The following is a 144,179-nucleotide window of genomic DNA, read 5'->3' as shown; positions in this document are numbered from 1 at the left end:
CTGCCAAAACCAAAAGCAAAAATAAATCATTCAACTGGTGGGAATGTTGGAATATTGTCAAAGATTGTCCTAAATTTAGAGTTGTGCCAGTCGGTCCAGAAGTGCACATGAACAGCACCCCTCTACACTCTACACCCGATCATGAGAGAGCAGATGATGCAGAAGAAGTGCCCGAAACGCCCCTCCCTGAACAAGCGTCGGGTTCGACCCATTTTCCAATTAGGCCTCAAGGTAAGAAGGCTTCAAAGAGAAAAGGGAGTGCTTCCAAGAACGATTATGCAAAGTTCATGGAAGAACTTACTCGCCAAGGTGAATTGACTTTGGCGAGGGAACTGGCGAAAGATGAGGCTGATAAGGCTGATAAGGCATCAAAAGCAGCAGCTGTTAAGAGAGAATTTTATGCTATAGAGAGAAAGAGAGCTACTTAGGCAAGAAAGGGAGCATGTTAGAGAAGAAAGACGGGCTCAACAAGATTGTGAGATTATGAACATGTCTTTAGAAGGGAAGTCTCCAAATTCTAAATTTTTTTGGAAGTCAGAGAAAGCGGACGTGGTGCGAAGGAGGCGTGCAAGAGAAACAATAGCTGGCCAAGGTGGTTCTAGCACCGCAAGAGAAGATCATCCTAGCACCACAAATTGGTTAGATGATGATGAATAGAGTACTTTTTGTAATCGGAGCCCATAATTTTCCAATCACTTTGGGTTGTAATTTATTATTTATTGTTTGTATTATTTATGTTGTTTCCAATTTCTTGAATATTTATTCAAATTAATTTGGTAAGTTATTTATTAAAAGTCCATCGTTCTAATTAAAAGTCCTTGTATAAAATAATTAAAAGTCCATGGTTCTAATTAAAAGTCCTTTACATAAACATAAACATAAAAAAATTACATATACTAAGAATTACATAAACATAAACATAAAAAAATTACATAAACATAAACATAAACATACTAAGAATTACATATACTAAGAATTACATAAACATAAACATAAAAAAATTACATAAACATACCAAATAATAAAACACACCAAATAAAATAACATAAACATACCAAATTCAAAAAAACACACTAAATGAACTTAATTATCTTCAGCTTGTTTCAATGCCCACTGGTGCTCTATCAAGTCAATTTGTCGGGCATTGTGCATGTCTGGCATTTGAAATGCAGTATATCGTTGAATGAGCCTTTCATTGTAACGTCCATCCCTTTGTAATGGCTCATGTTGCACGGGCTCATCGGTGGCATCATGAGCACAATATATACGTGTTCTTGAATTGTTCATCGGGTCTGGCTCATATTCATCAACAGCTTCATAATCGTACTCATCTTCCACAATCATGTTGTGAAGAATGATGCACGTCATCATGATGGATCTCAGTGACTCTACATAAAACAATCTGGCAGCACCCCTGACGATCGCCCAGCGAGCTTGGAGGATACCGAAACAACGCTCCACATCCTTCCTACACCCCTCTTGACAGCTTGCAAAGTGTTTTTCCTTCGCACTCCGCGGACGTGGCACTATTTTGACAAATGTTGACCAGCGCGGGTAGATGCCGTCAGCTAGGTAGTATGGCCCGTCGTACATACGTCCGTTGACCTCATACGTAACTTTTGGTGCCTTTCCTTGCAGGACATCGTTGAACACTGGGGATTGGGCAAGGACGTTGATGTCATTTTGAGCTCCCGGGACCCCGAAAAAGGCGTGCCAAATCCATGTATCAAAAGATGCCACCGCCTCCAGAATGATACTTTTTGCTCATTTTCTGTCCCCGTAAGCGCCTTGCCATGCACTTGGACAGTTTTTCCACGTCCAGTGCATACAATCAATGCTTCCAATCATCCCAGGAAAGCCACACATCTTCGCCTTCTTCAACAGCCGCTCCAAGTCCATGTGTGTGGGTTTGCGGAGGTACTCAGCGGTGTAGATAGATTCGATTGCTCCGCAAAACCTCATCAGGGACTCAAGAATGGTTGATTGCCCCATCCTCGTTATCTCATCCACTTGGTCTGCAGATGCTCCATATGCAAGCATCCGCAAGGCAGCAGTAATTTTTTGCTCAGGCCGTAGACCCATAGCACCAAAAACATCTTTTTTTTTGCATAAAATAAGAATCATGGTTGCAAACAGCAATCATGATTTTGTTGAACAAATGTCGTTCCATTCTAAAACGACGTCTAAAGTACGTATCAGGGAATGCACTATTAGGAACAAAATAATCATCCAAGAGTTCCATACCTCGTCGTTGCCTGCTTCTATCAAGGTTTCCGGAACGGCTAGGCCTGCAGATCTGAGCCGCAGCTTGGATGACTTGACGGGAATGTAAGGCTCTGCCCCTTCTTACTTCGTCATCTCTCATTTGACGCTCCTCATCCTCTTCCCTCTCATTTCTTACCCTCTGGTGATTGAACATTGCTTCTGATTCGTTAAACAATTCTTCCTCTTCCTGATTCAATTCCCACATCATCCTTGAGGAAGAAGAAGAAGACATTGAAAGAAAGAAACAGAAACTATGAATAATGATACAGATTTTTGTGAATAAGGAAACAGAAACTATGAATAATGATAGAGATCTTGAGAATTTTGGTGTGAGATTTGTGAGGATGGATGGTGGATTATATAGAGGATTAAGAAAGGATTAGGTTGTGCATAATGCCACGTGGCATGCCGTCATTCGTTACAAATCTGATGGAAATCTATCCTCAAAGATTGTGAACCGATTATGACACGTGGCGCAACGTGATTGGTTAATAATCTTATCAGAAATCCATCACCAATAATTGTATTATTTTGTATTATTTAATAATACTTCGGATAATGACACGTGACGCAACGAGAACGATTAAAAATCTTATCTGATATTACAATTAAAATTATTTTGTATTAATTTTATAAATAAAAAAAATACTAATATTTTATTGCCTATTGCCAGGGCTATTGAAGTGTAACGGTGGAGATGCAAATTCTATTGCCAGGGCTACTTACTGTTCATTAAGGGCAATTACTGTTCATTAGGTGGATTGAATAGTGTATTGCCAGGGGGGAGGGCTCCAACGCTGGAGTTGCTCTTAGGTGATCGAGGCTAGAACATTAAAAAAAAATTAATATGAGTAATGGTCCATGAATTTTAATTTGATTAAAGTTTTGGTTCCTGAACAAAAATCTGTGAATATGGGTTCCTAAAAGTTATTAAATGAGTGACAATGATTATTTGAGGTAACTCCATTATAAATTTTATCCATTTTTCCTTTATGTCTCTTAGTTTGGATATTTCTAGCATTGTCACTCAAAAGGACAATTTTTCTACATGGTGATAAGTTTTGGTTTCTGAATAAGTTTAGGGATTGGCTCATGAATTTTGACTTCAGAAACTAGATCTCTAATTACACCAAAATTTAAAGAACAAGGCTCTAATTGGGTCAAGGTTGAGAAAGCAATGAGCAAAGTTCTAACTTTCTTAAATTAAAACAACGTAAATTTTCAAAAATTTCAGTGAAATATTACATTTTGTATTTTCTTTTTGGTAATTAATATTTCATTTAGTATTTTTTTGAGGATTATTATTGGCACTTCAAAATTTTTATTTTGCACTCTTTACAAGTATATTTTTCTTTCTAAATAGAAAAGGTTTAAAGTACAAAATAAGAATTTTAGAGTGTTAATAACAATTTTCATTTGTTTTTGTTAAATAAAGAATAATATTAACGCCACATAGTAATATTCATGTTCTAAGTGAGAGTACTTAGGTTTAAATCTCATAAATGATAAATTTTGATACTAAATTAGATTACTAATTATATGTCTTAACAGAACTCTCATCATGTTAATATAAAATATATCTTTGTCTAAAAAAATTATTAAGAGGACAAAGGCCAAGCAATCAAAGTAAATAAAAGCAGACATTGCATTTAGTAATCAAACTACCTATTGGATGAGCAATCAATGAATTGAATGCTTGCAGCAAAAGGAAAAAGAAAACAAAAAACAATGAGTTGAATGGAAAGGAGAAAGGACGGGAAATATGACCGTTGGGACCAGGTAACCAGGTCATTTCGGTGTTCCCGCTGCTGGTGGTGGGGTGGTGTACTGTTGTTTGTTTGCATTGTATTGTATTTGTATGTAAAGAAATCGGTCCCACCCACACTCCCCTTCCTCTCTTATCCCAATAGCACACAGTGAAAAGACAGATCTCAGTAATTTTACAAAACCAACGCTCCACTGCACAAAAGCAGAAAAACCCTATTTCCCTGTCTCATTTTCATTTCATTACGGTACCCAACATAACCCTGCTTACTTTGTGCACGCTATTTACGTAGAACGGGTTTATGTAAATTTTTCTGTAAAACTATATGTAAATTTTTCATATAATATTATATTATTAAATTAAAACGGAACAAAAAATACATCCGTTTAAAGTAGTTGCTCTATTTCAGACCTCATTACAGTTTTGAGAAGAGACGTTAATTTGGCCGTTTGATTTTCTTATGTTATTGCCACGTGATATGTGGCCATGTGGGCCCTTCTCTATTTGTCTTCCTTCTCACAGTTCAAAGATTATCATATATTCCCCGACCCCCTGCAACTTTAATCCTCACTTTACTTCTTGACTTGGGTTTCTTATGTTTCCATCCTAACACTCATCTCTCTCTCTCTCTCTCTCTCTCTCTGTGCGTTGTTGGGTTTGTTTTAGATTCTTTGATGGGTATTTTGGAGAAGAAGTCCATGGCTGGGAGGCTTCTGCTATTCCTTTTAGCAGTCTCAGCTGCTACAGCTGATGAAGGTTACATCTTTGTTCACTATTAAACTTTGCTGTGGTTTCTCTGAAAGTTTTTGAGTTCTATGCCTCCATATTTGTCAGCATTGTTAGTTTTTTTGTGTGATAATTTACTTGTTTATTGTAATGTTCGAGTTGATGGTGATGGTTTGCATTATGAAATTTATCTTCTTGTGTTGTCCTGAGTCATTTGTTTCACCTCTTTCCTCAAAACCCACCAAGATCCAACAGTTTTTGTTTTTAATGCATATAATAAATTGAATGATATTCAGCCACGAATTCCATTGTTATTGACTTATTTGTGGCCATTTATTTAATTACAAGCTAGAAGGCTTTGTTTAGAATTCAGATGTGCATTGAGGATACCTGGTGTGAAATTGTATGCAATCTTCCAGCAACAACCTTGCACAACTTAATATGAATAAATCTTCTGAAATTTTATTTTCACCATCTCATATCTGTAATCTCTTGTATAATAAAAAATCAAATACAATTTCCTCAGTACTACAGTCTAGTGTATTCCTCATCACTAGTAAAAGGTTTTAAATTCGAATCGTGCAGATAACGAATTCAATACCAATTAGGTTGCCTAATGTGTGATTTGATCGAACTCATCTCTCCTTTTAGTGTAAAATATATCGTTGTATTAAAAAAAAATCAAAGGCACTTATGAGAGTGCAAATTTTCATATAAATTGAATACTATTTTTAAGAGTGCATATTTGCTCACCATCATTTAGTATGATGTATGCTCATCACTCTATTTATTATCAGTAGATAAGTTTGAATTTTGAGATTTGTGCTTATCCACTATACAAATCTCGAAATTCAAACTCATCTAACGGTGATAAATATGATGGTAAGCATACATCACACTAAATGATGGTGAGAAAAAATACTCGCCTATTTTTAATTGAAGAACGCAAAAGACCCACGTCGGAACTCGGAAACCTAACAAAGTAAATATAATTTTATTGTGATTGGACCTCTAGTTGCGAACACCTCTGATTGCAAACCAGGCATTTTCAGATAAAATTAAAGCATGTTTTGCTACTAGATGGTTAAGTTGGGGAGATGGGTGTAACCATTTTCAATCTTGACAATGTTAATATACCATTGTCTTCCAGGTCATGGGTGATTTGTTGTTAGTTGTTACCCTTTACCTTGGTAGTAGTGAAAATGGTCAAAGTTTACAAAATTTAGAACTTTGCTGTATTCAGTTACACAATATTATATAGCAGATGTCCATTGGAATCCCAAACTTGTATGTTCTCAACCATAAACAAAGTTTTGCATTGCTTTTTCTCCATCAAACGCATTCAAACCAAGTGCAGAAAGGGAGTTTGCTTACTCGTGACACTCGTATATGTACAGTGTACATTAACAAGTTCATGGTCTTCACACTTTTATTTTGGTACAAATATCATGAATGAGTTTCATGGTAACTTCTCACCCTTATTTTGTTGTAAATAGTTGTTGTCTTGTAATGTTGTGAATGAGATTTCTAATTCCTCGCAAGAATGTTGGCAATATTCGCTGTCAAACTTTTCAAACTTGTACCTCAACACTCGAAACTGAATCAATTATTGCGAACATAGCAGGCGTCTGTGTGAAATTCAACCAACATTCAACTAATAAGAAATTACAATGGCTTGATTCATTTTTGCAGATGTGTTTATCGGCGTGAATATAGGGACAGACCTCTCAGACATGCCACACCCAACGCAAGTTGTAGCCCTCCTGAAAGCTCAGCAAATTCGACATGTCCGGTTATATGACGCTGACCGTGCCATGCTTGTTGCACTTGCAAACACAGGAATTAAAGTTATGATATCTGTCCCGAATGAGCAGATCCTTGGCATTGGCCAATCTAATGCAACTGCAGCTAATTGGGTATCCCAGAATGTAGTAGCACATTACCCAGCTACAAATATCACAGCCATAGCTGTTGGCTCAGAAGTTCTTACCACCCTCCCAAATGCTGCAAAAATCCTGGTCAATGCTCTCAAGTACATTCAATCAGCTCTTGTGGCATCCAATCTTGACCGCCAAATCAAAGTTTCAACTCCTCTTTCTTCCTCCATTATCCTTGATTCGTTCCCACCTTCCCAAGCCTTCTTTAATCGCTCACTGAATCCAGTTTTGGTCCCCATGCTTAGTTTCTTGCAGTCCACAGGATCGTTTCTCATGCTCAACATATACCCATACTACGATTACATGCAATCAAATGGTGTCATTCCATTAGATTATGCACTTCTCAAATCCCTCCCTCCAAACAAAGAAGCTATTGATTCCAATACGCTTCTTCATTACGCTAATGTTTTTGATGCTGTAGTGGACGCAGCGTATTATGCCATGGCTTTCCTTAACTTCACTAATGTTCCGATCATAGTGACGGAATCAGGCTGGCCTTCTAAGGGTGATTCTAATGAGCCAGATGCAACATTAGAAAATGCCAATACTTACAACAGCAATTTGATAAGGCACGTGCTGAACAAAACTGGAACTCCCAAACATCCTGGACTTGCTGTTAGTACTTTCATTTATGAACTCTATAATGAGGACACAAAACCTGGACCCGTCTCAGAGAAGAACTGGGGACTGTTTGATGCAAATGGGACGCCTATCTACATTTTACGCTTGACAGGATCTGGAGCAGTATTAGCAAATGATACAACAAACCAAACTTTCTGTACTATAAAGGATGGAGCTGATCCGAAAATGCTTCAGGCTGCGCTAGATTGGGCTTGTGGACCTGGCAAGGTGGATTGCTCAGCTTTACTGCAGGGACAACCATGCTACGAGCCTGACGATGTGGCTGCACATGCAACATATGCATTTGATACTTACTACCATCAGATGGGGATGACTTCCGCGTCATGCGACTTCAATGGAGTGGCTACAATCACCACAACAGATCCAAGTAAGACCTCAAACTTATAGTATGCAACATGCTATCGGTTTAGGTTCTATATTAACTTATGAAGCTTTATTATTATGCATCTTGTTAACAAATTTGTTTCAATTATGCAGGCCATGGTTCCTGCATATTTCCGGGAAGGTGAATTTTCTGCTCATTCTCTACACTTGGCTGGATGAGTAACAATATTAATTAGTTTTTGGGGGGTACAAGGAAATTGGCACCATTTGATTGTTATTCTTTTGTGCATGGGTGCAGTCTTGGCAAGAATGGCAGCATTGCAAACATCACGGCTCCATCGTTAAATTCGACTAGTGTGGATTCTTCTTCCTACGACTTCCACAGCGATGCTTTTAAAAGCATTCTGCTGATACTTGGAGTTGTCCTCGGCAGTGCAGTTTTCTTGTAGGCAGGCAGGTAGGTAGATACACGTGGAAAACATTCAGAGATTTTGAGATAGATGGTGCTCAGGGGGTGCGATGTTTCGCTTTGCGGGGAGGAGGACAGGTTCTAGGGAGTAGTAGTAAGCAGGTAATTTTAGACAATTGGTCCTCTCAATTTTGTTAAATACAAAGCTCGCCTGAGCTTCAACTGTTCGATTCACATTCTTTTAAATCCAAAGTTCCATTTTCTTTGTTTTTCTTGGCCCCATGCTCATAAATTTTAAAGCTGCAGCATGTTTGTCTAGGCTCTGGGGCTTAATAACGCAACAAGCATTCCAATCTATTCTAATTTTAGTTTGGCATAAAAAAAAACAAAATGTTTGATTGGTGTGTCTTGTATTATCACAATTTTGTATTCATACCAAGAGAAGGGCTATCTGTTCATGAGTATTCCAACCAGCAGAGTTCTCCTGGAAATTTTCCCTTTTAAGCTGGAATATTTAGCCAATTTTAATGACCATTTTCAATATCATTGCTGAAATAATCATTTTTTAAGTATCTTCTCGATATCAGATTGCCATGTATCAATATTTGATCGTTATGTATGTATCGCTGATATTTTAGTCAGTTCCGCATTTGGAGTTTGGTTTCTGTTCATTTTAGTCAATTTCTTTTTAGATAAAATGGAGTGGGAGAAGAAGAAAATGATTTTTAATGTATATTTTCCATACTGTTTTTTAACTTTGCCTTTGGACAGCACTTGCAAGTAAGAAAAGGAAAGTTGCCTACCAAAGGGTCCACACTCTAAAGCCACCACACCTAAACAAATATTTTCTTCATTTTTTTACCATTTTTCTTTGTTTTTTTATTTACTTGTTTTTTGTTTTTACTCTTGTGTCAGATTCTGAGCTAGCAAACTAGCTCATTCATAAGCCATATGGTAAATATAGGGGCTATAAAGGGGGGGGTACCCCAATACAAAAAGTCCTCTCCCTTTCCTACTCTGAAGCTTGGGGAGGAATTCAGACTGTTTTTTGTTTGTTTTGGAACTTTAGTTTAGCTCAGAATTGACAGCCCTTTTGCTTGTTTCTGGAAATAAAACCAGCCTTGAGTAAAAGCCATGTGGCGATCACCATCCAGATTGAAAGTGGTTGGCGTTACTGATAAGAACTGAGGGTACTGCGACCCCAAAAGGTGGTACTTGCAAGCAAAATCTGGAAATGCAAAATACTACTTATAAAATGATGAAACGATCTGAAAGACGAGCAAGATCATGTGTGAGATAAAACCTCGCAAAACTGTTAATCGTGGGATAGAAAAACACCATGCTTCTATCTAATACAAGGAAGGATATCGCAGCTCCAAATCACCTTATATAGTCCTCAAATCACCAATTAATTGTGGATCTAACAAACTCAAACAGCACACCTCTAGTACTCTATTGTAGATTCTACATGATCGACCTCAAAATGACCACGCTCATATATAGTGAGACCATCAAACTCGCCTATAGCATATAGCGAGACTACAAAAACTCGCCTAAATTGAGACTGCAAAACACAAACAACTAAGGTAACGCTCTTCAGGTTAACATTACAGTCTTCATGTTTACTAGATCATTAAGACTCCTTTTTTACCTACAAAAGAGAAACAGAAAATTGCACTATAAGGATAAGCAAAACTCTTAAGTTTTACTAAATTGGTTTGTTGCCATACACTCCTCATCCATATATAAATGGCTAATCATATTGAATGGCTCGGTAGATTAGCCCCGTTGCTGTTTGCTCCAGTAGATTATGACTGATCAGTTGTCAATTGTCGGCCACCTAATTTAGTTGTATTCCACTGTACAAAAATTGGAAGTTTGAACTCTGTATGTGAATTATTAGGAGCAACAGATTAATTAAGTACTTATGAAGTCCAGCAATATGATCGATCATCAAAAACAAAATCACTGCTAAAGTGCATTTGTGTTCTAAACAATCCGACTTTCCGCCCCATATTCTTTAATTTGATAAACATTTTAACTTAACTGGATCTGGTGTATTGGTGTTGTACACTGAAACACATCATTAGCAATGATCAAGTGCTTTTATTTTGACCACTTTTAGAGTAATAAAAGGTTTAGAATTCTTCACCAGCTGGCCTCTCCCAGTAATAATAACATATATTATCTGATAAGTTTCAAGATTATATCACTTCATCAAGTTGGATCATTCGTCTATACACATTCTGTAGGCTGGCAGGCAAACCTTCCTTTTTGTATCTTTCTTAGGAGTGATCATAAATCCAGCAGCAGCTAACGTGCTATAAGTTGCACTCGCTATATATTCATACAAAACGAATGGTGAATGTAAACAAACGTACGTACGTAGCGACCAAATAAATATGTCTCGTCCCTTACTCAATCGACATGCATGCATGCAAGCTGATCGAGTTGGTCATCCCCTAAACCCTAACCTTGCAATATTCTATTTGAGCCCTATATTCTTTGCTACTAAACCAGATTTCTTATTCTACATCCACTGTGAAAGGTGAATCCGATATCAACTTATTATGACTGACTTACTTTAAATTCCTCACCTCTTATTATGATTGTTTTGTCTGTTCCACCGTTTTTTTTTTTTTTTTTAATTTCAAATAAGATGAACAGTATGATTAGAATAAGTTATTAATATGTTATGTATGGCTTCACATCAGACTTGTAAATAAATAGAACAACTTTTCTCCTATAATTGAGCTCATAAAAAATTAGAAAGTAAAAAAATCTCTCCAATGTACCTGCCTCCTTGAATACGTAGGGCCTCTTGAACCTTAACTTCTTGTAGGTTTTGTGATTTTCTCACATGCCCTCAACTGGCTCAATGCATATCTCTGGTTTCCCTTTCTGTATGGGGTTACATGTTGATACTTGGAAACCCAACTCCACCCGTGTTCTTGTCTTTAGAAATAAGGGAACTTTAACGAAAAGCTTCCGGTACTGTTCACTTTAACGAAAAATCACATTTTTACACTAAAAAGTCAATCCTGGTACTATTCACTTTACTCTTCATTTTGTTCTTATCGTTAAAACTCAAAGTTTTCTAACCCCTTACATTAGTTTTTCTATCGTCCCTTTTAATGCAAAGGGTCCCCTTTCACCTTTCACCTTTCGGAGCAACCAATTATCATGGTGGTGCCCAATAGCAGATACATACCTATAATAGCCCATCTAGCCCACCCTAATTCCTATCAACCCCACGCACTTGGAGTTCAAAATTGTTCAAACCCTTTGCTCGCTCACACTGTGCTGCGGATCGAGGAACACTGGACCATTAATTTCCTCAAAAAATGTTGTGCCTTGCCATTTCAACGAACCCCTAACTTTAGTTAGCAGTGTCACTGTATTTGTTAGTGTAGGAGAATCCACTTAGGATTCTAATAGGCTGGTGTTTAGGCAAAGATTTCTCTGGAGAAGGCTCCTTGGACCTCAACACAGCTCCCCAAGGGATTGACACTTTGGATGTGCATATTTGGTAGTTGGGCTCTTGCTTGCCTTGTGTGTTGCAGTAAGAGCTTAAAGATAGTTTTGAAAGGTGTTTTTGTAGGGCCTTAGATATAGGCCTTAAGGCTCACAATCAAAACTAACTAAATGCTTAGGCATGACAAGTGTGTTTTAAGTCGATTACTTGCATCCCAAGTTACTCAGACTTCTTGTTATCAAAGGATTGTCGTGGATGGGTTAAGTCCACATTAAGTTCTTTTTCTTGCCTTGTAAACAAGGACTTTTAGTTCATGATCTTGTATGTTCAAATGGAGGGAAGCTAGAGCCCCTTAAATCATTTGTTTAGTTCCAAATTGCTCTTAATGAAAACATATCCATTAAGTTAACCATATCCAAATGCAAATGACACTCTCAAATTGTAAAATAGGTGGAAATGACTTGAATACATACTGAAAAGTACATTAAGCAATAGATCTACTAATTTAGAGAACAAACAAAGAGACTCGGGCACGATTTCACCTTGTTTAGCAAGGTTGAACCTATTGCAACCACTTCTCTTTGAGTTTACAGAGGTTGTATGCTAAAAAGGGATGAATGGTAAACAAGTTTATACGAGGGAATTGATACTACACCATGAAGGGAGGTAGTAGAGCTTTTATATTAGACAAAAGATGTCTTTTGTAAGGAACTATCACTAAAAGGATTGAATATGGGTTGATTTCAACTTTTAGATGCAAATCTGGCTTGAGAACAGAGTTTGTATGTTTGTTTATTTGATTGGTTGAGTGTCCTTGTCTTTGGGGCCTATCTTCCCTTTTATAGGCAGTTTGGCCTGGCTGCTGTAGCTTTTGCTTTTGCCCGAAAGCATAGGGAAGGTAATGAGTCATCAACTTTTTACTAGTAATGCCACTGGAAAATGTTTTTTGGCTGATAGGAATCTTCATCACTTGTCACTTCAATTATAGACACATGACTCATATCTTGGTTGAGAAGGCTTCAGTTTGTTTCTGGACTCTATGCTGGGCTTCGGGCAAGTCTTCCTTTTAGTTGGCATTCTTGGGCTTCCCTTCATTTAAGCCCAATATTTAAATATTAACCCAAACAATGCCTCTTTTAATCATTGTTGAGTCTGCAAATCGAGGCGTTAATGATGATTAAACAGCCGTCGTATGCTTTCACTCAGGACTTGCGCCATCTAAAACAGCCGTTTGTTAACTAAACCTTTGCACTAACCCACGATTTTAAATGTTAACTAAATGTTTACTATATAATTTTCACTTAAATCCTTCGGCCAAGTACCTTAGCAATTTTAATCCTCCGAGCTTCCAAAATCCTAGATTTCTCATAACCTTCATAATTTCTAGAATTCTCTTGTTCTCAGTTCTTGCCCCTTATTCCCAATTTTCTTGTCATTTCTTTCTAAACTCAATGGCACCCAAAGCTGCTCAAACTCCCTATGAATCTGGTGAGGGCATTGCCACTATGCGTCGTTTGCTCAACGGCCTTCATCGCCATCGGGTTGGCCTTCAAAACTTACTTTTCTTTGAAGAGGGAAGAGTACACTCCTTGGGACCTGCATGGACCTCTCAAATCCAATTTCAGTAGATAACAATATGCCCAAGGCCAACTAGTTCACTCCTAACCCGTACTTGACTGGGTCAGGCAATTTGGCCTCCAGTGGTCAAACCATCATAGAGGTTTTCCTTTGATGAAAGACAAAGGCTGGACACAATGGATAAATGAGCCCGAGCCTACTTTCAAGCAAAAATGAATGAATAACGGCATATACGAGCTAAAAATGCTCTCTAAGACCACCGTAATTGCCAAGCCCGAGCTGCTAACCACAACTCTTCTCTTCTGGAATTCGGAGACCAACACCTTCGATTTCATGATGAGTCCCATGTCCCCGACCATTTTCGACATGGCTCAAGTCTTAGGGCTAAGGCCCTTCTCATTATCGTTTAAATCACCATGGATGAACAAATTGGTATGTTATCGGTTCTTCTCCCCTTCTCCTTCTCCCTTCCCCAGTTATCTAGTGTTTGTTGAAAATTGGTCTATTATCTAATGTTATATATTATCTTGACTTGACTATTCATAAATTGAAAATTGGTCTGTTATCTGGTGTTTGTTGTGCAGGGTTTGTTACTTCAAAGATAGCTTGTTGTGGCCAAGGACCCTACAATGGGATTGGACTTTACACAATTGCCCCTAACTTGTGCCCAAACAGAGATTTGTATGCGCTTTGGGATCCATTCCATCATTCTGAGATGGCAAATAGAATTATTGTGCAGCAAATTCTGATTGGGTCCAACAATTACATGAATCCAATGAACCTTAGCATTGTTTTGGCCTTGGACTCTAAGACCTAGAACTACAAGGGGTGTTATTGTTTTTTAACATAAGATTATCATCATTTCCTCAATGTGTCTTCATTAGTATTGCTTATTTAGTATTATTTTCCTTATGTCATGGAAAACACTAGTGTAATACTGTAATTTTGTTTTCATTGTTTGTCTATTTAATAATTTCAAGCTTAATTAGCTTTGTCTTCGTTTTGTTCCCTCACTATCTTTTCGTAAACCTTACATTCAAACTTGGTATTTTGTTACCAAACGTATTTTGTTTATGTTTATTTAAATTGTCATTTATATATATATATATATATATATATATATTTTATAATTAATATATTTCTATTTCGTTTATGTTTATTTAAATTGTTGTTTTTATATATATATTTTTTTATAATTAATATATTTTCTATTGATTATGGACGACATAATGTGTATTTATCCTATGGGGAAGAAATTGTTATTTTTGTTTATATTTTTTTCAAAAATCATAAAAATAATATTATTTTCATTTATATTTTTTTTTCAAAAATCATAAAAATAATATTATTTTCATATTATTTACTGAATTACCTTAAGTTGTATCCTACATGATAATTGTGACATCCCACATCGCCCAGAGGAGTGATCCTTATATGTATATTCCCATTCCTACCTAGCACGAGGCCTTTTGGGAGCTCACTGGCTTCGAGTTCCGTAGGAACTCCGAAGTTAAGCGAGTAGCGCACGAGAGCACTCCCAGGATGGGTGACCCATCGGGAAGTTCTCGTGTGAGTTCCCAGAAACAAAACCGTGAGGGCGTGGTCGGGGCCCAAAGCGGACAATATCGTGCTACGGTGGTGGAGCGGACCCGGGAAGTGGTGCGCCCCGGGCCGGGATGTGACAATTTGGTATCAGAGCCTAACCCTGGTCGTGTTGTGCCGACGAGGACGTCGGGCCCCTAAGGGGGGTGGATTGTGACATCCCACATCGCCCAGAGGAGTGATCCTTATATGTATATTCTCATTCCTACCTAGCACGAGGCATTTTGGGAGCTCACTAGCTTCGAGTTCCGTAGGAACTCCGAAGTTAAGCGAGTAGCGCACGAGAGCACTCCCAGGATGGGTGACCCATCGGGAAGTTCTCGTGTGAGTTCCCAGAAACAAAACCGTGAGGGCGTGGTCGGGGCCCAAAGGGAACAATATCGTGCTACGGTGGTGGAGCGGGCCCGGGAAGTGGTCCCGGCCGAGCCGGGATGTGACAATAATTATTGTCTAGTGTATCCGACACCCTTTGACATTTTTTTGATTAATTGGCTTTCCTTTTTCTTGGCGGATTAAGAAGGGAATCCGACAAAAAAAGCTTTTCATGACGCTAGCAATTATGTCGGTTCTCGTATCCGCCACTGCACCTATTTTCTATCGGTTTTTACCTAATATCAGACATAAATTAGGTTTTCTTGTCAATTTTAAGACAGCCAGTTATAGGTAGTTTTGTAGTAGTGAGTGAATGGTTCCAATAGTCGAAGTGAGTGTGCAAGGACATACACAAAGAAATGATCCTGAAACTAAACACTAATGGGTGGTTCCGGCGTAGGCTCTGTGACGATTAAGTCAGTATTTGAGAGAGAAAATGAGCAAAATCCTTTATGTGAGAAAGAAGTGCCCCTCACTCGTTTGTCCATTTTGTGAGAAGTTAAGGTGCCTATTATAGGCATCCAAAATCTATCTCAGAGCATTCTTACAGGCAGCCGAACTTGCATAGCTCTTCTATCCACGGTGGTGTGCGAATTTGGTTCCAACACAGGTATTATAAACCATAGATATATTCTAATCTTTACACATGATCAGTCCAAGAAATCTGTATTCTACATACATGCATACATACATATATATAGTTGCAAGTGTTGATTCCACATTACCTAGATACTCTTTCATAATAGTAGGGCTCTTTAGCCACAATTCTCCTTGTTTATATGGCGGCAAGGCCTCCCTAGTTTCGATATCCACTGTCTTAGCAAAAAAAATCTAGCAGCAACACCCCATAAGAGGTGAAGTGAGCCTTAGCCTGCTTGTCTAAAATAAAAATAGTTGATGCACCACAACATTCTATTAGGCAATAGCATGGCCTCATCTCAGCCCAAGGAAACCGCTCTCTATACTCATCAATCAATTCTTTGCTTAACGGTGCAGCGCCTGAGCTCACTCTCCTCAGAGACGACAAGTCGCAGGTAGTTTTACTTGCATACTTTACTAGTCCAAGAATCACTAGAGGCACGACTAGTTTGTTCCTCACTTTGTGAGTTTTTATAGTGTACAACGTGGTGTTGAACTCAAGCTTTATATCTATAAATTCGCATTTGGTAGTAATGGTGGCGATGGTGATAGATATGGTGCTTCAGATGGGAGTATTGTTGATAGCAATGAAGGTTGGGGTGGTGGTAGTAATAAGGGTAATGGGGTGGATAATGAGGCGATGGTGGTGTGAGGTGGTGGTGGTGATGGTAATGATGGTGGCATTGGTGGTGGCCACAATGGTGAGATGATAGAGGTGTAGGTAGTGGTGGTCATGATGATACGGTGGTGGTTGTGGCGATGGTGAGACGACGAAGGTGTTGCTGGCCATGATGATATAGTGCATGATGGTAGATGATATAGTGGTAACGACAATTGTGGTGGAAGGTGGTGGTGTCAAAGATGGTGGCGGTGGTAATGATGGTGAGACGGTGGAGAATGTTGTGGTGGTGGTGGTGGTGATGGCAATGGTGATGTGGTGATGGCATACACATTATTTTATTTTTTATTAAAACTTTAACTTTTTCAAATGTTATACAATGTATCTTTTATTTTTTATTATTTTGAAAATTATTCTATAAAAACAGAGGATAAATACCAATTTGATGTTTTACATAATTTAAGCTAAATATTGTTTATGCATTTTCATTTTCGGATTTTGTTTTCGTAAAACAGTCCGTCAAATGCATCCTTTACCCATTTTTGTATCTGCAAAAGAAAAACTATTTTGCAAAACGTTGATAAACGAAGCCTAAATGTTTATCTACCAAGATTAAGCTATAAAATTATTGTTCATCTTTCAGGATTAACTTATCCATTCATTTTTAGGACATTTTGATATAGGCGCCTCATTTTTCGATTCTGTTGATTAAACATCTGTTCCTTTTAAGAATTTGATTAAACTTTTTTTTTTCTTCAACAATTTGATTAGAGGTACGTTTGATTATCTATGACACATCCTGAATCGAGCTGTTATGGCTGACATCTGGAAGGTGACGAAGCCATAAAGTGTATTGATGTGGAAGATGTGAATAAATTTAAACCTAAAAGTGCCTAAGTACAAGAGTGCGCGGTGAGCGGGTATGAACCCATTTCACACGTGATGACAAAGCATAAGTACAATACAGTAAAATAGGGTGAGAATTATACCATCGATGGTAATCGTCTACCCCAAGATTTGCCGATAATCCTTGTTGGTACAAAAACTCTACTACTAGAACCTGGAAGGGCGAAAAACAAGGGTGAGTGGGCCTGAAAATAAAGTTTTAATAAAAACCTTTTGAAAGCATTATAACCCCTCGTCGTAAAACGCGTATAGTTTCCAAAAAATAATACTACGTAGGCACGAAAAATGAATGCACGGGTGCAGTAAAACAGAAGCATGCCATACCACAATATCTCAACAATAATAAATGTAAGCCAGGTGTGAGATTAGTCTCAACTAACATGCTAGTCGGAGTCACCTGATGTGACCTGTACAACTGGACCTATTACTCATAAGTCTATGCTAGCACACGAGTCATAGTCACCTAGTGTGACCTGTACGACAGGCTGGGTATAAATATGTATGCTCTAGTGCTACGATCACGTGAAAGCTAGCGCTATGCGTGGGTCACCTACGAGTTGAAGTCACCTAATGAGACTTGTACGATAGGCTAGCACCTAACTTGGATCCAAGGCGAGCATGCAGTGCAGGAGGTGAATAATCACGTGAAAGTTGTGCCCTGGTCCGGGGCGGGAGCACTAACACCGGGGTGCGGCAATGATGAGCTCTCGCCTTGGATCCAAGTTAGGTGCTAGCCATAAATCTCATCACAATGCAATATTTAAATATAACACATTTAAATCATGGCATGCTATGCATATTTAAAACATTTCTGGCAAAATCGTAAGGTGTGTGTATATATATATACATACTATAAAAAGGAAAAAGACCCGTTCACCTGAGGTTCGCGCTACAACTTCCTAGCATGAATATCGAGGCATCACGAACGATCGACACCTAGAACAATTATCAAATCACATCTTAGAATTCTTATCAATAGGACACGTAACTTACATATCTTATTTAGGAAGATCCGTATGTCGGATTACCGATCTGTAAGTTTCTAATATCCTCAAATATTATGTACTATAACATATCAAAGTTTGGTGACAATCCAATGGTCAAATTGTCAATTCATTTATTAACCAAGTGGCGGCCCTTAACGGAAATATAACCAAACAACGGAAATTTTAGAAAACGAAGGGCGGATTCGGGTTCGGCATGTCAAGGAACCTAAGAAAGGACCTCTGGTTTTTCCTTAACGTGCTGCAGCATCCGCCGCCGCGCATGGCAGTCGGCTGCCCCAACTCGCCAGAAAATCCAAAAACTCCAAAAATTCCCAAATTTTATATAAATGAAGATCTCGATGAGAGGAATAACTTTCATACCTGTGACTAACTGGGAAAAGCCTTAATTTCACCCAAACCCGCCGGAACCCTAGAATTTGGGTGTTCTTGATTTGTCCTCAAATCAACTCCGACGCTCCAACCAATGATTAGGCATTGTTCCTGAGCTCAAGGGAAGTATATTGGCGGTGGCAATTGAAGAAAATCGTTGCAGGAATGGTGAAATTCACCGTCGTGAGAGTCCTTAGAGCTGACGGGAGTGTTCGTAGTGAAATCACCACTAATAGCCATCAAACTTGGGTGGGAATGGAATCTGGGATGACATCGAGTTAATTGGTGGTGTTGGTTGGCTATAATCTGCTGGAAAATTGAAGGAAAATCGAAGAAAATCGCTGGAAAATTTAAAGAGAAATGGGTCGATAGCGCAGGGAGAAACCGGATCAGGGTGATCCGGTGCTCCTTCACTCTCTCCTTTCACCCTCTTTTCCTGCTCTCCCTATTGGTCACTCTCTCTTTCTTTTCTTTCTGATTGGGCGTCCCACCCCTCTTTTCTCTCCTTTATCTTTCATCTCCACCACCCCTCTTTTCTTCCCTTTCATCTAGGCCACACATGTGGCTTTCCAAATTTTGCTCCAAAAATTTGGAGCATTCCAGAAAATAATAAATTGACCATTTTATCCTCGACTTTGTTCGGTAATAACTTTTTTGTTATAACTCCAAATTGCGTTCTGTTTGCGCCCACGTATTCGTAGCGACGAGTACTACGAGGATACGCCAATAAAATGAACCTTACATGACATGACAAGACGGTCAACAAAAGTCAACGTCTTTGCCTCGAAGGGCATTTCCGTACATTTAAAAATTATAAAGACTAAAATTTTTTGGGACGGGTCGTTACAATCTATTATATTGATACATTTGATTTTATGGTACATTTTTATTTCTGGTACATTTTGTTTATTGGTACATTTAAAATCTAAATGTACTAAAAGTCGGTACGTATACTTTTAAATGTACCATAAGTTTTAAATACATTTTTTTATGTAAACATGAACAAATTAATGAAGTTTTCTTATGAAAGTATTAATGAATTTTTAATGAATAAAAAGACTAATTAAATATAACAACTGTTAGATTGTAAGAAATTGGTTGTTAGCTAATTTAAGTGAATATATATTAAATATAAAAAAATTTGTTGAGTTGTCAATTGACCGAAGCATCATAATTAAATTTTATAAAGTAACATATCTTTAGTCTAAACAAATTTGAAAAAAAAATGTATGGAATTATAATTACTCATTCCTTTTTTTTTTTTTTCCCCTCCCGAATTGAACTATTCTTGTGTAGAATTCATTCACCAAAGTTGTTTATTTATTATTATTTAAATAATTTGTAAAGAAACAAAAATTGAAAACATTGATGCCTCGGGAAGCTAATTGATTGCTATGTGTGTATTTAAGAATTCCCAATTTTTTTTTACATCGCCTACATTAAATTACTCATTTCAGCGAAAACACTAAAGCGATTAAAATTTTAAATTAGATTTGTAAATCAAATAATGTGTGATTAATAAAAAATAAAAATATTAATTAACACTTAAGTAATAATTTAAGTATTAACAATTACATTTTCTTTAAAACATTTGATCTACCTGCATTATTCCGGCCCATACTAGTTATGATTACAACTACTGTAGTGATGAGAGAGAAAAAACAGAAAACAGAAAACATAAGCCGGAGGAGCAGTGGATTGGACCATTTTTATCGACGATTAATCGCACCGACCACGACGTAGTGACTGCCCATGATACGCTGACGCCACCCGAGTCTGGCTCCAGCTAGATTAAAGCCGAGCCGTTAGACGCTGAGCCGTACAAACTCGATATAAAATTCATATTAAATGTTACATCTGCCATGAACCGGAAAGGCTACGGGCTATAGCCGGTGAAGAAGAAATTGCATTTGGATGGAATTTACGTTCATTTCATTTGCAGTGTGTCAGTCCGTAGGGTACCTAACCCCAGTCAGATTCTAACCCAATATCTAACCCAAGTTGGTTTATTTAAAGAGAGAGAGTGTGACAGCCCTCCTGGGTTGTGAAATCCTTCACTCTCTCTCTCCCTCTCTCTCTCGCCCTCTCTCTCTCCAAGTCTCTGATTATTTCCCATTGTAGTAGATGAACAGTCACAGACTATGCTTAGTTGTTGAAGTAATGATGTAGTGAGAGGGAGAGAGTAAGAGAGAGTGTGTATTAGTTGGTTGATTTACTTGTCCATTGGGTACAATTTTGGGATAACTTGTTGGGTTTTGTTTTCTGGGTTGTGTGGGATTTTGGGTTTTGTATAATTTTGATGGGTACTGAGGGAGGAAGAGAAGAAGTGGGATTGAAAGAGAAGGATCATGAGGGAGCAGAGAGAGGAAGTAGGTTGTTGTATAGCTGTACACGAGTTTGTCTAGTTGTATCAGACATAGCAGTACTTGTGCTCCATCTTCCTTTGCTTCCTTCAAGCAAACAACTTTTTCTTCCTCTAAATTAAAAGATCCACTGGAAAACATAACCAAGAAACAGCAAAAACATTAACAAAAAAAAAAGAAAAGAAAAAGAAAGGAGCTTTGAACGGTTTAATCTCTTGATCTGTTAAGATCTGGTGTTAAACCTGTTTTAGCTCGGTCGCTAATCATGAAGAGGCTTGGAAGCTCAGATTCCTTTGGTGCTATGATTTCCATCTGCCCAACAACAGGTTAACTTTTGAATTTTAGTTTTAATTTTAATAAAATATACATTTTATTTATTTGAATTTCCCCAAGATTTAGACATTTTCTTTTGTTTGTTACCTTTTTCATGATCGAGCACCTAGAAAAAACATGACCTTTGAGATCATGACGCACCGTTGCTCCTTTATGTTCATCATGTTGGTTGTTGAATTCAATCCATGTTTTGTAGTGTTCTTTTTACTGTTTGGGAATTTTAATTTCAAGCCTACATATCTATATCTATATAGAATTCCACGTCGGGAAAAGAAGGGACATATGTACTACTTTTTGTATTACCAATTGGCTTTACGGTGGTGGTTGTCAAATTTTTGGAAAAACTTAGATTTGATTGGCTTTTTGTTTGCAGAGGAGCACAGTCCGAGAAACAACCATGTTTACAGCAGAGAATTCCAGTCCATGTTGGATGGCTTAGATGAGGAAGGGTGTGTCGAAGAAGCCGGCCACGTTTCCGAGAAGAAGAGGAGATTGAGCGTTGAACAAGTGAAGGCCTTAGAGAAAAACTTTGAGGTGGAGAACAAGCTTGAACCTGAAAGAAAGGTGAAGCTTGCCCAAGAACTAGGCCTCCAACCAAGACAAGTCGCCGTGTGGTTCCAGAACCGCCGTGCTCGTTGGAAAACCAAACAATTGGAGCGCGATTATGGCGTTCTCAAAGCCAATTACGACACTGTCAAGCGGAACTACGATACCCTTCAACATGACAATGAAGCCCTTCTCAAGGAGGTATATATACATGATCCACAACTCTGTCGCTGTGAATGTTCTCTTGTCAAACAGTTTGAGACTTAATATGTTAACCATGGTTAATAAGCTTTCGTAATTAAAGTTCCATCTTATACAAGTAAATGTTCGATTGTCAACAGTTTGATATGTCCAACCTCAAATTATGTGTGTTTTCAATTTAGTATGTGGTTTAGATCTACAGTTTGACCCCATTAACATGATATGTCGCGATGCTAATCACGATCTAAATCTTGGATCAACTTTTTATTTCTTGTCTTGCAGATAAAGCAATTGAAAGCAAAGTTGCAAGAAGATAACGCAGTCAGCAAGAATCCCACCGTGAAAGAAGAGCAACTCTTGGGAAAAGATCAGAGTTTCAAAGTGGTTCGGGAGCAGAGCCAGTCACCGCCACCACCTCCGGAATCCTCTGTTCCAGAAACAGAGTGTAAAGAGCTCAACTTTGAGAGCTTCAACAACACAAGTGGAGTACTAGAAGCCGTCTCATTGTTCCCAGATTTCAAAGATGGTTCTTCGGACAGTGACTCGAGTGCGATCTTGAACGAAGATAACAGTCCAAACTTAACTATGTCTTCATCTGGCATCCTCCAAAACCATCAGCTCATCAAGTCTCCGGCTTCCACTTCACTCAAATTCAACTACTCCTCGTCCTCCTCGCCATCGTCATCGTCGATGAATTGCTTTCCGTTCCAGAAGAACTACCAGCCTTTGGTGAAGGTAGAGGAGCACAATTTCTTTAGCAGTGAGGAGGCCTGTAGCTTCTTCTCCGATGAGCAAGCACCTTCACTTCAGTGGTACTGTACTGATCAGTGGAGCTAAAGCATCAACAATACAATCCAAGAAAGTGGAGTTGTGTATAAATTAATGTACTGTGATCTCCATTGTGCAAAAGTGGAAGTTGGAGAGCAACTGCAGGATGAAGGCAAGGGAGAGGGGGAGAGAGAGAGAGAGAGAGAGACAGACAGACAGAGACAGAGAGAGGAAACGAAGGTATTTCCTTGCCAAACCGTGCGGGAATATGATTGTGTCGTAATTAAAATTTCAGCTGTAAAAATGAACTCTCGGGATAAAACTTTAGGAGGTAGAATTTCCTGTAATGGAGAAAATAATCATTGTGCCCTACCTTTTCCCTTCCATCCATGCTTCTTCGCTTTTTCAATTTAAAAAGTTCGGTGGACAACTTATTTCTTTTGCCATGGACCATGGCACTGCCATAAAAAAAAGTTCTATAAATATGTATAAATGAAAATATACGGTGGAGAAGCGGCGATGATGCGATGGCGGTGTAGCAATGGTGGTGCTGATGTAATGATAATGGTGAGAGGGTATGGTGGTTGTGCAAATGTATCGGGGTGTGGTAGTTGGGGGTGTAGATGTAGTAATGGTGGACGGGTTGGTGTCAGCAACGGTGGCAACTGTTGTGGTGGGGATTGCAACAATGGTGGTTGTGATTGCGGTGGTGATGGTGGTGTAAGGTTAGTGGTTGCAATGAGTAGGTGGTGGTCATTTTGTGAGAGAAAATGTGTGTGTGAAGGATATAAAACGTCACTTTTAAAAACAAATGAGTGTATTACAAAAATATAAATATTCATTAGAACTCAACTTCGCCTTTTATGGAAAAGCAACCTACTCACAATGAATCAAATAGATAATAGGGTAATTCTCATTTTAGTACGTTGAAGTTTTTAGTTTTCAATCAAGTTTTATTCATCTCGAACTGGTACTAAAGTGATAATTTTGCAACACATTCATACATGCGTTTTAAAACAACACTTTACCTATGACGTGGTGCCTAGAATTAGAGGGTGCGCTCCCAGTTTCGAGTGTAGTGTAAGACATTCCCCGCAAGGTTGTGGTCGAACTCGGGTACCAAGTTCCGTATCAAGTTCTCTAACTGGGTTGTCAATGCCCGATTCGCTATTATTATGCAGATTCCTATGTTTTATCTGTGTTTTGAGGACAGTGATGCTTAGGTTTTACCGTTTTAGGACATGGTTTTGGGTTGCGGCTTTGGTGGCAAATTTGGTTCCTGTTGTGGCACCGAGGGTGGATTCGGTAAAGCTGACGAGGAGGAAGAGTGTGAGGCTTGAGGATTGGAAGGTCTAAGTCACCATCAGTAGGGTTTAGAGAGATAAATTGGGTGATGATTGTAATTTTGATTTTTGCATATTAAAACTGGGTGATAATTCTCATGAAAAAAAAACCTAAAACCCCTCATTTGCTGCCTCCAAACCCATCTCCGCCACCATTGTCGTCGACGACAAACCTTCCCGAAGCCCCTTTCCCACCTTAACGCCGTTGGAGCGACGACGTGTGTGTGGGCGGCGGGGCTGTGGTAGGGTTTCTTAGGAAGTCTAGGATGCGTTTATTAATATCCATGTGCACCCAAATTCACACGTGGCACTAGTCATTGTCCACGTACGCGCCACGTCATAAGTTGATGGTTGTTTTAACATAACGTTTAATGGATGTATGGATGTGTCTCAAAATTAATCATTTTAATTACCAGACTGAGATGAAAAAGCTTGATGTATAAAAGGTTGAAAACCAAGAAATTTCACACCAACTTGGTGCTTATTCCTAAGGTGAAATGCCCAAAGACTATGTCACAATATAGGCCTATCGCTTCATCCAATGTAATATACAAGATCCTAGCCAAAGTACTCATAAACAGGCTAAAGAAGGTGATTAGTGACAATCAATCGGCTTTTGTCGATGGGAAGCATATCCAAGACAACATCCTTGTGGTGCATGAAATCCTACACTCACTGCTCCACCAAAAAAAGGAGGACCAAGCGGGTATGGCAATCAAGTTGGATATGGCTAAGGCATACGACCGCGTGGAATGGGATTATCTCCTATCTATGATGACAAAAATGGGTTTTGCGCCGGTGTACTGTAGGTGGATCGAGGAATGCATATCCTCCACCTTATTCAGTATTCTGGTGAACGGGAACCCAATGGGGTACATTATGCCGGAGGGGGGTTGAGGCAGGGTGATCTTCTATCCCCCTATTTATTTCTCCTCTGCACTGAGGGTTTTTCCATGCTAATAAGAAACGGTTTGGAGAAAGATGCTCTCCACAGGTATAGGATCACGCCAACTGGGCTCCCGATTTTGCACCTCTTTTTTGCTGACGATTTTGTTCTGTTTGGTAATGCCTCAGTAGAGGAGGCTCAAGGGGTTATGGAGGTGTTGCAGGCTTATGCAAAGGGCTCCGGGCAGGTGGTTAACCTATCTAAAAGCTCGGTCTTCTTTGGTTTGAAGACTAAGCTCCGAACTAGGAAGAAAATTGTGGAGACACTGGGCATTTAGAGCAAGGAGGGATTTGGGAAGTACTTAGGGTTACAAGAGGATTTTGGACACTCCAAAAAAGCTGTCTTCATGGAGGTTCGGGATAAGATCGAGACTCGCATGGTTGGTTGGGCTGAGCAATTCCTGTCCCAAGCGGGGAAAGAAGTCTTTGTTAAGGCTGTGGCCATGGCTATGCCGAACTACGCCATAAGCTGCTTCAAGCTTCCTATTAGAGTATGCAGGGATATGGAGAAAGCTATGGAGAGGCAACAAGCAAAAGAAAGGTGTCCACTAGATGTCTTGGGATCGGCTAATGAAACAGAAGAGGTTCGGAGGCCTTGGCTTTAAAGACATTTAATGTTTTAATCTGGCTTTTCTTGCTAAGATAGGATGATGCTTGAACCAAAACCCGATGTCTCTCCTTGCAACAGTCCTGAAAGACAAATACTTTGTAGAGGGCTCATTCATGGATGCTTACAAGGGGAGGAAAACCTCATGGGGGTGGAAAGGCATTTTTGAAGCATGTAAAGTGCTAAAGCAAGGGCTAAGGTGGCGGGTGGGAGACAGGTCTAGCATTAGCATAAGGGATGATCCTTGGTTCCTTAAGCCCTCCAACTTCAGGGTTAGGCCGCGGGTTTGCCTGCAAGGTACCAAGGTGTGTGACATAATTGACCCGGTCTAGAACACTTGGAATGCTGATGTGATTTCAGAGAGCTTTGAAAGGGACGGCGTGGTTCCAATATTAAGTATTCCTCTAAGTAAGATTGGTTGTTGTGATAGACTAGTATGGCACTACAATGTGACTGGGATTACTCGGTCAAATCCGGGTACGGGGTAATGGTATGCCTCATAAAAAACGGCGCCCTTGGAAAGAAAGGTCGGGGTATGCCTAGTGAATGCAGGAAAAACTCCCAGGTATGGAACATGATCTGGAAGTTGAAGGTTCCTAATAAGATTAAAATCTTTGTTTGGAGGTGTTGCAACCATGCATTAGCCGTCAGACGCAACCTTAAAAGGTGGCATATAAGGGTAGACAATGTATGTAGGGTGTGCAACATGGTGGACGAGTCGGAGAATCACCTCTTTTTCCAATACAAGCTCAATCACCAATTTTGGTTCTGTTCTCCTATTCATATGCGTTCCCGTGGCTTGGCAAACGCTAACTTCCTTGAGAGTTAGGAGAACTTTTATAATCATTATCAAGGGAAGGAGCAAAGCTGACGAGATCCTGCAAGAGTTCGCCTTTGGGCTTTGGAGGCTTTGGAAAAATAGGAATGATGTTGTGTTCAACAACGTGCATAGATCGCCTCTGGAGATCTTGGAGCTTTGGAGGAAGAATGTCTCGGATTTTAAAGAAGTTACAGCCTGGGGGCCTGCAGGTGAACGTCCAAAGTGTGGGATGGCTATTAAGGAGGTGGGTTGAAGGGAAGCTCAATGGCAGAAGCCGGCTTTTGGAGTTATCAAGGTTAATATCGATGTTGCTTGGTGTAAGAAATCCCTACGGGTGGGTGTGGGCTGGGTATGTCAGGATTTTGCCGGTCTGCTCTAAGCTGCTGGAGGCTTGGGAGAAGGCTTTTGTCACTCTGCTGCTGCTGCTGAGGCGAATGCAATTTGGGACGCCCTAGTTGTGTGTATCGTTAACGGGTTTGAGAAGGTAACCATCGAATCTGATGCTAAGGTGATTATCCATATGCTTAGGAAGGAACTGCCTTTTGATTTTAGTCTTGAATGTATACTTGGTGATATTGAGAGCCTAGCACGCAGGTTGTCGTTGGTGACATTCACCTATGTGCCTAGGGATAGCAATTGTGCTGTTTACTCGGTGGCTAAGTTTGTTTTCAAAGAGGGTTGTGCTTTTGTATGAGATTGTATCGGTCCGGAATTTTTGTTTAACACTCTAGCTCAGGATGTAAACATTTCTATTCGAACTTAATACATTCTATATTTGGTCAAAAAAAAAAAAAAAAAGTAAACTGAGAATTACCTTTAATAATATCATAATAATTGGATAATACCAATAGGCTTGGGGAATAACTGCGTTATGAGCATTTTGAGAAACAAAAATGAATAAATAAAAAATGGTCTAGCAACGAGTATATGTGGGTGATTGGCAGACAAGTTAGACAACTGACGATGACAACTATAAATTTTAGAAAGAAAATAACCAAATGGACGATTACTGTAGCTGTACTTTTACAGATGCATGTGTTGGGTTCACTGACTTTGTTTTGGCATACAATTTGAGAAATTTGTTGTCAGTTGTCACCTCATGTGATATATGACTACATGAAGAGAAGAATTATACTGTTATTGAAGTGTGGTGTAATCACTCCTATATATTTAAAAAAGCACTATTATGACAAGCATAAATAATCATGGAAAGTTCGTAATATTATGGTGGTTTTTAATTTTGACAAGTTTTTCTGGCCCTATTTGAGTCAAGGTAAGACTTTCCAAAATAAAACCCTAGTGGCGAAGATGATAAATTCCTCGGGGATAGGCAAATATGTAGATTCAAGTTTGCTTCGCTCAAGCTGTAAATACGACTCGTGCATGTTCAGCTGAAAACATGCAAGGGAGCGCTACTTTTTGCCAGACAATTGAAGGAACCTCATCTGAGTAACAGAGTTGAACTCAACGTGGATTTATCTCCTTCAGTTTGATTGATCCATAGCTGCCTTTGTGGGGACCGTGCTTTTTAGAGAATCCCGCTCCTGTGTCGTGGGACTTAGCTCGGCACTCCACCGGGTGGGTTTATTTACCTTACCAGTTTCAAGTGTCCTCTTGATAGACATCTATTTCTTACTTGACTGCATGGTTGCAACTCTTTTGCTTTGTTATTTTCTGTTGGGAAAATTACAAGAAAATCACAATAAAAGTTACAATGAAATAAAATTGTTCGAAGAACTATGTAGACAATTAGGTTGAGGCGCATCTATCTCACTCTTTTAAAGAGATTCAAGCCAATGCAGTTTGACAAATTTCATTAACTGACGCAGCTGTATATCTGGACTTGTCCATCCAGAATACGACATCTCAACAGAATTGTTGTGTCACTCAAACCTATTTGCACAAAAAAAAAAAAAAAAAAAAAAAAAAAAAAAAAAAAACAGGAATGATGAAGGATTGGAGAGAATAACTGTTGTGTTTGAGCTATAATGTCATTTTCGTGTTATACCCGTTATGTTGTGTTAGACCCGTTATCTTAACAGGGTCTTACAGGATGAAACAATAACTACCAGCCCTATAATAACTGTTATTTTCATGTCCTTTCGTGTCGGGTTAATGGGTCATGCAATAAATTATCAGGCCTATAATGAGTTAGGCTTGGAAAATGGGTCATATTTTATCATGTTTGTGTCCTTTTCATGTCAGGCTTATTTTCTTAACAAGTTCTTAACGAGTGACTCGATAACGATGCAATCCGTTAATGGGTTGACCTGAAATCCTTTATTTTCGTGTCGTTTCATATCTGGTTAACGGATTGTACAATAAATTGTCAGGCCTATGAATAATAAAGATGATGGGAAAAATGCCGTTGAAGATATATTTATTATCAATCTTTAGTTAAAAGGATAATCAACACAAATTAACAAGAATGAGTTACAAAACCTATTTAAAATGAAAAGCTATGATATCTTATTTCCCACTACAAGACATAGTGACAGATAATTAATTTATTCTATTAAAAATGAGCCAACAGTTTCTTCAAGTTATGAGGAAACAAACCCAGACGTACAACACATACGTGGTCCAAGGGTTGAAGAAGAAGGTTCACTCAAACATGTATGTATTGTACGTCCTGAGTTTGATTTTTGGACCTGGCAAATCACATATTGATGATCAGGAGAGGCTGAAATGTCTTTATGAGTCTTCCCAACCTTTGAAAAGTGGACTGCTGTGGTGAAGCCACAACTAGTCCCCTTTTAAAGAAATTTGTGATTCCATCACAAAACCAATTGGCAATATGGAAAGTATCTCAACTATTTATAAACACATGGAAAGTTTCTTCTTTATCTAATGTGAGATTTATATGCTCAACACTTCATCTCACATGCAAAAAATTTTCAAGTCTAACACGTGGAGAATAAAAATTGGATGACATAAAGCACATATAACTCCTTAGGATTCACACATTGGACAACTTACAACCTGCTCTAATACATATCACAAAAAATGTTGAAGTTTCACTATAAAACTAAATGATAATAAGAGAAATTGTTGAACTACTTATAAGCAAATTCATACTCACAGAAGCTATCATCAAGATTAAGAACATCAACTACCTTATAAGCCTTAACAAAATCACCCAAACCATGTGATCAAAAGCAGAAATGGTTTGCTGTGAATCAAGATGCGGAAATCCGACATGAAAATCCAAGAGAGCACTGAGATCGCGAGCAAACCCATAACAAAACCTTTGATCTCCAATTTCAAGAAAGCAGAACTGGAATAGATATATGCTTTATGGAGGGGGATTGTCTGCCCTCCTATTTTCATATTCTCCCCATGCCCTCTTGTGATATGTGGTCACGGTTAAGATACGTCAATATTTTATATTAATTTCTTTTATAGAAATAATAAAACAAAAAGTAATAAAAATATAAAATATTAATATGGTTTAACTGTGACTACATAAACAAAATGACATAAGAAAAATATAAAAATGGGAGGATAGACAATCCACCTCTACTCTTTATTACCCAAATCAAATGCCAAAAAGGAAAAGAAAAATATGAATAAAGACGACCCTTAAAAAGATGTGCCACATGATTGGATCCCAAATATACGTGTCCTCCTCCTACCTCTGTCAGCCGCAATTTTTTTGGTTGCACCCAACAATCCGCAACTTTTATGTCCAAAAAAATTATGAAAATTATACCACTGAGCTGAGGATCTATTGGTGCAATTCGTGAATATTCCTTAAGATTAAATAAAACCTTGTACTATTGTGAGACTGGTGTTTGTGAAGAGTATGAATTTTTATGTGTGTTTAAGTAGTTGAATGCTTATTAATATTGTTAATTAATTTCAGTTCAGTTTTAACGCAAGCAGTTAAAAGTAGTACAACATTTCAACTTAAAGAATTGGTTATCAAATTTGTACATGTCAAGTTTTAACTAGACTTTCACCAAACTCAAATGCATATTATTGTTTTAAAAAATATAATACTTAGATCCTCACTCCTCACTATTCAAGAGTTCAAATCCTCACCTAATGACATGAGTCATTAATGTAAATCACATGTTTAACAAAAACAAAATTTTAAAAATAGACATGCTACTGGTTGTTCTTTAGTAAGTAATAGAGATTCAATAACAAAAAGACGTGTTGCTCTTGAGTGTATGAATCCCACATAAAAAAATAATAATCTTACATGTGATTATAAGTAAGTTAGGCTATTTCCATATTTTAAACTGGTTTTATGGTAGAATATCAATTTTCTTTATGGTATCAAAGCATGTTATCTCACGTGTGAAGCTCAATGACCACACATGCTCCACATCACTTGATTTGTGTTGTCTACGTGTTAAGATTGAAAATTCATTGCACGTAAAGGACGTGTTGAGTGCATGAATCCCACATCATGAAAAAAGAATATACCTTACTGTGCTTATAATTAATTTAAACTACTTCTCATATTGCTAATTAGTTTTATGATAAAACCTTAGCTTACTTCTATTGCATTATTATTGACCCGGTTCATTGATTCTTTAATAGTCATGATAATATTGTCGTTCTTTAACTTAATTTTTTCCATTACTATGCGTTGCCATGCGTTATAAACATCTTTAACACTGCGAAAACAAGTAAAGATGAATATGAATGAAAAGCATTACACACTCAAAACATCTTGTACATGTATCTATACGTATACAAACCTTTATACGCAGAAGCACCATCAGTAGGACGTAGGAGATGGTGCCAGTAGGGCTTCATTTGAATCAGTTGTCTGTCTTTGACAAAAGAAAAAGAATCAGTTGTCTGTAAAAAGCAGATGGTCTTTTTCTTTTTGCAACGTTTACATGTACATTTGGGTTCCAGCAATGACTTTTTACCTCGTTCATCTTTTTCGTGGAGTACGGCTTTGGCAAAACGCGTAATCCTCGCTTCCCTCTGATTTTGAGTGCCAGACGTGCACATGGCGTTTGGCACCCACTCAGCTCATGTTCTGGCTTAAACTTTTGAGACTGTGCGTACGACTTATCTGAACTTATTGTGTACACGTGTACGATTACAGTGTAAACAACTTTAATACAATAGGTCGAGTTTGATGTTTCGTGGTAATGATATAACATTACGTATAGTGTTTTTTAGATTTTATTTTTAATGGCATGTAACATTAAGGTATTAGTGTATTCATGCCATGTAAGTTGATCTTCTTTCACGATGTATTTTTGAAGAAGGAAACTTCAAGTATAATTGATAGGCCAACAAAGTTTAACCATGCAAAGCACAACTCAACGCAAAATTAGTTAATTAAAGTTGGTTACTACTTGACATAAAAAAGAAGAGCTAGTTGTTGAATGTAAATTTCACGTCCTAGAATTGAGGGATTTCGCATGTGGTTATATAGATTTGGCACATTGTTGAGAATCAATTCCACGTTGATAGAAGAATGAAACTTGCGTGAGTTTATAAACAGTTGTACTATTTTCTATATTATCAATTGGTTTGATAATAGAACATTTACTTTCGTCTCCTATTCTTCATATTGTCAATTATTTTATAAGCGGAATCTCAACTTTCTCTACTTGTTCTCAAACACAGGATGAGTTTTAAATAAGAGATTAAACTCAACAAAAATGATAAACTTGATTCCATAGAGCATTCATGTACAAACAGATTGTCCGGCTTTAATTTTTTCATGTCAGTATATATGTATATTTTTTTTTGTCAAATTCATGTCATATATTCGAAGTATGCTTTTATTTTTGGTCATGTCACTCATTGATCCCTAGTTGGAAGAATTCTTTTCCTTCCTCTTTTCATCTCCTTTCATCATTTCCTTTCATATTTTCTTCTTTTGTCTTTCTCTTGTTATAAAAAATTAATATAAAATATTAACGTAATTTAACCGTGACCTTTAAAATAGAAGGAAAGGTAATGAAAAAAAAAAAAAAAAAAAAAAAAAGAAAGAAAGAGAATCCCACCCCCGCTAGTTGAGTATATTATGCCTATTTTATTGTTTAATTGGAATATGTCGTAAGCTGTGGAAAACAGGGGAGATTCCAATCCAACAACCAAACTTTACTCTGCTCCCATTTTTCCTCCTCTCTACAGAACATAGACTTGGACGAATGGCTACAAATATAGGCTAGCTGTGGTACCACTAAAGGCTAGAGGTCCCCCACAATTTGTGGGTCCCTTGTGCCTTTCACTATTATATGGGTATTGGTTGGTAGAGCCATGTGATGGGGTCCCACAATGTATCAAACTAGTCGTTTTCATCCCATCTTAATCAAACCTATAGAAAAAAAATTGCTAGCTAAAGGAGTTGAGTACACTCCGACGTATTTTAGATTTTTATTCAAAATTAAAAAAAAAGAAGATGTACGGTACAAGATAGAGGTTTGTGACACAGTTTCTTGGATTTCTTCGCAGAAAGCTCCAATTGGTGACAGTTCGTTTGCCAAGACATTTATTTTGTAAGTTTGTCAATATATTATGAGAAATATTATTAGCACTTCAAAAATCTTATTTTGTGTTCTAAATTTTCTATAATTAGAAAGAAAAATATACTTGTGAGAAGTCTAGAAAGAGATTTTTAGAATCATGATAGCAGTTTCCTATATTATACCCTAAACCTTCAATTTTGAAAGTGCTAAATTATTCTGGTGGATATAATTTTCTCTTCAACTATTGCATTTTTGGGTTTACACTCATGCATTCTTTTAGTTTAACTTAAAATAGTAGTATCGATTGTGAATTGTAATCAAGCCCTCAATATGTTATATGTATTTAAGCCAAAAGTTTTACTGACTTCAAAGTTCAAATTCCAATCTGGTGTGACCCTATTTTTTCCTTCATGCATGTGATTATATGAAGCACTTGAGGTTCAGCCTAAAGAAAATGATTTATACACTCTTTTTATTCTTCTGCACACTTTCATTTCAAACTGTCATTTTATTTTCTTTTAATTTATTCGATCAAATGTAAAAATTAAACAAAAAGGTAAAGAAGAGAAAAAAGTTGTATAGAAATACTTCTTTAACTTATATACAAATAGCAAAAGCACTATGTATTTTTTTTTTTTTTTGTATAAACGATATTATTTATACTAAAGTCATCTCCAACCGAAGAAGCTATTTTTAGCCCCTCGTCCAGATTATAGTCTTACAAGAAATTATTTTTTAATGAAGAGTGATATGCCATATGTATATACCATCTTCAACCAAAGTGGCCTATTTTTTAGCCCCTCAATAATTTATTATTTTAAGTATGTTCTTTAATTTTATTAGTTAATTGAATTAAACTATCATAACTAAATAAGGTTTCCAAACATATTTTGAGTGTCACTTGTCACTAAATGATAATAAGCCTCCAGACATATCTTGAGTGCCACTTGAAGATGTGGCCATTTGAAAATTATTGAAAAAGTTAAAGGAAAGATTATTGGAAGAGGTAAGAGAGGGGTGTGTATGAGAAGACTGTTGGAGGTGAATAGAATGTGAAGAATTGAAATAAAATGAGGTAAGATAGTATGGAAAGGTGAAAATGATGTGAGAAATGGTGTAGAAATGTCTTCGGTATTTATAGGAAAAAAAATTAGAATTTTTTTTTTAAATTTCGTCTAAAAAAAATCCATCTGAGCCCAATTGAAAGGGCTGGCTGGCTGGATAAAGATGGCCAACCCGCTGACCATATGGCTAGATTTTGGCCTTGTGGATCCCAAGATTTTTTTGCCCAGGCCTCCATTGGAGATGAGTTTTGTGTCAAAAATGGCTATCCTTTGGTATATGGCCCTATAGTCGGCTCGATTGGAGATGGCCTAAGGGAGCAGGGGAGTGGGCCAAGCCTCACTATGGGCTAGCAATAATGTAGTTAAAACACACATCTTTAATTTATTAACGAACTGCCACTTAGTACTACGGTCTAGTGGTATTCCTCTTCACTTGTAAGTGAGATGTCTTATGTTCGATTCTCGCCAAAGACGAGTTTGAACCATATTATTGCTAGCCCATTGTGAGGCTAAGCCCACCTCCTCCCCCTTAGTATAGATAATCTAAACTACATATTAGTAAAACTCTGTTTGTCAACCAAAACTCTAGCAAATTATCACTCTAACCCTCTCACCAGAACTGAACAAAAATAAAAAATGTGCACAATTTAGCAACTACGCCAAACATAAACTTTATTGTTTTTTATACTAACATCATAACTATGTAAATATAGCATATCCTATTTAAAATTTTAAAAATAAATAAATAAACCCCATTTTCTCCTTTTCCTCTCTTTACATTTCCCACGTTCTCCTACCTTTTTTGTTCCCTTTTTTATTATTTGTTTTTTTTTTTTTTTTTTAAGTTGTCATCCGTGCTCATTAATGATAAATCGTACTAAATTAAAAAACAAATTTAATTGCACACGTAAAGTACGTGTGTTCATTGCTAGTATCATTTGTTCAAAAAACAAATTATTAATGAACTAAATAGCTTATCAGCAGTGACGTGGTCATATTATAATGAAGTTGAACATTAGGAAAAAAAAAACAAAACTGCCTGCACAACATCTGGGCACATATATTGATAATTAAAAAGGAAGAATCCCATTGTTCCTTCTTTTTTCCCATTTCAGGTGTTTCACGTCGGTTTATTCTAATAGTGCTTTGGTCTTTCTACCTCCACTGCCTCTATATAATGTATACTTGCATTCCTTGTCACCTCCAATTTTTTCCTAATTTAAAATCATCATATATTATTCTTAACTTTATCAACTTAATTTTTTGGTTTTTTTTATCAGGCAGCTTACACATAGGGTGACATGCTCCACTTTGTTATCGCAGGGAATATTATGTCTGAGCGCTTCATACAAAACCAAAAAGCACCCAGATCTCTTTTTGGTCCTTTTTCTTTTGGCCATGCTTTTCCTCCTAATTTTTGTTCTTTCTCATTGTGTTTTTGTTATTATAAATAAGAAGTTAATTGTTTCAAATTGTTGAGGCCATCGTCATCCAATACAAATTTGAGAGATAGTAGGCAATTTCTAATTGAGAGGCTAAGGTTCAAAAACTAAAAAATGGTTTGATGTGTCAAAAAATTTATCTTCAACCGATAGTTATGCTATAATTTTATGAAGCTCACCTAGATCATTATTTGACCAAAGGGGCATAGACTAGCCAAATGTAGGACCCTCCTTTTAACCCTTTTTGGGCCCAGCTTCTTATTTGCAATAATTGATTCAAATTCAATGACTAAATTTGAAAGCATTCAAAGGTAGTTTAATTAAATTAACTAAAAAAAATTTTAAGTATAAACTTAAAACTAATAAACTATTGATGGCGACTATGTTTAGCCTACTTGGTTGGAGATGGTATATAAGTATATCCTGATACTGTTCATTTAAAAATAATTTTTTTAGAGCTATAATTCTAGACGGAACTATATTTAGTCATTTCGGTTGGAAATGACCTTAGGAAATACTCAAGAGGTGGGAATCTTTCATGCTTTTGATTGAATATTAGCCTAGTCTTTTGGATGGAACAAATTGTTGTTACAGGTGGGAGCTGATTGGCATTATACAGGCTAAAAAGAAATTCTGAAACTTCCCCATCGATCACTAGCACAATATTTACAACGCCTCCAAATTTGTGGCAAAGAGAGGAAGCCTTTCATTGCTTCCAAACGCATTTGACGTAGACATGCATGAGAAGGAGTATATCATCCAAGCTTATACTAAATATGAAACTATATAATAGGAAGATAACCACCAAATGGACCCCAATATGTATATCTCACCCATGACATGGCCTCCAATCTTTCACAACTTTCCCTAAAGATAGGATCGAGATTGTTTCACCAAAAAAAAATTATAATGATGCGCAAATAGTCAATGAATAATATTAATTGATTTATATGCTTGAAAACATATACATACATGATTTACAACAATGTTACACACAATTAGTCAAATGAGTTTCATTTGTACACATAAAGTTTGAGCAAGTAAACAAGTTGATAAGCTAACTTCTTATGGAGCTGCAACACATACTTATTACAAATGGTCAGTACCCAGGGTCTGCGGCCTTTGTACATGGCTGAGATCTACCTTGTTTGGCCTACAAATTGTTTTCGTTAATTGTTTTCCTCTGCGATATTGCTTAGTTGCCTTGTTTGTCTTGTTTTTCATTTTTCTTCGTATTATTCGTAAAATCTAATAAAGGGGGACAACTGAGGGGTCTCTGGATACAAGTACAATGGTTCTTTTTCAAATGCATGCTTGGCACACAACTATTGACAAAGAACTATTATAAACCTAATCCTTTAATAAAAAAAAAAAACAGTATATGTGTATATAAAGTTACATAATCCAATTAAAAATGGGCTTCGATAGCGAAGTTGGTGAATGAGATAGGTCATTGGGGTATTGGGCATCATAATCACGCCTAATCTGGTGGGAGGTGTTTTTCTTTGTGATGAAAAATCAGGGACTTGATGCTGTCATTTGGGTATATATATTGAGCATCCTAATTCCAACGATATGCTCTAGAATCATAGCTCCCTATAAGTTTGGGGTAATCATCATCTTTAAAGCTAATAGGCCATTATCAATCCACGTATATGATTCTATATTATCCCTATGAGTAAATTGTAGCAATGGTCCTTCAACTTTAATCAAATTGAAGCAATGATCCATCAACTAAAAATCTATTACCATTGGTCCCTCAACTCATCAAAATGTGTAGCTATGGTCCTTTTCATCAACTTTGTTAGAATTTTGTCAAAATAAATTATGTTGGAAGGATCATTGCTACAATTGGGGTCCCTCAACTCATCAAAACATGTAGTTATGGTATTTTTCGTCAACTTCATCAAAATTTTGTCAAAATGAGTTATGTTGAAATGACCATTGCTACAATTGGGTTAAAGTTGAGGAACCATTTCTCCAGTTGGATTAAAGCTGAGGGATCAATGGTAATGAATTTTTAGTTGATGGACCATAGCTGCACATTTTGATGAGTTGAGGGACTAATGAAAATGGATTTTTAGTTAAGGGAACATTTCTCCAATTGAGTTAAAGTTAAGGGACCATTGATACAATTTACTCTATCCCTATAACCAATATTGGTTTTATATTTTTTAAGCCAAATGGTTAGTAGTATAGAAATTTAGAAAATTGAGAATCTTGCTAAACCTTTTTTTCTTTAAGGGTGTGCTATTCACGCACTTATTTTTACTGTTTATACATCTTTGATGTGTGTGTGTGTCTGAGAGAGAGAGAGAGAGAGAGAGAGAGAGAGAGTGTGTCTGTGTGTGTGTGGGCTTGCATGGGTTGACGACCCACGATGACTCCATCCAGTTAATATAGTCATTAATTAGCAAGAAAACTAATCCACAAGAATTTATGCGACTGTCTAAAGTTTGGAAGGATAAAATTTACCAACTGTAGTAGGTCGGGGTTTATGAAGTATAAAAATATATATAGGAATTTCGTAGTTAAATCATTTTCATCGTACCAAAGAAAAGCAAGAAAAACCGATTTTCCTCGAGTAAAAGTGTATTCGCACTATCACACGAACTTCGAAATTCAACAATAGCTGTAAACCAGACTAGTTAACCAGTGGGCAGTGCTAAAAAGAACAAGACAAAAGGCCAAATATTTCAACGGCTAATTTTCAAAACGGGTGGCGTGGATAGACATGCAACGTCGTATAGCGACGGTATGCTTGAAGGATTCGGAAAGTTGAATGAGACATCGCGGTTCAGGACAAAACCCACGAGAGTGACTGACAGAAAAGGAAGAAGAACGAGCGTTTTTTCATAGAATTGAAATATATGATTTTGGAGGAGAAAATATTTTATGGTTTCATGGAGTAATAGGATACTTCGAATTTTAATCGTTAAGTTTTATTTTATGTTTTTGTTAAAAATTTAGGTTAAAAAATTCGGTAGTGTTCGGTAATAGGGCTGGTAACGAGTCAGATCGTTATCTGATCACCTATAAAGCACACAATAAGATATCGTTTGCCAAATCTAGGCATTAGTCATGATAATTTCTTGCATGATCCGTTAACATTCTTTTTACAGGAGGGTCGAGCTTCACTGGAACAACCTTCAATCAGAAATATCAAAATTGCTTTAAAAAATTGAGGTTCTACCGTAAAACAAATTAACAATATGAGGAGTAACACAACTTACTTATAAGCTATTACAAGGTCCCTTCTCCTATCAATCTGAGATTCACCCTCAACATGACCCCTCATGTGTGGTGAATTTTCGAGCCCAACACGTGAACAGTACAAATGGGGTGATGTGGAGTGTATATGACTGTTAAACTTTGCACATGAGACAACCTTCCTATACTATGAAAAATGTTGAAGTTCCACTACAAAACCAATTGACAATATAAGAACTAGCCTCCTTTGATCCGTTTAAATTTTATGGATCTAATATAGCCAAGATGTGGGAAAAGGTTGACACTTGGGATTCAAAGAAATATGAAAGCTCATTGTCAATGAAAAGTACGTGTAGTATATGGTCCAACAGGAATATAATTTTGAGTAAAGATCTAGCTAGGAGTGCCGCTAGCCATGGTAGAAGAAAAGGGTTTGTTAGTGTTTCTTCTGCATCAAATGAACAATATGAAACTTTGGTAGGATTTATTTATATATCTATAAGAAAAACGGTTTGCCAGTAGTATTTTAATCACAAATTATCTACATACCTAAAGCTCGCTACCGAGAGTGATAAGGGTCGTGAGATATCAAGGTCCGAAGAGATTATAAGCATAATATATAAGTAGTCTACACGAAACTGCTTTTTCAACATCAGTGATTGCTTGAGCTTTGCTTTTTGATTGGTCGTGGTCAGTGATTGCTTGAACCGAAGAAACTGATTCTCAAAAAGTGCACTTGTGTGCGTGGTTTGATTGCCAATTAGTCAGAAAAGACTGCAATGCGGGTGCCATTCAGAATAAAAGTGCAGTTTGGACTCACTGCCGTCTGCGACTCTGCATATGATATATCGCAACAAGTGCCTAACTTCATCGAACCATTTTTATTTCTAAATAGGGTTTACAGAGTAGGGTTTATAATTTAGGATTTTATAGTTGGATTTTCTTTGACGTAAAATAAAAATGAAAAACTCAAAAGTGAAAAGTCAAGTTCGCAGTTAAAAATAAAAAAAATTTGTGGGAGTCAACAAAATCAAAACCCTAGAGCCTGTAATTGGGTTTAAAGAGTTGGCATTCGTTAGAGTAGCAGCTTAAATTGTTAGAAATAATGACGAATTAGTTTATTGTTTAATTTATCATTTTATATATATATATATATATATATATATATATATTTGGTTAGAAGGTAAAGAAATTTCATAAAATAAAGTCCAAATGGACAGTTACATCATCAGCATACAGAAAAAAGATGACACTTATGCAAACAAAGCATGAGTAAAGGTTTTTGTCTGTAGCAAATTACAAATACTACATAAAGTTAATAAATATGAAACAGTTTCAAACCAAAAACAGATTATCCACAAGGGCTCAAACTTTAGAGGCTCAAAGGTAGCTAATAAAGAAAACCCTAAAAGCCTAGGTGAGGAATCACCCGCTGCAATTGCTCGAAAACCAGAAACGGTCGATAATCCACACCCCAAGATTCGCACCACAAAATAACAATTATTCAACCCTATTTCGGGCCATGCACAAACCTTCACAAGCCCCAAATAAATAACCATGCTAAACCACAAAACGACAGCATCATAAAACCCAAAACAAAACTGAAAATTATCACCAATAAACTTGCAAATCAAAAGGAGAAGCCAAACCTCACTGCTATAACCACCGCCCAGTGACCAGCAAGAACAAAGTTCCAAAGCCGGAGAAGTAGGACATGAATTCAAAACTAAAGAATGAGGCGGGGCAAAGCTCTGCACCGAACCCAAGTGCTTGGCTTCGCACACCTTCAATTCAATGAGCGACGATTCACTCTTAAGGTGGGTAGCGAACACAAGAGCTCGGTCAGACTTCTTTACCGAAAGCGGGCAAATTGACCCCAAAGAAGAGTCTTGAAGACTGGATCTGTAGTATGGGTTATAGAATTGAAGTTCATTTGGTGCTAATGGAAATGTGGTACACAATTTCAAGAAATAGGGAGAACTTGGAGGATAACCAAAAGTGGGGAAATTGACTTTCCAAATCTCCATCTGAGGACAGATGAGGCAGACCACCATCTTTGGAAAGATGGGGCACGCTACCATTAATTGAAAGATGGAGTAAAATCAGGCAGTGGAGGGGAAAATGGGAAAGAAAATCAGGTAGGAACAACCTAGGTAGGTTATGCGGGTGCCTAGAGGGTCTAGGCGGGCGCCTCAGCAGGTTTAGACGCCTTTTCTTAATTTTTAAATGCCTAAGCATTAATCAGAGTGGTGATCAGCCGCCTAACGCCTAGGTGGGGATTTTTAGAACAGTGGGTAGGAAAAGAGGGGAGAAGTGAGGAGGGGTGGGAGACACTGGGCAAAGGAAAGGGAATGGAGGAAAAAGAGCACAAAGGCACTGAGGAAGGGAGCTGGGGTAGGGGGAGGTGAGGGGGAGAGGTGGTGCGGTGTGGTCTTTGGGAGAGAGAACATATGACTCTGGTGCGAGGAGGACTGGAGGGAAAGCACAGTGGGACTGCCGCTGATCTCAAGCCAAAGCAAAAGGTGGCGACCGAGGTTATTCAAAGTTTTAGGTTTTCAAGGAGAGGGATATTGTTAAGAACAAGAACAAATATACAAAGAGTAATGCTGCAAATGACTCAAAGTAATACTGCAAATAACTCAAACAATCTGGAGGAATGACTTCTTTATTGAAAGGAAAGTTTGGCTATTATATAGCCTTACAGAAGTAATGAAACCCTAAAAAACAGCCCACGATCCACACTACTCGGAAAGTGGTAACGTGCATGAGGAAATAGTCTACGTAGAACAAGTCTTCCTAGATAATAGGAATTTATTTAAAACCAAAACAAACTAAGTGGTTGAGTCCTATAACAAAGAGAACAACCAGACTTATCACTCCCTCCCTTAAACTTACTGTTATCAAACAGTTAGTTTATACCAACAATTTCACAAACTCCCATCATGCTTCGAAGTCTCTAGAAAACATCAACTTTCAATGGCTTGGTCATTATGTCTGCCACCTGATCTTCGCTCCCACAATGAATCAAAGCAATCGAACCCTCTCTTGTGAGATTCCTCAAGAAATGATACCTTACATCAATATGCTTACTGCGACCATGCATCACAGGATTCTTGGACAGCTTAATGGTTGAACTGTTATCACATCTAATTAAAGTACACATCTCATTACTGTACTCAAGCTCCTTCAGCACTTTCTGCATCCATATTGCTTGACACGCGCACACTGCAGCTGCTATAAATTCAGCTTCTGTAGTAGACAGTGCAATAATAGGTTGTTTTTTTGAACTCCACATCACAGCACCCGAGCTCAGTAAGAACACATAACCACTTGTGCTCTTCCTATCCTCCACATCTCCTGCATAGTCACTATCTGTGAAAGCAAACAGTCCATCATCTCCACCTTTCTTATAATGAATACCATAATTCATCGTCCCTTTTAAGTATCGAAACGCTCTCTTTGCAACTTGCAGGTGAAGCTCGGTTGGTTTTGCCATAAATCTGCTTAAGAGACTGGTGACAAACATCATGTCTGGTCTTGTGGCAGTGAGATACATCAAGCTTCCCACCACTTGCTTGAAGTATGTCTCATCCACAGCAATCCCATTTTCATCCTTACCGATCTTAACACCTGGACAATCGGACTGCTCACTTCATTACTTTCCAACATTCTAAATCTCTTTAGAACCTCCAGGGCATATTTTTTTTGATGTATGAAAATACCATCAGTTCTTTGAAGTACTTCAATGCCGAGAAAAAACCTCATGCTTCCCATATCAGTCATATCAAATTCTCTCATCATGGACTTCTTGAATTCCCACATTATATCTTTATCATTACCAGTAAAAATTAAATCATCAACGTAAATACTTACAATGATGATCTTTCCTGTTCCATTCTTCTTTGTGAACAAGGTTTGCTCATTGTCACACCTCTAAAAACCCTCCTCGATAAAGTGCGCCTCGATCCGACTGAACCAAGCTCGTGGAGCCTGTTTCAAACCATACAAAGCTTTGTGCAGTTTGTAGACCAAGTGCTCCTTTCCTTCCTTCTCGACGTAAACCTCTTCACTCAGCTCTCCATGAAGAAACGCTGACTTGACATCTAACTGGAAAATCCTCCAACCCTTTTGTGTTGCCAATGCAATGATCATCCTCACCGTATCCATCCTTGCCACTGGTGCAAAGACCTCTGTGTAGTCTATGCCGTGCTTCTGGGAGTAGCCTTTGGCTACTAGACGTGCTTTGTGCTTGTCAATCTCTCCATGTTCGTTATACTTGGTCTTATAGACCCACTTGACCCCAATCCTTTTAGCTCCAGTAGGCAACTCTCTTAAAGACCATGTTTTGTTCTTCTCAATGGAGCTGATCTCGCTGTCCATAGCTTGACTCCATTTCTCTTCTTTCACTGCTTCTTCAAAATGGATAGGATCTTCGATTGGCACGACTTGAACCATGTGTGCCTCATCCTCACTTAGCTCTTCTCCAGTGACATAGTCACTTAAGTAAGAAGGAGGGCGTCTTACTCTTCCTCAAAAATAACATCCCTGCTTACAATAATTTTCTTAGCTATAGGATCAAACAATCTATATCCTTTGGACTCCTCACTAACTCCCAATAAAATGCAAGGAAAGCTTTTGTCATCTAGTTTACCTCACTTGACATCTGGAACATGGACATGTGCTAAGCTTCCAAAGACACGGAAATGCTCAACTGAGGGTTTTACACCACTCTACGCCTCTTGTGGAGTAATATCTTTCACTGCTAATGTGGGATATCTATTCAGGACATAGATAGCCCAGTTCACCGCCTCTGGCCAGAATGTTTTTGGAAGCTTCTTCTCAGACAGCATAGAACGAACCATATTCATAACAGTTCGGTTTTTCCTTTCAGCCACTCCATTTTGTTGCGGCGTGTAGGCAGTGGTTAACTGCCTCTTGATTCCATTTTCTTTACAAAAGTCAGCGAATTCAGTTGAGGTGAATTCGCCCCCTCTATCTGTCCGTAGGCACTTGATACTCAGCCCTTTCTCCTTTTCCACCAATTTTTTCAAAAACTGGAAGCAATGCAGTGCCTCACTCTTTGCTGTCAACAAGTACACCCATGATTTACGACTAAAATCATCAATAAAGCATAAAGTATACCTTTTCCCACTATTTGATGTAGGAGAAATGGGCCCACAGATGTCTGCATAAATAAGCTCCAAGGGTTGACTTGCTCTCCACGTACCTTTTGTTGGCATGTCATTACGATGCTGTTTGCCTTGAATGCAGTCTCTGCATGTGGTATTTGAGGTTTGGAGTTGAGGGAGTCCACGAACCATCTTCTTGTGTTGAAAAATTCTCAATCCCTTGTGGCTTAGGTGACCGTATCTTCGATGCCAAAGATAAGGGAGATCTTGTGAGCTTGTGTGAAGACACCTTGCCGGTTGAACATCTATAGAGACTAGCGTCTGAGCTCGCAGTATAAACATCCTGTTCTTACTCATCTCAGTCTGAATAATCAGACCCTTAGTCGGATGATATATTTTGCAAACTCCCTCTCGAATCAATATAGCCAGGCCCTTTTCTTGAAGTTGTCCTATGCTCAAGAGATTGTTTTTGAGCTCTGGAACATAGTACACTTCATGGACAACATGTGTAACTCCACTTAAAAACAGCTTGACACTCCCTTTGCCAACCACATTCAACCTACTGTCGTTTCCCAATTTGACTGAATGAACAAAACTTTCATCTAGATTTGTGAACATACCTTGACTGCCACACATATGGTTGGAGCATCCTGAGTCAAGAAACCATGCATCAGTCTGTTCAGGTAACTTAACATAAGACATCAACAACATATCATCTTCTTCAGTTACTTCTGCATAATTAGTCTCATTTTCCCACTTTGGACATTCATATTGGTAGTGTCCAAGATTGTGACACTTGTAGCATTCCACAGTATCCTTGTTTAACGCTTGGCCTCCCCTTCCACGTCCTCGTCCTCTATAATTGCTTCTTCCACGCCCTCGTCCTCGATAACTACTGATACCCCCCTTAGTTTTGGCATCAGTGGTTACCTTCAGAGCTTGCTTCACACCGCTGCTTCTGTGAAACTTCTGTTCACGTATAGTGAGCGAGCTTTGAAGTTCATCAATGGTAATTGCATCCAGGTCCCTAGATTCCTCAATCTAACAAACTATATAATTAAATTTGTCCGTGAGAGATCGCAGGATTTTTTCACAGATTGTGACATCAGTCATGGTCTCCCCATAGATTCTCATTTTGTTTGCTACGGTCATTACTCTAGCAAAGTAATTAGTGATTGTTTCACCAACCTTCATCTCAAGAGTCTCAAAGTCTCTTCGTAGGGCTTGAAGAGTTGAGCGCTTCACTCGTGCATTCCCTTCATATTTCGTCTTCATGGAATCCCAAATCTTCTTGGAGGTGTCCTTTTCCAACATTGTCTCTAGGATACTCCTATCAATTGCTTGGAAAAGATAGTTTTTGGCTTTGAGATCCTTGAGTTTCACTGCATCAAGCTCTTTCTGTCGTGCTTTTGATAGGGGTTGTGCCCCCTTTACTGGTTCTTCATAACCAGTTTCAATCAAACTCCAATACTCCTTGCTTCGAAGGAAATTTTCCATGAGCATGCTCCAATGATCATAATGACCATCGAAACGTGGAATGGACGCCTGCACATAGTTTCCTTCAGAACTCATTTTCCTCTCTTGTGTTTGGAAGTCACTCAAAAGCTGCTGCTTTTCGGTTCTCAGGCCCCAGTGAGGGGCTCTGATACCAGTTTGTTAAGAACAAGAACAAATATACAAAGAGTAATACTGCAAATGACTCAAAGTAATACTGCAAATAACTCAAACAATCTGGAGGAATGACTTCTTTATTGAAAGGAAAGTTTGGCTATTATATAGCCTTACAGAAGTAATGAAACCCTAAAAAACAGCCCACGATCCACACTACTCGGAAAGTGGTAACGTGCATGAGGAAATAGTCTACGTAGAACAAGTCTTCCTAGATAATAGGAATTTATTTAAAACCAAAACAAACTAAGTGGTTGAGTCCTATAACAAAGAGAACAACCAGACTTATCAGATATAATGTTGGTTGGACAACCATATTTAAATTATCCTTTTCGAATCCTTACAAGTATGAAATTCTAATCTCTCAACATGAGTTGATTTCGGTTTGAAGCCTTTGGGTACAAAGAGGCTTCCATGTAATTGAGGGTATTAGAATTTAAAATACTATCAATTAACAAGCATCTATTAACTTCCTTTTTTCACAAACGATAGAATCATTTACACTAACTTAAACTTCTACTAATACGTACTTGCACGGAATCCTGAAATTCGAGAAAAATAATCATATAGTCAAATTCTATAAACATTTAAGAATATAGAACAATTGTGTTACTTTCTTCACAGATTCTTGGTTTTGTCATATATAGATATTTTATCATGGAAATTGGTACTACAAAATTAAGATAAAGCAAAACACTATTTGCTTGTCATTGGTGGAGCCCCAGCATTAGTGGGCTGGTCGGAGAAAATTTGAAAAATGTTATATGCCAAAACTTTTGTAGCTTTAGATGAAATTACCCTCTTTTCCTTGCTTTTGGATTAAGGACCTTCCAGAATGAAATGGACAAAAGATATTTCTTAAGGGTTCTTTTCTGATTAATATATGGGACACTTTGGATAAGACCTTGTATGTTTTTAGTTTTGTATCGAAATCCCTGATATTAATGTAATATTGCAAGTTATTATATTTTTTTAAATTAAAATTTGAAATTTGTATTTTTTTATATTAATGAGATTTTAAAGAAAATTCATAATTTGTGGGATTAAAAATAATAAATTATAAATTATACTCTCTATTATATTGTGTGTGTGTAGGTACATTCATCAAAATAAACAAAAAAAAGTATTGTACCAAAACATGTTGTAATACCCTTTTATTTAAATATATGAAATAGAATATTCATAATTAGGAATATGCGAAGAAAATCGAACATAAATCGATTTATGATTATGAAAATTTAATTGAGAAATTTTATAATTTTGTTACCATAAATTATTATAATTTATATCGAAAAATTTATCGATAAGTGGAAATAACAAAAATGCCCCTAGATTTTGGTTTAACATAATTATACGAGGACGTATTTTCTCCTCACATATTTTATCATATTTCTTGGTATATTTGGATAGAGGACGATCCTACGAGCGCGCAGGCAAAAACCGTTTGTGAATCGGAGTTGGAATGAAGAAATTAGAGGTTAAAAAATAAAAAATAAAAAAGAGATAGTTTGGAAGTTGCCAGATGGCCGTGTGAGAGAGAAAGAAAAGGAGAGATGCGGGAGAGAAAAAGAAAGGGGGGAACGAATCAGGAAGAGGGAGGAAAGATAAGTGACCTATGGGGGAGAGAAGAAAGGAGGGGAATGGAGAGAGAGAGACGAGGGGCAAGGAATCACCCTAACCCATGATAATCGCCGACCCGACCCGACGACAGCACCCAAATCCGACTCCTTTTCACGGCTTTTCACGGCAAAACAAGGCAAATCGCAACCTGGAAACCACTCCCTAGCCTTCCCTCTTCCGTTTCCACCAAAAATTAGAAGGAATTTGCTGGTGGTTTTGGGGAAGAACACCCTGACAGGAACCATGGGTGCACGGCGAAATTTTGACGTTTCTACAGGAATCGAAAGACACCCAAATTCTAGGGTTTCGACGGGTTCGAGGCAATTCCGAGCACTTTCCGGCCGAATTGGGCTTTGGCCCAAGTATGAAATGTGTTCTTCTCATTGAACTCTACTTGCCTGTAAAATTTGGTAATTTTTAGAGTTCATCGGAAAAATTAGGTTTCCATTCGTCCGAAACCGCCACCCACTGCAGTGCGTGGCTAGTCAGCCTATACTGCCATTTTGTGCAAATTTTTAATATTCTAAATATGAATTTGGTATCAAATTGATATGTTTCGATTCTTAAACCGAATGTTGGTTATTTCGGCTACTTGAATGTTTTTGGAAATGAATTTAAAATAAATTGTGAACTACGAAAGGCTTAATCTCATTCAAGGGTACGTAGGCAATCTAACGACAGTTAGATGCAGCCTTAAAAATAACCGAGATTAATCTTTTGTTGAAACTTTGTTTAAGAAAAGGAATTGGGTGACTAATTTAAAATTAACCTTATTTTTATGGTAAACAAATTGGGTTATAGATTTTGTGAATAACTAAGAATTAAATAAAAGAATTGTGATAAATAGTAGAAAATAAACAAGAGCACCGAAATTAGTTTTCGAAATAAAATTTTCAGGTTGGGGTGTTACACATGGGTACATTCTTCAAAATACAAAAAAAAAAAAAAAAAAAGATACTAGGCTTAATAACATTAGTACATTTCTTCGATTAAACTTGACATGGATACATTCTCAAAACAACGAAAAAGAATGTACTCATATAAGTTTAAAAATGGATTAAAAAAATTTGAATGGATTTTATATTAAAATTTTGGGTACATTTTATATAAAAAAAAAATTGTACATTTTATATTAAAAAAAGGTACATTTTACATGTAACAAATTGGTATATTTAAGAATGGGTACATTTAAGATTAAAAAATTGAGAATCCTTTTATAAAAACTAATGGGTGCAAACGTATTCTAATTTAATTTTTTATTTATTTTGGAAATGTTTGAGTTGAAAATTAATTAGGAGTTTAATAGAGGTTTGAGTATTAAAACCCTAAATCAATTACTAGTTTTTATTTAAAAAATTTATGTAATAAACATGTAAATTCATTATCACATTAATGCTAGGGATTTCAATCAAATTTTGAAAACTAATAAGTCTCTGTTAATGAACGTTAGTAATTAGGGACTAGATGCTAATTTTTTCTTAAAATAAACTGAGATGTTGTCATTTAGTACTACAATTTAGTGGTTTTTATTTTTACTTGAGTGAAAAGTCTTATGCTCGATGCGAGTTTGAATCACATTATTTCTATCTCATTTTAAAATTAAACTAATTTTTTTAAATATAAATAATATCGTTTGTTAAAAATAAATAAATTGAGATGTTGGGGCTCATGGGCCTTTCTCTTCAACCTCTTTTGAAATTTAAATTTTTAATTTGTGTTGGTTCCTATATCGTTATATATAGTAGGGACGCGACAATGAAGGAAGGTTGTGGCTGTATGCAAATTATAAAATATAAATAAATAAAAAAAAGATATTTAAAGTTACGTTTGAAAAAATGGGATTACAGACGGCATAGGAAAATATCACTTAGGTCACATCCAAGCTGTCGTACATCAACCTAGCAAGATGCAGACTTGCTCAATTGGATACGGCTAATTAAGCGGCTTCATAAGCCGTGCGATGAGAGGATGCTAAAATTAAACGCTGTGCTTAGACTTAACAAGTTCTTAGAGGAACTCCAGTGTGGAGTCTTCCCTCTAAGCTATTCACTATTCAATTCATTTAGTAAACAGTAACTGCCTTTAATGAACAGTAATTACATTTTGCATCTCCACCATTGCACTTGAATAGCCCTGGCAATAGGCAATAAAATAATAGTATTTTTTATTTAAAAAATAATAGTATTTTTGTATTTATAAAATAATAGTATTTTTTATTTATTTATAAAATAATAATATTTTTTATTTATTTATAAAATAATAATATTTTTTTTTCAGAAAACTTGTCTTCACCGTGGACGAAGAAGGAAGAGATTGAGAGCTCTGCTGAGCTCCCATATAAGGAGGAGGGAGATGGAGAAGAGCAAGGTTAAATCGAATCCGACGCCGACAGAGAACCAAGCCCTGAGAATCCGGCAATGGGTCTTGCCGAAATGGAAGAGGGGTTGGTTGAAAACCCAGAATTTGAAGTTGCAATAGCAGCAAGAGATTGTGGTCGCGGGAGAAGGAAGCGGCGGAGATGAGTTTGCAGGAGACGGAGATGAGTTTGCAGGGGAGGAAGTGGCGGAGATAAGTTTGCAGGAGATGGTGGTCGCGGGAGGAGAAAGCGGCGGAAATCCGTTCTTGTCACCGGCACGGTCGGTTTCGTCGGAACCCACATCTCTGTGGCCCTCAAAAAGCGTGGAGACGTCGTCCTGACGTCAGCCCACGTCAGATTGCCTTCGGGTGCTCAGGCCGGCCCGAATCGACAGGCTTGGCGCTTGAGCCTGCTCGGGCTCCCTGGCCAGACAACACTGGACTTCCTCCCTTGGGCAATCCAACCCTGTTTCGGAGCCCGTCCCTCGAGCAAGAGCTCCCGCTGGAGCTGCTCTTACAAGATTCATTACACAACACGTACACGACATTAAAATAACAGATTTCAGGTCAACATGATAATTAATCGGATTGTTATTGAGTTACACGATAATGATCCGTTATTGACAGGTCCTTAACAGGGTTATACAAGGGTGACAGGCGAGTAACCTGTTTAGACACGTTAAGAAAAAAGTTATTTTGATGATTTTAATTTTTTAAAGTACTAAAAATACTTATATATGTATAAATTGTATATTAAATATGTATTATTGTTATATTATTATATATAAATTTTAAAAAAAATTAAATTTTATTTATTTATTTATTTTTGTAGTATACTATAGGCAACGAGTGAGATTAAAATATTATAAAACACATTAAAATAAAAGTATCAAGTAATTTAAGAATACCGAATCCATTAAAAAATTATAATAATTAATTTACAATTGCAAAAAATATGCAAACGCTCGTGATCGCATCCTTTACACTTTGAGGATAGGTACATCATCGTGTGAAATTTTAAAACCATACAAACTTTCATGCATAGTATTTTTAAGGGAGTTCAAAATAAATAAAATTCATAATCATTAATATACAAGTTTTAAAAAAAAATGTGAAAGGCAAATGTTTTTAGTTTTTATTTTTTATGTTTTGAAGTAATATTTATGTGACAATGTAGTATGCATATACTAATTTAATATTATGTTTTCCATTTTTTGAGGTCAAATTATGTTTTTCATTTTCATTATTTATTGATACAAAATATATTTTCTTTAACGAGTAACGAGTCGGGTCATATTACCTAATAATATTAACAGGTCGATTTCGGGTCAGGTCATATTACCCATTTACTTTAACGGGTGTTACATGACACAAATTGTTAAGATATTGGGTATGTCACGAAAACGACACGAACACGGAAAACATAACACGAATGCCAGGTCGGGTGATATTCATAATTTCATACACATCTTTGATATTTCATATACTCTTGTTAACTTATGTCTCTTTTGATTATTTTTAATTTATTCGATCCGACAGTCAAAAAATGAAAGTAGTGTATCAAAGGTAAAAAAAAATATGCATAGATAGCACCACTCAAATAAAAAAGTAGCAACGTACATTCTGTTCCTCATCCCAAGATAGTAGAGCAATGGATACTTTGGTTTTGCAGGGGTAACTTGAAATTATAATTTTGGAGAATTTACTGCTTCTTTTGCTTAATATTAGGAGTGTGTATGGGACTCAGTAACCATTGTTCACCTTCTAATAATTTCCATCTCTTTGTTATGGTGGTTCTCTCGTTATGATGAGAAAAGTCTTCGTGGTTGTGATGGTTCTCTCGCTTTGTCAAAAAGAACTTTTGTAGCACATATGGCATACTGTTGAAACTCAAATCTGTGGGTGGTTGTTTAGATTTGAGGTGGTAGTCTTTGTGTTTTTACTAGTTTTGCGCATGGTAAAAGACTACGAAAAAAGCTCTCGACATTTGCAAAGTGAAGTGCAGTTTTTCTTGTGCCGCCTTAATGGGAGCTTTACGACTTGCAAGTTTAATTCTCAAGAGTGTTATGATTCTTGTTTATTGGATGTAGATCCTTTATAATTGATGGATTTGTATTGCATTTTGATTGGTTAGTAATTGTGAAGCTGTAGTGTTTCTTTTGGCGTTTATGACATCTTGGTTACATTTAACATGCATGCCCTATCAACTGAATTGCATCCACCAAATGGTTTCAGATTAAATTGTTTTAGACAGAAGAAAAAGCGGCGACAATGAATAAAAATATTTGGGATAGCACACCCACAACAAAGCTACACATTATAATTAGGCTAACCATAAATAGGTATCAAACTCATCAAAAATATATTGTGTCTTCACTCATTTATATTAGTCGAGCTTGAGACTTTTTCTAAACAAGTATCTTGCCTTCCGTAAACCCAAATGTCTTAGTGATTTGTATGTGTTTATATTAACTAGTTAATCCCTTAAGATAGAATTTCATAACCAGAAGATGTTAATTTATTATTTTATCAGACAAGATTCTAAGACCTAACATAATAATTATATAGACTAATTAAAGAAACAAGATCACAATACAGATTTGATCACATATTATATACGTCTTCTGCTGAGAATTGCTAAAACGATACTCCATTTGTCGCTCATGCTATGGAATCCCATGTGCAGCATTTCTCGTTTGCTTCTTGTTGATCAGCAGAGCAGGCATTCTTTTATTATAAAAATGAACATTACGATGCCGCTCAACAGATAAACATATTATCGAATTGTCTATTAACCTTTTTTTTCGTAATTGTTTAAAATATAACTACCTGTTGAAAGACGCTGTTGGTATCATGGAGAATAATCCTTAGCTATGCTACTAATTTATGCATTTTAATGTGTATACTTTTTTTAGTTTTAAACAGTGATGTTTACCTTCCCTTCTGCAGTTTTTAATTAATTCATGCTTAGCATTATTCAGGTATCACCAGCATATTATGGCGCCTGATCCAAGGTTGATTCTCAATATTTTAATGGTGTTGAGCCTTGTGCCATGTTCCCTATAGACCATTTCCCAGAAGTAGTTGAAATAATGTAATGTAATGGCTAGGTTAAGGGGAACGGATCCCCTCCTGAGTTTAGGAGGCTAAGTCTCCTGAGCAAATCATACGAACCGTTGATTTAACTGTTATAATTATTATAACTTTTAGAAATGCTTCATGTTTGTAGTCGATCCATATGATTTGCTCAGAAGGCTCCGCCTCCTAATCTCAAGAGGGGATCTGTTCCCTAGGTTGAGACTCTGGAATTTCAATCTTGATGATTTTTTTTTTTTTTTTCATTCTCATTACGAGTAATGTTAGGTAGATCAATTTTTCAACTTTTTAGATTAAATTTGTAAATATTATTAATAAAAAATAAGCACGTCAATTGATACTTAAATAATAATTAAATCAATAACTATATTATATTGTCATACAGTTTATAACATTTCATTTAAAAAGTTGATCGCTTTAACATTATCCATAATTTAGGCAATGAGACCAAATGCATGTCTTACATGTACATTATTCACTGAGTGAAACACTTGTTCTTTTGATGTACATACCTAGACTCCAAGAAGTCGTAAACAACCGTTTTACCTTTTTATTTTTGTATGTATAGGAGTGACTTTCTATACTTCAAATTAGTTAAAATTGTGAGCATAATTATTCGAACTTAAGTACTTAAGAAGACAGATTTTCTCTAGCCAATGTGGTTTTGAGGCTCATGCCCGTGTCTGCAAAACTTTTACTTTTCAAAAGGAATCATTTATAAAAAATAAAAATGAAATGAATTTACTTGATCATACTCAAAATCATGATTAACGATAACAATCTTATAATACTACAATTACTCATACAATTTTGTTTGGTCTCATGCAAATGGTGGATTGTCTTGGTAGATAAGACTTCATTTCCAATCCACTGTGTTATGGGTCCAAACTCTCTCTCCTCTTATCCCTTTAGCGTAATTTAAATTAGTAGTATCTCTTGTAATCAAAAGTCCAAAAAAGCATGCAACAAAGTTACGTCATAATGTGAGGGCATGAAATGTTTCAAAGATTGGAAGCCCAATAAACTGTTGAAGCCTAATATCAAGTAATGAAGTTTATGATTAATTACAAAAAAAAACTAGAAATAAAAGTTCACAATTTTCAAAATCTCTATATGATTTTGTTTGGATCCAAATTTACATTATCGGTCCGTGCAATCAAGGTCGTTGAGTAAGTATAGCTCCACACCGTCGGATAAAAATGAAGATAATTTTATTATTGTCAAAGGATAATATTATGATTTTTTTATCATAATAATTATGATAAATAATGAATTATCTTGTACAAGATAAACGTGATGCAAATAATATCTCTAAACTGCAGTTTAGAATTAATTGGGGATATTCGGCATATTGGTGTTGGCAAATTCACGCGGCAATACAGTTAATACTAGATTAGTTTCGTGCAATTAATCCATGCATGGGATAAAGGTGAAATTATGAAATGGTGAGTGATTAGGATGACATCTAAACAAAAGAGTAGGCTTCAGCCTATGGACACATTAGGAAGAGTCTATGAGCACAAGGATAGTGACGTGGTGATCTCCTGACCATGGATCACATGATGATGGGATAAAGCCATCATTGTTTGGTCATATGTGGTCAATTAAAAAGAGATAATTATGGAGTTTTTTCCAATAATTATCAAGAAGAGATCAAAGGAATATCCTCCACGTGTGCTTTGGAGTAGCTAAATCAGGAGGTGATACCGAGCATGCTGCGTATTGTGGTGATGAGGATTGTTCAAAGTTACTTATAGCACGGGTTTTATAGCGTGGTCATCAAGCAAATATCCAACCCTATAAATATAAAGCGGTAGACAACAATAAAGCCCCCTCCAATTCAACACACAAAACTGCCATGCACAAACTCTCGCTCTACGCGAAACCTCTCAACAACTTTGAGATTTTTTATTTTCTTTTTCCGCCAACACATCTTCAGTTTGGATAAACAGCATTATGAAGGTAACTGGCGATATCTTCAATTTGGATAAACAGCACTAGAGCCATAGAATCAGCCAATCAAGGAGCACCTTTAGTTTGGATAAACATCACTGCTTCTTGGCCGAGTGATTACCTATCCAAGTCTTGGTCGACAAGGATTTTTGAGTACTTGTTGGTAGAGGTCATCTCATCAGCCTTCTCGGCGAAGTGAGGTGTTACCAGGTTACTACATTCGGCACATTGAAAGTCGAATTTGATATTGAACTTTGCAGAACTAACAACCTTGTCTTCAGGCTCTAGAACCCGAAGGCCGAGACGTGTTCCTTCCTCGGCCGCAATCGCAAGATCAATAAGTCAGCAGCGTGCCCAACGCGACGTTAACACATTTTACTTCTTGGCTGAGCTCGGCCAACGAGTTGGCACACCCACACACAACCGAATGAGGTAGTTAGCTTATTAATTACTTGGCCTACGCGCCACGTATGCTTGGTAGTTTTTGGGGTCAATAGATTTACAATTTTCATCCAATCTCTCTAAAAATGTCGGATTTGAAACGAAAACTTTAATGAATGAAATCAGAAACTCCAATTCAACTTGCAATCTTAGAATGGACAATTAAACTCTAGTACTAACAAGTCATTTGCCACATGATATGCAATGTCAGTGTGCGTGGCACACTAATACTATATTGTATGAGTACACCGTAATTGTGAAGTCCCAAATCAATAATATTATAATAATTTTATCTCTGTTGAGAATTAATTCCACATTGATAGGATGAAAGACCTTGCATTGGCTAATAAGTAAGTTGGGCTACTCTTCATATTGCCAATGAGTTTCATGGTGCAATCTCAATTTTCTTCATGGTATCCCCACTTGTGAAGCCCAACGGTCACACGTGATCCACATCACGCAATTCGTCTTCTCCGCGTGTTTGGCTTGAAAATTCGCCACATGTGAGGAAGGGTGTGAGAATGTGAAGGTAAAAGAGTCTCACATTGGTGAGAGAAGAAACCTTGCTAGGGCTTATAAGAGGTTGGGCTACTCCCCATATTGCCAATTGGTCTTACGATGGAACCTCAACTTTCTTCATAGTATTAGAGATGGTTGTCCCACTTGTGAAGCCCAATAACTATACGTGTTCCATGTCACCCCGTTTGTGTTGTCCACGTGTTAGCCTTGAAAATTTGCCACATGTGAGGAGACGTGTTGAGAATGAATCTCACATTGATGGGAGGATAGACCTTGCATGAGCTTATAAGTAAGTTAGGCTACTCTTCATATTATCAACCGGTTTTATAGAGAAACCTCAACTTTTTCAACCTCAACGACAGTGTACCATTAACATGAAATGTTGCGATGACGGTATATTTGTACCATTCTAAGTCGTTTTATTTCCCTAGACACACCCAAATTATGGGCCTGTGAAGTCACATGGATGGTGGGTAGTAATGAGGAGCCATGCGGGCCCAGGAGCATCAAGGATTGTGTCGCATCAAAACAGCAGCATACAAAATTTGGAAAAGAAGAAATGAAGATTTTAAAAAAAAAAAAAAAAGTGAGAGAGGCTGAGTGAGAGAGAGTGTTGTTGACTTGGCCCTTGAATTCACCCAATGGTTCGCTCCAGCTTTCCGCAGTCTATATTTTTGTATGCATTCTAGTATATAATAGTCACAAATAATTTAGATTATTGCAAGAGGTTATGGACAAGACAATTAGATGATAATAACAAAAATAAACAAAAGAACACAGCTTTTATTTATTTATTATTATGAACAAAACCAATATATATAATAAATTTTGGTATGTTATTCATAGGTTCGGTCCAAAGTGACCCACACCACTCTATACTAGAGGTGGGCAAACGGGTAAAGGATCCGTAGATCGGGACGGGTAATCAAGGTTCGAGACAGGTCCAATTTTTTTAAGGGATAAACGGGGCGGGGCGGGACGAGGCGTTGTTATTTAAAAGGCAGACCGAGTCCTAATATTTAGACTAATGGGGCCTCAGACCGGCCCGTTTAAAATGTAATCAATAACTAAGATTAAATGATTAACAATTATCTAATATCAACCGTCGGATGAGATTGTTTCTCTGACCTAGTCCCTCCCTTCCCGAGTCCCACACTACACTCATCTTTCCCAATCCTCTCTCCCTATACAACATCACCAAAACCTAGACCATTGATCCATCATCGTCACCCCATCATAACCGCAGCGACCATCACCACCCCATCACTGGCGTCTAGATCTCTGGTTAATCGATCATCATCGACGACACTAACCATCTCGATTCCTCAATGGCACCAACCATCTCGATTCATCGACGGCACCATTCATCTTGATTCCTCGACGACAGCACCGTCGTCGCTACCAACATCACCCCATCACTTTCTTGAATACTAGAAATGGATTTTCCCTATTTATTTTTAAATGAAATCAAAACTAATTGCAAGAAGGCTTGTGGAGTCGTGACAACTATGGGAATAAGACTAAACAGGCAGGCAAGTTGGAGATCTAATAGCATATGCTGGTCAACGAATGAACTCATATATGGAAGAGCAGATCCTTCATGCGAACAAAGCTTTTATGAGGAAGACGACCTTAACGAGGTCGTCCCACCTGTGTTGACCAAAAAAAAACTATAATTGGACCCGTGGACCCGGCCTGAATTGGCCCATTTTCAAATGGGTCGGGTAAGGTCCAGTTCCAAATTCAAAAATCTCAAAACCCGACTTGACCCATCCCGTTTCATTTTTAATCAGTTCCAGTATGGTTCCTTTGAATTTGGGCCCTACCCAGCCCGTGCCCAGCCCTACTTTATACACCCTGACATTTTCTTTTTCCACATTGACAAGTGTGGAAAGTAGTCGAATAGAACTAGATGTATATTATGATTCTTTGTCGAGAAAAAAGAGAATGACTTATATGAACTGGGTTCATTATAAACATGGTGTCTTAGTTTAATAATATAATATGTGTAAAATTATTTTCAAATGACACTGCATTATTGAAACGAGACGTTACATGAGGATGAACTCTTTCTATGTAAGATTCTTTCTAGAGGAAGGAGCATGCAATTTACTGATTTGGAAGAGTGCTTAATTAAGTATTGACTTGTAAGTGAGAGGTCTTGCATTTAAATTTCATGAATGACGAGTTCATGTAAATAAATCATTGTATTAAATAGTCTTGACTAATGAATAACATGAGATATTAATTCTACGACACATCTCATCTTGGTGTTATTTCTTTTCATATTTTCCAAATAGTTGAAAACTTAAATAGTTTTATATTACTGAATAGTTAGTGCGCGGGCACCCATGCTGAAGCACACAAGTTCCTCTCCAATCAAGAGATCAATTATAACACGACACGTGCCAACGTCAGGGTAAAGATGCTGGAGTCTCACATCCACCGCGGAGGGGAGCCGAAGACTCTCCTCAACTATAATAGGAGATGGTATGCTACAACTAATTCTGGATGCCATTATTTTTACTTAAACTCGTCATTAGAACTCACTAATGATGATTATGCTTGAACCTATGTATTGTGTAAACTCTTCCCTAATTAATGAGAACTCCTCTACCCTCATGGACAAGCCCAACTTAGGGTGAACCACGTATATCTTGTGTTTGCTTCCATATTTCTATCCTTCTTCATGTTCACCTACGCTTGGTAACCGGAGCAACCTTGTGAAGGTCACAACCTAACACTTTACGTTGTTCCAAAGTCTTACTGATTTTGTGCATTTTCGAATCAAATCAATGCCATGAATCACTTACACTTCTTCAACGCTTCACACCTTGCAACGCTCTGTGGATTCAAACACTGTGTTACAGTGTATGTTTCCTGAATCTATTTTTTACAGTTGGATTCAGGCGGTGCATTTAGACTCTACATATCTTCTTTTACATTTGGATTCAAACTATGCAGTATAATGTCTATTTTTGTAGTTCCATTTTCCTATGGATTGTCTTCAAGTTTCCAAGAGATGCAAGCATTGCATTCCACCATTCTAAATACAAATTCAATTACAAAATTAGATATAAAAAATGGCCTAAAATCTGAAGCACCGATTTTGCAGATTTGATCTACCGCTCCATCTTATCCTCGAGCTCCTTCCATGGCGTCCTCTAAACCTCATTAATACTCAAGTTCAACTGATGTGAGATCACTCCTTCCCGAACCCCACCGCCACCATTTACTTCACGATCTCTAGAGGCCATTGATGGTTCCGAAAAGAGTCGTGTCAATCATGATATCGTAGTCGTTGATCGACTAAGCTGTTGGGATCTAGTGTTGTTCATCATCATCAATGGCCTCTTCTTCTTATTAGAGAGAAAGATGGGATAAAGGGGAAGAGAGAAGGATGAGAAGGGGAGAGAGAGACATGAATGAAAGCTAGGGAAGATTGGAGTAGATAGGAACAAGAGAGGGGATGAGAGAAGGAAATCAATAAATTGAAGTGAGAGAAGGGTAGAATAGTTATTTTCTAACTACCTTAAACCTATGTGATATGCTTCATTGACCGATCTATAATTATTATAAATATTTCATTGATTATGTCCAAAACAAAAATTGACCATTATTACATAGCTAATCAATAAAGATTTTATTGACCTTTGGCTAAATAACCTCAAAAATAGTATATTGCCACTTGGTACTACGATCTAGTGGTATTCCTCTTCACTTGTAAGTGAGAGGTCTTAGGTCTGATTTTCGCCAAAGACGAATTTGAACCACATTATTACTAGTCCATTGTAAGGCTTAGTCCACTTCCTCACCCTCTTAATGTAGATAATATCATTTGTTCAAAATAAAATAAAAAATTATTGGGTGTCCAAAGACAAATTTTAGGTATAAACAAAGTTTCCATTTCTCTTATTAGGTTTTCCAAAACTTGCATGTATATTCAATAGGATTTGGGCTAAACTTCAGAAAAATTTTGTTAACAAAATCTTGTATTGGTTGTAGCCCATAAAGGACAATGCTTGTCGGACTAGAGAATTTCATCTACTGTTGGGGTTGTAATTCATGGGTCAAAGACACATGGCGGGATAACAACGAAATACGCCTTTGGTACAAGTAAAAATAAATATTTACCTCCTTAAGTAAAGTATGGGTCGAAATTAATTCATGTCAATTTTTACTTTTTATGAACTTGAGTTACGTTGATTCTAAGTTACTTGTGTAGCTCAAATACAATGTCATGGTCACACAAGTAAATATACAAGTGTCTATATACATATCTTTTGTATCCCGTCCTAGAATTTATTATTTATTTTACAGTTTTGGAAAAAACAATTTTAATGGCGTTTTAGTCATTCTAAATTTTACTTTAGTGTTTGGAAGTGGTTTAGAATAGATGGATAGAACTTAATCCTACGAGCGTGTAGGCAAAAACCGTTTGTGGAATGAAACGAAGAAGTTACGAGCCTCAAAAGTGAGGGGCATTTTTTGTCTTTTACCCTTACTATAAATAGTAGTTTTAGTTTAAGAGTTTCCAAATTTGGAAAGATTTCAAATATGGAAACCCAAACCCAAAAACCCAGAGCAACCCACTGACCAATTTTTTAGCGATTTTACAACTTAAATTTCGAGCGTCTCTGATGAAATTAGACCGTATCACCTCCACCATTTTGAAGCTCTCACTTCCCTCTACAAAACCAACCCAAAAACCACCTTAATAAACTACCACACACGACGGTGCGAGGCTGGGAAGTTCTAGGGTTCCTAACCGTACATGTGGAATTGGCCGTCCTCCTTCCACTTTTGGACTTCATAATAGCTATAAACTTTGTTCCGTGTGTTGAGTTCTACTGCCTGTAAAATTTGGTGAAATATGGTGTTAGTATAAAAATTGGGTTTTCATTTGCCAGAAACCACCGCACGCGGCTGCTCACGGGAAAATCCGTTGACATGGATTTTGGACAGCGAGATATTCTTGATGCTCTGAGCCCATATTCAAGGTCCTTTTATTGAGATTCGATGTGAAAGTTCGATTATTTGATTTTTGGACAATCTGACTGTTGGCACGTCGTGAAATTGGAATATGATATTTTTTTTAATGTGTAATGGAGCTTAGTTAGCTCATAACGATGACATGTTGTTCCTTGTTGACTTGCATCTTGATTTACATGCAAGTATCATTGTGCCTTGTTTTGCGGGTCAGTCTAAATAAATTTCTGAGTGAAGTGTGTGCTCAATATTATGTTATGTCGCAATATTATTGGCTCATTACAGACATATTACGTCTCAGCAATATTAACATCGTTTTGCATGACAATTTAATTGTGTTGATTTTGGAAGTGCATTGGATTCGAAGTGAGTGGTTGTAGTATTTTGTGACAAGTATTTTGCCTATGAAAATCCCCATGTTGATATACTTTTTGGATGGAACATGGAATTATGAATGTGTTTAATACTAGTCATCGATCAGCTTTGTGAAATGTATATATACATGTATGTTTGTAAGGTTTGCGAATTGAGAGGGCTAGTAGAGGATGGATATCCTGGATGTGTGTGGGTCAAATTCCTAGTGCATTACCTTTCTTTCTGATTCCATGAGTGTGTCTGGAATCCTGCTAATACTTTATATATGGATACCATCCGGCGCATCCAGATGGTTACATTTTGTTTGGTTTCATTGAGTGCGTTTGGAACCGTTCATCATATTGATTCCATGGAGTGAGTCTGGAACTCTACTTCTTGTCTTGTGTATCAGTTCTATTTGATTCCATGAGTGCGTCTGGAATACAAAATTTTTTAAGTTTGTGCTAGCCCTATTATTTTAATGTATATATGAAGCCAATGATTGAATACAAATGTGGATTCAATCGAGATTTGTGAGTATGGAATATTTATATATGTAAAGGATTGAAATTTTTCATAAATAAGATCAATTGACGTCGAATCATATATTTCATATCACTGTCACTCGCACGAGCTTCATAGCTTATAAGAGTTTTGCTTTGCCTAGTGCACCATTCCTATGGTGTAAGGTTCTTTCATGTAGAGTACAAGTAGCAGTTAGAGAAATGGGATATCAAGGGGTGTAGATGGTGTGTGCAGTACATTCAAAAGTAAGGTTTGTTCCCTTTTATTGTAGTTTTGTTTCCTCTGAATTTCTGATGTATATTATATATGAGCCCCACTTAACTGTATGTATCATTGTACTGTTATTTTTTGCTACCATGCGTGGAACCTTGGCATATTTTTTATCGGGGCGTGACATTTTGGTTATCAAAATTGCATTGTTTTTAAAGGGCATTTTTGTTTTAGAAACAAGCAAACAAAAGCTCCACAATATCTTTTGGTACTACCGTCAAGCTAAAGGTGCTGCCCACTGCAGTGCTCATCTCGCCCTACACTTAAGTTCTTGGTGCAAGGAACCTCCTGATGTTCCATCTGTTGTTCTCTTACAGGACTCCATATCCTTATAATGTTTTGTGGTGTTTTATGTATTAGTTCTATATTTTAAGGTCTCATTTGACATGCCGCAAATTTTATATGAATTTAATGTTTGGTGCTCTTATATATTAAATATACACCGGATAATGTTATTAGGGCCCACCTATTCTATACGCGTGACGCCGTATAACTTATTCGCTCCAAAACCTCGGCATGCTTGCTATTTCCCTAACCCTTCCCTCGCGATTTGCTCGTGCGCATCATTCGCAATCCTCGTTACTGCCGTGCCGCTATCTTTCTTCCCCAACTAAAAGTATTCCTTCTACTTCTATTTCTCTCCCTGTGGATTGATTCCACAAATTCTTGCCACTGCTTTTTGGGTTTTCTTTGTCACAATCACAAGAACTTGGTCTTTTTTTATTGCAGACTCCTTCAAATCTTTGCTTTTTGAATATAAAGTGCGGTAGCAAAAATATGTCGTCTTCAATCTTGACAAATTTGTACCTACAAAACAATCAACACATTTGATCAATAACCTAAGTCTCAAACGCCCACAAGGTGGGGTGGGGTGGGGTGGGGGTGGGGTGGGGATGGATCTCCAATGCCTAAGTTAGTTTCTCTAAAAAGAGTATGTGTTTAGGACTTTTAAGGTTAGTTGAGATAATGGTGGAAGTATCCCAGTTGATTGAAATATGGAATACTTACTTGAATGGAGTCAACCTTTAATTCAGAATGTATTAAAGATAGGATTTGCTAATTAATCCTTATCTTTAATGCCTTTGACTTTTTCTGTCATGGGCAAGTGAATTGTGAGCAGTATATTCAGCTGCTTGGACCTACTTGGACCTTCAGAGGTGCTGAGCTATGCGTGGGAATATTGGGAATATTTGAGAAGTTTGCCTATTTAATCAAGGTAATTTTGTCTTTCTTGAGCAAAAATCCACATGTCGCATCTAGGATTTTTAGAATTATTTAGGCTCCACAAAAAGCTTGTTTGCCCCATGGGCATTTGAGCTTTTTGCCTTCTGCGTTCTCATCAAAGTGAATCTTCATCAAATTTGATCTAGGTTTTCTTTGATTTTGCCATTTATGGAGCTTTTAATCTGGTTCTTGGAGAGTAGTATAAGAAATTGAGAGGTGGTGTTTTCTTGGATTGGAAGGGTTCATCAATGGCGGGTCAAATATGCTTATCTAATATGCCTGTCCCAAAATTTTGTCCGTGTAATGATTAATTCTTCTTTTCTTTTTTCTGTTTTCCTTTACTTTTCTCCTCTCTTTTTTTTTCATTTTGACATCAATTATTATTCAAAATTTATTATAATCCAATATATGTATAGATTAATCTGAGATTGCACCAAACGTCGAACAGACGCAAAAATCAGTCAAACCGACTGAAATACTCAGCACTGTCAAACGTAACAAATGAGGCCTAATAGCAACAGAGATTGGGCTCGTGCACTTGAGGTCACCATAATTTTCTACATAGAATATTCAATTATGTCTTCTTAATACAAAGTCTTCCAAGAATAGTGTATCAATGTATATCATGGGCCTCATTTTATGGGCTTCTCACACAATGGACCTTATTTGATGTGAAAAAGTCGTTAAAACTTACTAACAAAGTATGGGTTCTAATGCATTTTATTATGAACGTGTTATTAACAGATCTATTTTTACTTTTCACACATCCATGATAATTTTTTGTCATTAATCTTCTTCAATTCATTCAACCCGAATGTCAAAAATTTAGAGGGATTTGTAAGAACTAAAATGCATATGTGGATAATATACTTTATTTAAATGCCAAAATGGTGCCTACTTAGTAGTTAGTACTACAATCTAGTAATATTTATGTTCTCTTATAAGTGAAATGGCTTATGTTCAAATCTCGTAAATGATAAGTTTGATACCAACCCCACCTTTTAGTGAAAATAGTTTACCTTTAAAAAAATGATGAAGAAATGATTGTGCCGGATTTGATGATCTAAGTCACATAATGAGCTAACCATAAGAATTTGGTTTGAACTCGCCATCGACGAGAATTGAACTTCTAATGTTACATTTACAAGTGAAAAGGAATATCATTAGATGATAATGTTAAGTGTCCATTGTTTGAACCAAAACAAATGATGGAGAAAACGATGGACAATTTTTTCCCAAAAAAAACGGTGTCCATTGTTTTCTAGTTACTCACCGTTTGTCCTACTAATGCCATTATATACTTCATCAAACCATGTCTTATGTCAATCTTTGAAGTAAAACAAACTAACAATTTTGAATTAACGTGCCCCTTCTCATGAAATCTATATTTTTCCAATCAAACTTGGTAGGAGCTTATGTTAATAAACCACATTTCCAAGAACTTCAATGTGTGTCATCTCCTCTAATTTAATATCAAAATAAAATTTCAACCATAAGGTTGCAGATAACTTTTTATATTAGTATTCTAGACTGTTTTCCCTAACTTGATTTTATTTTTTATTCAACAAATTCAACCATGAAACTGTCCTACAATTTTTTTAATTTTTAATTTTTTTGTCTCCGGACAAGTGCTTCCAAGTATGTCATTTTTGTTGGAAATAAAAAATATATATAAAATAAATAAAAAATAAATAAAAATAAAAGAGAGAGAGAATAGAGAGACGAGAGGGATTAGAAGGAGGAAATAAGAGTATATTCATTCTTCTCATTGGATAGCCTATAGGCTTAGCGTTTTCCATATTTACATCAATGAGGAACTAAACTATTAACATATTACATAGAGTCACATAATACCTTAAATAATATTTACAACACTTCCCCTTAGATGTGCAACAATCAATGGTAGTTGTCTCAATAAAACTTTGCTTGGAAAACCCAATGGGAAAAAACCTAAGAAAAGGAGTAAACCTAGACAGGAAAAACCCAATGGAATAAAACATGGTTGAAGGGAAAAAGAGCACAATGCATTTATATATCCATTATAGCATATTGTCAGACTCCCCTTGATGAATAACTCCGCTAGATACATGACTCTCCTTGACGATTATAAGTCTTGATTCGACTGGTCATCACTTTCAAGTTTGAAGTAATGTGGCTTCAGTCTTCAAGAAATTAAGTTTGAGTAGAACTTGACCTGGGGAAGTGTGAAAGTTTATTAGAAATTGACAACAGCCATTTGTGTTCCTGCAAAGAACAAATAAATACAAAATACAAAATAAAATCTAGAATCTAAAATAAACTAAGAGTAGTATAAACTTCATTGTAAGTATGAACCATATGTACAAATAGCCTTGTAGGCTCTTCAAGAATCATACTAAAACTCTTAGCTCTTTAAAGAGTATGTTGCAACAATATAACTTTAAGTTCGAACTAACATAAGTACTCGTTGAGGCAATTTATAACAAATTTATCTAAAATAGGTACTAAGTACATATTTTGATCTTTATGCTCTTAAAGTGAAATCATTAAATAAGAAATTCATAGCATTTTGCATTCATTAAGAAATAGCTTCGAAAGCTAGACTAAAACTTTAAAATCAAGTAGTATGCAATCTCCACATGTCACAAGTCTCACATTCAAGATAACACTATACTTATAGAAATGTGGTTGCATCTACAATAAGAGATAGGTCTCTACTAAGAAGCCTATGCCATACAATAATTTTATTTCACTTTAATACGAAAGACCTAAGCATAACTTTTGGGTGCGTTTGTTGCACTGGACTAGCTTCAGGGACTAAGCTAGACTGATTTAGACTAGGCTAAGCTAGACTAATTTAGTGAAGCGTTTGGTGTAGTGTTGGACCAAAAAACTGGATAAAATAACAAATTATAATATTATATTATTTAATATATATCTAATAATATTTTATTATTAATTCAATTTTTTTTTCCTAAAAATTCGAACACACACTTCTACCTCTCTCTAGAGAGTTCTTTACTTTTGTTCCTCTTTGGTTCCGTCCCCAATACTTCCTTTCCTCCCATCTTTTTCTTGCAAAAAGCTTCAAAACCAAGTTTCCTGAAAAATTGTCCCCAAAGCTACCTTCTCCTCCATCTCTATCTCTTAATCTTTCTTCATCCCCAACACTCTCCCCTTCTCTATCCATTTCTCTCCGGAATTTTCTGGAGAAAAGGGATCCTTTATGGGAATTTTTTGAGAATTTTCGAAACTAAGGTAGAATTTTTCTATTGAGATTTTTGATGTTATTGTTTTGCTTTTATTTTTATTTTTTGGGAATTTTGGTGGTTGGATTTTGAGATTTAGGTTGTAAGTGGGTTTGGGTTTCAGATCTGGGCAAGGGAGGGCAAATGGAGTTGCCCAGAAGCATGCTTGCAGACTTGTAGCTTTCATGCGACATGCAAACAGTTTTGAAAACGGGACTAGCAATCCCATAGTTTTTGAGGGGTTTCGCTAAGATCAGCTAATCCCATGGTTAGTCGAGGTGAGTGAAGGTTAATGCCATTAAAGTTAGTCCCAACGGGTACCAAACACGGGACTGAACTAACCCTTAGTCCAGTCCAATCTAGTGATAGTCAGCGAGGGCAAACAAACGCCCCCTTGGTGTTCAAACTATAGGTTCCCTACTGTTTGGTACGTGGGACGGGACGGAACAGAGTGGGACAAGGCGTTCCGTCCCACGTTTGGTGCTCCTAAAACGGGTGGAACGAGCTGTTCCACGGAACGAGTTTTGGGTGAATTTTCGTTCCACCTCACCCCCCTGGAACGACTCGTTCCACATCCGTGGAACACAAAATTATAACCTCTCCGTCTCCTTCTTCTTCCTCCTTGTTTCCATCCAAGGGCATCTTTACTCCAGCTCCGTTCCGTTCCGTCCTGTCCCGTCCCATCCCATCCCATTCCGTTTTGTCCCGTCCCGTCTGCATACCAAACGATACCTTATTCCACGTTTTCAATGCCTCTTAAAATGGAAATTGCTTCTTTCCAATTTGGCCTACCCTTTTACAATTTTTCGAAATTTAATTGGAAAACGTGACTTAATAGCCTTTGATGATGTGAGTAGCTACTATAATAAAAATTATCGTGTATCATCAATTTGTGATCTAACAATTCTCATTCGCGTGTGCATGCTTAATTTATAAATATTTTACTGCTTGGGTACAATGCCTTTCGAGGCTTCCATTGTCACAGTCTAGGACAAACATCTTAAGATGAATTGCTTAAAGAGTTGGTCATACCCTCTTGTGGAGAGTTATTTCAATTAGGGCTTGAAGTTTATTAATCTCCACTTATGAGAAGTTCAAAGTTTAGAACCTATATATATATATATATATATATATATATATGTAATGCTTTAGGCAGGCAACATATTAATCTACATTACTTATGAGACAAGAGTGGATGTGTCAATGCTGATTCACAACGTTCTGGAAATTGTCATGTCTCCCCCTAACATTGGGAATATTGTCTCACCAAATTGATAATCCGCAAAAATACAGTAACTATGAGCACAACTTAAAACAAATTGACTTGAATCCCAATTTTAAGGGATGAAACAATCTTTGTACACAATTACTTATTGGTTGGAAAACATACCCCAACCAAGTTGATCATCATGATGCACGTGATCAAGATGCATCTCCCAAGCAAAAATTAGCAAAGAATAAAATGCTTAAAACTTGTGGTAAGCCATGAATGTTGTGTGCTCAAATTAATCACAAGTGACATGAAATAGCCTACAAATATGGGAATTGGACTTGTAATAGCAAGCAAATAATATTATGACTATCTTGTAGATACATTTAGGGCATTGGTTAAGTAGTCCACAATTAGATGTCGATTAAGCTCACAAATACGCTTTTAAATTCTTGAGAAGAAAATGGGTATCCAAGATCAATTGTGACTTAGATGGTCTAATGACCAATTTTCCACGTGACCAATCCTTGTAAAGGCATGCACAATGCAATATGGTGAGGCCTCAAAATATGTCAATGAGGATTTGTAAAAAATCCTACACATCATTGTGGATCATGAATGGCTATGATAATCATGCCATTATTCAATCGTTGAACTTCTGATTATGACAAGCGTACACTACTTCTATGATTGTGCAATACAATCCATAAGAAAAAATAAGAGCTTCTATTGAAAAACTGAATTGAACGACATACAATTTGATATAATAATAAATTCAACTAACGAATTCATATAACATAAGAAAATTGAAATTGAAATAAACAAAATTAAAATCAACAAAATAATACTGCTGAAAATAAATAAATTTAAAAACCAAGCTATTGGAAGATAACTCAATTGTTCATTGTTGACTAAGCTCGATGTGGGAGATGAAACTCAATGCGTGTTCGAACTACCACAAATGCATTCTGTGGAGCAACCAGCTCTGCATTGGTATGCTCCACGAAATGTATATATGGTAGTTCGAACACAGGTTGAGGATTCCAAATTCTTACTCGCTTTCCACTAGACCCAATACCTTAGAATTACATTTTGAAATTTTTTTTTGGGTATAAGTTTGGCATGTTTCAAAATATAAAAATGGATCGGAAACATATAATTTATAGAATCCCACCTGCGTTCCAACTTTTAACAAAAAAAATTTCTTAACATAGTCAAACTTCGAAAATACATTTTAATGATAGAATTCCATTTACAATTTAACTCGCACTTTTTCTTGAATAAAATGATATATTTACACTAATAGGTGGATGAATAAATAGATTTCGAACTTGTCATCTGTGAGAACCTAAATATTTTACTTAGAAGTGAAAAGGAATATCATGTTACTGTAACAGTAAGTGACAATTTAACTTACACACTTAATCAAGTTATGTTTCATGCATAATAAAGAGATCACCTCTAATGCATGAGCAAATGTGTTAATTTTGCGTGTCTACATATTATTACAAAAAGTAATAGTTTTATTCGTGGTCTAAAAGAGGTACATCAACAACGTACAAGTTAAAAGTTAGAGATTTGAATGCGCATATGAATATGGTGGCGCACAAATGAGTCAATGACGTTTGTCTGAACCCTGAGCTGTCCGGATTTGGTGGTTGTTGTGGCTGTTGGAATTGGATTCGCCCACCAACACCAATAAATTCTAGGCTTCTAGCTCACAACACAAATGATAGTAATACTTACTATTCTATTTATTTTTACTAGATGAGTTAAAATTTTGATATTTGTATTTTTCTACTACTCAAATCTTAAAATTTAAACTCATATGATAAATAAGATGGCGAGCAATGTCATTTAAGGGTCGTGAACAAAGTATTCCTCAAAGTTAAAGAAAACGAACAACTTATATGTTGGAATGAATTTGCATACCGCTATGGACAGAGGAATGTGCATATCCAACGGCCTATAAGAGAACAAATAACCACGATTAACTTGAGGTATCGGTGGTATGCCGGTTAATAGCTCTTTAACGGTCAAGTTAATAAGTAATATAAGACTTAAGCAGTGGAATAGTGGCGATAATTGTGTTACCAAAGGTTTTTCTAAATGAGTATATTTACACTAGTCGGGAGAGATACCTTTTTTTGGATATGGAATCGGGATTAAACCGGGAGAATCCAAGTTGATATTTAGGATTATATATCGTTTCTCTTAGGAGTATGAATACTTACAGCGCACAACAATCTCTAGATTGTATGAATCTTCAAGAATATAGGAACTCGGTTGATCTCCAATAGAATTTGATTTTCGTGTCTTGTAAAATAAGAATGGGCAATCTCAGCAAAGTCGGCGGATTTCACCTACTTTTCTAGAGTACAGCAAGATGTGGTGGCATCTTTAGTCTGTTTATGCAACTCAATTCGATCACAATTGTTGAGTTCATAACTGAATTTCTGAAATGTACACACATAACTATCAGGTTACCCTGACTTTGTATAATTATTATTTATAACCATCGGTTTACTCCGATTTTGTAAAATTATAGTTCCACATTATATCAATCGATTTTATCATCAAGTGGCGTTTTGAAACTAAAACTAAATGTAATAAAAATATTTAATTACATTTTCTAGCCTTAGTTAAATCTTTCCAGACTACTTTCAATATTTCCCTCGTGTGCTGTTTCTGTCGTTTGGCCACGCACACGCATCACCCACGCACGCACGGCACGTAGTTTTGACTGTTGACTCAATCTCTACTCTTAGCCTCCCCTTCCAAGTAACAACTTGTGAACTCATCCTTCCAACCCAAATATGGGTCCTACATTTTTGTATTTATTGGCATCACAACCGTCCATTGCTTTGACTGCCCAACTTCAAGGGCCCACATAATTGTTGTCACTTCCCGTGCTACAACGGGAAGGAACTGATATTAGCATTCTAAAAATTTCAATTACACTCTTCACAAGTGTATTTTTCTTTTTAACTATAGAAAGTTTAGAGTGCAAAATGAGATTTTTGAATTACCAATAACAATTCTCTTATTAGAATTCAATAAAATAAAAAGACTATCGACCAAAAATATTACATTTGCGATTTAATGTTTATTTAAATATAGAACTAACTACATTTCACGCTCTAGAGATTTAAGATGATTTTCAAAATAAATCATAGCTTTGGTCGGATCAATTGTGTGAATTTTCATTAAATTAATGACAAGATAAGCTTGAGATACTTATATAGGTTAATATGTAGCCACATTTGCACCATATTGAAAAAAAAACTAATATATTCAATAAAAGATTAGATATTCAAATAGGCAAAATGTGTAAATGATACACTTTTAAAACTTCATAATTAATTGTGAGAAAATTAAAATCTCATCGTGGCCCATTTTAAAATCTACCTAAAACATGAACAAGGTAAAATGTAATTAACGCTTAAATATAATAAAAAAAATGTAACTTCCTTAACACTATTGTATCAAATTTTAAGAGATATGACCAACTTATGTCAAAAATTTAATTATGCCGTATTTGGTAGATGAGTCGTACATAGTTTTATTTGAGATGATAATGTTATTCAAACACATGAAATTAACACATTTGTTAACAAAATTTTCTAATAAAAGTGGTTGAATAATTAATGGATTTATCATTGTATGTGGATTCATCTTCATATGTATTATAATGGTTGCAGCAAGTATGTCTAGGTAGAATTACTTTAACTTACAATATTATGTCTATTTGGTAAGTGGTGGATTGCCTTAATGGTTTGAGCTTTCTTCTTTAACTTATTACTTCCTAGTTCAAACTCTTCTCTCTCACTTTGATAGTGTAAATCTATGTAGAAACATCATTTGTATTAAAAATAGGGTAATGCTAGGAAGACTATCTATTTAAACTATAACATGGTTATTAATTAGTGGATTATTAATTAATGTGTTTATTTCCTAATAGTGACACATCACATAGTTTACAAATATAGTCTAAAAAATTGATCTGCCTAACATTACTCTTAAAAATAATATATTATGTTTACTCGACTAGCAAACGAGGCCTTAGCACCTTGGATTAACACAAACGAACGTTCGTGGGAAAACACTACGTGCGTGCATCTTGTTTCGAGATAAACAAATGAATTACTACCTAGAAAGCAACTCAATCCTCTTCTCCCTATAAAACGAGGAATTCCCTCGTGCATACCAACTAAGCGCATAGAATTTCAGACCAAATTTGAAAACCATGGGTTGGTCAGAATCACAGAGAGGATGCATGACGCACCACCAGTTCCAGTACTACGCCACCGATAATAAGCAAACCCTAATATCACCAGGCGTCTGTTCAGCTTGTCTGAGTGAGAAGCTCTCTCAGCTCTACGCTCCCTCCTCAACTCATCTCACCGACAGACTCCAAGTTAGTTATCCTTCTGCACATGATCAATCCGATTCCTCTTCTGTTTCCTCCTCCACTTGCAACTCTCCGCCGCCAGTGGCGGGCAGCGGCCGAGATCATCGTCGACGTAATGGTTCCCATATGAATGTTTTGGGTTCGGTTTCTTTTATGATAAGGAGCAGTACCACTACTTGTGCTCCTACAACTGGTGCTGGTGGTCATGGGCTGATGAAGAAGAGCAGGTCGGTTACCGTCGCTTCGAAGAGCAGTCATCATAATTTCGGAGATGGTCACAAGAACAGTAGTGGGAAGAAGAAGAAAAGAGGGTTTTGGTCGAAGCTGCTACGAAAAATGGGGAATAGATCAACCAAGGAGGTTCTCAAGCACCCAGAGACTGGTCTTAGATAAGAGGCACGAACTTTGATTGGACTTCATTCGATTGCTTAATTAGTAACTATATATATTTGTCTTAGGATCGATTGATCAACAGAAAATAATTAGTATATGTATGTTTTTTCTGTAATATGGTATCAGATAATACGATGTGAAATTTAAGTGTGCAACCAATCTTCTTGGTATTGTCTTACTGATCTTAGAAATATCGAGTTAATGGGAGGTGGGTTGTTCTTGCTGGGTTTTGATAATTCAATTCAGTCGAACGTATCGTATTATGATCGTTGTATCATGAATCCAAATGTTGGTTAGAGAAACCTTAGATTATTTGCGATATTATGTATGGTGTACAAGTTAGATTGTTGAGTGATATGTTTTTCAACGAATTGTGAAGAGTAATGTTTACCAATTTATTAAACGACGTAGTTGCAAACCATGTGATGTATAATCAGTAACAAATAAACACGTTATTTAACACTTAAATAGTAATTCAATTATCAGCAATCTCGTTAGTTGATATAAATCTAAGGTTTCGACTCAGAGAGTTAGTGACAAAGTTTATGATAGTTTGACCTGAAAGGGCTGTTTGTTTGACCACGTGTATGATTATTCTTTGGTCATATCCCATTAGCCGATATGATGTACATATAATTAGACCATCCATCTTGGACCTTTTCTTTTTGCACGAACATGTTTGAATATCTCGTACAAAATTGTTCCGTGCGGTTTGCTTGTTTGACTAAAATTTCAGAAAACTGTTGTGTACACTGTTACTGTTATGAAAAGTGCAAATCTAAAGAAAGCGAATTCTGTTAAGATATTAGTCGGCTCCAAAGGCGTTCGCTGTGGAGAAACAAAATGGTGACATGATTTTAAAATTACACGTATAATTCAAATACAACATTCCCCAACTGGCATTTTCTTTTTTTTTACAGATCACTGAAATGTTCCTATCTTTCTTGTCAAATTGTTCGAGTTTTCTGACTAGCGGCTGTAAACGATGTAGTTTCAGTATCGCAAAATATCCTCCCAAGCTATCCGCCCCTCGCCACGGGAACTATACATTTTATGGGGCTTATAATTCCCAATTCCAAAAGGGTAAGAAGTTCGTTACCTAGAACAGATTATTATCTGCTGGGACCAGACTTCTCCTCCATGCCATCTTCATCCTCGTCAACATAACTCACATGGTCTACAGATGGCCGCTTCAATCTCTGGAATATCTCGTCGAGGGACTCGTTAGAAGATGCACGAGATAGGTCTTCAGTATCTTGAACTTGGCGCAAGGGAATGAATTTTTTGGCTGCTATGTTTGCCTTGAAATTTTGAAAACCATTTTTCATTGATTCCCACTTTGAGGACAAACCAGTAGGTAACCCTCCCGCCGTGCTATCAGGATTAGAGTTGCCTTCTTCAAGCAAGGAGACTTTGGCAGCAGAAATATTCTTCTCCACCGGATTTGCATTCGAAGATGATCTCTGACCTCTAATGGCAGCATACTTGTTGCTGATGGCTTCTTTGCTTGAGCCATATCTACTACGAGATTCTTCTTTCAAAGATTTTGACGATGTTCCATTTGCACCCTCAGTGCCCAGACTGGTTGTTGCTTTCAGTTCAACATGAGTCCTATCCTGAAAATTCAACACTTTAAGTTAGGAAACAAACTATAAGCGTGAAGAAGAAAAACGATAACGCGAACTGGAAAAGAAAATCACATATTAGGATGGCTACAGTATGCCAATAATTTATTAAGCAAATCCAAACATCTTGCGTGCTAACGATTAATGTACCATGTTGTTGCTGCCAGTCTCAACATCCGTGCTGTTGAAATTCCTAGCTAAGGGGATCACATGTTCACCAACTTTCAGACCTTGTTCAATCCAAGATCGTTCTGAGGAAATGAGGACAAGTTAGTCATTCTCAAAAGAGATGGAAAATTTAAACCAAAAAGAGAAAAAGGATACTAAATTCACAGATGGCCAGCCAGAGTGATAGTTGTCTATGCCTTCTTAGAAGAGCAAATCATGGCATATGCTTACCCTTTTGTAAGATAATTAATCCAGATGGATCAAAACCATCCATATCATCAGTTTCAGTTTGAAATCTAAATCGCTTCCAGCTCCCAAAAAAATTAATTATGCGGTCAAAAAAATTGCAGGCGACCAACAGGGTGTACACAACCATGATAAGTGGATATATTCTGTTAAACTCACTCCCAAAGAAAGGGACAGCTTGATCAATGTTTCCCATTCGCTGCCATAAAAAAATCCCAAGTACAACGGTAAAGTAGTCAGTTACTAAATAAAGTAAGGGAAGTTCACAAACAAGTCAAAATCTAATATATCTATTGCTCAACCCAAAACTACACGGGAAACAACATTACTGTAATGTTTAAAAGCAAATTTACAATTGATGAGAAAACTAATTTTTGGTCAATTATTTTTAATTGCTGAGAAAACTAATTTTTTGATTAATCAGGAAGTATTTTGAAAACATAAGAACCCAACCAGAGAAAAATAATGTTACTCATGAATGTTATTATATCAAGAAAAGAGGACATCACTTGTAAAAGAAACAGATCCACGTGCTACAGAAGATTTTTAACTATTATTTTTGTTACAGACTTAACAGTTGCCCAAGAGTATTTAGATTTAAATTAAAATCATGAGAAAAGTTTGAAAGCTTTTAAATTGGCTTTTGTTACAAGGATCCCTTGTGACTATAAGTACAAATAGAAAGGCTGATGAGTAATAGAGGAACAGATGAGATGGATGAGAGAAATACCTTTTCAAATATAGTCTTGTGTTCACCAAGACGAATGAGATTAAGGAAATTGTATGAAACTGGAGGAGCATAACGAGCAACCATCCTGGAAGATATGATGATAATGGAACATGAGTACTGTTTTAACGAAAGATGAGTTAGACCTTAAAGTTGTCAAACGAGAGTTCAGATCACAACTTACGAGCATATCATAAGCAAGTTGACTGAGCTTGTTTGCTTGGGTGTTAATGAGTAAAACATCAACATACCAATTTTGAACAAGGAGTAATATGTGCAGATGCACATATACATCAAAGGAACAAAGGCAAATACCTGGGAAATAGTTGAGTAAACAAATTTACATTAGTGAGCAGTAGGGTGATAAAAAGAATGTAACAGCAGTCCTTCAAATAAGGAGACCAGACACGTAATATAAGAAGATCAATGCACTTCTGAACATTTCTATCTTTCTATGTGCGACTTGTCACAAAGATGTATCATATGAGTCCAAAGAACATATGCAACTAGTTTTGTTCAATTTTTCCTTCCAAACACTATGTCCAGCACTGAAACCTGGGCGAGAAACATCAACCTTCAAAAAAAAAAATGACAGAACTTTCTCCTACACCAATTGCAAAATGTCCACAAAACAAAAAGACTACAACTTACAAAAACACATATCACCCACCTGTACAAGAACCTCTTGCTTTCCAACAGAATTGATGAGAATTGAAAACAGAGATAGATCAACTCGAGGAAGAAGAGTTGCCTCTGCTAAAAGAATAGCAATTGAAATAATACCAAGTATGATAGCCAGAAGTTTCTCAACTTCTTTTCTTAGTATGCAGCGCCAAAAGAATTCTGCAAAGGGAGAGAATCAATCTTGATTTCAGCTTAGAGCTTGACTTTTTAATATTCAAACAAGATAAAGCTTCAATTTCAATTAATTTTATGTTTCATTACCAAAAATATAATATTGAGGTTTAAGAGCATCTCCGAGGGAGTATAAACATGCATAGGCAAATGAGAAGGCAAACACGGTTTGCGTAGCCATATAGGTTATTTTATCCTCAAAGCGAATGGGTACTATGAGGCCCGCACTTTTTACAATAAAATATAGTCACTGGGTCCCACAAGTTTTACCATTTACATCTTTTGTGGTTCAACAAAAATAAAATAAAAAATTATAACAATATAATACAACTTTGCCTACTTGGTTTGCCTAGTTCCAATCAAGTGACCCTTTTTTGTTTATGAGGCCCATGGGTAGGCAGTATGCAACCTAGGTTCGTATAGTACAATTTTGCCAACTTGGTTTGCATACTCCCCTGGAGATACTCTAAGAAGCTTTATGGTGAAAAGATGCATGAAAATAAAGAACTTCAAAAATAAAATAACTCAATCTTACAAATACATTCTCAACATAACAATACATAGCGGGTTTATCAAGAATGTGTTTTAATAGCCAAGATAAGACAATATAAAGTGTTCACATGTAAGTATCCTATTTAAATGAAAGCATACACAAGACCCTTCATGCAACTTAACAAAACAACTTGGCACTCATACTCAGCCATGCCAAGTACTTAAAATTTAATGTAGAAATGAATTATAAGATCTGAATGTTACCTATTGTATCAACAAGAGATCCTAATCTGCCATTTCGAGTAGGTCTGAAGCTTGAGACATATTTCCTGAAATGGTAGCATGTACTTATAAGATCAAGAGCATATTTGAGGGATCCCTCAACGGAAGGGGACTGATACACACACACACGTATTCTCTTGCCAGACAGTTTAACATCTTATGCTGTCTGATTGTTACTGTGGACCAATATTCAAATGGATTCTTGTTTGCAAGTGTGATCAAATATTGACACTTAGGCAACATAATGAGAACATTACCCCATATATACACAAATGCGTGCATGTAGGTGTGCGTGTGTAGGATAAATATAATGATGGAATAAGAATAGAGAAAAGCAGAGTCAGAGGCATACCATCCAGTAGAACTCCGACGTTCATAATTTTTTATAGTATCTTCAAGTTCAAGGGCTTCCATAACATAGGTCATATACTCACTGCAAAACTAACGTTAAATTTTAGATAAAATGAACCTTACTATTATGATTATAAATCTAGCAGAATACTGAATCCGAAGGTGAAAAATAGTATGACTGTGGATCCTAAATTCATAATAAAAACTTGAATCACACAGTATTATTAAAAAAAATCATATACATTTATTTGTGACAATAAACAGTAATCAATCTACAGAGATACCAGTACTTATTTATATACACTGATTTCATGGCCGTGCATCCAGTAGAAAACAGTACACAAACCTTCACTTACATCCTGATCTATAACACAAAAGGTGAACAATGCAACATAACAGCAAAGCAACACTAGAAAGGAAAAAATTCAGGATGAAAAACTTATTCTCATATCAGCAACCTGATTGATAAAGCATTACCGCATAGACTGAACTAAATATACAATTCCAACAAACAAGTTTTTCCATTACTGAGCAGAAAGCCAAATTCTATTCAATATGCGCAAGCACATTGACACGTAAGAATGTTTTCTAATACAGATAAGCACAAAAATAATATTTTTTCCGAATGAAAAACTACAACAAAGGTCAACTAAAAGGAGCACAAATCATATGATTGTTTTACAAGCACCAAGACAGCCATCTAAAAGAAATTTGCAAACCTATTTAGTTCCCAATCACTATGGATTACATAGAACATCTACAGCCTGAATAAACATAGACTTAGGCACAAACAAATGCAAAATTAACTTCGGCGAATGGTATACGGATGAAGATGAAGAACAAACAATGTATACAGCAAAGCAGTTTACCTTTTGTACCGGTAATACTCTTCCCGGGCTCCTCGAAGATGACGCCTAAGCGTTGCCATTGATTTTTCATCAGTATCATAGTCCATGTCATTTTCACCTAATCGGCCACCTTGTGGTTTGAAGGATGGGTCCTCCCTGAACTGGTAAAAGAGGGTTCAAAATATTACAAAGAGAACCATTACAGAAGTAGTGAAGATCCATTTTTATTTTCCATTCGATTTTGTAAATAAGTAGATAAATACCATTTGAGCTAACATATTGTCTATTATATCCATGTAGGGTCTCAAAGGATCACGCTTGGACATCTGAGTGGATGTTGCTTGGGCGACCTAATGAACAAACCATTAAGTTTAGAGAAAAGTAACATATAATAAAAGTACCACCATACTGCAGGAAACTGCAAAAGATACAACACAACTGTGAAAACTGGAAAGCATAGTTCATGGCTAGAGGACAAAAGGGGGAAACATTGAAGAACTTTCAACTTTTAAGGAAACATGAGACAAATTGAGGAATTTCTCACAAGATGCTCAGGCAGAGATCAGAAAATTACAGCAAACATTTCTGAAGGAAAGTAACCAGACACACACGGCCAAAAAGGAAACAAGGCAAATAATGTAACTTTTTCCACACAAAGACATTAACAGTCTTGCATGCACTTCCCCATGGTCATAGATACAAGATATGTTGGGAATGTGAAATCAAGTGTTGGGAAAATGTCTCTGTATGTAACGACATACCCCCTTCCTCCTTTCCCCCAACCCCTTTTGTGCATATGAACATATGAATCCTTGAAAGTCCTTTTCTTGAATCTTTAGAATGGTAAAGATTTCATTGGAGAATAATAGAAGAATACAAGATAAAAGCACACTACTGATCTTGCATAAAACATTACTGATCTCGCAACAAACATGAAACACTACTGATCTTGCTACAAACATGAAACACGACTGATCTTGCAACAAACATGAAACACTACTGACCTCGCAAAAAGCATGAAACACTATTGATCTTGCCTAAAAATATTGAGATTAATTCTCAGCATTAGAAATTTAAATATAAACACCAAAGTAGGTATGAGATCAAATGTGTGGTCAAGATAAGCTTTTTCTAGAACTGTGAGCCTTTGAGAGATATCCATGGCATCGATAAAGAAAAAAAAAATTGAGTGTTCGATTTCTAAGTGATATCACAGGAGAGGAAGAGAACAGTTCAGAAAAGGGAAAGTTTGAGCATAAACAAAACTACAAAGTAAATCTTCTGCTAAGAAAAAATGTAAAATCATGCACTCTGCCAAGTCAGCTATGGAAGCAATTCCAAAATATGATTTGTTATCTGGTCAATCACATTGGTTAGAAGTAAATAAATAAATTTTGTATAATATTATCTGAAAATAAAAAATTCAGCACAGCCATTTTGGTGTTTAGCACAAGACTGTTTTTCAAATATCAACTGAATGCAAACACCTCAAATTTCACTACTGTATTTATTCAAATCAGATTGAGTTGGAATTTTGGGTTAAAGCTTGAATAGGTATTCACTTAATTCAATCAGAATAGGAAAAGAAAACAGGAGAGATCTGGTAAGATCAGCCAATCGGATTTGGCAGGTAGCTGGAAAAATGTCCACCCGTAACTTGTACATAGATCTAAGTTACAAGGAAGGTAAATGAACAATGATAACACAACTCAGAATTTTAGAATGACAATGCAAACAATCAACTTTTTATGAATTAAGAATAGAAACGAATTTAAACAACTCCAAAAATATTGATAAATACAGCATGCCGTAATTTGCTAACAAGGAAAAGGAGAGCACAAGAAAACATGGAAGTCTTTGCATTGACAACTGAGAGAGAAAAATTACCACAATAGCATTTGAAAGATCTTGATGGGCGTCATCAAGTTTCACAGCCATTTTGGCAATTTTATGAGAAAGAACTTTTTGCCGAATAGTCCAATCAGAGTTTTTCCAAAGGCCCTTTGGGATTTCACTCAACCCAAATCCAAGAAGAAATGCACCTGTAACAAGTCCAAAAGTATTCGAGCAGCCCATGGCAAAACCAAGAACACCTCCACCCCTGTTAATTAAGCAAAAAATGGAAAAAACAAATAAATGAGGAATGGATAGGATAGCTCAAATAGCCAAGGAAAATCATAAAGAAAAAAAAAATGATGAGCCCTGTTAGACTGGCTGCGACATTATCTTCTTCCTATTGTCCTAGCACCTTGGTGCCCACACTAGAGTTACAAGGTACTTATTCTTTTTCAACTTCAATGTAATTCGGTACAATCATCTATTGTCAAAAGAAATGATTATTTCATAGGTTATTGGGAAAGAAGAATTTTCCACAAACATGTCAGGGATGTGAAACTCCAACGTGTGTTCTTAAATTAAACTGATACCACATCAAATTGCTCTTACTGTCAATGATAAACTATGTGCAACACACTGTTATTAATCAATAACCCAAAAGGTCGAAAGTTCTTCACTGTTTCCTTAAATCATTTCAGAGCATAAAACCAATGTTTCCTTAAATCATTTCAGAACACAAAAGAAACAGATAGAGGAATAATTTAGTATTTATCACATAAATGGGTATGCAGGGCCATTTGAAATAAGAAATTAACAACTTATTTAATGTCTCTAGACTCCTTATAGGCAACATTTATGAAGAAATTAACATCGGCATGAATATAAATCAACTTTGGAGGACAAGGAACAAACCAGTTTTTGTGCATACTGATGAGAAGAATTAATCCAATAAGACCAATAAACCCCAGAATTAGATAGAAAACCAAGTTAACATGTACACTAGTCTTCAATCTCTCTGTCACAGTGAAGTCCCCAGCATCTTCAAAACCCTGAATAAGGGGCACCACAGTCCTGCTCAGAGACAACTTAGAAGTATGAGGAAATTTGCAAGTTAGCTATAAACGCATTTATATATACATAATGCAATGATTTATCCAACCAAAGGCAAATTGAAGGGGCAGATAATCATGATTGAAAATCTTAAAATTAGAAATGGTGCAGAATTAACACTTCAAAAGTTCATTAACGAAACTCAACAATAGGGTAGAATGTTCCTAATATTTCTATTTTACCAAAAACTAATCTTCTGGAAAAGCGAAAACACAAATCAGCACATATAGAACAAAACATATAAACTTTGAGTAAAAGGTCACAAACACAGAAAAGTCATTTAATGGAGCTTATTCGACCAAATTTTGTTAAGCAATTGCATGCATTATACATGTGTCCAATGACAATAACAGATCCTTGACAATAATGTTAATCACCAAACCAAAGATAGAGGATAGTAACAGCCAGATAATATACTAACTGAAATCTTGAACTAAACGCAACTCAACTATATACAAAATATAGAATAGAGCAAGTAAAAGAGTTAATTAATTTCCATGTTGCGTACCAAGTTAGTAAAAATGTACTCCAATATGACCAGCTCCAAAAGAAAGAGATTCCTCCACTCTCAATATGGTTTATCGTCTGCAAATGTAATCAGAGAATCAGAAACATTCGCGAAATCGCTAATTGTTGCATAGCCAAAACAATTACAAACATAACAACTTGAGCCATTACATAGAGTAACAGATAGTCCTGAGCTGGCAAATATACAATTGGTAAGTTGAACAATTGAAACGATGTTTTCTTGCAATGAAACTAATTTTACATCATCTCAATGTTAAGAGAGTAATTGCATACTAATATAACGTAAAACTAAAGTCCCCAACAGGGCTACTTTCATTTTCGAACCGAAAAACACAATGCTTGCTGATACAAAATCCGCCACCCAATTTAAACAAAAAAAAAAAACAAGCAAACAAAAGGGCTTTTGCATTATTACAGAAAAAAATTAGGCGAGCTAAACCGAGCTGCAGAGAAATGTAGTAAACAACCAGCTGCAAAATTTTCTAAAAAATGCACCCAGTTGATTAAAAGACCTCCAAATTCAGAAATTTACAAAACCCTAATAACCGAATCGAATTCAAACAACCATAAACCGAACGAAACGACGCCGAAATTGGGCATGGAAAAAGTACCGTCCATATGTCGGCCGGCACAATGACGATGATGGAGAGAGAACAGAACCAAGTGTACCCAACGGTAAGCATAACATATCGAGGGATCTCCGGGCCGGCGAAGTACTTGAGCGTGAAAAGGACCATGCCCAAGGTCAGGGGGAGAGAGATCAGGTAGAAGACCCACATCTCTCCTCCTTATTCTTCTTCTCTAGCAAATACGACGAAGTTTTGTGAAACGAGTCAATTGGATCCGACGACCCGATCGCTGCAAATGCGAGGAGTGGACGACCGTCGGCGTTTGGTTGAGTTGCTCCGTGGCATGCGGTCAGAGAGTCTGAGGAGGTCGGAGAAACGAGAGTCGACAGAAACGTGGAAACGTATAATTATATGCGTTTTATTGGATTTGGGCTTTTGGAAAAGTAGGTCCACAATCCATAAGGCGGTCTCGAATCTGGATCTATGAGAGAGAGTTGGACTTGAAGAAAACCGTTGGGTGCGTTTCTTTCCTTCAATTTGCTTATTTGCCTAAGCTAATGAAATTTACAACGATATGATGTGATGTGATATGATGTTTCTATCGAAATATTTTTCTCACCGATTTTTTTTTATTTATTTTTTTAGTTAAACAATAACGTTGGTAAGTTAATAGTTGTTAGAACAGAAGGAAATTGGTAAGGATCAAGCCCGCACCAAGGTGCGTAAGCATAATTGCTTTCGCCCTTGCAGTATAGCGCCGTCTGCATATGCTCACCAATTTTAATTTAACGTGGTGATGATGTTCATCATTCTCCTGATTGTGGTTAGATGAGTTTGATTTTTTTTTTTAATTAATATTATTAAGTGGAGGGAAAATGGGAGAATTCAAAACTATTACAATAATTTAGGAAATGGAGAATTTCGAACCAAGGACTCATGGTGAAAACTCAACATCCTATCTACTAAGATATTGGACCATGTGCAATTAGAGTTTGATTGGATCTATCAACTATACAAATCTTAAAATTTAAACTCATATATACGCTCAAAATTGGTGAGGTCAACAAAGACCAAGACGGTCGTGTGTCGACTCTTAGTGGGCTCAAGGTTTGTGACTAACAAGAAATAGACAATGGATTTTTAAGCGGTTCATCCTTCAAAAACTGAGCTACGTCTACTGAATCTCTTGAATAGATTGAATAGAAGGTTACAACAGCTCAACTTAACACTATATTTTCTCTATCAATTTGCCTGGCCCCTTCTAAGGAGTACTTGTCATCCTAATTGAGCTTCCATTCTTTGCGCTCAAGTGTATCATCTCCTTCACATTTAGAATGCAAAATACACAGGTTTGAACTGCTAAATGTCCCTCCGCTCTTTGACTGACACGTGGCAACAAGGTGACATTTGCACAGGTCCATTTGCATGATTTCTTGGGACAACGCATGTTGAGCGCCTTGTTCAGCTGTGGAGTTGGTGAAAACCCGCACCCAAGCACCCCATCTATCAGCTTTTTATGTCCCTTCATAGTCCTCTGTTCTCTCGACTGGCCGCCACTTTGCTTGGAGTGATGTCTAAATAGGTTCGCCCCTCTATTCTTGGGACCTCGTGCCATAAAGCGCAACTTGCCCCTTAGTTTGAAAATACTTTATGGGGAAGCACTTAGTCGAGTAGCTGTTAGGACATCTGGAGGCCATGTGCTCCTAAAGTGTTCGAAGGTCGTTCTTCCAAAGCCTTAGCCTTTTGGGCATGTGTTCCTTAGGTCAGTATTCCTTTAGGTCCCTCAACTTTAATCAAATTAGAGCAATGGTCCCTCAACTAAAAATCCGTTATCATTGGTCCGGTTACTCATCAAAATGTGTAGCTATGGTCATTTTCATCAACTTCGTCAAAATTTTGTCAAAATGAGTTATGTTGGAAGGACCATTGCTACAATTGGGGTCCCTCAACTCATCAAAACATGTAGTTATAATCATTTTTATCAACTTCGTCAGAATTTTGTCAAAACAAGTTATGTTGGAAGGACCATTGCTACAATTGGGTTAAAGTTGAGAGACCATTGCTCGAATTGGATTAAAGTTGAGGGACCATTTCTCCAGTTGGATTAAAGTTGAGGGACCAATGGTAATGGATTTTTAGTTGAAGAACCATAGTTGCATGTTTTGATGAGTTGAAGGACCAATGCTAATGTAATTTTAGTTGAGAGACCATTACTCTGATTGAGTTAAAGTTAATGGACAATTGCTACAATTTACTCTATTCTTGACGAACACTTGTGACCCGAAGCATGGGGGCTGGCTTTAGAATAATAGAGATGGAGAAAATTCCAAAAATTTCCATGAATCTTGAAGCCATAGAGTAGTACTCCTCATTCAGTCGCAGATCCACGATTCTTACACATAGGGACTTGTGTACAAGTTTCAAAAAGTAAAAGACGAAAAATAACAAAAAATTAAACGATATTACTATCATTCATAAATTACAGAAAACATCATCATTTTAAGCCACAAGGCCTACAATTATATTAAGCTCATTTTTTGGCTTTTCTTTGGATTCCAAGATTTGAACCAAGAGACCAAAATTTCTCCGTATTCTAGATGATACCAAGGCTTGGATTTTGCGGTCGGACTTCACCTATTCTACCAGCTGCTTAATTGATTCTGGATTTTGGATTTGTTGGAGGATCTACCGCCCTTATCTTTGTAGGTATTTCTGGAGGAAAGAATCTTCCGTCCTCCACGGGCTGCTGTCATGGCACGTCGTCTCTGCTTGCTCAAGCGCTTTACCAGCTCAGCATCATTTCCATTTTCGGTGTCACTATCTCCCTCCTGCGGAAACAAACTATTGTGAGTGCTTTCCCTACCATTTGTGTAATGTAAAACAAATTGATTTTCTTAAGAGTTTGAAGAATAATTATATCACAGTTTATGTTCACTTTCAGTAATTAGTAATTAACTTTAATTTAGCAAAACTGACTTCACTAACAAAATAACAAACTCTTAACAATCTTGACTTAGTTGCTTAGCGTATGCATCCAAACGCTATTTACCCATGACGTAAATATAAGTTACCTAATATCTGCCAGGCCACGATTGACCGTACACTCCAAAGCCTAAATAATCCTAACTTCAATTCCATGTAGGAAGCACAATATAAAGACCATTTCAGGACTTACCTTGTCACTCACATCTTCACATTCAGGTTTACTGCTCGGGCCTGCTTCACAGTTTCTTAGATTGTCCTCTGCTCCTTCCTCTTCCTGCTTTAAATTTGAAGTCTGGTCCTGAATTATAATAACAAAGTGTTAAAGTATGAACTTACAATATGCAAGAAAGCATCTCCAAGTAAATAAGGACCACTGAAATAAAGAACTCAAAATAATTTGCCATAATGTCTCTCCAAGTAAGATGAAATTATACAAGTCAGTCATTTTCACAAGCTGATTTCACTAATCTTCATTTTGGACATAAAGAATCACTTCAGATCTCAGATTGCAACTCAGATCACTTCCATTTCTTCGTGACATCAAAAAGCAATTGAAAAATGTACCTGATCTAACAAATTCAATGAATCAACACCCTCTATGTTTGATTCATTTAACGCAGAGTTGTCTGTGTCATCTTCAGTACCTTCATCACCAGAACTAGCATCCTTATCCAAACTTCCTTCAAAGAACTGGACGTAACAGCATGATATTGAGAACATTATAACAACAAAACAAAAAAACAATATTGGCCTCGCAGATGTCTTGAATACGACTGAAAAAGCATTTTTGGTTAAAATAACTTGATCATAAATAGATAGGACAGTATATTGAGACCACAGAGTGGAATATACACTCGACTCAATAACCCAACAAAATGTTTTCCAAAAGGGTGGAACATCTTCCTTGCAAGAACAATATGAGTGTCCGGCTCTAAAATTCAAATCGAGAATGTATATGAATCTACCATGCTTCACAACTACACAATACCTTCTCAATGTCTTCCTGATCCTTCCTAGTAAACCCACTGGCAGCAAGTTCCTTGTCCAGAAAAACAGCATCCTTGGCTATTGAAGAAAAACAAAGCCTCCTGCTTTCATCTGTGTCTACCTCTGTTCTATCAATATCATCTCTGCACTCTTGAAAATTCATGTTGAACCTGAGAGAAAAGGAAAAAATCTTAACAAGCTAGACAGAACCTTTATCCCCAAACCCCAATATTTTTATCCCCTTGCTACTGGCACATACCCTAACCTCAGGCAGATAAATGAAAAGTAAAAAGACAATGCCATGTACTAATGATCTTAAAGAAAATGATGAAATCAGAGCAGTCAACAAAAAAGCAGAATTGTTCGTTACACAAAGCCTATATGTTATTGTTCAGTGTATTGCTTTTAAACTAATGTTATTAAGAAAATGGTGCCAAATGTCATCTGGATGCATTCCTTCTGTCAACCCAACTAGAAATGCTGTTCAGGGGTTTCACAACCTTGAATATTATATACAAAAATTCAGAAAGTAAAAAGAAATTGCATTAACTTGTTAGTTGAAACAAAAGAACACTGACCTCTTTCTAAAAAACTTAAAGACACATTCAACATCACGGTCAAAGTACCTGAAACACGGGAACTTCATGAGAATACGATATCTGATAAACAAAACCTTTAGGCAAATAAACAAATCAAATCACTTAGAAAATCAACTATAAATGACCGGAACTTGTAAGAAGCGGATCCTACATCTGTGCATTATGATGTGATACAGACACCATCTGTGGAAAATCAATCATGGTGACCTTCTCATCATCATCAATCTAACAGAACAGAAAATTAGAAATTACTTACGAGTTTACCAATGAGTTGAAACAAGAAACTAATAAGGCATTTGGAGTGCCTATATTAACTGAAATACTAATACAACATATAGAAAAACTGTACCAAGTGAGAGCAGAAGTAGGAAACACAGTGTTGTAGAAATAATAAAATATCAGAGACTGCCTTAAATGCATACCATAATGTTAAATTCATTGAAGTCACAGTGAATTAAACCATGTTCTGCAAGGCGAACAACAAGTCCGATGATTGTTTCAAAAACCACCTCTGGGTTCTGCAGTTGCTTCACCTGCACACTGTATAGGACAGAAGTGAATTCCAAAGCTCAAAGCAGCATGATCGTTTTTATTTATTTTTGGTTATTGGCTCAGTATATGCCACATCAGAAGTTAATGTCTAATTAGACAGTGAAACTGACGGAGAGGTAGGAATCAAGTGGTATAAAATGCAAAAATTGAAACTTCATGGCTCATTTTGCAAATGAGTCAAATGACCCACAAACCTTGTGGTGTAAAATGCAGTTAACCCTATTTTTTTTCATTTTCTAATCTTCTTTTCTTCTAAAGCAATCCAGCTCCAAAAGAAACATAAACGAACAAATTACGTCTGGAAATTTCATTGTGTAACATGCTATTTCCAGGGTTTCTAATCCAATTATTATTATTTTTGGTGGGCAAAAGAAATGAAGTTTCAATGCTAACAGATTCAATTATTTGAACCAGTATATTTAAGAAGCTTACAGTGGGTAGCCTTGTACAAGTGACATAATCACACAATGCCTGTTACAATCCACAGCACTTGGAACAGGAAAGCCATGCTCTTCTAAAGCCTGTTCAAGCAGAGCAAAATCATATAGACAAAATCCACATTATAAATCCACAATAGGGCAGCACGAAAAGATAAAAATGCCAAAAGATAGAGACAACTAACCTTCATAAAAGCGAATTCTTTGAGTGCAGCAAGGCGGGACAAGTAGAGCCAACTATAACTGCTACGATGTTTCAAGTAATCACGCTTAGATTTTACAGCCCTAAAAGAAACTCTACCAAGCCGGTGCAACTTCATTGCCATAACCGTACCATCTTCTGTGGCGACCTCAAAGATATCTTGAAAAGAAAACGAAATTCAATCAAGAACAACAACAATGGAATGTATTACTCCACGATTGATAACAGCCTTAATTGGTTAATAAAACAAAAAGAGAAGAAAGAGTACCATACCAGACTCTTTTCCTACGCCAATTTGACGGCCAACAGACACAAAGACTCCACGGTTAACCAGAGTCTTAATTGCAAGAAAATCATAACCAAGGTAGGTGAGTCGAAAACCGTCATCTGGATGCACATGAACATGATAGCAAGGACATAATAAGAGAAATTTTGCAACAAAAATATTGTTTGTTAGACTCAATCAGGACATGTGCATTACATTTAGAAGAGTCGTGATGCAAGAGCTTATGCCTGAGGAGATTCTTGAGAACCTTATAAGTACCACCATGCCTATAAATATAAATTTAAGGATTAGATCATCAAAGTTACAGAAAATGATGACTGATTTCGAATTCAACAATAAAAATTACATACTTGAGCGACGCTATCCGATCCACCAGCTCACAGGGTACGATTTCATGCTGCAAGAGAAATACAAATAGATATGTAAATTAGCTTTAGCCATTAGCTATGACTGAGAAATTAAAACAATTTCGAAAAAAAGGAAAGTAGAGGCATTTACTTACATTTCTCATTCCCATTTCCACAGCAGTTAGAACCCTAAAATCATCTTTGGAAAGGTATCTCAACATGTTCACATCCAGCTTCATTCTGCTGTTTCGCTTTCTCTGCTGCTTATTTGAGCCTTGGGAATCCTAGTGCTGGCTCGGAAGGGGAAGTTCCGATCGGTTCGGTTCGGTCGTCGTGGTGGTTTGCGGCAGTGGTGTCTGATTCGCGGTGCCAGGGTGGTAGTGGCTGAATCACTGGTGTCGGCAATGGCTTTGACGGCGATGAGGGAGAGAGATGAAGGGGAAGCAGGTCTGAGGTGGTGGAGGTCGATGACAGAGGGAGGAGATGGAGAGGGGGAGATGGAGAAAATTGCAGACGGAAAGAGACTGCCGGCGTCGAAAGGGTCTAGGGTTTAGGATTTGTGTTTTCACTTTTCCGCTTGAGTGGTGAATTGCTTCTACCGGGGGGTAAGACCGTCTCAGACCGAGGAGGGCTAGCTGGTCGGTCTAAGAAATTAATATTCTAATAAACAATAAATGATTATATTTTTTATTATCTTCAACCGAGAGGCCACAAGGTTATAGACCAAATATAGTTCTGTGATAAAAAATCATCTCTAATCGAGAGTCAAAGGAATATAGTATAGAATGTAAAGAATTGAAATACAATGAGGTAAGATAGTATGAAATGATGAAAAATATGTGAGAAATGATGTAGGAAAAAATTAGAAATTAAAAAAAAAAAAAAAAAAACAAAGGTGGGCTAGCCAATGGCCTGGCTGGCTGGTTGAAGATGGCTAGCCGGTTGGTTATTTGATTCTTTTTTGTCTCATGGGTAGGGGTGGGCATAAAAACAGCAAAACCGGAAAACCAAATCAAACCGTGACAAAAAAATCATAAAAAATCGCGTTGACCAAAAAAGTCAAAACCGAACCGAACCATTTGAAGCGGTTCCGGTTTGGAAATATTAAGAACCGAACTGAACCGCTTTTAATATAAATTATTGTTTTATTATTATTTTTATATAAACAAGACATTTTTCCAAGAAGACTATGTGCATAAGCCCAATACTTTTCTTCGCTTCTCTTCCCCTCCTTTGTTGTTTTATCACTTTTCTTCCCTACATTATTTTTCTCCATTATTTTCCAGTATATTATGCATTATGTACATTTTAGTTTTAGTTTAAGATCTACATTTTGGTCTTGATATGAGTCTTTCTATCTTTTGATTTAGAGCTCGTTTGGATGTGCTTTTAAACTGACTGAAAACGCTTTTGGTGAAAATATTTTTGAAACAATCGTTAGTAAAAATGTTAGTAAATCCTGGAAAAACACTTAAAGTGCTTCTTGGGAGAAGCACATAACTGGTGCTTCTTGTAGAAAGTACAAAATGTTTTTGTAATTCAAAAATATTTTCTCTAAAAGCACCTTCAGTCATTTTAAAAGCACATCTAGCCCTTATATTTATATGCACACTTTCTATCTTCCGGTCGTTGAAACTCAAATTTACTTGAATTTATTGTTGAAATATGTGTTTGGTATTAGAAGTAGAAAATTAGAAAGAAAAAAAAACATATATATAATTTTGGTTAAAATTGTAAACCGGCATGAATCAAACCAGAACTGTCATGAACTGAACCGTACGGTTTTAATAATAAATTTAAGCAAAACCACACCTGACCGAACCGTTGAAAATTTTCTGTTCCGGTTCTATTTTGAGGGTGGAACCGGGCCGAACCCGATCGTGACCACCCCTACCCGTGGGGCCCACAAGCCCTTTGGCCTAGCCCTTAGTTGGAGACGATTTTCGAGCTATTTTCAGTCATCTGGCCCTCTAGACCCTTCGGTTGGAGATGTTCATTTTAACCCTCTAGCCCTCCAAGATATTAGAATTTTAATGAACAGTACATGGCCATATTTGCCTCCATCTCCAACCAAGGGTCAAAGGGTCATAGGGCTCGTTTTAGCCCTATTACAAAATATCGTTTCCAACCGAGGGCCAAACATAATTTATTATTTAAAAACTACAACTTAAATTCAAATCCAACGGTTAAGTGACATAGAAGTTATAGGAAGTTATAGAAAAAAAAAATTTGAAAATAGAAGTTATATGAAGTTATAGGAAAAAAATTATGTAGAAAAAAAAAATCAAAAATAACAGCTAGATGACGTCAGCTAACTGTTGCATTTGAAATTTAGCCTAAAATTCCTGTCGGATATAACCAACAGGAATATATTTATATTAAATATATTCATGTCAGCTATATCCGACAGGAATGCTAGAATTTCTAGCCTAGCCCTGGGCTGGCTGGCTGGTTGGCCATTTGGCCCTTTCAGATTCTGTGGGGCCCACGACCCTCTAGCCTAGCCCTCGGTTGGTGACGATTTTCGAACTATTTTCGGACTATTTTCGGCCCTCTGGACCCTTCGGTTGGAGATTGCCTAATATTTTAATGAACAGTACAGGGTCATATTTCTTACCATCTCCAACTGAGGGTCATAGGGCTCGTTTTAGTCTTGTCACAAAAAATCGTTTCCAACCGAGGGCCAAATAGAATTTATTATTTAAAAACTACAACTTAAATTCAAATCCAACGGCTAAGTGATGTCAGCTAGTCGTTGGATTTGAATTTTTTTTTTTGCTATAAATAAGGTGAATATTGGGTTATAATTCACACAACTTTGAATTCAATCTCTTTCAATTCAAGTTTGCAATGAATTTCAACTTTGGACCATCTTCCGATTCCAACTGGGGGTCCTCATCCAATTCCAAATTGGAAGAAAAATAGGCGCAGATGAGACGAGAAGATGAGGAGTCTGATAAAGAAGATGAAGCATGGCGCAACGCATAAAATAGAGTAGTAGCCATGGTGCGTCAGCCAACTGCGCAACAACCTCAATAGGGTGGCTCTGTTGTTGGTCGCTATTACAAACCATGAAATAGAGCAATGACGTATGCCAATCTGATGATGAACAACTACTTGAACCCTAACTCGGTGTACACAGAAGAGGATTTCAGACGTTGCTTCCAGATGAGGCGTCATGTCTTTGAGCGTTTACTTCGTGATGTCCAGCAGGTCAATCCATGCTATCGATAGAAATGGGCCAAAGGAGGCCGCCCTGGTTTCTTACCTCATCAGAAGGTTACTGTTACACTCCGAATAATGGCTCCCTAGCTGATTCGATGGATGAAACTCATGGTATGTCTGAATCTACATGCCTTGATACTCTTGAACAATTCTGTGTCACAATTGTTCAGGTTTACAAAGACGAGTACCTCCGTGAGCCAAATCAAAAAGATCTAGATCAGCTCTTTCATAGAGTTGAAGACCGTGGGTTTTCGGGCATGATAGGGTCATTAGACTGCATGCATTGGGATTAGAAGAATTGTCCCACCGGATTACAAGGAGGCTTCTGCGAAAGGTCGAGAAAGTCAACTATCGTGTTAGAGGCGATTGCCTCGTATGACACATGGATCTGGCATGTTTTCTTTGGAGTCCCTGGATCCCAAAATGACATTACAATTTTTGGGTGTTCACCCCTCTTCAATAGCCTGACAGAAGGTAAAGCACCTCAACTTGGCTACTACATCAATGGCCGTCAGTACAATGTAAGGTATTACTTGGCAGATGACATCTACCTAAAGTGGGTGACATTTGTCCAAACAATTCCAAACCTTAGGAGTGACGCCAAAAAGTTGTTTACCTTACACCAAGAGGCGTACCGAAAAGATATTGAGAGAGCTTTCGATATTCTACAAGCACAGTGGAAGATCATCAGCGAACTAGCAAAATGGTGGAGTTGAGAAAATTTGGACTCCATCATGATGTCTTGCATCATATTACACAGTATGATTGTGGAGGATAAGTTAGATGGGTATATTGATGAAGAGTCCGATGACGACTAAGATGATCCAAATAGGTCAAGAAGGGCTCGTGCAAAAATATATAACTGGCCTAATTTGCCTTTCAATCCAAGAACTGGTAGTAAGCGCGATTGAATGATCTTGTTGCACATCTTTGGGCCAAAAATAGCATGGAGTAGGCGTTTAAGTTTTATGTTGTTAAATATTTTTAAAAATGTTGTTTAAGTTTCATGTTGTTAAATGTTTTTTTTTTATAATGTTATGTTGTTTAAGTTGTTAAAGTTTTTTAAAAATCTTTGTTCATGTTGTTTAAGTTGTATTTGTTTCATGTTACTTAATGTTATGTAATGTTTAATGGTTTAGAAGTTATAGGAAAAAAAAAAGAATTTTTAAAAATTTTAAAACAAATTTTGTAAAAAATAAAAATAACAACTAGCTAACGTCAACAGTTAACCGTTGCTTTTTTAAATTTCAGCCTGCCCCGGGGCAGGCTAGCTGGCTGGTTTAGGCCGGCCGATTGGCCCTATGGCCCTTTTTTGTCCAGTAAGGCCCACGAGCCCTCTGGCCTGGTCCTCAGTTAAAAATCGTTTTTGGGCTATTTTTGGCTCTCTAGCCATCTGGACCCTTCAGTTGGAGATGGTCTAAGGGCTTCGAATTGTAACATCTGTTATAATTTTATTTTATAATACAACCATTTTCCACTAAGAGGTGGGGTTCATAGGCCAACAAAAATAATTTGGTTCAAACTTACTTCGTCGAGAATAAAACTTAAGATCTCTCACATACAATTGAAGATAAATATTATTAAGTGACTCCTTAAATAATATTTAAGATTATATAAGAACTATAAATACAATACCATTAGTTATATGAGTTAGTTCGGTTTTATCACCGGTTTAGAGACCTGGAATTGATTCCACAATGGCTCAGGTCGATTCCATAATCAATATTGATCAATAATCGACATTCTGGTACACAAGACCATGAATTAGAAAGTGCATAAAACCAACCCAAAATTATAAAGTTGCAAATCCAAATATGGTTGAATGGTTGGTTTATTTTTTGTGCATTATGTGGAGGCATAAATTAACCAAATAGAAAAAGGACACGTGAACGTTACACTCGCCATGACGGTTTTACCTTTGACATTGTGAGCAGACCAGAAACCACTCAAAGGAACGTGGCATTTGTATGCCCTCCATGAGGGACCGTGACTCTTCGTCTACCCACTCACCTCTAGCATCTTCTTCTCACCATAGTGGAAAGATAAAAAAACTTTGCGTTGGTGCCTCCGTCCTTTAACAAATTAATTCTCGAGCGTTGATTCCAGTGTTGTTCTTCCTACTCCGTAATTCAGATAGCTAGTTGTTTATCTCAGTTTCACATACATAACTTTGTGCACACATGAACGAGCCTATAAAATTGTCAATTCTTATGTCCACCAAATGTAATATTTTTTCACTCATTTTATAACTAAAATATGGATGACAAAAGAGTATAATGTGAGTATAAAAAAAAACCGAGTTGGTGGACTGTGGACATAATAGCACTCTCTTCCTCATCCATCTGAAAACATTTTGTGTATGGACACGGTTTTGTAGTAAATGTAGAGTCCTAAAATGATCCCAAAAATTCTAGAGGTGACACGTGGACTTTTATTCTAGAAAGACAAGATTGCCCTCAATAAATGGGTAGGTTTCTCAGATGCTCCCATGTGCAGTTCACATCCCTGGAGGTCTCAGCAGCTGAATACGACTGCCCAAAACTCACATGCCCTTGGTAAGGAATTAAAGATAAGGATTAATTAACCAAATCCTATCTTTAATACATTCCCATTTGAAGATTGACTCCAATCAAATAAGTAATCCTAATTTAAATAAATTAGGGATAATTACACCATTATCTCAAGATATTGTTTCCTATTTAATATCTTGGGAATATTTAGAGAATATCTCTCCATTAAACACTATGACCAGCCTTATCCCTATAAATACCTCAAATTCTACCAAATTTCATAGCTTTTGCAACCCTAAAAAAGTCAAACATTCAAACATTTTACTCTCTGATAAGCTCATATTTATATATATTTTACATCGAATTCACTTGTCTTTTCTTAGTTAGTTCCTTATATTTTTGAGCTATTTACTTTGTTTTTGTGTTTTGTAGGATTTGTCAAGCAAAGAAAAGAAAAATAGCACAAATGGAATTTTAAGTAACAAATTCGTCAAAATTGCCTGTGTAGATCAGCTAACTTTGGAAGCAAGTTGCGAACAAATTCGTAAAATATGCTTGGAAAGCTACAGATGTTTATTTTCTGGAGCATTTCACGGATTGTTAATATCATTTTTCCAGAAGAAGTTATGACTGTTTTAACACTGAAAGGTTCACAAGAGACTGAACAGTTTGTAACAACAATGAAAGCAATAAACCTTATAAATCTAGCATCCAAAACTAATGCAGCCAAGAACAAGCTAGCTAACACCTGTTCAAATATCAGAGGAAATGGAATTAAAGATGAGGATTAAGCGGAAGTAATTAGCATAAAGGCTACCCAAAGAGTTACAATTGTTCTACCATTTTCTCTCACTTATTGTTATAACTAAATTGCTATTAGTGGGGCAAGTTATGGAGAAGAAAATGATGCAGCAAAAATTAGCTTAAAGGAACGTTGGGGGAGGGAATAAAGGAGAGTTTTTTTACATAAAATTATTTTGAAAAAAAAAGAAAAAGAAAAAAAAAGGCTACAGGTTGCAGCGGAAAGGAAGAAAAAAGGCAAGGCAACAACACCATTGGGAAGGAAGGAAGGGAGAAAAGACCTCATTCAATTTCTTTTGGTTTTATCTTCTCAAACTCATATTGTACTTTTGGTTTCATTTGAGAATTATGTGTAACTAAATTTTTAGTAGTTAGGGGCTATTTTGAAGCCCCTATTATGATTGCAAGTTTGTTATGACATTTCGTTGAATTACTTTTATGAATGGATGAAAATTGATTCACTACTTATGTCAATGATGAATTATTTATTTGTTTTCTACGGATGCATACTTAGTAAGCATATCTAGGATTCTAATGCTATGAATATGTGTGTACCTACCCTTGTCGAATGAGGACCTACATATGTTCTAGAGTAGTACTTGTTAATTGTAATTAACACGTGGACCAAATTCTAGGATAAGTAAGACAACGCTAGTACTTATGATGCCTTATGATGACTCAAACTCTTTTCGTTTTTAATGATTTCTACATGTTAAATCTATGAACACGCTATTCTCTTAACATACTACATAAGAAAGAGTAATAGGTTGAGTTCCAATATTGAGCCAGCTTGAGCATCTTCATCCGGAAATAAAAGGAATTTGAATGAAACGTAATATGTTTGCATGATTATTTGGTGGTGGATAGCAATTCCCCTAACTCGTTTTTCTTAATTTGTGAACTACTGAAAATCTGTTTCTGTCATGTTTTTGTTCGATTTAATTTAAATATAAACTCAACTCTAAAAATCCCAAAAAATTATGTGACTGTAGCTCTATGCGTCTAGTGTCTGCATATAAAATTCGTAGACTTCAAATAAGTGTAAGTCGATATAATAATTATTTTTCAGTGGCTAGTCAATAGGGACAACAACCCAATTTTTATGACATTTTAAGTGGTTAGATAAAACAATTTTTTGCGGGAAAGACCCTTATTTTCATATGCTACAATTGACAAATCTTAGCATTAATAAGGAAAATCAATAGGACATTTGTGTGCTACTTTGTGGTGTGCATTTAATCCTATCAAATTTTTGGCGCCATGTTGCCGGGGATTGTTATTTTTAATTACTTATTTATGTATTGTTTTCTTTTCTTGTCTAATTAGTGTTATTTATTTATTTATTTATTATTTATTTCAGGTACTCTTCATAGTATATGCATACTTCCTACGATCTTGAGCTTGAAAGTACACTTCGAAAGCTTTATAGAAAAATCAAGCAGAAGTGTGCATCGGTGTCTTTACCACCATCTTCTCCACCACATTTAAGTTTAGAAGAGGAGGAAGAACCACAAGAAGGCATGGCTGATATGTCACATCCCCGTCCGGGACGGATCACTCCTAGGCCCGCTCTATCACCGTAGCACAATATTGTCCGCTTTGGGCTTACCATTCCCTCACGGTTTTATTTTTGGGAACTCACGAGCAACTTCCCAGTGTGCCACCCATCATGGGATTGCCCTAGCCTCATTCTCACTTAACTTCGGAGTTCCTATAGAACCTGAAGCCAGTGAGCTCCCAAAAGGCATCAGTGCTAGGTAGGGATGGGAATATACATATAAGGATCACATTGGTGTATTCATACACCACATTTGAGCATTGTATGACAAGTTATTACCTAGTAAGTGCATTAGTAGTTGCATATATGTATGTTTGGTGCTGCAGACGCACAAGTAAGTGCCAGGTAAGTTATGGTTTATATTTGTGATTAGTAGTGATGTGAGATACGTAGAGAGCTCATAACTTGCACCCCTGGTGTTAGTGCTCTCGCCCAGAGTAGGGCACAGTCCTTCATGTGATGTTCACCTCCCGCACCACATTCTCATCTTGGATCCAAGTTAGGTGCACAGTCCTGTCGTATAGACCACTATAGGTGGTTCCAACTCGTAGGTGATCCGCGATTATTCGCCCAGTTTTCACGTGATGTAGCACTTGAGCGTATTTATTTACACCCAGTCCTGTCGTACAGACCACTTTAGGTGGTTCAGACTCGTGTGCAGGTATAGTTAGTGAGTTGGAGATTTAAGTTCTAGATTCAGCCGTACAGGTCACGTTAGGTGACTCCGGCTGACATATTTCATTGCGTTGATTGACATTACCTGAGTTACTTATATTTTATGTAGAGGCACTCGACATGGTATATTTCTGAGCATATTTTCTATATGTGTGTATATTCTATTTTCTGGAAAACTATATAGGTTTTACGACGAGGGGTTAGAACTTTTTGAAATGATTTTGAAAAGCTTTGTTTTTGGCCACTCACACTTTCTGTTTTGCACCCTTCCAGGTTCTAGTTTAGATTGCTCTTTTGGTGGCTCACGAGGAATTCTCGGCATATCTGACAGATTATCACCAGTGTAGGACCCCATCTGGGTGTGTTTTAGTTAGTGTTTGTTCCTCTGGACTGCACTAAGTTTTCTATGCTCTGAATATTGTTTTTCATACTTACGCTTACACATGTATGTTATTTACTCTGTGTGTAGTTTGGTTTTATTTATTCGTACTTTTATTATTATTCTTAACTTCCGCACTGTGCACATGGTTACGTCACTCTCACGTGACAGCCAGCATACCCTGATTTCGGTCGGTATGTGTCAAGATAACTGTACTTTAAGGGAGTTGGCAACGCTAAATACGGATCAACAACCATTGTTAATCACATATCCAAATGCAGAAGAAGGATTTGAGCTTAAGTCCGACATGATTCACTACTTGCCTAATGGCTGGTTTGGTATTATTTTGCTTTGAAAAAAAAAAACTACTTCTGCTGTACTGTAAGAATAAGCAGCTATGAAATAAAGCAGTAGAGTGTTTGGTAAACTTTTTTGTGAAAGTGCTTTTGGAAAAAAAAAAAAGCAGTATTATAATGTTTGGCAAACTTTTATGTACAACAGCTGTGATTATGTGAAATGACTAAAAAGGGTATAATACTGGATGTGACATTAATTTAATTTTCTTAACAAATAAATATGAATTACTAAATATACTTTAAATTACTAAATATACTTTATTTTTAAAAGAAAAATATTTATAAACTTTATCTTAAATATTAATTACTATGACAAACTACTTCAATTGAAATATTTTAGATTGAATAGTTAGGATTCATTAGTACAATATTGTTAATGTACTTGAAAGTAGTCTAATTAGACGCATTCATGAAACTTGTCGCTATTCTATTTCTTAATACTTTTATCTCATGTGATCCTTCAACTCGGTATTCTTCATCATAATCATCATCACTACTATCGCTTTCTTCACAAAAGTCCCTGGGGTCATCAAAATGATGATCACGTTCAAAATACCTCCGTATGTAGCTATGAAGAGTCATTGTAACAATGTCAATCTTCACTTGCTTATTGAACGGGTAATTAGGCATATCCCTTAAAATTGCCCATCTTTTCTTCCATACCCTAAAAGTTCGTTCAATGATGCTCCTAAGAGAAGAATGCATGTGGTTGAATACCTCTTTATGACCTGTTGGTTCGGCACCCCTACGAAAATCTGGGAGATGATATCTTTCACTTTTGTATGGTCCCAAATAACCTCTCAATTGAGAAAGCTCCTTTTCTACAACTGAATCTTGTGGTTTTAGCTCCAAAAACTTTTTGTAGCTCTTCTCAGATTCCTCTAGCCAAAATGCACCTGAATCATATAAGTTTCCAATCATTAATTGGAAAGACAATGGAGATGGGGATTTCTAGAGACCTTTAGAAAACTTAAGAAATTAATACAAGCTATATTAGTTATGATAAGTTATCTTTTATCACAATGTCAGGGTACTTATTGAATTAACCACTGAGTAAAGGCCAAACAATAATTTTGGTCTGATCAGCAATATCATAGCGGCTGACTAATGGTAGGTTGGTAGCCCAATTGGATAATGCATGAATGACTATCAACAATAACCTATGGTTAAGTTGTTTTTGGCTTTTGAGCACACACAGAAACATAGCTGATGTGCTGCATAAAGTTTTAAGATAGTGGAACTTGGAACAACTAATTATGCAAAGTAGATCACAATGACAGCAGAGAGAGTATGATCACAACAACTGGCAAAGAAGGGTGAATATTTAAAAAGTACTTGCATATCTGACGAAGAATGGATGCCCGATGATAATATGCTTCTGAAAGTGCTGGATCTATCTCTATAGCAGCATTAAGATCATTAAATGCCTTGCTATAACGCTTCAACTTTATACTCTGTGAAATCCTCTCGAACAACTCAGCTGCATGACCCGGTTTTCCATCTGTACAAGGTTCATGTTCTGTAAGCCATTATCTGCACACCTTGACAAGCCATAGGTAGAACTCAACAAATTCACAACACAGTAGGTTTAACATCTCTGTCACTACAGAATATCCAAACTACCATGCCAACTCCATACAACTCGACATTGTATACGTATAAAGACAAGAGTTTACTCTAGAATCTCCATCTCCCAATTTCATATTAAAACTATAGAGCATATAGATAATCCAGATTCAATCAACTTTCCTGTATACAAGAGACGAATAGGTGTGAAATTTGTGATTAGAATCGTCAAGTTATTGTCTTTTTCCACCAATATGATTACAATCTTCAAAATGCCAAAAAGAATTCAACTAAAACCTAAACATTCCTAATGTTGAACATGTAGCTGTATCACTCGTTCAAGTTTCAACCTTTATACACTTAATTAATGCAAATAATACAAGGTTAGGTCTCATCCCATGTATTAAGATGATTCTTTGATTGAAATAGTCTTCTAAGTGCTGCAATCTAATTAAAGCCCATAATACAACATTGTCAAACACAAAGCCACCTCGCACTTTTCCTAGTACAATGGAAAATGATAATCGACTAAGCCATTGAATAATCCAAACATAATAAATACAGAAAAATAGTTTGATCTGCTAAAGAGAACACCAATAACCTTAAAAATAGCCCAAAAGCAAGAATCTTTCAAATTTGGCGCAAAAATTAAGGCAACCCAACTGAGAAAAAAACATGAAATTTAACAAAAAGCAATAGATCAACACACAAATAAATAGATCAAAGAGTGAGAGAAACAGCAGTTGAGGTGGCGCTGATCAACACAACCTTGAGTTGGCAAGATCCCATCATTAACTACATAGTCAATGAAACACATTACTATATGTGAACGGCATGCTCGTTCGAAGATCCTTTTCAGGACCAGATCTCCGCTGCCTATCGCCTCCCGACGACCCGAAGATTCTTAGCTCAATCCACAAAGGTGTCTGTGGAAACCACTCAAAAGACCGCTTCTTGGCGCAAAAAGCTCTTAACGTTGGCTATTACTGGTCAACTATGCATCAAAACGCCAAAGAGTATGTACAAAGGTGCGACAGCTGCCAACGCTTCAAGCCTGTGCTCGCACTACCTACTAACAAACTCCACCCGCAGCGAGCCATTGGCCATTCATGCAGTGGGCGATTGACTTGGTATGACCAATGTCGTCTACCACTAGGGGCAAAGGCATAAGGATCGTAGCAACCAACTACTTCACAAAATGCGTCGAAGCTAAACCCATAACTACAACTACCAAGACGGACATAGAACGCTTCATATGGAAGAACATCATCTACCACTTCGGCATCCCACACTCCATCGTCATCGACAATGGTCCATAGTTCGTAGGCAAAGATTTGGCAAAGTTCTTCGAAACATATAGCATTAAGCAGCACATGTCCACGCCCCGGTATCCATAGGGCAACGGGCAGGCCAAGGCGTCCAACAAGACCATCCTTGATTGCTTTAAGAAGACCCTCTCAGGCATGAAGGGCAAGTGGCCAGACGAGCTCCCTGGTGTTCTATAAGTATACCGTACCACCAAAAAGGGAGCAACCAGCGAAACTCCATTTTCCCTGGCGTATGGTTCTGAGGCGATCATTCATCCCAACATCATGGTGCCAAGCATCAGCACTATACTGCCAAATTTAAAGCAAAAAAAGAAGGAGATGGTCACCAACTTAGACCTGGCAAAGGAAGATATCACCTGTATTGCAGCCTATCAGCAGCAGCTCATTTCCAGCTACAACAACAGGGCAAAAATCCGGCAGTTCCAGCTAGGAGACTTAGTCCTCAGAAAAACCTTTATCACCACCCGACGGGAATGCTTTAAAAAGATTGATCCCATCTGGGAAGGTCCGTACAAAATCAGCTGAGTAGGCGGAATGGGCAGCTACACCCTCACCACTATGAGCGACAAAAAAATCGACAAGCAGTGGAATGCCTACAACCTGAGAAAGTACTATGTATGACCTCTTACCATTCCTTGGACCCTGTTTAAGACAAAGAAAGTTCAAAAACTCAAGCAGCTCAACGAACAAGACCTTGCATGCTGAGAATTATCAGTTGTTATGCCATTACTGTATACGAGCAAAGTTAATAAAAACCTCTATTTTCTATAAAGATTGAAGGAATTATTCACAAGCTTGGGTCAAATGCATAAACAAGATGACAAACCCTGTGACAAGCAAAAGATGTCATCTGCCTTGCAGACATGGCATAAGCTCTTCAGTGCGAGAGGGTAAACTAATTACTCGACATCCATCTGGGTAAGCTCTCCAGTGCGAGAGAGTAAACTAATTCCCCGACATCTATCCAAGTAAACTCTCTAATACGAGGAGGGTAAATTGATCTAGAATATCCAGACGTGGATGGGTAGTACGACTGCTCAGTTCCCCTTGAATACAGCGACTACCTGGGCCGAACGATTCCTAGAATTGGCCACAATAGTCATTCCCCTGGAATAAATTTAGCCAACTGAAAGATTTAATTTCGCGGGATCCCAAGTCTCTAACCGAAAGAGACATTAAGTGTAGGACCCCTGCCCATGAAAGAGTTCGCGTGACAAGATGGTCTGTCTTTGACGTCCAAGTCTTTATGAACGTGGCTTGGTTTTAAAGTGTTGCAATACTAGTTAAGTGACCTGCGAAATCAAGTTACAGCTTGGAAGGATGTAGCCTCTGAGGCGCAATTCCGCTTACACCTCAAGCCTAAAAAGTCTCCGAGAGTTAGGGATAAGGCCTGAAGTGGTTACACGGGTCGTCTGCTTTTGGCCAACGACCCAACGGTTAATAGCCCAAGGCAATCTGTAAGCTGAGACTTACACCTGCTATGACTACGCAGACTTGCCTGCTTGCTTAAAAGCAGCACCTCTGGCTGACGATATACAGTTTAAGTTTTGCTAGGATAAAGTCAAGGTACGACTATAACAGCTACGCGAACCTTCTCTACTTCCTATGAGAAGCATGAGTCCAACCAACAGCTCTATAAGTTAAAACTTCGCAACATGCCCTAGGAAGGCCTAGGCTCAAGAAGCCACTCAAAAGCTGAAGTACAACCATAGTGGTCACACGGACTCATCTGTTTTCTACGAGAAGCATGTGTTCAGCCACTGGCCCTATAGGTTAAACATTTCATAATACGCCCTGGGAGGGTTAAAGCTCATGAAGCCATCCAAAGCCGAGATTCATAACTATAATAACTACACGAACTTGCCTGCTTCCTACAGAGGCAACAAGTTTGGCCGCCGACTCTATAAGTTAGAAATCTCTCACTTTTTCCTCATGCAGGTGAAGCCCCGAAGATAAAGCTAAAACCTAAGTGACGATGTGGATCGGTTGCTTCACTGAGGCAACTCACCCAACCGATCGTCATAGGATAAAGTTTTTCAAAAAAACATGGCGAAATAGAAGGATGAAGCAAAACAAGGAAAGTTGTTTATTAAATTTCTAACAAATTGATAAACCGGCTCGAAGGTCAGCAAAGTTCAAATAAAGTAGAACAAAAAGCAAAAGAAGAAAATTCCTAAGTCTAAGCAAAAAGACTACTCATTGGCAGCCTACGCAACCACTGGTTCCTCGACTACTATACCTTCAGTAGATGCACTGCTTCTAACTACCAAAGCTTACATCAGCTCATCCTCAGTTGTCATTGCCTAGACTATCTGACCCTCAGCTGCACCACCAAAGGCAGCCTCAAATGAGAAATCAAGCAGATCAACTGGAGAAATGGAAAAAGTCTCCAAGCACTTATCGAAAAACTCATAATCCGACAGCCTACTCTAGAGATGGTTTACATAGCCAAGTTTGTGGAAATCAGTCTGACAAGAAGCAATCGCCACTTCATAACCAACTTTCTCATTCTTCAGCTGCATATTCTCCTCAACAAGCCCAGTGTGAGCACCCTGCAGCTCATCCAGTTCTTTTTTCAAGTTCTCACTGGCAGACAGCGCACCTTGCAGATCCACTTCCTTGGTCTCAAGCTTATTGGCAACCTCATTGAGACGAGACACTTTAACATGCATGAAGATAAGCTCCTTGTTGTTGGCAAAACAAGCAGATCGTAGCTTTGAATTGACACACTCAAGGTCATCGACCACCGGAAAAACACGACCAACTTTCTTCTCTACAACTTCCAAAATTGCTTGAGTTGCACTAAGCCTAGTCTTCAAGTTAACGACCTCTTGATGAGCAATCTCCAGCTGCACAGAAGTGGGGGCAAAGACATCAGACCCTTTTAAAATGGTGAGTTCAGATTTGAGCTTCTCGATATTTTCAGCAGCCAAGTAAAGCTGAGCCACCAACGCCACTTCAGCCTCCTTAGCATAGTTGACAACATCCTGATCAATGCATATAGACTCAGCTGCTAGAATCAAAGTCTTATACATTGTGGCAATCAGGGAGAACCTCCTCAAGTAGACAGTACGCTTCATAAAAAAGTCTAAGCAGATAACAACTTTACCAACACTGTCAACAAACTTAACGCATACATCGACGTCCTCAAGCAAGTCAGTCTTCAGCAGAGCACAAACCTTAGGAAACTCTCTAGCCTCAGACTCAGTGGATCTCTCACAACTGCCCATGCGAGCAGATTTCCCCTTCTCAGCAGACGAGTCAGTCACGGTAGAAGGAGGAACAGGCCTAGGCGCTACCTTATCAACAGAATCCATCTTATTGCTCTTCATAGCGGCGAGCCTCTCAAAAGCCGAACTAGACTTAACTCCCGATGGAGATTTCGATACAAACCCGAACACCGGAGGTGTCACCGAACCCTTCCACTAAGCAAGTTTCTTAGCAATAGATGTGGTAATCTTCGAAGTAGCAGGTTTCACAGGCTCAGGTTCAATGACAAGCTTCTCAGCAGCAAACAAGCTCTCATGAGCAGCAGAATAAGTCCTTAGCTTCTTCTCGGTCGAAGGCTCACAAGTAGGTAAGGTAGACCTCTTCTTTCCACCCTCATTGACAGTAGGCTCAACAGTAGTGATCGGGCGAGTCAATACCTCGTCCTTTATCCGCTTTATCTCTTCCTTCGGAGGCAGACCACTTTTCTTCCTACGAAGAGGGCTGAGCAGCCAGTGCCATTCACGGTACTCAGCAAGGATGCCCAAGGCAACGTGCATTTTCTTCATATCTACCGAAGTCTTTAAAGTTGAGCCAAACTCCCAATCTACATAAAGCAAGAAAATCGATCAATAAATTAAAGTCATGGAGCAGCTCAACAAAAATTCAAGCAGGATAAGAATAAAGCAGTTCACTTACCACTGATAAAGGTAGTCAGGACACACAGCTCAAGAGAAGAGTTAGACTCCCACTCTCCACTCACCTCTAAGGTATCTCCCGCCTACTCATGATCACATTTGCCAAAAGCATCGAGCAGCCTATGGCGAGACCTTAGCTGCCTCACACCTTCTTTATGGCCGATCTTCAAGAAGTACCATAACTCATTTATGGTCAAACCAAGATCAAAGAACCTACTCAAGTTCGAGAATCCCAACATCGCACGAACTGCATTTGGGGAACACTGAGCATGCACGCATTTCATGGAGCAGATCACCTCTTGGCAAAGACGCAGTATGGAAAAAGTAAATCCTAACACAAAGTAGTACGGATGGAATTTGATGGCCTTCTTCCTAACAGTGGCACCCTCACCGCATGGCTCATGGCCGCTGTTAGCTTTCACTTGCTTGGCATGAACCCCTGATGGAATCGTATGCTTATACGCCTCAAGAAAATCCTGAATCAGCTCGTCGAAATTGATCTTGACATATGCAGCCTTGAAGTAGCCCACCTTGCCGGAATAACCATATTGACAATACAAATGTGGAGGATATTCGTCACTTTTAAGATCGGATGTAGACATCTCAAAGTCTCTACAAAAAGCACAGAGAAAAATATTTAAAGGGCAACTCGCGAGAAGAGAATAAAAAATAAAAATAAAAATAAAAATAAAAAAATCGCGAAGCCCAGAGCCAGGCCATACAGGCCCAACTTTCTTTTCTATAGTGCGACTCAAAAGCCTCAGGCCCTTATGCACGCGGCTCAGCGAGAGGGGAGGCCCACGCCTCATTTCTCTCTCCTTCTTCACATGTTAGGCGCCCCAAGAAACAGGCCCAAACCTTACGGCCCAAGCCACCAAAGCCCGAGAGCTGGCTTGAACTGGTCTCTCTTGCTCTCCCACCTCAAGGTTGCACGGGCCCATGCCTAGCAATACTCCAAGCAAGCCCCAAGGCCCACTGCCCGGTTTAACAGAGAGGGGGCGAGTGCCCCGCACCTCTCTCCCTCTCCGCTACAATCCAGCGAGGCCTAAGGCTTATCGGCCCAACCTCCTTCGCTCCCCCTCGCCTACCACAGTAGACCCAAGCTTGCTTCACCATGTTTGGCCCTGTATTGAGCTCATCTAGGTGGGCTAAAGTCTCATGGCTCGCCCAACGCACTGACCCTCTTGCCGCACCACCAAGCTGCATCGTGGTATCCCTGCCATGCGTTCCTTACCTCTTCGGCCCCCGCCGGGCCAATTTTTCAAGTCCCAAGACTCCCAAAAAATTCAAGAAGAAGAAAATTCAAATTTTTCTTACCTTAGTGCGGCACGAAGAAGAACAACAACAAGAGACGACTCTTTGCAAGGGCAAGAAAAGAAGAACGCTAGGGGAGGGGGAATAAAAATTTCCTCTGGCTTCTCTTCCTTGTTGGAATAATGATCGCACTCCAAATTTATTTAAGCCCTTGCTTAAGGCAGAATTAAATAGGTATTGGGGGCAATTGTTTTCCTTTTCCTTTAAGAAGTTTATCTCCAAATCAAAAAAGAAGATCAAGTTCAAATTGGGAAGCAATTTTACAAGCCTAAGCAGCTTGGGATTCCTACACCTATTATCTTTTTCCTGCATGCAGTACAGTAGGTGTGGGGGCATTTGTGGAGCCTAAAATAATCTCAAAATTCTAGAGGTGACACATGGACTTTTATTCAAGAAAGACAAGATTGCCCTCAATAAATTGGCAGGCTTCTCAGATGCTCCCACACGCAGCTTACATCCCTGGAAGTCTCAACAGCTGAATACGATTGCCCACTACTCACCTGCCATTGGCAAGGAATTAAAGATAAGGATTAATTACCCAAATCATATCTTTAATACATTCCCATTTGAGTAAGTAATCCTAATTTAAATAAATTAGTGATAATTATACCATTATCTCAAGATATTGTTTCCTATTTAATATCTAGATAATATTTAGATAATATCTCTCCATTAAACACTATGGCCAGCCCTATCCCTATAAATGCCCTATATTCTACCAAATTTTCAGAGCTTTTGCAACCCTAAAAAAGTCCTAAACACTTTACTCTATCAGAAAAACTAACTTAGTCATCGGAGATCCATTGACCTACCCCCCCTCTTGGGCGTGTGAGGCTTAGGTCTTTGATCAAAGGTGTTGATTGTTTTGTAGGTGCATTTGTGTCAAGACTAAAGATGTCGAAAATTTGCATCGACAGTAGAATTCTCTTCCCTCCTATTCTCATCCCCTTCCCTCATCTTCTCTCACAAATTGCTTTTTGTCTTCTCCTGGCTATTAAAATGTAATACAAAACATTGACGTAACTTAACTGTAACCATTCAAATGGGAGGGAAGGGAAAAGAAAGAAGACTGAGAAGAGAGATAATCATACTCCATCAATTGTACATGCAGCCAACAACCTGAAATCGATGTCAGTATTCTATTTGAAACATAAACCGAATACTATGAGCGAGCATTGGTCCATGGGCATACCCACCACTCCCAAAAATGTCAAGTGTTGAAGCTTTCTTGCTTCCCTCGTTTCATCATTATTTGGAATTTTGGATTCCTTTATTCGATAGGCTTTTGGGGTCATTTCTTCTCTTGACCTTCACCTCCTGCTGCTGGCAGCTTTTCAATGATGTAGAAGATACTTGATGTGCATGTCATTGAATTATTTTTTGTTTGTGCTAGTGAATATGGTTTTTCTCTTCGTACTACTATTCCGGGTTCAAATATGAACCGCTCCTCGTAGGCCCAAGGCCCATGTTTTGACGTTTACTATATAGGTAGGTGCAAGTCCCAACCTTCTTGATACGTGTAATCCAATTTACTAAACTTTTGTGAATATATCATATAAGCCTAATAATTGGTATTAGAAAACCTCCTTTTATCAATGTAGGACAAAAGGACTTAATTTATTTTTCATTCAAACTTCCAACAAAAAAGGTGATCGGCAATTAGATGAATTTTCTGTCAATTGAGAAATATAAACTCATATTCAAGGTAATTTCAAGTAACACAAAAAGCAAAAAATGTAAATAGTAATAGTTTATCTTTTTGATAAATTAACAAACAAAAAAAAAATCAAGGCATATATTAAATTTTAGTGCGAGAATTAACTGTGGTGTGTACATGAAAGTAAAACTTAGATGCTCGTGCTGCATGACAAGATATGTCCCCAAAAAGATGAACGATCGAACGTTAGTGAGTAGGGGAATCTTGAAAGAGTTCGCCTAATAAAGCGAAAGAAAATTACTAGCATTGAAAATTGGAATGATTTTATTAAGAGTGATACTTTTTATAGACTACATGTCATTTTACAATTTAACGTTAATTTTCACACTAATATTATAAAATATTATGTCAAAAACATAATGTGTGGCAGAGAGTCTATTAAAAGTCTCACTTTTAAAACAATTCCCTTTACATTCTCTTTGTAAATATAAAGCCATGCAATGAGTTATAAGACTAAAGACTAAGAGCTTGTTTGGATGTGCTTTTAAAATGACTAAAAGCACTTTTAGAGAAAATATTTTTGGTTCCAAAAGCACTTTAAGTGTTTTTTCAGTATTTATTAGCATTTTTACTAAGGATTGTTTCTAAAAATATTTTCACCAAAAGCGCTTTCAATTATTTTAAAAGCACATCCAAACGAGCTCTAAATGAATAGGAGGAGAAGCTTCATCTTTATGCATTTCATATCATTTGAATACAAGTCTAAATTTATATTATATATAGCACAACAAGATATCACAATTTAATCAACTACCATTTAACTAATCATCTCCCTCTTGATCATGATGCCATATAATAGTGGGTACTACTAACAAGATCAAAATTTTAAATCAAATAATGTGTCATCAATAGGAAATAAGCATGTTAATCAATGTTTAAGTAATAATCTAATCATTAACAACCACATTATTTAGTTTATAAATTTAATTTTAAAAATGTGATTCTCTTAACATTATCCAAAGAATGCCAGATTAGACAATATGTATCATGATGATGTTGCTTGCTATGCGCGAAACAACAAGTATGTGGCTAAGACCTAGGGCTGGTTCAGAGATTTTTGAGGTTCTGGGCGATGCCAAAAAATGTGACATCCCACATCGCCCAAGGGAGTGATCCTTAAATGTATATTCTTATCCCTACCTAGCACGAGGCCTTTTGGGAGCTCACTGGTTTCGGGTTCCGCAGGAACTCCGAAGTTAAGCGAGAAGGGGGCTAGAGCAATCCCATGATGGGTGACCCACTGGGAAGTTGCTCGTGAGTTCCAAAAAACAAAACCGTGAGGGAATGGTAAGCCCAAAGCGGACAATATCGTGCTACAGTGGTGGAGCGGGCCCTGGAAGTGATCTGCCCTGGACGGGGATGTGACAAAAAATGTGCCCTCACTTCATATAAAAAATTATTTGTTTTTGCACATAAGACATTGATAAATTATATTTAGAAAAACACTTCAAACTCAGTAATTTATAAACATGGAAAAACTAATGTATTTTGTATCGAGAGAAGGAAACCAAAAAACTTCATGCTTACAAGTAGATAGATTATGAGTTTTGTCTTCCATCTGAACTTTTAAAATGTTTTTGTATAAATCGTGAGATGTTTTTTCTTATTTATTAACCTTGTCAATATAAGACTAAAAAAATAATGATATTTCGAGTTTTTAAGAATATGTATAAGTAATGAATGGGCACCATTAAACATTTTGATGACATATCATATGATTTGCAAATTTGGTCTAAAAATTTAGTCTACGCATTACCCTTTGTTGAAGATTAAACTTGAATTGGAACGAATGTTTAAAAATAGCAACCCACCTAGTTACTAGCTTGTAATTAAAAATAAATTAACAACCAAACAAAAATTCTTAAAGATTGAAAAAAATAAACATGCACATATCATTTCGAACTTAGGACCTCTCATTAATATTAAATACAAAAATCATTGTTTCTAATTAAACTTCTAATCATTTAGCCAAATTTTATAAGTTTATATTGTTATGAAAAGAAATTTGTAAAAATTGAAATTTAAATAAGCACACATGGTGTTTTGAATTGAAGACCTCCTCATTAATTTCAAATAACAAAATCACTTGTTCTAGTTAAATTTCTTTGTCATTAAACCAAATTTTATAAATTTATACTTTTATAAAAACGTATATAAATATGTCACACTAATAATTTTGGTGCTCCTAATTTTTTTGGGCCCTATACGGTCGTCTTGCCCACACTGGACCTGGGCCGACCCTGTGAGACCCCAAGACAATTGTGAAAAATTATTGAATTAATAATAACATTCATTGCCCCTCACTCATTGAGCAATTAGATACATAATACTTAATGACAACACTTTTCGCTATGATTAATCACAGCTGAGCGTTTGTTTGATCTACTCTTTCCTTTTTATATTAAAATAGTATAAAATGTTTGCATTCATGTTCATGCCAAATCAGTTTTCTTTTTCTAACTACAAGCGGCAATGTATATCAAATTCATATAAATTATAACAATGAAGATTCGACATGAGTGCAGAGATAGGATCCTCGCCTGATCTTTTTTGTAAGGACTTCGGAAATTTTTTAATCATGTTCATTTATTGTATTTCGTGCAGTTAATTTTCGTCAAGTACTGTTTATATTCAATTTTAAATAATATAATTTAAAATGATTTCTGACGATATGTACAATGAAAAGATATGATTAAAAGATCATCGGGATCTTCACAAAGAGGATCCGACGAGAATCTTATCTCATGAGTGCAGAGAAATAAGCACATTATTTAGTTAACTTGGCTAAGTCAAAATATGTAATTGTTGGATGGCTCTGGCCACCATCGACACCTCTCCATTTTTTCCGGCATACCCCTTTGAAGTTTCGACAACCATTGATGCTCTCCATTTTCTGACTCCTTTCTCTCTTGTTTCTCTTTGCAAACGTAGATCCAATCAATTAGGAAAGAGAGGCCGGTGTGAAGTGGAGTTATACGGTGCGAGAGAACAGAACAAATTATATAATCTCAACTACATATCTTGGAGTGGCGGCGTATATAACAAATTTACAATTTATACATATACCAATCATGAAGGAAAACCCAATACAACAAGAAGAGTCAAACGACAATTATATGACTATGCTTTTATTGGACAGGAATTGCCGAATTGGTTTCCAATATCTACTACAAGAGGCTACGTTGATGACTGATTTGGAGTTGCAGATGCTTTGGTTTATCAGACGGGAGCATAAAGCGAAGTCATGTTTGGTGCAAACGCCGACAGAGTCTGGTGGTTCCTATTCTTCTTAAGAGTATAACAGTTGTCAACAACCTCAAGGAAAATTTTTGCTAGGGAGGAGTGCAGAGGTGTGGTAGGGTTTCGGTTAGAGATTGAGTGTAGAGATAAAAACACACCTTCATTTTCCTTTTCTTATTTATTTTAAGGGCAAATTTAAACATTTGACGGATAACATTATTTACTTGGGTGTATGGATAAAATAAATGAATTCAAATAAAATTTCCCCTTATGTTTCCCAATCATCTTTGTATTTATCGGTTGTATGAGAGGTGTTATTTACTTTTTACAGGGTTCTAGTTTGTTTATTTGAATCGGCCAATCTATTGTGATATCTCTTGAGCTATTGGAGGTGATTCCACTTTTTTATATGCTCGGTTGCTCCAGTTTTGAGTATTTTTTATTTTAAATAACTACCGAAAACATATGCAGTTACTCAACTAGTTTAGACGTGTCAAAATGACTGGTCATGTTAGCTCGCAACTTAGCATACAACCAGATTCCATTGAGGTTCGGACTAGTTAACCTTTTATCGACACTTGGACCGCTTTTTAGGTTCTCCTCGCCTTGGGGCCATTGGCCTTGAAGGGTGAATTTGAGCTCGTTAAGTCGAGATAGATGAAAATAGGCATCAACAAAGCCTAATAGACCAATAATCTGCTTTTTGTTTTCTTTTCTTTCGTGCGGAGCCGGTTAATACTCGGGTAATCCAATGAGCTTTGTTATTTAGACACAACATTGGTTTTATAACTATTTTTGATACAATGATATTGAGATGTGAGATTTGGACTAAATTACATAATGTGTCATCTATTTTGGTATCAAATTTGTCATAGTCGAACTTGAAGTCTCCTTCTTATAAATAAAAAATAATATCATTAAATAGTAACAGTAGCAAATAACCTTCTTGAAATTAAATAAAAAATGGTTAAACAGGATAATATTTGAAGGCTTCATAAGAAACAACATTATATGAAGGTTAAATTCTTCTCTCGGTGCCACCCACTCATTTTCCAAAGGTCATCTGCAACTCTCTTCGTCGAAGTCTCGATGACGGCTACCACTGTCACAGCACTGCGTCAGATGTCTTAGAAGGCTGACATTGAGATGATGTTGGCCTCCGAGGTCCATCTGGGCACCAAAATTTGACAGAAAGATGTTGCGCGTCGAGGTTCATCTGGGCACCAAAAATTGATAGAAAGACACGTCTTCAAAGACGCAACAATTGCAAGCATCATATCTCCCCCTTAATTTTCCTCCGATTTACTTATTTTTTGGTAACGTAATATAAAATTTCAGATTTTTGAAAATGTTTTAGTTGGTGTTGTGGAGCGCGAATTTCAGCTCTCAAAATACAAAAAATAGGGGGGTCCCGGGTTCGAGGTTCCAAGCTGGTGAGTCTACTTGACCGTGGGCAAGAGAAAGCTGAAATGAGGTGGTGGACCAACAAATGGTGCTGGGGATGGAGTAACTTAAGTTTAAAATTGGGAGGTTGCGACGATTTGGGGTTGGGAGTTCTTAAATATAATTTGGGGGTATTGGAAAGGACTGGGGTTCTCGGGCTCTGTATAAAAACAAAGATATTTTACTTTTTAAATATTTTATAATATCTGGCTAAAAAACGCTATCATTTCGGCTAGGTCTTTTAAAACAAAAATTAGAAACCTCTTCTTCTTCGTTATAAGCACTGCTGCATGCACATCCATGGAGGCAACAAGCTTCTCCACTGCACATGCCCAAATTGTTGAAGGGTCCCGAAGATCGATCATAAGTGTTTCTTTGGGCTTCCAGGGGGTATATATATGTGTGTGTGTATTCTTGCTGGGTTTGTAAAAAATTGTGATGGGTTGTTTTGTTGTGGATGGGTTTTTGTTTACATGTGAAGCAAACTATCAATTTTTGGGTCTGAAATCTCAAGAATTTTGCAATTTTTTATATGATAGATGGCAATGGTGGCAATTGCTAGAAGAAGAAAGGAGGTTCAGTTTGATAAGATTGTTGTATGTTTAACTGTGGATTAAACAAGGTATTTGAGTGATAACAACGTACTTTGAACATGGGGAAGATGAAATGTTTAATGGAAATAAAATGAATATTTAATTGAAATTGAAGTTGAAGTAAATAACATAAATATTTTGTTATATATCAGAACTTTTTTTTTCGTTCTTTTTTATAATTCTGCTTTTTACTTTATGATTGAACTAAACGCTTCTCTAAGTTAGTTCAGTTTACTCTATTCTAAGCCAGTCTAGCTTAATTTTTGAAACTAGTTCAGTCTGAGATAATTTAATGTAATAAACGCACCCTTTATATGGAGGAGGATTCTCTACTCTCTTATTCTCATCCCCTTACACCTCCTCCTCTTACATATTAATTTTTGTCTTATTATCTCTATAAAAAAATTAATATAAAATATTAATATGATTTAATCGTGACGATTCAAATAGAAATGTAAGAGATTAGGAAGGTAAATAATTTTCCTCGCCAAAAAAGTCCACTTAATCACTCTCTCTCTCTCTCTCTCTCTAGCCCGTCTGTCTGTCGTCTATAAACGCTACAACACCATTTCCGATGACTTCTGGGGACCGTAATTACTGAAACTCAGGCTGCTTCCGCTGCTGCTTAAACCCTGCCACATGTCCGAAAACGACGTCGTGACGCGGACGTTCCGGGCCCTGGTGGAGGGCGCCGACCGGAAGTTTGCTAGGGTTCGCGACGTGCCGGCGTACGGACGCCTCCACAACCAGCACTACTTCCACAAGGTCTTCAAGGCCTACATGCGCCTATGGAAGTACCAGCAGGAGAACCGCTCTAAGCTCGTCGCCGCCGGCCTGAACCGCTGGGAAATCGGCGAGATCGCCAGCCGGATCGGCCAGCTCTACTTCGGCCAGTACATGCGCACCAGCGAGGCCCGATTCCTCGTCGAGGCCTACGTCTTCTACGAAGCCATTCTCAGCCGCAGCTACTTCGACGGCTCCACCGGTTCCAGAGGTTTCGGGAAGAAGGATATCGGAGTCCGCTTCAAGGAGTTGAGATTCTACGCCCGGTTTTTGCTTGTTTCCTTGATTTTGAACCGAACCGAGACGGTTCGTCTTCTCGCCGAGCGGTTCAAATCGCTTGTTGATGACTGCAAAGCCAATTTTCGGGTAATTTCTCGTTGTTTTCTAGGCATTAGGATTTGTTTGGTTTCTGAGAAAGTGAGAAGTGAGAACCAATTAATCATACAAATTATTAGAATATTTTGACTGGGTTCTTAATATTCTAGGAAATACAGTGCACTAACAAGTCCAAGATAAAATCTTTCTCAAATTTAAGGACAAATTTTTATGGTGGTTGCTGTGATTGGATCAATTGTGCGATTTATAGTTGCACTTCTGAATTTTGTTTCACCTTTTAGATATATGCAATCTAGGGTCTTCTGTCTTCGGTTTTCAAGCTAAGATTCATTTCTATGTGCTGTGTGAATTGTCATTTTACTAAGTGAAAAGGACCTGTCACGTAAAGTCGAGTGTTGCCATGCTGTTATGAAACTTATTAAAGAAATGTGAATTCCTCCTTAATGAAAATGGTACCGCCAGCTGAGTTGTTCCGTGAGGAAGGCAGCTCACCAGCTCAGGTGGGTCTGAAATCCACATCATGTTGATGGGGAGATAAGGGAGAACATCTAGAAAAACCCAGTCGCCAATCGAAAGTCTCGTTTGCAATATACTCATGAGCTGGTTATTTTTTGTAATTTAGAACAACTGCAAGCACATTGGGTAGCTAATTTTAAACATATGAGAATTTTGGTGGTGTATGATTGAAGCTCAGATCAAGTACAAATTGGCTAGATTTAAAATTTTATAAGTTGAGACTAAATTTAGCATCTCATGCATACGGAGATGGGAATACTTCGTTGGATGTGTGGGCACACGAGAAAGGACAAGATTAGGAGCGAGGATATTAGAGTTAAATTAGGAGTAGCCGAAATTGAAGATAAGATGGGAAAAAATCGGTTAAGGTGGTTTGGACATGTGAAACAAAGACCTACAAACGCTCCGGTTAGAAGATGTGATTACAAGATAAAGGCTCAAGCCAAAGGGGTAAAAGAAGACCTAGGAAGACTTGGAAAGAGACTCTAAGAAAAGACTTGGACTACCTGGTTCTAACGGAAGACGTGACGGGCGCAAGGCCTTCTAGGATTCATATAGCCGACTCCACTTAGTGGGATAAGATTTTGTTGTTGTTGTTGTATGCATGCGGAGGGATGATTTGGGGATTATGATGGAAGTGAGAATAATCAGGGACAAACCTGGAATGAAGTCAAATGATGTGTACACAGTATGGTGGGCTTGCCTCAAAATAGTGATATGTGATTTCTGGATATGCATGCATTGCTTAAAATGCACTGTGATCTATAGGAATGGTGCCAGTAGTTCAGATACAAGTGAGCAAAGTGACTGAGAGAAGCAGGTGGATTAGGGTGAAGTCAGTGGAATTATGCAGATGCACAGGGACTCTTCAGGTTTAGGGGTGGTTGATCTCTTGAGGTCCAAGGTGTGTCTCTGGAGTTACTAAGTTGTTGGGTGAAGCAATTTGAAGTTGCGAGTCACCGAAACCCATTTGTTTTCTGCTTGGACTCTTTGAAAAATTTATGAATGAAATAACTGAAAACCACATGCAAGAGTTGATCAAATTTTTACTGATGGATGCATTCACTTATGTCCAATTTAAATAGCTTATGTCACTTATGTCCCAATTTAAATAGCTTATGTGTGTGTAAAGTGTAAACTTTTATTTATGTCTTAGTTCAAACTTTAAATAGCTAACTTGTATTAGTGTTCCTCGAATAAGTTCTTGCATGGTTCTTTCATTAGATTACCTGCATGATTTTGGACATTTGAGTTATCTTTTCTCAGGACACTAATTTTAAAGAATGGAGGCTAGTGGTGCAAGAAATTGCTCGATTTATGAAAGTTGATACGGCCTTTATGAATGTCAGGCCATTGCGATACTCTACCTTGTTTGATTCGCATCCAGCATCTCTTCCGTATGTTGCTCGTTTCCATGCAAAGAGAGTCTTAAAATTTCAAGATGCATTGTTAACAAGCTATCACCATAATGAGGTAAAAATAAAAGGATGATTGTTTATATCTTTAATCATTGATTTTAATTCATTTCAGAATTGATTATAATATACAGCCGTCACAAAGGAAAAAGTATGTGAATGTCCATGCATTTTGACTTGCAGGTCAAATTTGCTGAACTTACATTGGACACCTACCGAATGCTGCAATGTTTGGAATGGGAGCCAAGCGGGTCTTTCTACCAAAAGCGTCCGGTTGAACCAAAGGAGAATGGTGTTTTTATTGAACACTCTGGGGCTTCTGCGGCATCTGGAGTAATTGATATGAACTTGGCTGCGGACATGACTGATCCAAGTTTACCCCTAAATCCAAGGAAAGCTGTTATCTATCGTCCATCTGTGACACATTTGATAGCGGTTAGTGCTAAAGAAATTTATTGTCATGTTTGTTATTTGAGGGCTATGTCTCTGGAACTGTAGGGATCTGCTTAGAGCCTTGAAACTCATGTTCTGTGATGCGTGAAATATGCACATTCAAAATGACAAAAAAGTTACAAAACTACAAACAGAAATGGAAAAATCGAAAATATAGGACACAAGAAAAAAAAAATGTAATTCTGTATTTTTATTCTATTTGGCACATTAATTGATTTACAAAAGGTATGGCTGATTTAAGGTATATTAATAAAATTTTGGTCAAAGTCTCACGTCTATTTTGGTTTGAAAACAAAAATATTGAAAAACTAGTTGCATGTATTTTAACCTTTGCTTTGTTATCATTAATTCTGTGGTAAAGGAAGAAACACTAGAGTGTGAGCCTTCATGTCTTACTAGTCCGTACTTTGTTAGTTGAAATGCCAATTTATGCCCTGGCCCCTTGGTTTCCATTTCATTGGTATGATGAGGGTTTTGGTTGATGAAAAGTATATTTTTACGAAAAACAGGAAGAATCTTTTTATTATTTTTTCTGTAATACAAAAATGAGCCCAAGTCTTCACATTTTTTTTTCTTTTCATTTTGAAATTGGCCCATTGTGTTGGAGTTCATCCTGGATGTGTCCACCCTTTCTTTTTGCAGGTTAAATATAGGGATGCATCCCATGTATTCACATGTTTTGAACACACAATGTCATGTCATATTTGTTTAGTCAGCTTTATCATGCGGGGTTCTTTAAACCTTTGTTTGAAAAATGGCATTGCCAATTGCACTGTTCGTACATGTACCTGCAATAAAAGTAATGGTGTAATGTTTTAATGCAACCACGTAGTGTGGGACCATTAAATATTGGTTGCTTCTTTGCCAGTGAAAATTTTCAATCTATCATATACATATATATTTTCTTTTTTCAATGTTTAGTTGCCAATGCTGAGATGTTATTGATGCATCGGCAGGTGATGGCTACAATATGTGAGGAGCTTCCTCTGGACAGTATTATGCTAGTTTATCTGTCAGCCTCAGGTTAAATTTGGTTTTGTCAGATAAATATCAACTCATCAATCTTCGTGTCTTGTCATCCCAAATTAGTAAACTTGATGATCAATTGTGCAGGGAAGGTTGGTCGTAGTAATGCTAGTCAGGTGTATAGCGCTGGAGGATCACAGAAGTCCTCAAAAAACAAAGCTCCTCTCCAAGATCAGAATAAGTTTCTGCCTGAATCATGTATAAATAACAAGGGAGAGTTAAGTGGCTATTATGATCAATATCTGTGGTTTGGTCCTAGAGGAAATGGTGGTAGGTTCCTGTAATGCATCCATATGCTGCCTTGTTTTATTATGGCTACTTTTGTGCGCAGTAAACTGTTTAAGTCATTCATTTATTTGTTGTCTTCCCTATATTATTGTTCCACTCTTATATTAGTCTTACATTTTTTTTATTTTCAGGTTTGAACAACCTTTACCCTGGTGATATAATTCCTTTTACTCGTAGGCCTCTTTTCTTGGTAATAGATAGCGACAACAGCCATGCATTCAAGGCAGGTTTGTCAAAACTTGTGCATTAATTCTGTGGTTGCATGTTTTTACAGTGGAGTGTAGTTACAAATCAGATTTTCTTCCTTTATCCCAAAATGTTTTTGGACATTTTATGGTTATTGTTTTGATTTCATTTTATTGGGTCCACATTTCTTTGTTCTTGGAGTAAGTTTTGAAATGTTGAGAGTAACTTATTAAGTTACTGGAACTAGCAATGTTTTACTCGGTAATTGTTATTGGAAACGCGTACATCCCTAACAACCTTGAAGCCCTTCTGGCTCAAATATGTTTTGGCATCTAACTTCAAAGGAGTGTCAATGGCTAGCGAATCTTTCTAGTGTTGCACTTGTGGAAAAGTCTTCTGATATATTGGCCCTCCCATTCCCTCCCCAAATGCCAACTTCTGTTCATGGTTCTTGGTCATTTTGATGGGATTGGAGAAGGTTTCTCTCCATCTTATGGTCTTTGTTGATTACCTGATGTTTGAGACGGTGGATTGAGTTGATCTGCATCTGAGCGGTGTTTGTCAGGGAAAATACTTACATTCTGCTGATGAATGAGTTCAGGCTTTACATGGAGTGGAAAGAGGAGAGACGGCTGCTCTGCTTCTTTCACCTTTGAGACCAGCGTTCAAGAATCCAGCTGATGCTGATTTAACGCAAAATGGAAGTCAGTTTACCTTTTTCTTGACTGCTCCCTTGGCAGCATTCTGCCAATTAGTTGGATTCTCCTCTTCTGATACCGAAGCAGTAAGTTAATTGCAAGGACTGCAGTACTTGCTGACTGTCCATTTTATTTTAGTTGTTCCAATTGATTTATTCTGCTTTCAGGAGGTTTATAGCAATGCTGAAAGCATACTCTCGGCTGCCTTCTCTGAGTGGGAAGTTATTCTTTGTACGACAAGAAGCCTGGATCTGGTATGGGCACAAGTTCTATCCGATCCTTTTTTGCGGCGACTTATTCTGAGGTACGCATCTTCCCCAGTCTGCCAAGGAATATAAGGCAACAAATATCTGGTTCTGTAATTTGTTATGTTTAGCATTATCGCTATCTTACTGCATTTGCCTTAATGATGGGAAACGAGAGATGATAGCAATTGTCTTGGTGTTCTGTTGTTTTAATTATTTTGTTTAAAAGTCAAAAAAGCGGAAATGCTTACATAATGCTCCTACTTCCAGATTTATATTCTGCAGAGCTGTGCTTTCTTTCTTCTGCCCTCCTGAAGATAGTGAGCAGCATTTGCCGGTTTGCCTACCTATTCTTCCCAATCCCGTTTCTCCAGATTCTGAAGTTGTGCGGTCTGCTGTCCACAGGCTTGCAAAGCACCTCAGCGTCTCTGACTATTTTCACTTTGTTGACACATGATTATCTAATTAGATAGTAAAGCTAGATTGTAAGTATAGCACTCTGGGGTTAAGGTCTCCTCGATCCGGTGTGACCATGGCACAGATAAATCAGTTGGCTTACTAGGGGCGGGGTTGAGAAGATACTAATCGGCTCATATGTAATGGGTGGTGTTATTGTGTTTAGGTTGGTGTCTGATCCTTGTAGGGTGTGAACTTTTCCAGGTGAATCTTCAAATTACATATAGTTGTCAATACCTTTGTAAAGAAAATCAGCTGGTGAAACAAATTTTAAATTATTTTAACCTCTCGTGACGGCAATTTTTACGGTCTTGTTGAAGCTTATGGTTCTCAGAGGAATTTTTGAATGGCCTCTGCTACTGCTACTTCACAATGTGATTTGAGTTTTTTGGCTTGTATTTTGTATTTTGTAATTTGTATAAACACCTTCATTTTTATTCATTTATTTGGTGAGTGTATTTGAGGGAGTTAGAAAGGGAAAGTCTGGTATGATACATTTGATAGAGATTGCTCCATAATAATGTACTAATAATACCGTATTTTGCACAACTTTGTTGGCTGGATTTTTCGTACACTTATTTTTACCCTTCACATGCTCTTATTATTTTTTTGCTATTGGTCTTCTTCATTTTATTTAATCCAACAATCGAAAATTGAAAGGGGTGTGTGAAAAGTAAACTTCTCATACCTAACCCTCCCTCAAAGAGCAAGTGGCTAAGAGCAAAGAGCTAACTGCTAACAGCTAGTAGCAGGACTAAGCAAGGGCAGATCCACATAGGGACCTAGGAAGTCTAAGGACCAGTCGACAATCCTAATTCTCCGCTATAAATTTTCTGGAGACCCCTCACACTCGAGTATGAGGTCGTTGTAGGTTGTAGGTTGCATTGGCTGTCTTCTTCTTGGAGAAGATGACCGCGCACGGAGAAGAAAGAAAATAGGGACCATTCCTGCCTTTTTACTCCTTGCTTCTGTCATGGTCTCATTCGTTGGTGCCACCCACTTCTCCTCCAACCTTTCTTTGTCATCTGGCGGGGGCAGTACAGAAGACCAAATTTCCCCAAATTATTTCAACCATCTTAGTAATTTTTTTTATGGGTGAAATTTCCTTCATAAGGTTAGTAAGATGGATATGATCTATCATGGGTTGGTGAAATTTGGGGGTGGAGCTGCCATGACTTCGGGAGAATGGGGAGGGAGGCAGTTGGTGGAGGTATGGCAACTTTGTTCTTAGTGAGATAGAAGGTGGATGTTTGGATAATAGTAAAAGAGAAAAATGGTGTGTTTGGTTAGAAAGATAGTGGGAGTTTGGGGAAAGTTTTATTTGACCAGTGTTTTAAATTTAGTGGTTCATATTAGATAATCAATAACTTAGGTACTCCCTAGTAACTTATGAAACCTCGTAATGGACGCTTGAATTATGATTTTATAATTTGTAATATTGTTTTGTATATGATTTTTGAATGAAATGTATTATATTTAAATTTTCAATGTTATTTTTGTCTATAAATTTTTTGACCTTTATAATTGGGACCTCCCGCGTTTAAAATCCTGGATTCTTCACTAGGACTAAGATAGCAGATAATAAAGAATGAGTATGTGGATAACATTATCTTTTTTCTTTCATAGTACGTAGTACGTACTGCTAAGAAAAATCACGGTTATATATACATATATATATATTATTTTTTTAAATATACGATATTATTAATTTTTTAGGGTAAGAGAGTGGACCCAGCCTCACAAGGGTCTTAGCTATAAGAGCATTTCTAGTGGGGCTCTATATGGGACTAGAAAAGTGATGGATATAGCTCATTTTAGAGCTCCGAGAAATCTTTGAGGTTTTATAAAAGAATTTCTCCTAATAAGGGGCTATTTCTTTCGGGCTCTATATATTTATTTATGTAGATTTGATCATGCGAAAATATATTTTTTTTGTGTGAACTTTTTTTAAGTTGATTTTTGAACGTGTTATTTTAAATTTTTTTTTTTTTTTATGAATCTTTCAACCTAAAAAAGTTTAAACTCTGACAAAGTTAGATTTCATCACTTATGAACCGTTTGTTGATTAAATTCTCTTATCTCAATTTCATTTGTTGAAACAAACTCCTACTTCGCCTTCTAAAATAATTTGATTTTCATGTACAACACAACAATTTACCTAGCACCAATTGGTAAATTAGTATCACATAATTTTGAAAAACATATTCGAAAATTTCACCCACCAATGCCCATGAAATCAATTTGAAATTTAATTCTTATAGAATTTAAAACAATCATTAATTAGCCAAATTGCAATAAATTACAAACAAACACAACCAAATGTTTCATCACATAATAAGGGGCATTTTAGGACTATAAAATTTTGTAATCTGACTCATAAAGCAAATTTAATAAATTTTTATTTTTTTTGTTAAAACCCAATAAACGGGTTATTTCATGAAAAGACATATATGATGTGTTAAGGGGGAAATCCAAATTTTTAGATTAATAAAAGTGAACCTTTTTAGTAAAACAGTTTATATCATTTTATGTGTTAAGCATTAAACATACAAATAAAATGTAGGAGGATTTTTGGAACAAAAATGTGTAAGAAAAAAGAATAAAATGAGAGTATAAGTATTTGCAAGTAGGGAGAGTGTGATAGAATTTGGCTCACATGAATTGCTACTTTTCTCGTGAGACGCACTGTTTTTTGGGCCAGATGTAGACTAATTTTATGCTATCCAAAAAAGGAAGTTGCTAGCCCAAGTGGTGGATTTAACCGCATTTTCTGGCTTATTGGGGATGAAAATTTTTCACTAAGGTTTAAAATGTAGTAGCCTCATGGAAGAAAAAGCCCCCATTGGGGATGCCTCTAATAATTTGGTTCATATTTATTTTTGACGACAATCAAACCAAAGATCTCTCACTTACAAACAGTGTTTAAAATATCGGTATTCGTGGAAATATCAAAATGCAAATTTATGGAAATATCAACGGATATATTGAATAAGAATATCGAAATCGGTTGTTTTCAATGAAAATGATGGAAATTTAAAATGAGATTTTGGGGATTGTCAAACATTGGTTAAACGAAAAAGAGAGGATCCTCCTTGTGAGAATCCCAAGATCCTCCAATTACATTCGTTGATCGTACATCGTGCGACTAATTTTTGTCAGGTACTGTTTATATTCAATTTTAAATAAAAAATTACAATGATTTCTAACCACACGATGTATGATAAATGAATGTGAATGGAGGATCCTCACAAAGAGGATCCGGCGAGGATCCTCCTGGTGAACGAAATAGAAAAGTTTCTACGATATTTAACATATGTAACAGAAATATCGACGATGTTTGTCAATTTTAGCCTAAACTTAGGAATTTCTCCGAAATGAGGTGAAGATTAAACTTCACCCCACATTTCTATATATTTCTTTTATTTTTTTGGATATTTTCATGGAAATATCAACAGTATTGAAGAAATTTTAAACACTGCTTGCAAATGAAAATGAATGCTACTAGACCGCAATATTAAGGCCATCTTCAATCGAGATGACTAAATATAGCCCCGTCCAGAATTATAGCTATGCTCAAAATTATTTTAAATGAATAGTGTCAAGCCATACTCATATGCCTTTTCCAACCAAAAGAGCTAAATGTAGCCCACTCAATAATTTATTAGTTTTAAGTTTATACTTTAAATTTATTGGTTAATTTAATTAAACTACATTTGGATGTTTTCAATTCCAATTGTTGAAGTTGAATAAACTATTGTATTTGAGGAGCTGTGTCCCAAAAAGGGCTAAGAGTAAGACTACATTTGGCTAGCCTAATGACCCCTTGACCAAATAATGGTGACTCTACAAAATTATAGTTTAGTCATCGGTTGAAGATGAGTTTTTGATCAAATCAAACCATTTTTTGGCTTTTGGACCTTTAGAATGGTTGGATCTTTCATACAATGTGTACTGCTGAGTGAGATGCAGTATTGTAGTTGAATCCTAAACTAAATCACAAAAGGTCAGTTTGTTGTTTCCTAGCTTTCCAATTTAACAATTACTTATGAATTTAGGGGGCGTTTGTTGCACCGGACTATCTCGGACTAGACTAACTTCAGGGACTAAGCTGGACTGGCTTAGAATAGACTAAGTTTGATTGACTCAGTGAAGCGTTTGGTGCAGTGTCGGACTAAGAAGCAAAACTCTAGTATTATATTATATAATCTATTATCTTTTAATATTTTATTATTAATTTAATTAAATACTAATATTTTATAATATTCTACCTTTTTTCTTCTTTTTGGAATCATCTTCTTCAACTCTTTTTTCTTTGTTCGAGATCTTCTCTCTGTCTAAACCTCTCTTTTTCTCCACCCATTGTTTACCTCCTTTCTCTGTACCTCTATCTTCTCCCATCTCCCTTTTTTCTTCCGATCCACCTCAAATAACTTTGGCCTCCTTCTTATTTTTCAAAGTTTGAAACTTTGTATTTATTTTGTTTTGCCTCAAAGAAAACGGCATGGCGCAGGTGCTGGAGCTGCGGGTAACGGAACGAGTTGAAATTTCAGAGTTCATTCTAAGATCCTTGCGGTGATTATGAGGCGTTGGAATTGAGGGCTCGAGGACTATTTGGGAAAGGGTAGAGAAATGCTTAGGCTTAAAGCTGTGGTGTGGGGGATTATGCTGTTTAGAGCTTATGCCATGTGAATTGTTTCTTTCGGATATATGGGGTGGGCTGTGGTGATCGTCCGTTTCTTTGCTTTTATTCCTCAGCTGCGGGACTGAGGTGGGAAAGGAAAACGATGCAGTTTGTGCCCAGGTTATTCATTTCTCTGTTTTCTAGGTCGGAGGGCGCGACCAATGAGCTTAGTTTGAGCGGAGGTGAATCGGACGATGGAACTCGTGAGTTCTCCGATTGAAGTTTGAATCAAGGTCTTTGTGGGGACGAGGAGATGTAGAGAACGCGAGCAGAGAGGAGAGTAGAGGATGCGAGTAGAGAGCGATCGAATGGATTAGCTAGTCCCATGAATTAGGGGGTCTTTTAATATATATTGATAATAGATTAATCTATATATATAAAGGGAGAGCCCCAGTTTGGTGAAGCTTTCCAAAATGCCAAAAATGGCCATTTCTTTCCTTCACAATCAAAGTCCAAAAAATTCAAAAAATAAGGACAAACTGGTAAAATATCATAACTAAAAAAAAAGCTATATTGGAAATCTAAATAAATAAATAAAAAAAGAAAATGGAATTTAAAACCAATTTGGATCACATCCTGTGTGAAGAAACACTTACAGATAGAAAGACGGAAACCATCTTTCGCACGATCAAAGCAGCAACTGCAGCGGTTGACAGACCCGACATGGAACCGCCATTTATTGCACGTTCTCCATCTCTCAGGTATTTCTCTTTATTTTCTTCACTTCTCTTGCTCTTTTTTGTGTTGATTTCTTTCTCCATCAAGTCCCCACTTTCAGGAGTCCAGTCTCCTGGCCGCTGCTGCTCTCTCTCCCGATCATAACATTTAAGTAAGTTTTCCATTTTGTGCAAATCCCTAACCCCAACTTTCCGCCCTATTTAGCTATTGATTTCAACTTTTCATTCAACAAAATGCATGCTTTTAGGGTTTCTCAACCTTAATTTAATTATTCTTCATCCAATTTCCACCAATTCATATCACTAATTAGGTCCATCTCTAATTCATTTGCTGGGAAAGGACAATGGAATACCCCGAGTGTTTAGTTGGGGTTTCGATTTGATTACAATTGGTTTTAATTTTGTCTCTGCTGCATTCACCATTGCTAAACCTGGGTTCTGTGCTTTGCATGCAAGGGGCTTTTCAAAATCAGGTACACCACCTTTTGAATTATGTATTAATTTTGTTTGTTGCATTGATTTCAAATGAAATTTTGATTCAGACAAATTATAGCATGTTTATAAGGCTTTTCCTCAACTGGGTTCTCTGATTTCTTTCTTTCGTTTAAAGATTCGGTTGAATTGGCTAAAAAAACAATGTGGGTGTTCAAGGTTCTGTTCGGAATCATTGTTGAGTTTCTGAACTTTCATCCATGGTTTCTTATTTTCTCAATTGGGATTATTTCTTACGAATTTCCTTTGAGATTGGCGTGTTTGTTTGTTAATGCTCTGTTTCTTCGTTTTTTACAGGGAATGAAACTGCTCTCTTCCTCTTCTTGACACCCACGTTGATTACACTGATCTTCAAGAGTTAAAGGAGATGTCTCATTTACATTCAGTCCCTCATCAATATTTTTTTTTTGCCATCCCTTTTGCAAATTTATTTTTGTAGATTTTTATTTCAATGGATTTTTTTTTTTTTGGCTTTAGGGAATTTTTGTTTATAATAATCCATTTTTCGATTAATCGTGCTTTTTCCATTAGGTTTTCAAATTATCTGTATTCGGTGTTGGCAGTGGAGATAAATGCGATCTGGTGTTGTGTGGGCGAGACATTGTAGGGTTAGTGGTTTGAAAATTCTCCGATTCTTTCTTCATTAGTCTATGTATTTTATTGATTTTTGTCCTACCAAGACTTTCTACTGTTTTGACTTATTTGAATTTCATTATCTGAACTCTGTTCTCTGAATTTGGTTACCTAAATCGTGCCTGGTATTTGATGTGGCCGGTGGCTTTGTATGGCTAGCTGGTGTTATTTGGGTTTAATTTTAGTTATAATGGGAGACAGGGCACATTAGTTATATCTGTGCTCATTAATTGATTAGGATTAGTATATTAGTCTTTGCTAATTTATGCATTTTTATTCTTTGTACTATTATAATCGTCCTTACGTATGTTGGGACTAAATTGAATAATAATGCTTCCTTTTCTACTCAGTGAAAACACATACCAAATCAACAAAGCTATGGTGGTGGGAATAATCATTCTCAGGTATGTATGATATGAATGTGTGATATGAATTAGTTTGCCAAAGTTCATTGTAAGTAGATCGTACATATTTGATTCTCTGGGATATTGTAACTGTATTTCGGTTCATACTGGGGAATAGATTGCTTCTAATTAGAGTCTTTATGATGCTCACTATCAGTTCTCGCATGTATTGGGCAATGCAGTTTTGTTGGTTCATGTTAGGGAATAGGTTGCTTTTACTTTAAGCCTTTCTGATGGTCGCTATTAGTTCTCGCACATATGGGCAACGAAGTTTTGTTGTTTATCAGTTGTAGCAACATACTAAGTCATGATTGTTGCAACTGCAGTAAAGCGGCAATGGAGACCCGGCATCAGCATTTTCAAGTCGATCTGGGTAATCTCATAGCCTTCGACCCTCATCACAGATTCCCCTCCATCCCCTTCTCCAAATTATTTTTCTTTACTTATTCAATATCTCTATTTTTTGGTAATATTTTGTATACTTCTGGGCTTTTTGAAATTATTGCTCTTGAGAAATTAATTGAAAATTTACTTTTGGAAATTGGGATTTTATTTGGATTAATCCCATCAGTAAAGTGGCAGTCATAAGTGAAATAATGAATTTATCACACTATGCTGATGGGTTTTTGTTCAGTGGGTGAAATTCTGATTTGTTTTTTTCATGGTATTTAGGGAGGAATTAGTGAAGGAATGTATAAAGAGAGGGACCGAGTTGGTTTAAGCTATTGCGAATAGTCTTTTCAACTCACATTCAACTGAAGGCATAGACGGTCCCATTGTGCACATGTTCGCTTCCTGAAACTAAGCTGCCAAGATAGAAAGCATGTGAGTCATTCATCTTATGATTCTCCAACGATTTTATTTTAGTTTTTATTTTTTATTTTTATTTTTTAGGTTTGATCATGTATATGATTTTGATGTGCAACGTAATATTTGGGTTTTGATGTGCAACGTAATATTTGTTACAGATAGTTCGATCAAAGAACAATATCATTGAATTTCACACACTTAAGAAAAACCCACTCACGTGCAATGAAGGGGTAACCATGTCAACGACTTCAGATCAAACATATGCAAATCGTTCAATTTCCTCCTTTTAGCATCTTCACCTCCAAATAGGATTAATGTAGAGCTTGCCCTGACTACAGTGTGACCAGTGCGAGCAACCTGCCATGCGTGAGATATGTGGGTGGGTTAAATTATCACTCCATTTAACTATCATTAGTTGAGTAATTCACAATTCCTCCAGCTCACTTCAACAATATATATGATTTTGGATTCGTGTTGGTGTAGCTAGGGACAATTATATATGTGGATGGATGTTGGGTTGGAAGGTCTACTCATAAAGAAGAACAAATCTAAGGGTAGAGTGAAACTGAAAAGCAGCCAAACTTAAATTGCAATTTGCCAAAGAGCACGATTGGCCCTTTGTTTTAAAATTTTCATACTTCTCATTCTTATGTACCCTTATGTATCGGTAACATGTATTCAACTTTAAAACTTTATCCGAAACCATTTGGTGGGTGTTTGGAATTTTGGAATTAGATTTTCAATTTGGTTTGTGAATTGCTAACTTTATCAACTCCTCTTGCTTAACCTCAATTATTTCAATTGGCATTGGTTGCAGACCCATTTGTTGAGGCTCGAAGAAAAAGGAAGTGGGGAAAGTGTATTCTTGCCATAGATTTTCTGTTGGGAGTGAGCATTGAAGAAAAGGGAAGGTGATAACAGCGGAAGAGGTGGCTTTTTGCTTTTGGCCTTTTGTTTTCTTCATTTTGCTTAATGTTGAGACTTGAGAAAAGAACTTCTAATGTTGAACCCCAATTCGAGAAGATAATGTGAAGAAAACAAATATTCGTAATTGTTATTATGTCCAAGATCAAACCAATTATGAACAATTGCTGTCCTCTAACAAAAAAAAATTTGACCGATGTTTAGTTATTCATAATCTTCTTCGTAATCTCAAATATCCATGTAGTCCAAAATCATCCCTAAACACCAGCGGGGTTCGAGAAGGATTTTGAATATCATAACAGTTATTCATAATTATGATTTTGTTAAGGAACCTTGCGTACATGCATTGTTTTTATTTTATTTTTTTTTTTTTTTTTTATCCATTTGAACCAAATCATCCCATCCCCATTTGCACCCCAACGACCAACAAAGCACCCCAAAATTTCTTAAGTTGTGTTGATCACAAATTATTGAAGATCATATCCTTAAACTAATGAACCAAAATTACTAATAAACATAATACCTAAGAAACCAAAATTACTAAAATTTTAAGGATATCATAACATTTTAGAGCTTATATGTGCATTGTTGAGTTATTAGAGCAAACTAATAAATATAATGAACCTACATTGAATACAAATTCTTCTTTGTCATGTGGTAGTTTTTTAGCCTTTTATTACGGGTTACACATTTCTAAAAACTTTTTATATTATGTCCAGCCCACATCCGTCATTTATGATAGGGTTTAGGGGTATTAAAAAAGTTTAAAATTCTACTCATCCAGTTGACATAAAAATTAAAACTCTATAAACAATGCTAATTTATAAAAGAAAAAAACATGAAAGGTAAATCATATCCAAGTCCTAACACCAACCGAGAAGTGTATATAAGCCCGTCATTTCCTTGCACTAATACTTATTACACTTCAAAAGTATTTTGTGATCATTTTATTTTGTTCTTTTGTATTATATTGATGTGTAGATAAATGTTTTTTCTTCTTCTGTTCATAGACATCTACGTAGACTTTTTCGTATTTATGGAATGTCACAGAATTTGTATTCAATTTAGGTTCATTTATTTTTTAATTTTTTAGATAAATTTTTCCATGGAGCGTGGCCAAAGTCGTGCAAGACAATGGCGTCAATCATTGAGTCCTGAAGAACATCAAAGATATCTAGCTCGACGACGTCTAATAGCACAAGAAAAAAGACAACAAATTCCAACTCTATATGATGATCATACTATGACATCCCCCAGTAACATACAACAAGAAATTCCTGATATTTATTTCATATTCCTTTTTCTTTAACTCATACTAATGCCAAAAAAAAAAAAAAAAAAAATCTAATTTCTAATTTTTCTTTTAACTATGCAACAAGTAGGTCCCAATAATATACAAGAACGGGTTCAGTTCGCTAACTATGATGTTGAGGTCGACCCCAGTAATATAGAACAACAAATTCCTGGTATTTATTTCAATTTCTTTATTTGTATTTGCTTCACACTTAAAAAATTAGGTTATTTTTTAAGAACAAAATTTAGTGAATTGAAATCTCATTGTATTCTTTTCTTTGATACTTTCATATTGATCTCAATGTTGTAGTTATTTTTAGTGGTAGTCTTACGAAATATTAGACTCACAACTAAATATATTAAATATTAAAGACAAAATTTTTAACTAATCGTATTATAATGTGGTCTATTTATTAGAACAAATTGAGCATGAAAGCGCGAATTCAAGGGTTTTGTCAGATATCACAAATCATGATGACCAAACTTTTACTAGAATGCGTACTCATATGGGACAGTTGGCACATTCAAATAGGTCACAAATATCTTATGGGATGCTCTCAATTCCTCCCCACAATGGTGAGCTTAGTATTAATTTTATCTTTATATAGATATGTGATTAGTTACAAAGAAAATTCTTATACTGAATGTTGGATATTCATGTAAAAATATCAGAAGAAGAACATGCAAATAGAACCAATTGTCATGTGCGCCAAACCAGAGGAAGAAGAAACCACAATTGTGCTAGAAATTATAATGAGAATCGGGGTATCCTAGGTTGCCAATTATCTGCTCCAACCACATGTCCGTACTGCTATGCACGATTGTTTGCTCGAGAAACTTTGAATATGTGTTGCTTGAAAGGAAGAATTGTTTTACCCCCAATACAATCCCCACCAGAAATGGTTGCTCTTTTCTCTGACCAAACAAATGAGGGTAGACACTTCAGGCAAAATATTCGAGCTTACAATCATGCATTTGCATTCACTTCAATGGGAGTACACGTGGATGAAAGAATTAATATTGGTGGTCGTGGGATTTACACATTTCGTGCTCAAGGTGCATTATATCATAAGATTGGTGGACTTTTACCAAATGAAGGGAACAGACCGCGATTTTTACAAGCTTATATATATGACACTGAGCATGAAGTTGAAAACCGAATGTGTGAAAGTGAAGTTTTAGATAGACGTGTGGTTGAAAAGATACAACATATGTTGAACAACCATAATCCTTTTGTTCATACATTGCGAAGCCTTGGACAACGCCAAGATTTGCCGAATTGCAAGTTGATCCTAAAAGAGCAACCAATAGATCGGCGTCAGTATAGTCTACCATCAGCATCACAAGTTGCGGCAATTATAATAGATGGAGATAATGCCACAATTGCAAATGGAAGGGATATCGTGGTGGAGACAATTAGTGGAAGACTTTCTCACGTCCGAGACTATGTTGGATTTTATGATCCCTTACAATATCCACTATTGCTGCCTTACGGTACATATGGATGGGATGTTAACAGTCGTGATGATGGTGGAAGAGCAATAACATGTTGCGACTATTATGCTTATATGTTACAGGTTTGTACTGATAACATAATTTACTTCCCGGTATATATAGATGAATGATGATTCCTATATTAAAAGCAATATATGAAATTTGCTTTTGTAGATACGCCATAATGGATCATCACTTTTGCTTCGAGGTGGACGTCTCTTGCAACAATATGTTGTAGATAACTACATTAAAATTGAATCACAAAAACTTAGATGGTTGCGTTCTAATCAAGCCACAGTTAGAGCGGATCTCTACAAAGGACTTGAAGACTCTCTAAATGCAGGTCAACACAATGCAGGTATATATATCGTTTCAGTCATCGTTATTTAGAAATATAACTTTGTTTAAAGTGTGTACAATATATATAGCTAATTGAAAATAAAATATTATTAGGTAGCATCGGGCGTAGAATTATTTTACCATCATCATTTGTTGGAAGCCCACGTGACATGTACCAACGATATCAAGACGCAATGACTTTGGTTCAAAGATTCGGAAAGCCAGATCTTTTTATTACCATGACATGTAACCCAAGTTGGGAAGAAATCAAAAGCGAATTACTCGCTGGACAAGCTCCACAAGATCGCCCTGACTTACTCACTAGAGTATTTCGTGCAAAACTTGAGCAACTAAAAGAAGACATCATTGAAAAGGGGGTATTGGGCAGTGTTGTTGCTTACGCATATGTTATTGAGTTTCAGAAACGTGGTCTTCCACATGTGCATATGCTGGTTGTGTTAGATGAAAATGATAAGATCAATAACCCAGATGAGTATGACCGAATTGTTAGAGCTGAAATACCAAATGAAGATGTAGAGCCTCAACTTTATAATGTGGTGTTAAAGCATATGATTCATGGCCCATGTGGGATTCATAATCCTCTATCTCCATGTATGAAAAATGGGAGTTGTAAGAGAAAGTTTCCCAAACCATTTGCACCAGTCACCGTTCAAGGGAATGATTCGTATCCAATTTATCAAAGGCGAGGAAATCGATTGCCCGTCTCACTTAATCGACAAGGAAACATAATGGTTGATAATAGTTGGGTCATTCCATATAATCCATGGTTGCTGTTAAGGTATGATTGTCACATCAATGTCGAAATTTGCGCAAGCATAAAAAGTGTCAAGTACTTATATAAGTATGTTTACAAAGGCCCAGACAGAGTGACAGTTGAAGTGCAATCAGACCCTCAATACGATGAAATAAAGCAGTTTCAGGATGCAAGATGGGTTTGCGCACCAGAGGCATTATGGAAAATATTCAAGTTCATTATTAATCGAATTTATCCATCTGTTGAGCGAATGCAAATACATCTTCCTAATATGCACCAAGTTCAGTTTCGTGCCGATGAAAGCATAACAAATATTCTACATGATGAGAGTACAAGAAAGACAATGTTGACTGAATTTTTTACACTTAATCATGTGGATGCAGAAGCGCGGCATTATTTATACATGGAGATACCATCACATTACAGATGGATTCAAGCTCAAAGAAAGTGGTCTAAAAGAAAGAATCGTAACAAGGTTATTGGGCGAATATATGCAGTTTCACCTGCTGAAGGCGAAAAATTTTACCTTCGGATTCTTCTTAATCATGTTAGAGGACCAACATCCTTCACAAACTTGAGAACAGTTAATGGGGTTTTGCATCCAACATTTAAGCAGGCAGCAGAACAACGAGGTTTGTTAGAAAGAGATGACAGTATTCGACAATGTTTGTTAGAGGCCTCCACAATTCAGATGCCGTCGGCTTTAAGAAGATTATTCGTCACCATATTGGTATATTGTGCACCAATTGGTGTTCGAGGGTTATGGGATGAGTTCTGTCCATTCATGATGGAAGATTATGTTTCCATGACTAACATAACTCCCACACTTGCTACCAACATACTCTTGCGTGAGTTGAACATACTTTTGGTTCAATTTAACAAGAGTATAAACGAGTTTGATTTGCCCCAAATGACAAGAGGAAATGAATCAAGTTCAGGAATGACCGGATGTATTGAAGATGAAATATCCATATGTATTCCACAACAAGATCTTGATGCAATTGAACGCTTAAATGATGACCAAAAAAGTGCGTTTAACATAATAATGGGTGCAGTTCAACGATCGGATAATGCAACTTTTTTTGTGGATGGTCCCGGTGGAACTGGAAAAACTTACTTATATCGCGCATTGTTAGCAAGCTTGAGAAGGTTGGGGCACATAGTATTAGCAACAGCATCATCTGGAATAGCAGCTACGATATTGCCTGGTGGGAGGACAGCACATTCTAAATTCAAGATACCACTTAGTCTCGATGCATCATCGATGTGTTCGATCGGTAAACAATCTGATTTAGCAAAGCTAATACAAAAGGCAAAGGCAATTATTTGGGATGAAGCAACAATGACGCATCGTCATGCATTTGAAGCACTCGATCGAACGTTCAGAGACTTAACAGATATTGACTTACCATTTGGGGGGAAGATAATGATATTTGGGGGAGATTTTCGACAAGTTCTTCCTGTTATCCGGAAAGGAACCAAGTCCGAACTAATCCAAGCAAGTGTTGTTAAGGCATCATTTTGGTCACAAGTAAAGATTTTAAAACTCAAACAAAACATGAGATCCATAAATGATTGTGAATTTTCAGAATTTTTACTTCGTGTTGGTGATGAGAATGAAGATGTTATTATGGATGATATGGTAAAACTACCTGAATGCATAGTGATACCATGGGAGAGTGAGCATTCCATTAATCAATTAATTGCCAAAATCTTCCCTGACTTAGAGGATCATATAAATGATGCAACCTACATGGTGGAAAGGGCAGTGGTAACTCCTACAAATGAAGACGTTGATATGTTGAATGAAAAGATAATCAATATGTTTCCGAGTTTAGAAGAGACAATGTATTCATTTGATTCAGTTGAGGATGACGTAAGGAATTTGTATCAGCCAGAGTTCTTGAATTCAATCTCACTTGGTGGTTTGCCTCCGCACAAGTTAACTTTGAAAAGAGGTGCTCCAATCATGCTTTTAAGAAATATTGATCCGAAATTGGGATTGTGTAATGGTACAAGATTATTGTGTCGTGGTTCTTACCGAAATCTTATTGATGCTGAAATTCTAACTGGACAATTTGCCGGATCCAGAGTTTTCTTACCAAGAATCCCTCTCAAAAGTACTGATACTGCTGGGCTTCCATTTGAACTTACAAGAAAGCAATTTCCAGTGAAACTAAGTTTCTCTATCACTATAAACAAATCTCAAGGTCAGACAATACCACATGTAGGCGTTTACCTTCCAGATCATGTCTTCAGCCATGGACAATTATATGTGGCTTTATCGAGGGGGGTCTCAAAATCAACCACAACCGTGTTAGTAAAAAGTGGCTCCATAGTAGGCCAACAAGGTGTATTTACACGGAATGTAGTATACAAAGAAGTCTTGCTTCATTACAGCTAATTATGGTGATTCCTAATAGGTAACGGCTTTATTAACGATAACATTTCAGTATGCATTTCTCACTTATCAATTAACTCTTTTTATTTGATTTTTAATTTTCTCACTATCGTTTGTAGATTGGCAATGAAAATTTGAAGCATCAATCATGAACAAATGGGTGGAAATTGCAGCATTGATGTCAATATGTAAACTTTCTTTTCAAAAGAAACAGTGACATATACACTCTATGAGTATTGTGAATAATGTACATATTGTTATGTAGGATTTATATTTTGACATTTAAATTGTTTTGTATTTTGCTACGAGTACTTACTGTTTTCATCTACTATTTTTTATTTATTTACATATACTTGCTATCGTTCATAGGCTTTAGGTAGGAACTTGCATCTAAAATCGTATGTTGTTTGATAAGTGCATGAATAACATTTAAATCATTACTTTACACAAAGTAAAAATGAAAAACATGATAACTTTTTAGGACGTGCATGATAAAAAAAAAGTTTCTCTTTGCACAATACATTTAAAGTATATCTTGACAATTACAATGGGAAAAACTAACACAATACACCTTTAGGGGCGCGTAGCGCCCGTGATGCAAAAATGCCTCTCGCACACACGTTAGTGCGTGCAGAGAGGCTAGTCTTTCTTAATATGCACTTCTAGTAACATATGTGGTATATCAAAAGCAAAATTAATGTGATGGTAAGAAATGCATCCGTGGGAGTTTGAATACAGATTTAAGTTAGATGTCTTTTTAATTAAGAAATTCTATTATTGTTAAAGGAATTTGCACCGTCTCAAAAGTCAATCTACAGTATAATATTAACTTTAAAATTAAAAATTCCCACCTAACATTTTTCATTTTGTTGTTTTTTTTTTGGGTGAACAACATTTTTCATTTTTGCCGGTAACAAACGGCAACGTTTTTCCCTTCCAACAATTCAACTCCCCGTTTAAAACAAAATTTTGCAAAACTTCGTATCCATATGAAAATAAGTGGACCAATAGGAAGCCAGAATTATTCATTAGGGATCCGCGTCACCAACCTCAAATCAAATCACAACCGGATATTGAAAGTGAGAAAACACAGCTAAGCCCATTCATAGCCGTTAGATACCACTAAGAGAAAACACACGGATAATGAATCGCAACCGTCGGATCTCCCAGAGAGTTTACAGTCGCACGTATATATACCCCTTAACCTCTCGAACGTTGGAATCTTTGGTTCATTCGAAGACGGAGAAGACCGAGAAAAACAGAGCGCGAACCAAGGAAAGGTACGAATTATGTGTTAAATTTTCAAATATTTATTTAATTTTTCTGAAGCTAAATTAGTGTTTGCTTATCGTTCTCGATTCGGTTTGCTTATGATTTTGATGTGGATTTAGGGTTTCTTTTTATTTTTATTGCGTTATCGGAGTTCGAGTTTCAGAATTAGGGTTTACATTGCTGTCGTATTTTTATGTGAAGATCTAGGGATTTGAGGTTGTTTATGGTATTTTAATGTTATGGTTTAGGGTTTTACGTTGTTCATGGTAGTCCAATGTAAAGATTAGGGATTTGGGACTGGGTTTTTGGATGAAAAGATTTTGGGGCTTCTGGGTTTTTTGTTTAGTTAATGCTTTGGGGTTATCGGAAAACCTAATTTTTTAATTTTCTTTTTTGTTTTGATTTCTCTAAGTGTTATTTAGATCCGTAATTGTAGCAGTTAAGTTTGGTTGCTCGGAAAACTTGCATCATATTTTTGGTCGAAAAAACAGAGGGTTTTCTTTCGGTAAAATGAAAGCGTTGATGTGATTAAATGTATTGATCTCCAATTTCTGAATGTGTTTAGATGGCCCGTACCAAGCAAACTGCTCGTAAGTCAACTGGAGGAAAGGCTCCCAGGAAGCAACTCGCTACCAAGGCTGCCCGTAAGTCTGCACCAACTACTGGCGGAGTCAAGAAGCCCCACAGATACCGCCCTGGTACTGTCGCTCTTCGGTAAGTCAATTGACCTCTTTCTTTTGTTGGTTCATAATTTTCAATTTTATTTTGTTGTTTCGTAATGGGTATGTAGTTTAGTCTGAATTATGCATTGTTTGGAATGTTTTGTGTAGTGAAATCCGTAAGTACCAGAAGAGTACTGAGCTCTTGATCAGGAAGTTGCCATTCCAGAGGCTTGTTCGTGAAATTGCCCAGGATTTCAAGGTATTAATGTTTTACATGTTACGTTAACTTGGTGATTTGGTTATGCTTTCAATGAATAAATGTGCTGATATGGGTTTTGTGTCTTTGCAGACTGATCTGCGTTTCCAGAGCCACGCGGTGTTGGCACTGCAGGAGGCTGCTGAGGCCTACCTTGTGGGTCTTTTTGAGGACACCAACCTTTGCGCCATCCATGCCAAGCGGGTTACCATCATGCCAAAGGATATCCAGCTTGCCAGGAGGATCAGGGGTGAGCGTGCTTAAGTGATGCGCCTGTCTTGCAACGTTGAGGGCTATTGTGGCGGCTGCAGATGGGATTGAAGGGGTGGTATGTAAAATGCTTTTGTGGACGGATGGAGGTGTTTTTGTGGTAAATGATAGGTGGGGGTAGGGTTTGGTACAAGATGTAGTGAATATTATGGTTATATGCAAAACAATCTTTTAAGAATTGCTCTTCTTTTGGTTGGTTTGTATTGTAGAATATGTGGAACCTGCTTCTGTTGGTCCAACATTTAATTTGTGTTTTTTGGTTCATTTGGTTGTCTGCGGCCTGACTGTTGGAACAATATTTCATCTAATCTAGTCTAGTTTGTTATGTCTCCTTGTTCCGTTGTTTGTTGTGTGCGTTGGATGATCGGTGAAGAACGTTTTGGCCTCGCATCGCATCGCATCATCATACTCATCAAAGATTTGTTGAATCGTTGTAATCAAGCGTCTTCTTTTGAGTGTTAAAAATTCGATTTAGACTGTCAAAAGTACTCTAGTACCAACAGTACTGGAATTTAACTGGAATATAGGGAGTTGTAAGATTTTAGTTGTCGCATGTTAAAAGGACTGCTACCACTAACTTTCGTCATTACCTACTAGTACAACCACTAACTCACGTCATTTGCAATTTCCACCATCACCTCCACCTCCACTGCCACAACTGCTACCACTGCTGTAGCCACCACCTTTATTACCTTTATCACCTTCATTTCTTCTGCACCCCATCCGCACTCCACTATTGGTATCACCTCCATACCCTCAGAATTATTGCAAGTGCAGTGCTGCCCACACAATTATTTTTACCTTTCATACATTGTTTTTTATTTTCAGTCATCATATCGAATGAATTGAAACTGATCAATGGTAAAAAATTAACAAGGGTGTGTGATCTAAAAATGAGTGTGATGTGAATATAAGCGTGTGATATAAAAATGTGCTTGTGAATAACATCATTCTTTTTGTAACACCACTGTGGAGCAAAAAATAATCAAGAAAATTATGAAAGCGACACATGTACTTTTGGGTTAAAAAGATAAAATTACTCTCGAGGCACACCGGGATTTCTACGCGCATGCAACGGACAATAACGGCTCAATCAAGGAAGAGACAAAGGTGATTAAAATGATATTTATTCAAAACTCTCTCATCACTCCTCATCAAATCCTCACTCAAAAGGTAACTCCCAATTATCCTATTTAAATTAGGATTCATTACCAAGTTAATTGCAAGATAACATCTTGCAATTAGCCTCATAAAACCACCATAAGTGGCCCGTCCCTATTCTCCAAATAGGACTGGCCACACCCCTATATATAGTCTCATTTCTCCACCAAAAAGCTAAGTTCATTCTCTCCCTAAAATTCGCTAAACACTTTCTCTCTCAAATTCTAACTTTGGCATAAGAGATTCTTCAGCCAAAGCCCCCTATTCATCGTGAGCGCGTGAGGCTCTTGACCTTGATCTTAGGTGTTATTATTTTGTAGGTGCATTTTCTTCAAAGGAGAAGACGACGAAAATTTACATCCACAACCACCGTTGCCCAAACACACTGCTACCATTTTTTTTTTTCCATTGGGTCGGGTAGAGACCAAAGGTCTTGAACGATCTATTTGGCAGAACAACTCAAAAGATAAAAAAATATCATTACTTACTGCATGTTCATTCCAAGTTCGAAGTACCATTTGAACGCATAAAAATTCTCCATCGTTGCCACCACCTACAACCGCAATCACCAACCTTACATCCCTCTCGTCATCACCACAACGGTTGTTGCCATTGCAACCCCAGCCGCTGCCACCACCGCCACCGCTAGGCTGACACCATTGCTAACTCTACACCTCAACTACGACATCCTATTATTGGTACCACCACCATACACCCACCATTAACGCTATCACCATGGCAACTACCCCCACAACTATTGTTGCCATTACCCCCACTATTATATTTATTTTTGTCATTATATATAATTATCACTCTTATATTAAAATTACTTAACCAAAGAGGCGAAAAGAGTCTGTTTTTCATACTCGCAGCACATAAAAATACAGTTTATTAAATGCTTAAGTGTTTTATTTTACAATTAATTATTCTTAAAGTATAACAAAATCAGTTTAAAGAAAAAAAAGCACGGCCCTAAGTTGGAACATTAACCCCTATAACAGTTCCGGCAGACTTATCAAAAGTGGAAGGTTGAGTAGCTCAGGAACGTCATCTCGTAACAGTTTCCGGTTCTTATCGGTCCACGAAGAAGCATAGTACATACATCCTCATACTTCTCGGAGACTCCTCAAATTTTCCAAAACTATCCCAACCTTATTCACCGAAGGAAAGTTAATAAGGGGTTTTGCCAAAGCCGCCATTAATCGTGTTTATGTTGCCAGATTAATGCGATTTGTTCGATTGCCTGTCCGTGTCCGTGCCCATGTCAACTTCATTGCAGATACTTGTTGCATCCTTCACTGCTTGATTTATCTACGGTTGAAGCTTTTCTCAACTTATGATGTATATACTTGCAATGTCAAGATTGGTGTGTTATCAAGAGCGGGAAAGATTGAAGCCGCCCGCCAATTGTTCGATGAAATGCCCACAAAAGACGTAGTTACATGGAACGCCATTATTACTGGGTACTGGAAAAATGGGTATTTTGGAGAGTCCAAGAGATTGTTTGGGCTGATGCCTGTTCGGAATGTGGTGTCCTGGAATTCCATGTTAGCCGGGAGTGTCGAGAATGAGATGGTCGACGAGGCTTTCATGTACTTCCGGGAGATGCCAGAAAGAAATATTGCTTCTTGGAATGCTATGATTTCGGGGTTTGTGAAATGTGATAGGCTGGAGGAAGCTAGTAGGATATTTCAAGACATGCCGAAGAGGAATGTTATTTCTTATACTGCAATGATTGATGGGTACGTGATGAAAGGAGAGATAGAGCGGGCAAGGGCACTGTTTGACTGCATGCCTCGCAAGAATGGCGTTTCTTGGACAGTGCTGATCAGTGGGTATGTGGAGAACGGCAAATTTGATGAAGCACGGGAATTGTATGAGCAGATGCCGGAGAAAAATGCGGTTTCAATGACAGCTATGCTCACGGGGTATTCTAAGGAGGGAAAGATGGAAGATGCGAGAGCATTATTTGATCAGATTCAGCGCAAGGATCATGTCTCTTGGAATGCAATGATAACAGGTATGCCATGTGCAATTACTCATCCATCACGATATACCTTAAAATTTCTTAGTTGGGTATTTTACTTGAGCTCGTTACATTGGTTTGCTAGCACTTACTAATACAATTAGGTCAGCATCTGCCTCGTCTGATTTTTAAAGCATTGTCCTAATCACTTGTCCCCTGACATGCCTGTTTTCATTTACAGGCTATGCACAAAATGGCGGCGGAGAGGAAGCACTGAAGTTACACTCACAAAAGCTTAAGATTGGTCTGCATCCAGATAAATGGACCCTTGTTTCGGTTCTGACTGCCTGTTCTAGTCTTACATCTCTTAAAGACGGAAAACAAGCCCATCTGCTCATTATTAAACATGGATTTGAATCAAACCTCTCCTTATATAACGCTTTGATTACCATGTACAATAAATGTGGTGCAATCCTTGATGCTGAGTTAGTGTTCAAACAAATTGAGTGTCCAGACCTCGTCTCATGGAACACCATTATTGCTGCATTTGCACAGCATGGTCTCAATAAGAAAGCTCTTGATTTCTTCAACCAGACTGTGGTGCACGGCTTCAAACCAGATGGTATAACATTTCTTAGCTTGCTATCTGCCTGTGCTCATGCAGGCAAGGTAAACGAGAGCTTGAAGTTGTTTGATTTGATGGTCAGCAGCTACAACATTGCCCCTAGATCGGAGCATTATGCTTGCTTGGTTGACATTTTGTGTCGAGCAGGCCAGTTAGAGAAGGCTTGCAAGATGATCCAAGAGATGCCATTTCAAGCAGACTCTGGAATATGGGGCTCTCTTCTTGCAGCTTGCAGCATTTACTTAAACGTGGAAATAGGGGAGCTGGCTGCAAAGAATATATTACATTTGAATCCTCGTAGTTCTGGGCCTTACGTTGCGTTGTCTAACATATACGCAGCTGCTGGAAAATGGAGAGATGTTGCAAGAATGAGAAGTCTGATGAAGGAGCATGGAGTGAAGAAGCAACAGGCACAGAGCTGGACAGAGATTGGGAATAAGGTGCACATTTTCTTGGGAGGGGATGTATCTCATCCAGATATTGATAAGATTCATTTGATGCTCAAAACGATCAGTCTCCATATACCTGCGGATGATTTTGTAGACATTACGTTTCATGGAGCTACTAGGTAATGAGTTCACTGGACTAAATGGTTCCATTTCTTCCAATGTAGACTTTGTAAAGTTGTGCACGAAGCGTTAACATGAAATGAAACTGCATAAATTTCGTTTTCGTCTTGTGGCTTATGTCGGGTCATGTTGATTTTGGCTTTCAGTTTTCATTTTTTTTTGAAAACTGAAAGTAATTATCAAAAGCTTTTTCAGCTTTTTCAGTATGTCGATTCATTTCGTATGCTTATTGAGCGAGATGTTCTTATGATAAAAGATGAACTTGTGGTTTTCGTACCTTTTTTTATCGGCCATTCTTGTTTAGGTTAATATTTAACTTTGGGTTTAGAGAAGAGAAAGCCCAAAAGAGTTCAATAAGAAGAGTTTCTGCCCGGAGCCCATCACCAAGCCCAAACCGTCCATCTCAAGACCAATTGGCGCTCCCCCATTAATGCAAAGGCTAGGTGCTTACAAGAGAAGTGACAACTAATGGAAATCAACCTATTCTCAGCCCAAAAGTACTTTTCAGTGGCAATACAAGTAAAATACTAATGAGTCACTACCCTTCAATTGCTTTCGGGTAAGAACAAAGCTACAGGCAGTTGGGCTAATTCGTCTATAAAAGGAGAAAGAGGGCCCAAAGACAAGGACACTCAACCAATCAAATAAACAAATATACAACTTGCCCTTCAATCAAGCAAATACTTAGAAAGCCGTGCTTCGTCCAGACTTTGCACCCTTTTAGCTTTAGATTTCCCTAGAAAGACATCCTTTGTCTATGCAAAAGCTCTGCTACCTTTTCCTAAATGTTGTAGTATCGATCTCCCATGTATAAACTCTTTTCCAGTCATCCCCTTTAACATACAATCCTTTCATAACTGCCAAGAGAAAAGACCGTAAGACGTTTAACCTTGCCCAACAAGGTGAAATCTTGCCCGACTCTCTTCGTTTTGTCTTTCAATTAATAGATTTGGTGTTATAATGCATTCCCCAGTTTATATTCAAGTTGTTTCCAGTATTTTGATGATTTAAAGCCTCATCAATTCTTAGATCTGGTTCATTTAATGGTTTTATTATCATAGGAAGATTGAAATAGATTAAACTGATGACTTAATCAGATTTGGACCTTCACCCTTTAAGCATACAAGATAACGAACTAAAAGTCCTTAGTCTCAAGGCATAGAAAAGAACTTAATGTGGACTTAACTCATCCACGACAATCCTTTGATAATAAGAAGTCATAATAACTTGGGGCGTAAGTAATCGGCTTAAATACACTTGTTCTACGTCTATCATATAGAGATGGCAGTGGCACGCCTTTTGCCTTTTGCGTTTTTTCCCTCCCATTCTCTCCCTTTTTATTTGAACGATCATATTTAAACCATATCAACATTTTATATTAATTTTTTAATAAAAAGAGAAAGACAAAATATAGAATGTGAAAGAAAGAGAGAGAATGAATTGAAAAGAGAAGGGAAGAAAATTTTAATCCATTTTTCAATCCATAATCTTCATGTTCAAATTGAATTTTGTTTTATAATACTCTAGTTGTCAATTCACATCATATTAAAACCGTGTATCATTGCAACCCTAATTATTGGGGAATCAGTTCCCCACAACTAACCATATCAACTTATCTTTGTTTTTGCATTTTTTATTCGTATGGGAATAACAATAAGAAATAATTTTACTCGGTGACTACATTTTAGTAGTATTTCATTTACACTTATACGTGAAATGTTTTTTATTTGATTCTAATAAATTAAAAATTCAATATTCAATTGTTATGATGGCTGTATTTCACGTTTTTTATTTGATTCTAATAAATTAAAAATTCAATATTCAATTGTTATGATGGCTGTATTTTTCCCATCTCTTAATGTAATAACGTATTTCTAAGACCATATTCTTGTGTTAAAACATAAAAATTTTAATTCAAAAAATTTTAATTTAAATTTAGAAATATATTTTTCTTCTCCAACCTTTGCGAGTTAAAGGTTTATTTCTATGCCGTCCGATCAAAATGGAGCCGTTGGGATTGCACATGGGTGGTTGACAACCCTATCAAGTTGGGCCCCACTTCTGCACAACAATGTTCCCTTTGCCTTGCTTTTGGCGCGTTGATTTTCATCTGGTCTCATTTTTCTGGTGCGTTCACGCGCATGCAGTGGATTAGGGCATTTACCTTGGCCGGTTTCTTGGTTTAAATTTAAGAGAAAACTTGATATATGTTCAATTTTTTTAGTCAATAGTAGGAATAGTCTAGTTTATTAAAATAAGTCCAATTCCTTAAATTTTATTATTTTATTATCAATAATTATCTCTTCAATGATAAAATTTATTATAAAAATCAAATTTCTTCTTAATTATCTCTTTGATTATTATTATTATTATTATTATTTTTTTGTTCTTTCTTGTTCTTTACCCCGTTTTAAACCCCATTTATAGATTTTATTTTTCATTTTTATAATCAACCTATATCACAGGTTAATTATATTTATATACCTATATGACAGATTTTTTTTTATAATCAAGTAAGATTCATGTGTCTTACTTGTAGATATATTATGTTTTTTTTTTTCTACCTTTTAGTTAGGTTTCATATCTTACTTATAGGTATGATATACATTCATATTTGTTACTTGAGTTAGGGTAGAATGATTTGCAGATAGATTTATGTCAATATATTATTTTTTTTTGTTATATGATATTAATTATATTTTTTTGGGGTTGAAAATGCATAATATTAGAAGATTTAATTGATTTTTAATATTTTTAGAAAATATAAAATGAGCACTAAAAATATAAATATATAATTAGGTAATTGGACTCACTTCTAAAAATCATCTATGTTTTTGAATCTGGATCTAAAAGCCCCTAAATTAATTAATTTATAACAAAATTTCAACTTTTTTTAATATCTCTCCCGTCAAAAGACAACTCACATTTATGCCTCCAGAAAAATAAATAAATGCGCATTTCATCATTGGAGATAGCTCTAAGAAATACTGATTAAAATTGCGAGAGAAACATTATTCACATGCATCCAACGCCAATATAATATTAGGATAATTTCGATTTGTTTACTTAATCCTAAAAGGTAATAAGCGTACGTGGTACGCGGGGAATCATATCTCCACAGTGCACCGCCGCTCCATATAATCACACCTCGACACCTTTCCCTCCCTCCTCTCTCAAAACTCCTCCTCTACATAACAGTAAGGATTAAGGAATACTCTGCTGCCGTACGTGAAGCTCAAACCCATACCTGAAGGAAAGTCCAGAGAAACGACATGTCGTTTGGAGTGGAGTTTGCGCCTTCTCCGGAGGAACACGATGATG

The 144,179-nt window shown here is 37.0% G+C and overlaps 10 protein-coding genes and 1 long non-coding RNA gene across 12 annotated transcripts in view; 9 read left to right on the top strand and 2 right to left on the bottom strand.

Annotated features, from left to right (window-relative positions):
- The first annotated feature begins 4,600 nt into the window (after nucleotides 1-4,600).
- LOC125476177 (glucan endo-1,3-beta-glucosidase 2-like) lies at nucleotides 4,601-8,337 on the top strand. The gene is made up of 4 exons (XM_048581963.1): nucleotides 4,601-4,786; nucleotides 6,449-7,702; nucleotides 7,813-7,840; nucleotides 7,958-8,337. Exons 1-4 carry the CDS (start codon nucleotides 4,705-4,707, stop codon nucleotides 8,106-8,108), a joined length of 1,515 nt encoding a protein of 504 aa, XP_048437920.1. The 5' UTR covers nucleotides 4,601-4,704; the 3' UTR covers nucleotides 8,109-8,337.
- A 12,333-nt stretch (nucleotides 8,338-20,670) lies between these two features.
- LOC103955645 (homeobox-leucine zipper protein ATHB-6) lies at nucleotides 20,671-23,232 on the top strand. The gene is made up of 3 exons (XM_009367546.3): nucleotides 20,671-21,324; nucleotides 21,705-22,078; nucleotides 22,361-23,232. Exons 1-3 carry the CDS (start codon nucleotides 21,264-21,266, stop codon nucleotides 22,913-22,915), a joined length of 990 nt encoding a protein of 329 aa, XP_009365821.2. The 5' UTR covers nucleotides 20,671-21,263; the 3' UTR covers nucleotides 22,916-23,232.
- A 49,657-nt stretch (nucleotides 23,233-72,889) lies between these two features.
- Nucleotides 72,890-82,022, bottom strand: LOC125476176 (LMBR1 domain-containing protein 2 homolog A-like). Its single transcript, XM_048581961.1, has 14 exons — nucleotides 81,790-82,022; nucleotides 81,159-81,235; nucleotides 80,453-80,611; nucleotides 79,592-79,805; nucleotides 77,968-78,054; nucleotides 77,726-77,865; nucleotides 76,858-76,938; nucleotides 76,488-76,552; nucleotides 75,547-75,719; nucleotides 75,061-75,191; nucleotides 74,880-74,964; nucleotides 74,135-74,348; nucleotides 73,886-73,986; nucleotides 72,890-73,726 (listed from the first exon to the last, which is right to left on the bottom strand). Exons 1-14 carry the CDS (start codon nucleotides 81,955-81,957, stop codon nucleotides 73,223-73,225), a joined length of 2,199 nt encoding a protein of 732 aa, XP_048437918.1. The 5' UTR covers nucleotides 81,958-82,022; the 3' UTR covers nucleotides 72,890-73,222.
- A 2,049-nt stretch (nucleotides 82,023-84,071) lies between these two features.
- On the bottom strand, nucleotides 84,072-88,769 carry LOC103955649 (serine/threonine-protein kinase rio2-like). Its single transcript, XM_048581960.1, has 13 exons — nucleotides 88,298-88,769; nucleotides 88,146-88,192; nucleotides 87,991-88,061; nucleotides 87,783-87,896; nucleotides 87,493-87,668; nucleotides 87,303-87,391; nucleotides 86,741-86,858; nucleotides 86,470-86,543; nucleotides 86,298-86,345; nucleotides 85,721-85,889; nucleotides 85,297-85,422; nucleotides 84,923-85,030; nucleotides 84,072-84,575 (listed from the first exon to the last, which is right to left on the bottom strand). Exons 1-13 carry the CDS (start codon nucleotides 88,379-88,381, stop codon nucleotides 84,387-84,389), a joined length of 1,413 nt encoding a protein of 470 aa, XP_048437917.1. The 5' UTR covers nucleotides 88,382-88,769; the 3' UTR covers nucleotides 84,072-84,386.
- A 24,472-nt stretch (nucleotides 88,770-113,241) lies between these two features.
- Nucleotides 113,242-119,703, top strand: LOC103931786 (protein SCAI-like). Its single transcript, XM_048581959.1, has 9 exons — nucleotides 113,242-113,901; nucleotides 115,654-115,860; nucleotides 115,986-116,237; nucleotides 117,212-117,278; nucleotides 117,369-117,551; nucleotides 117,701-117,792; nucleotides 118,357-118,539; nucleotides 118,621-118,757; nucleotides 118,969-119,703. The coding sequence occupies exons 1-9, from the start codon at nucleotides 113,392-113,394 to the stop codon at nucleotides 119,153-119,155; spliced, it is 1,818 nt and encodes a 605-aa protein (XP_048437916.1). The 5' UTR covers nucleotides 113,242-113,391; the 3' UTR covers nucleotides 119,156-119,703.
- A 5,039-nt stretch (nucleotides 119,704-124,742) lies between these two features.
- LOC125476244 lies at nucleotides 124,743-126,953 on the top strand. Of its 2 annotated transcripts, XR_007257549.1 has the most exons (6): nucleotides 124,743-124,985; nucleotides 125,302-125,373; nucleotides 125,988-126,041; nucleotides 126,368-126,414; nucleotides 126,714-126,866; nucleotides 126,936-126,953. It is a non-coding gene; the product is annotated as an uncharacterized LOC125476244 (long non-coding RNA). The 2 variants fall into 2 exon arrangements; XR_007257550.1 differs by lacking the exons at nucleotides 124,743-124,985; nucleotides 125,302-125,373; nucleotides 126,936-126,953 and adding an exon at nucleotides 125,448-125,612.
- Nucleotides 126,954-129,967: 3,014 nt separating this feature from the next.
- Nucleotides 129,968-132,447, top strand: LOC125476211. Its single transcript, XM_048582051.1, has 4 exons — nucleotides 129,968-130,645; nucleotides 130,737-130,920; nucleotides 131,016-132,308; nucleotides 132,368-132,447. The coding sequence occupies exons 1-4, from the start codon at nucleotides 129,968-129,970 to the stop codon at nucleotides 132,445-132,447; spliced, it is 2,235 nt and encodes a 744-aa protein (XP_048438008.1).
- Nucleotides 132,447-134,080, top strand: LOC103927720 (ATP-dependent DNA helicase PIF1-like). Its single transcript, XM_048582050.1, has one exon. It carries the CDS (start codon nucleotides 132,461-132,463, stop codon nucleotides 134,078-134,080), a length of 1,620 nt encoding a protein of 539 aa, XP_048438007.1. The 5' UTR covers nucleotides 132,447-132,460.
- Nucleotides 134,081-135,208: 1,128 nt separating this feature from the next.
- On the top strand, nucleotides 135,209-136,863 carry LOC103931785 (histone H3.3). The gene is made up of 4 exons (XM_009341313.3): nucleotides 135,209-135,357; nucleotides 135,915-136,063; nucleotides 136,180-136,270; nucleotides 136,361-136,863. The coding sequence occupies exons 2-4, from the start codon at nucleotides 135,915-135,917 to the stop codon at nucleotides 136,529-136,531; spliced, it is 411 nt and encodes a 136-aa protein (XP_009339588.1). The 5' UTR covers nucleotides 135,209-135,357; the 3' UTR covers nucleotides 136,532-136,863.
- A 1,775-nt stretch (nucleotides 136,864-138,638) lies between these two features.
- On the top strand, nucleotides 138,639-140,971 carry LOC125476189 (pentatricopeptide repeat-containing protein At4g02750-like). Its single transcript, XM_048582003.1, has 2 exons — nucleotides 138,639-139,718; nucleotides 139,906-140,971. Exons 1-2 carry the CDS (start codon nucleotides 138,923-138,925, stop codon nucleotides 140,859-140,861), a joined length of 1,752 nt encoding a protein of 583 aa, XP_048437960.1. The 5' UTR covers nucleotides 138,639-138,922; the 3' UTR covers nucleotides 140,862-140,971.
- Nucleotides 140,972-143,879: 2,908 nt separating this feature from the next.
- LOC125476175 (lanC-like protein GCL1) overlaps nucleotides 143,880-144,179 on the top strand; it is a 6,321-nt gene continuing 6,021 nt past the window's right edge. The window contains exon 1 of the mRNA XM_048581958.1: nucleotides 143,880-144,179. This exon is cut by the window's right edge and continues 98 nt beyond it. Coding sequence (XP_048437915.1) covers nucleotides 144,131-144,179 — 49 coding nt within the window. The 5' untranslated portion in view covers nucleotides 143,880-144,130.

Source organism: the organism of the source record quoted next, unplaced genomic scaffold, assembly GCF_019419815.1.
Source record: "Pyrus x bretschneideri cultivar Hongxiangsu unplaced genomic scaffold, Pyrus_bretschneideri_v1 Contig18, whole genome shotgun sequence".
NCBI lineage: Eukaryota > Viridiplantae > Streptophyta > Magnoliopsida > Rosales > Rosaceae > Pyrus > Pyrus x bretschneideri.
Note: the sequence above shows the minus strand (reverse complement) of the source record. Positions and strands in the feature narration are given on the sequence as shown.

Excerpts from the sequence above, each read along its gene's own strand:
- LOC125476176 (XM_048581961.1), bottom strand. The coding sequence starts at position 81,957 with ATGTGGGTCTTCTACCTGATCTCTCTCCCCCTGACCTTGGGCATGGTC. Across the intron at positions 77,866-77,967 it reads ACAATATGTTAGCTCAAATG|TTCAGGGAGGACCCATCCTT; the intron begins GTATTTATCTAC and ends CTCTTTTACCAG. Across the intron at positions 74,965-75,060 it reads AACTTGCTTATGATATGCTC|GATGGTTGCTCGTTATGCTC; the intron begins GTAAGTTGTGAT and ends CATATCTTCCAG.
- LOC125476189 (XM_048582003.1), top strand. The coding sequence starts at position 138,923 with ATGCGATTTGTTCGATTGCCTGTCCGTGTCCGTGCCCATGTCAACTTC. Across the intron at positions 139,719-139,905 it reads TTGGAATGCAATGATAACAG|GCTATGCACAAAATGGCGGC; the intron begins GTATGCCATGTG and ends TTTCATTTACAG.
- LOC103955649 (XM_048581960.1), bottom strand. The coding sequence starts at position 88,381 with ATGAAGCTGGATGTGAACATGTTGAGATACCTTTCCAAAGATGATTTT. Across the intron at positions 88,062-88,145 it reads GATCGGATAGCGTCGCTCAA|GCATGGTGGTACTTATAAGG; the intron begins GTATGTAATTTT and ends TTATATTTATAG. Across the intron at positions 86,544-86,740 it reads TCAATGAATTTAACATTATG|ATTGATGATGATGAGAAGGT; the intron begins GTATGCATTTAA and ends CTGTTCTGTTAG.
- LOC103927720 (XM_048582050.1), top strand. The coding sequence starts at position 132,461 with ATGATGGAAGATTATGTTTCCATGACTAACATAACTCCCACACTTGCT.
- LOC103955645 (XM_009367546.3), top strand. The coding sequence starts at position 21,264 with ATGAAGAGGCTTGGAAGCTCAGATTCCTTTGGTGCTATGATTTCCATC. Across the intron at positions 21,325-21,704 it reads TTCCATCTGCCCAACAACAG|AGGAGCACAGTCCGAGAAAC; the intron begins GTTAACTTTTGA and ends TTTTGTTTGCAG. Across the intron at positions 22,079-22,360 it reads ATGAAGCCCTTCTCAAGGAG|ATAAAGCAATTGAAAGCAAA; the intron begins GTATATATACAT and ends CTTGTCTTGCAG.
- LOC103931786 (XM_048581959.1), top strand. The coding sequence starts at position 113,392 with ATGTCCGAAAACGACGTCGTGACGCGGACGTTCCGGGCCCTGGTGGAG. Across the intron at positions 117,552-117,700 it reads TGGTCCTAGAGGAAATGGTG|GTTTGAACAACCTTTACCCT; the intron begins GTAGGTTCCTGT and ends TTTTATTTTCAG. Across the intron at positions 118,758-118,968 it reads TTGCGGCGACTTATTCTGAG|ATTTATATTCTGCAGAGCTG; the intron begins GTACGCATCTTC and ends TCCTACTTCCAG.
- LOC103931785 (XM_009341313.3), top strand. The coding sequence starts at position 135,915 with ATGGCCCGTACCAAGCAAACTGCTCGTAAGTCAACTGGAGGAAAGGCT. Across the intron at positions 136,064-136,179 it reads CCTGGTACTGTCGCTCTTCG|TGAAATCCGTAAGTACCAGA; the intron begins GTAAGTCAATTG and ends TGTTTTGTGTAG. Across the intron at positions 136,271-136,360 it reads AAATTGCCCAGGATTTCAAG|ACTGATCTGCGTTTCCAGAG; the intron begins GTATTAATGTTT and ends GTGTCTTTGCAG.
- LOC125476177 (XM_048581963.1), top strand. The coding sequence starts at position 4,705 with ATGGGTATTTTGGAGAAGAAGTCCATGGCTGGGAGGCTTCTGCTATTC. Across the intron at positions 7,703-7,812 it reads AATCACCACAACAGATCCAA|GCCATGGTTCCTGCATATTT; the intron begins GTAAGACCTCAA and ends TCAATTATGCAG. Across the intron at positions 7,841-7,957 it reads TCCTGCATATTTCCGGGAAG|TCTTGGCAAGAATGGCAGCA; the intron begins GTGAATTTTCTG and ends GCATGGGTGCAG.
- LOC125476211 (XM_048582051.1), top strand. The coding sequence starts at position 129,968 with ATGGTTGCTCTTTTCTCTGACCAAACAAATGAGGGTAGACACTTCAGG. Across the intron at positions 130,646-130,736 it reads ATTATGCTTATATGTTACAG|ATACGCCATAATGGATCATC; the intron begins GTTTGTACTGAT and ends TTGCTTTTGTAG. Across the intron at positions 130,921-131,015 it reads TGCAGGTCAACACAATGCAG|GTAGCATCGGGCGTAGAATT; the intron begins GTATATATATCG and ends AAATATTATTAG.